The sequence below is a fragment of the Lithobates pipiens genome, unplaced genomic scaffold (genome assembly GCF_037356315.1).
Source record: "Lithobates pipiens isolate NorthernLeopardFrog02 unplaced genomic scaffold, aLitPip1_a1.2 Scaffold_8, whole genome shotgun sequence".
Lineage (NCBI taxonomy): Eukaryota > Metazoa > Chordata > Amphibia > Anura > Ranidae > Lithobates > Lithobates pipiens.
In genome coordinates this window covers 8,788,068-8,932,246 of record NW_027507903.1, presented here as the reverse complement: position 1 = coordinate 8,932,246, position 144,179 = coordinate 8,788,068, and positions in this window count along the sequence as shown.

The window sequence follows — 144,179 nt, the reverse complement described above, 5'->3', positions numbered from 1 at the left end:
AAAAAAAAAAATTATTATTTTTTTTTTTACACAAAGTTGTCACTAAATGATATATTGCTCACACATGCTATGGGCATATGTGAAATGACACCCCAAAATAAATTCTGCTGCTTCTCCTGAGTACGGGGATACCACATATGTGGGACTTTTTGGGAGCCTAGCCGCGTACGGGGCCCCGAAACCCAAGCACCGCCTTCAGGCTTTTCTAAGGGCGTAAATTTTTGATTTCACTTCTCACTACCTATTACAGTTTTGAAGGCCATAAAATGCCAAGATGGCACAAAACCCCCACAAATGACCCCATTTTAGAAAGTAGACACCCCAAGCTATTTGCTGAGAGGTATGTTGAGTCCATGGAATATTTTATATTTTGCCACAAGTTGCGGGAAAATTACAAACTTTAATTTTTTTTTATTTTTTTTTCACAAAGTTGTCACTAAATGATATATTGCTCACACATGCCATGGGCATATGTGAAATGACACCCCAAAATAAATTCTGCTGCTTCTCCTGAGTACGGGGATACCACATATGTGGGACTTTTTGGGAGCCTAGCCGCGTACGGGGCCCCCGAAAACCAAGAACCGCCTTCAGGTTTTCTAAGGGCGTAAATATTTTACTTCACTCCTCACTACCTATTACAGTTTTGAAGGCCATAAAATGCCAAGATGGCACAAACCCCCCCCCAAATGACCCCATTTTGGAAAGTAGACACCCCTAAATTTAGGGGTACACTCGTGAGACTAGGTAATAAATGGCGGGTGCCCTGAAACTATAAAAAAATAACTAACCAACCAGAGTCACCTGTAACAGTTATATGGTGATCACTGGTGAAAGGGTTAACTAGGGGGCAATCAGGGGGCTTTATGCGGTAGTATATGGGGGTCCCTGGCGCTATAAAAAGCTGCGGCGAACCTAAATACCTACCTGCCTAACTAGCGTCACCTGTGACACTAATACAGTGATCAGAAAAACGATCGCTTATTAGGCTGGGTTCACACTGGAGCGATGCGGGAACGCCACAAATCCGCGGCGGGTTCCCGCATCGCATGCCTCCCGGCGGCAGTTCACACTGCCCTATGCGAACTGCTGGGAGTGTCAGTGAAATGTTAATGACACCCCCAGATCAGTTCGCATATCGCAGTGCGATATGCAAACTCGGATCGCATGGTGTGAACACCCATGCGATCCGATTCTGCTGCGGACCAAAAAAAGGGTCCCGTGCGAGTTTGCAGCGGGTGCGGCGCGAATTCAGCCATACTATCTGTATGGCTGAACTCGAATCGCACAGAGATCGGATGTGATTTGCACTGCAGTGCGGTGTGAATCACATCCGTTCTCATAAACCGCTGCAATGTGAACCCAGCCTTAGTGACACTGGCGACGGGGGGTGATCACGGGGTTAAACCTTTATTGGGGGGTTAGGGGGGTACCTTAGAACTAAAGGGGGCTAACCCTAACTGCCCTAACAGTTATTACAGTCACAAATGACACCCGCCGGGTGATCAGGGGGTTAAACCTTTATTACGTAATAAATGGCGGGTGCCCTGAAACTATAAAAAAATAACTAACCAACCAGCGTCACCTGTAACAGTTATATGGTGATCACTGGTGAAAGGGTTAACTAGGGGGCAATCAGGGGGCTTTATGCGGTAGTATATGGGGGTCCTTGGCGCTATAAAAAGCTGCGGCGAACCTAAATACCTACCTGCCTAACTAGCGTCACCTGTGACACTAATACAGCGATCAGAAAAACGATCGCTTATTAGGCTGGGTTCACACTGGAGCGATGCGGGAACGCCACGAATCCGCGGCGGGTTCCCGCATCGCATGCCTCCCGGCGGCAGTTCACACTGCCCTATGCGAACTGCTGGGAGTGTCAGTGAAATGTTAATGACACCCCCAGATCAGTTCGCATATCGCAGTGCGATCTGCAAACTCGGATCGCATGGTGTGAACACCCATGCGATCCGATTCTGCTGTGGACCAAAAAAAGGGTCCCGTGCGAATTTGCGGCGGGTGCGGCAGGTGCGGCGGGTGCGGCGCGAATTCAGCCATACTATCTGTATGGCTGAACTCGAATCGCACAGAGATCGGATGTGATTTGCACTGCAGTGCGGTGCGAATCACATTCGTTCTCATAAACCTCTGCAATGTGAACCCAGCCTTAGTGACACTGGCGACGGGGGGTGATCACGGGGTTAAACCTTTATTGAGGGGGTTAGGGGGGTACCCTAGAGCTAAAGGGGGCTAACCCTAACTGCCCTAACAGTTATTACAGTCACAAATGACACCAATGCAAAAAAAAAAAAAAATGCTATTGGTGTCACTGTGACTGGGGGGGCAGGGGTGATTGGGGGGGTGATCGGGGGGTGAAGGGGGGGTGTGAGTGTGCCTGGCATGTTCTACTGTATGTGTGGTGTGTTGGTGCAACTCACCGAACCTCTCTCCTCGGTGCCGGAACGAAAAATACCGACACGGAGGAGATATTACATCACTTCCTCTCCTGTGTTTACATTACAGGAGAGGAAGTGATGTCACGCCTCACTTCCATTCGTCAGGAGCGATCGAGAGGGGGTGGCCATGAATGAATGGCCGCCCCCTCATCTCGGATCGCTTCTGAACGAAAACCGACCGCCGCTGGCACCGGGGGGGGGGGGCGATCGGGCCCCCCACCCGCGGGAAGGCAGGGACGTACAGGTACGCCCATATGCCTGCCCGTGCCATTCTGTCGACGTACATCGTCGTGCGGCGGTCGGCAAGTGGTTAAGAAAGGGTCATACTTCAAAAGACTGCAAAGGAAGACACACATGTAGCATATGTAGTCGTTGTCATCCAACCTGTTTGCACATACAGAGAAACACTGAGCCTGTCAAACACCAAACTATGATTAAGTAGCTACGGGAGATAAGGTAAACGACAATGTTCCCAAAGTTATGTCCTATACATTGACAAGGCATGCTCTTGCCACCTCCTGCATTGATCCAGTTCTGTTGTCAGCTGCAGCGGAGCCTCAGAGAGAAATCCTCACTTACGCCTTACTTGACACGCAAGTGATTCAACCTTTATTTTGGCAGACCTGATATCTAAGCTAAGTGTGAGCACCAAGCCGTTACAGCAAAAGCTCAGCACCATGACAGCCATTGATACAGTTATATCAAGCAAAATTGCTCATGGTCTGCAAGTGCGTGGTTTCAACTCTAAAGCTATAGTCCAACTCCGTCAAGCCTATACGAGCGACTTCATTCCAGTAGATATGTCTCACATCCCTACCAAGGAGACTGCACTTCAGTGGCCACACCTCAAGCATTTGGCAAACAAGTTACAGCCACTTCAAGACTGCAAAGTCGAGCTGCTGATCGGTTACAATTGGCCATCAGCACTGGCTCCCTTGGAGGTCATTATGGACTCTGAAGATGAACCCTCTGCTCAAAAAACTATGCTCGGCTGGAGCATCATAGGATCAGCAAATCCACATCTTGATAGACAGGGTAGCCAGAGCTTCATACACAGAGTCACAGTAAAATAAATTCCAATGCCCTTGGTCACTGCTTTAGAAATGGACTTCTCTGAAAGAAGATAAGTATGTGTCTCAAGATGATGTTCGTTGTGTGCAGCTTCTCTCTGAAACCATAATGAAAAGGAAAGATGGACACTATGAGATGCCGTTACCCCTCAAAGACAACAGGCAACCAACACTACCAAACAATAAGAGACTGGCCATTATTCGACTTCAACATCTCAAGAAAAGGCTAAAGGCCAATAAACAGTACTACGAAACTACACTGCATTCATGGAAGAAACAATCAGAAAAGGTGATGCAGAACCAGCCCTTTCACTATCAGAGGAATAAACAGTGTGGTACATTCCACATCAAGGGGGTTTATCACCCAAAGAAGTCAGACAAGTTAAGAGTCGTCTTTGATTGTTCAGCAAAGTTTCAAGGCATCTCCCTAAATGACACCTTAAAGCGGAGGTCCACCCTAAAATGGACCTCCGCTCATCGGAATCCCCCCCCCTCCGGCGCCACAATCGGCACCTTTCAGGGGGGAGGGGGGTGCAGTTACCTGGATAATCCAGGTAACTGCACCCACTTCCGGGCTAGCTCTCTGCGGAACGGGGCGTACGTTACGCCCCGTTCCGCAAGCGCCCGCCCCCTTCAGCAAGTGCCCCGCTGCCTGCTGGGAAACACACAGCTCCCAGAGGCAGCGGGGACCGTCCGGATTGCGCCGCGCGGCTCGCGCATGCGCAGTAGGGAACCGGGAAATGAAGCCGAAAGGCTCCATTTCCTGATTCCCATACCCAAGATGGCGGCGGGACCCGGCAGCCGAGCGAGCGATCGGCTTCGGGTGCCGACATCGCGGGCGCGCTGGACAGGTAAGTGTCACTATTTAAAAGTCAGCAGCTGCAGTATTTGTAGCTGCTGGCTTTTAAAAAAAAACAAAAAAACGCGGAGTCCCGGTGGACTCCCGCTTTAATGACAGGTCCCGACCTGATAAGTTCTCTAGTGGGAGTCCTCTGTCGCTTCAAGAAGGAGGAAGTCGATGTGATATGCGACATGTTCCACCAGTTCTACATTCCCCCAGAAATGCGCAATTACTTAAAGAGGGAGTCCACCTAAAAAAAAAATTATTAAAAGCCAGCAGCTACAAATACTGCAGCTGCTGACTTTTAATAAATGGACACTTACCTTTCCCAGGGTCCAGAGATGTCGGCAGCAGAAGCTGAGCAATCACTCGGCTGCTGCCGCTGCCACTCTCATTGAGGGAATCAGGAAGTGAAGCTTCACTTCCCAGTTCCCTAGTGCGCGAGTCGCGCTGTGTGTCGCAAGTGGTCCCCACTATCTCCTGGGACCTGTGTGTTTCCCAGAAGACAGCGGGGGGTGCGGGAAGGGGCGTGATTCCCACGGGAATCTATTCCCAGAAGTGGGTGAAGATACCTGTATTAGACAGGTATCTGCATCCCCCTCCCCCCTGAAAGGGGCCAATGGTGGCACCGGGAGGGGGGGAGGGATCAAATGAGCGATAGTTCCACTTTTAGGTGGAACTCTCCTTTAAGGTTCCTTTGGTGGGAGAACGGCCAGTAAAGCCGCGTACACACGATCAGATTGTCCGGCGTACTTAGTCCGCTGAGACGCATTTCAGCGGACAATTCAATCGTGTGTGGGCTTCAGCGGACTTTTCCAGCGTGAAGTCCGGCGGACTAAGAAAGTATTTTTGCACTCCAATCTTCCCATCGGACCTGGGTTTCAGCGGACAATACGTTCGTCAGTATGCTAGTACGGCGGACTAAGGCCGCGTACACACGGGCGGATTGTCTGTCCAACTTAGTCCGCTGAATCCGCTCGTGTGTGGGCTTCAGCTGACTTTTTCAGCGGACAGTCTGACGGACTTTGTCTTTCGGAATTTCCGTAAGACAGTCCGTCCAAACTTGGATTTGTCCGTCCAAACTTGGTTTCAGCGGACAGTCCGCTCGTGTGTAGGCAAGTTGGACAGACTAAGTATGGCGCATGCTCAGAAAGAGAGTCCCGGAGCAGAAGGAGAGGAAAGGATTGGCGTAGGGACGGCATGACAGGTGTGGACAGCACAGTCATGCTTTTCAGAGAAAAAGTTGTCCCCTTTAAGAAAGGGGGAGTGGCCGAAGCAGGGGAGGCGCTCGAGTTAGGAAGCTTTGAGGAAGGAAGGGGAGTGACGTCATTAGTGAGCGTCAGAGGAGAAGATTCCACACGCTCCCACCGCTCTCTATCCCCTATCCCAGTACACGGGCATTGGATCCTGCTTGGAATAGCTTCTTGTGGCGGCGGCGACGGCAGCGCGGGGCACAGGCTGGCTGAGGGCGAGTATAGCAGCCATTAAGGCTGAAGAGAGAGCGGCTTAGTACGGGGGACCGGTGGCTCCACGTGCTCGGCGGTCCCTGCCACAGGTGATATTCGGCCCTGACACTTCTCCCGGTGGTCAGAGGCAGCGACAGCACATGGGAGAGGGGAGAACCTCCACCCCCCAGCAATCAGCAGCCACAGGGGTCCAGGAATGGGGGACTTCAGAAGGACACAGCACAGAGGCAGGAACGCAGGGATGGGGGAGCCCGGGGTGATACAGATGCGGCACAGTGCAGCGCAGTATGGCACAGGGCTCTGCCCCCCCCCCAGCTCGTCGCAGAGGCCAGGAGAAGACGGCCAGGGCTGCAAGCAAGGTAGGAGCAGCCAGTCGGCCCAGCGAAGGTAAGCCATGTCTCCGGATGGTCGGGGTGACCAGTGGTACCGGGTCGACCAGAGGGGGGACCAGGACGAGCGTTGTGACAGCGGTGAGCGAGAACAGAGGGCGAGCGATGGATGCCCAGACTGGGAGGAGGACCGGGTGCCCAAGCGATGCGGGCAGCGGGCTGGTCTGGCATGTTGGGACAGAGATATGGAGGAGAACAGCACTGCAGACCCCCCCCCCCCCCCCCGGTGACCTGAGCAGGACCCTCTGGTGTGCAGCCAGGGGTCATTCGGCCAGTGAACGGCGACAGACTGGAGGGAGAACTGTCCGGGTCGGAGCGGGACGAGGACCTGGGACATCCGGCAACGGTGGATTCCAGAGTGGCGGCTGGTTTTCTCTCTATGTTTCTTCTTTATTCAAACAAGAGAGAGATCGGGGTGGAAAGCGGGGTCCCCGGGCGAGGTTAGGTCATCAAGGGCAGGCAGTGACAGGCCCCAGGCAGACCAGCCCAGGCACCACGTAAGTGAGGAGCGGGCCACGGCGGCTACACCGCTGGCTACGGTCCAGGTTACATGCGATTCGCCGGCGATGTCAGTGGGACAGGGAAGGTGGTAGTCAATCCTCCCCAAGTATAGGCCAGCGTTCAGGCTCCTGATACCCGGGGAAAGCAGGCGAGAATTAAGCGAATTCGGTCAGGATGGCGGTTCCCGCAAACAAGAGAGGTTTATGTCGGTTACGGGGCCCCCTAGGGTGACCATCTTCAATGGAGGTAACGGGAAAAGTTGGAATGGGGAGAGGATTTCTCGTACCTTTTTCAAACCGGTTACAGGCGTTCGCCATTTTGGTGAGCGTGGGGGGGTGGGGGAGGCCCCCTGTAGACTGCTCAACGTTGTTCATATATATAGAAGCCGTTAGCGAGGCACATCAGCCTGATGGCGGCAGGGCATAGCTGCGGTACGGCGGACAGGCTCGACAACAAAGGGCTGGCCGACAGTCACGACGATGGGATAACCAGGGTGTTAGCTAGTGGATGAAGCTTATGACGGCGGTGCAGTCCCCCTATAAAGTTCAGGCAGGGGTAGGAGGTACCGCTGCCTCGGGGCATCGACCGAACAGGATACGTTTGGGGTCGAGCTTCGCTTCAAACACACGCGTTTGGCCGCGGGGGATCCCGGGGGTTCGGAAGAGGAGGGACGATGCTGGTGGATGGACTGGACGCTTACTTTGCTCAATAGGTGCCCCCGACCAAAAAAAAAAAAAAGAGCGGCTCAGTTTTTTGGAATTGGGTTTTTCTCGAGCGGTTTCAAAATTATGTTTGGCCCAGCTGTGGCCGACCGTGGTTTCTACAAAACTTCGTAAAGAGTTGTTTGGGCAGGATGTCTTTTTAATAGGGTTCCGCTTCCAGACCTGGTGGCCCATCAATTGGGCATAGTTCCCTGTAAAGAGCCAAACGAGTTCAAATTGATTCTCCACCTTTCTTTTCCATGTGTCGGTTAGTGATTTGATTGCCTTGGAGGGGCTTGCGGTAACTTATACTTGGGTGCAGCGATATCACGGGTGCTTCGACATAGGCAGGGGTCACTGGGGTCGAAAGCGGGTATTGATTCAGTTTCTTGTTTTTGCCAGTTCATCTGGACAGTTGCCATCTGCTAGGCAGTGCATTGATGTGGCATATGATGGGGATCGTTGTCTCCGGATGGGACGTTCCATCTCATGCGTTTTCTTCGAACCGTTCGCTCCTTTTAGAATAGGTAAAACGGTACGTCTCCGAGATCAACTCAGGCATTCATGATCGGGATGACTTCAGGTGCGTTAGCCTACGGGGTTTCAACTTCGGCGCCGTCCCGCTTGGGACATTGCAACATATAGCGGAACATTTCGGGGTCCGCTAGCAAAGGGATGAAATAGGGGGCCCCACGTCTAACATTGTTCCTGGGAATTGCAGTGGGGGTCGATTGGAATGGGATGCCATTGGCAGACTTGATTTTGCTTGCCATTTAATTCCCATGGGCATGGTTTTGCCATCGGCTGCCGACAGCGTCCCAGGTAGCTAAGTCCCATAGGGACTTCGTGTGTCTCAACAGGGAGCACTGGGAGGAATTGCGGGGTAGCAGGATGTCCTGGAGTCGTTTAATGGGAATGCTTATGAGGTCTGGGCCCATCGGTATGGCAAGTTAGATTGTTGACAGACGCTGTAGGCCCCACGGGCTATGGGGGCCTTCTTGTGGGAAAAAGGTAGCGCTGCCTTTTTGTCCCCAGTGGGGGTGGGGAGCCGGTTTTTGAAGAACTTGTTCTCCTGGAACTATTTCCAATCGTAGAAGTAATGGAAATGTGTGGGGAATCCTTCCGGACGTTAAAGGTGCGTCTCATTTGTGATTACCTGGGGGGGTCAGGTGGTAACCGCTTGTCGACAACATCCATGACAGTGGTCCGGGGGTTGTGACGTTTGGTATTGTGCTGATTGCTATTGAGCGCCGTCATTTCCGCTATACATTTACCGGGGCGGACAACGCCTTGGCAGGTGCTTTGTCTCGTTTTCGGCGGGTCAGGTCGGAGTTTTTGGCACCAGTCGTGGTACAATACGGGTCACCCGTCCCGACTTAGGAAACATTGATTCAACGCTCCGGAGTACGACAACTTGGGGTGGGCTACTACAAGGTTGGGCAGGAATGCAGCAGGCTGGTACAGGCTTGGTCCCGCCTCCAAGGGTCGAGATCGAGCTCATGTAGGCCTTTATTTATTACCACGGGTTTTTTGAAAGAGGTGACTTGGCAAGTGTCATTGGTCGGAACTTGGCAGGCTTGGCCTTTCTTTTCACAGTATGAGTTGCCCAGTTTCCATTGACATGCTACACGGCCTAATTCTTCGTAGCTGAGCATCGTTTGAGGTTCGGAGTATGAACATTCCCTATTCCGCACAGCCCTCGCACTGGCTTTCTTTGGGGCATTTTGGAGAAGCGAGCTGGTCTGCCCTTTGGAATGGTCTCACGGGGGGCTGCTGGTGGGGGTTATTTGCAAGATTCGGTCAGAATGTGGGTAAGATGAGCAAAAAACCGATCTGACCGGTAAGGACATGCGACTGGAAGTGTTCTGGATTACGGAGAAACACAATTGTTTGGTAAAGTGGAGAGCAACCCTTACGGGACCTGCGGCCTGGGTTCACAGACCCCCCCCCCTTTTTTTAGGATACAGAGTGATGGGTAGTCCTTGTCCAGGTTCCAACTTATAGCCATGTTTCGAGAATGTTTGACAGCGGTGGCTACGATCCAAAAGTTATGCCTCCCATTCTTTCTTAAACAGGGCGGCCACGGGGGCTTCCATGGCGGGTCTAAGTTATGTAACAGATAAGTGCACTGGTGGGTGGGACTCAGACATATGGGGTTTTTTACATTCACCCACATTGGTTGCAGAATTGGGTCTACAGATGGGTTTTCGGGTTTTTATTTTAGTGTTCGCATGGGGGTACTTACTGTTAGGTGCTGTAATTTTTTCTTTTGTTGTGGGTGGGCAAGTTGGCCTAGTGTGGATCCTGAGTCCCTCATACGTTTAAGGGTGGTGGGCCAGAAGAGCTGGGGTTTGGACCAACGGTAGGCAGTTGGGCATCCCCGGTCAGGAAGCTCGGCCGGGAGGGTCATCGTTTGGTCAGATGTGGTGGGCAGTATGTCTTGGCCAGCAAAGAAAGGTTGCTTGGACCTGAGTGAAAGAAAATATGGCAGTGAATAGGTTTGTGATCAGGAACGGGGGTGTGGTTATACCTCACAGAGCGCTGCAGGTGGATATAAGGAGGTATTTTGGGAGTGGTGGTGTGCACCTTAACGAAGTGGGAACCAATCTTTGGGCTCTGGGTTTGCAGGAATGCATGCAGGGAGCAAGGAGGGTGTGGAGGTGCACGCAAGGGTAAGGTTTTACCCCTTTCGTGCTGTGGCAGTGGTTGGGGCTTTGGAGGAGGAGAATATGGATGTGATATGCAGATATAACATGGTTGGTACCCATCTGTGGGATGGGGGTTAACATGGTTGGTACCCATCTGTGGGATGGGGGTTAACATGGTTGGTACCCATCTGTGGGATGGGGGTTAACATGGTTGGTACCCATCTGTGGGATGGGGGTTAACATGGTTGGTACCCATCTGTGGGATGGGGGTTAACATGGTTGGTACCCATCTGTGGATGGGGGTTATCAGGTACCTTCCGGTTAACGAGGGGTTAACCAGGAAGGGGTAAAAGGTAGGTCACTGCGAAAGTTGAGTACCGTCTCCAGGTCCGGGGGCTTGCGACCGGAGGCCTAAAGTTAAAAGAAGTTTGGCGCAGTGACCAGTGGTGGGTGTTTCCCTCAAAAGACCCTAATAGTATATAAAAGTTGGTTAAGAGTTATTGAAAATGTTATTTACTTAATTGTTAATAAAAGGCCGTCAAGGCCATTTACTCCAAAATCTCGTCATGTCATTTGTGGGGGGATTTGGAGGGGTTAAATATTATGTTTAACGGGTGGCTGAAGTGACTGTGGGTTAGGTCCTTCACATGTCAAGGATTTACACGGCCGAAGGTTGCATTGCAGTGTATAGGACGTCGTTTTTCTAGTCCCGTCGTACGTGCTGTACACGTCATCGCGCACGCTTTCAGCGGACTGTCTGTTCATCGTGTGTGGTCAAGTCCGTTCATTCAAAATTTGGACGGACTGTCTGTCAGACTGTCTGACGAACTTAGTTGGGCGGACAATCCGCCCGTGTGTACGCGGCCTAAGAATGACGCATGCTCAGAAGCAAGTACGAAAAAGGAAGCTATTGGCTACTGGCTATTAAACTTCCTTTTTCTAGTCCAGTCGTACGTGCTGTACGTCATCGCGCAAGCGAACGTCGGACTTTCTGTGTGTCCATGTGTCGCCAAGTCCGTTCGGTAGAAAGTCGGCCAGACTATCCGCCGGATTGTATGTTGGACTAAGTACGCCAGACAATTCGATCGCGTGTACGCGGCATTAGAAACAGAACCAAAAGAATACAGAATGGCAGTTCACCTTTTTCGGTGCCAGTTCATCGCCAGGATGTGCTAACTTTGGCCTCAACTATCTTGCACAACAACACAAGGCAAAGTATCCTTCAGCATCAGCCTTCATTGCGAAGAACTTTTCTGTCAATGACGGCCTAACCAGTGTTTCAACAATCAATGAAGCTACAAATCTAATCCTCAAAGCACAAGGATTATGTAAAAATGCTGGCTTAAGACTACATAAATTCAACTCTAATAAAAAGGGACGCCCTGTCTTGTGTAGCGCCATCAGAAAAAGCAACAACTAGTGAACCTCTCAAACTTAACCCAGACTCAACATTAGAAGGACAAGTACTTGGCATTCAGTGGTCAATTGAAAACGACTCCTTCTGTTTCAGCGTTGACATAAAAGACTAGGGATGAGCTTCGTGTTCGAGTCGAACATACGTTCGACTCGAACATCGGCTGTTCGTCTGTTCGGTGAAGTCCGAACATTTTGGTCCGTTCGCGCCAAATTCGTGTGGTGCTCACGGCCCACAAAGCACTGCGATGGCGCAGTGCATTGCTGGCTCATGATTGGCCAAGCATGCACTGTGACCCCGCATGCTTGGCCAATCGCAGCGCCAGCAGCGAGGAGAGCCATGATTGGCCACAGGCAGGATGCCTGTGCCAATCATAGCTCAGGCTGTGTAGTGCACGCCCCACACTATATAAGGCCGCCAGCGCGGCGGCCTTGTGTAGTGTGTTGGCGTCTGAAGCAGTGGGTGTTCTGTGTACCTTCAACACAGTACACACTGATCGTTTTCGGCCGATTTTCGATCTTGCTGTTGTGTAGTGGTTGTTGTCTGCGTGCCCTGACCGCAGTATACACCGCTATATTCACCTGACCTATATAGCTAGTGATCTATCTTTTATAATAGAGCTTGCAGTCAGTAGTGTTAGGAGCTTGTGCGTGCTGTCTGCGTGCTCTGTACCCAGTACATACCGCTATATCCACCTACATAGCTGTTCTCTATTTGAGCCCACTTGCCATCTGCAGGAGTTATTGGAAGTTGTGTGTGCCTCCAGCACAGCACAGTATACATCTGTATATACCCCTTTATCTCTGGTGTTCTATAATAAAGGCATCTGCAGGAGTTAGTGGGTGTTCTGTGTACCTTCAACACAGTACACACCGATCGTTTTCGGACGATTTTCGATCTTGCTGTTGTGTAGTGGTTGTTGTCTGCATGCCCTGACTGCAGTATACACCGCTATATTCACCTCACCTATATAGCTAGTGATCTATCTTTTATAATTAGTGGAGTTAGTGGGTGTTGTGTGCCTCTAGCACAATATACACTACCCAACTGCTTTTTTACCCAACTCCCTTCAGGCCATTACCATGTCTGGAAGGCCAGCAAGGAGACGCAGACAGGCGCGAGCCGATAAAAGAGGGCAAGCAGGCTCTGTGTCTAGAGACAACAGTGCTGGTCGTGGACGCGGTGCATTGTCATCAGCACGTGGCCATGGGACACGCTTGTCCTTCTTTTCGGCAGCTGGACATGTTGAGCCGCAACATGCCAACGACTTGGTAGAGTGGATGACCAAGCCCTCTTCATCCTCCTCATCCTCTCTCACCCAGTCTCAGGGTACTAGCAAAGCAGCTGCCAACGCATCGTCTTCCCTCCTCTCAATGTCATCATCAGTGACTCCTTCCCTAGACCCACCACGTCCTCCTGAGGAGTCTCCTGAACTCTTTGAGCACAGTGTTGGGTACATGCTCCAGGAGGATGCCCAGTGTTTTGTGGGCTCTGATGATGACACTCAGCTAGAGGAAGGCAGTAGCGTGAGCGCAGAGAGGGGATGCTCAAGAAGGACAGCAATCTGGCAGTCATGTTCCACAAGCTGCAGCATACTGCCAGGTTTGCTACAGCGATGAAGAGGGAGGGGATGATGAGGGCACTGACTCCACGTGGGTGCCTGGAAGGAGAGAGGAGGAGGAGGAGGCACATGTCCAACGAGGCAGGATGCCCTCCGGGGGCCAGCTTAGGGGCAGCACACCGACTGAATCACACCGCAGAGCTCCGCCTGTGCAGGGCGCTGCTTCTGCGCGTTATTCTAAAAGTTCTTTGGTGTGGGCCTTTTTTGAGACGAGTGCATCAGATCGCACCACTGCTATTTGCAACATATGTCTCAAGCGTATCTCGCGTGGCCAAAACATCAGCCGCTTGGGCACCACATGCTTGACCAGACATATGTTGACCTGCCATGCAGCTCGTTGGCAAGCGTACCTCAAAGACCCACACCAAAGAACAAAGCGGACCTCTCCTTGCTCCTCATCAGCTGGCATCTCCAACCCCACTAGACCTTCAGTCCTCTCTGAAACCTGCTCTGAGAGGAATGAAGGTGTAGAATTAGGTGTGTCACAGCCAAGTGCTTCCGGGAACTCTGCTAGCGGTACACCCACGTCCGATTATAGCAGGCAAATGTCCCTGCCCCAGCTGCTGGACCGGCGAAAGAAGTTCACTCCCAGCCTCCCGCATGCCCAGCGGTTGAATGCTAGCTTGGCTAAATTGCTAGCACTTCAACTGCTGCCTTTTCAGTTGGTAGACTCGGCCCCCTTCCGTGAGTTTGTACAATGTGCGGTTCCTCAGTGGCAGGTCCCCAAACGCCACTTTTTCTCACGGAAGGAGATTCCGGCTCTCTACCGGCATGTGGAAGGCAATGTCCTTGCCTCGCTGGACAGGGCGGTCAGCGGTAAGGTGCATATTACCGCTGACTCATTGTCCAGCAGGCATAGACAGGGACGTTACCTGTCTTTCACGGCCCATTGGGTCACTCTTCTGGCAGCTGGGAAGGATGCAGGACAAGGTGCAGTAGTGTTGGAGGTTGTTCCGCCACCACGCCTCCAAAATGCTACTATTGGTTGTGACACACCTCTCTCCTCCACCCCCTCCTCTTCTTCTTCCTCCATGGCCTCTTCCAGTGCTCTGTCCTCAGAACCAGCGGTGCTTCGTAGGCGTTCCAGGGGCTACGCAAGTACGCAGGCAAAACGATGCCATGCCGTGCTTGCGCTGGTTTGTTTGGGGGACAGGAGCCACACTGGGGCGGATGTTTTGTCAGCTCTGCAGGGGCAGGCCGAGAGGTGGTTGACGCCACGCCAGCTTAAGCCAGGAATGGTGGTTTGTGACAATGGCACCAACCTCCTCTCCGCCCTCCGACAGGGACAACTAACCCATGTGCCCTGTGTAGCTCACGTCCTTAACCTGGTGGTGCAGCGGTTCTTGGGCAGGTACCCCGGCTTACAGGATGTCCTGAAGCAGGCCAGGAAAGTCTGTGTGCATTTCCGCCGATCATTTAATGCCTGTGCTCGGCTGGCTGAGCTCCAAAAGGAGTTGAACCTGCCCAAGAACCGCCTCATATGTGACATGCCCACCAGATGGAACTCAGCGTTGGCCATGCTGCAGTGGCTGCACACGCAGCAGAGGGCCATCAATGAGTACCTGTGCGACTACGGCACCAGGACAGGGTCAGGGGAGCTCGGTTTTTTCTCACCACGCCAGTGGGGCATGATCAGGGATGCATGCACTGTCCTGTCACCGTTTGAGGAGGCCACAAGGATGGTGAGCAGTGACAGTGCATGCATCAGTGACACTGTACCTCTTGTCCACCTCTTGGAGCATACGCTGCGTGGAATAATGGACAGGGCACTTGAGGCAGAACAGAGGCAGGAAGAGGAGGACTTCCTTGCCTCTCAAGGCCCCCTTTATCCAGACAGTGTTCCTGCTGTGCCACCCATCACACAGGAAGAGGATGAGGAGGAGGAAGAGGAGGAGGAGGATGATTGTGTCAGCATGGAGGTGGAGGCTGGCACTCAGCATCAGCAGCAGCAGCAGCAGCAGTCTTGTAGGAATGATTTACAGTCCCAAGAAACACGTGGACTTGTACGTGGCTGGGAGGAGGTAGCTGCGGATCATGTTGTCCTTAGTGACCCAGAGGACTCCGGACCGAATGCCTCAGCTAACCTACGCTGCATGGCCTCCCTGATCCTGCAAAGCCTGCGGAAGGATCCTCGTATTCTTCGGATCAAGGAGAGGGACCATTACTGGCTGGCCACTCTCCTTGATCCACGGTACAAGGGTAAGGTTGCCGACCTTATCTTGCCATCGCAGAGGGAGCAGAGGATGAGACATCTCCGGGAGGCCTTGCAGAAAGGTCTGTGCAACGCGTTCCCAGAGACTGGGAGGTTACAAACTCCTGGTCCTGGACAACGTGTTGCTGAGGCATCGGTCAGAAGGAGCGGTGGAGAAGGTGGCCGTCTGACTGATGCTTTCAGACAATTTTTTAGTCCACAGCCCCAAGGCATGATCGGTTCCAGCACCTATCGCCAGCGTCTGATTTACAAGGTGCAGGAATACCTAGGGGCAAGGTCGGAGGTGGACACCTTTCCCACCGAAAATCCTCTGGCTTACTGGATCTTGAGGGTGGATCACTGGCCAGAGCTTGCACAGTATGCAATTGAGCTACTGGCCTGTCCTGCATCCAGCGTTCTTTCGGAACGCACCTTCAGTGCTGCTGGTGGCTTTGTTACCGATCACAGGGTGCGCCTGTCCACCGAATCAGTTGATCGACTGACCTTCATCAAGATGAATCAGTCTTGGATCACCCACAGCTACCAAGCACCTGAAGCTGATGTAACAGAATAATTTTTTTTGAAATATCACATCCCTTCAAGACTGCCTATGCTGATGCTGAGTGACTGTCCTGTTATGTTGATTGTCTATCCTCTTCCTCCCCCGCTGATATGTTGGAAGAACATATCTGGTTCTGGGTGATGCCATCAGCCCAATTTTTCTGCCCCTGTTTAACAGGGGCGTTTAATTACAATTTTTGATGCAATGCTTTGCAGCAGGGCTAATTCCTGCAATAAAACTAGAGTATATGGCAGAGGTTGCAGTGTGGTGGCACCAGCACCAGTGCCTAAGGCCCAATTTTTCTGCCCCTGTTTAACAGGGGCGTTTAAGTACAATTTTTGATGCAATGCTTTGCAGCAGGGCTAATTCCTGCAATAAAACTAGAGTATGTGGGAGAGGTTGCAGTGTGGTGGCACCAGCAGCAGTGCCTAAGGCCAAATTTTTCTGCCCCTGTTTAACAGGGACATGTAATTACAATTCTTGATATAATATTTCACAGGAGGGCCCCTTCCTGTGCCCACCCAGAGTAACGGTGAGGACTTATAGTGTTGTGGCACCAGCACCACAACCACCAAAGGTCAATTTTTCTACCACTGTTCAACAATGGCATGTAATTACAATTATTGATATAATCGTTCACAGCAGGGCGCTCCAGCGCCCACCAAGAGTCACTTTGAGGGCTTACAATGTTGTGGCAAAACCAACACCTTGTTCTGCCATTTCTTCAGAGCATATAGGGCAGACCCCTACTTTCAAACATCCAATTTACAAACATCTCCTACTTGCAAACGGAAGGAGACAACAGCAAGTGAGATGAAAAAAGATGGACGACAAAACAAATTATACAGGGGTGATAACCCTTCCCTATATTTTCCAAAAAGCTTAAAAATTGTTTTTTTGACTGGAGCTACACTTTAAAAATGTACCAGTTGAAAATTACAAACAGATTCAACTTAACACAACAAACCTACACAGTCCCTGTCTTGTTTGCACCGCCTGTATACTGCTGTTCTGAGTATATAGGGCCTGGGGGCCACACGCATTTCCTTTTTTTAATATGGGTACGGGGTTCCCCTTAATATGCGTACAAGACCCAAATAGGCTGGTAATGGGCAGGGAGGGCTACCCATGCCATTTTTCTCAATGATTTTCAACCATATTGCAGGAACCAGATATAACATTAAAACCGCAAGCAGTTTTAAATGGTGTTATTTCCGTTTAATATCATTTTGTGCAGGGACTGTTCTAAACACGGGAAACACGTGGCACTTCACAGGCATACTACAGACACCCCCCAGGCACCATATTTAAAGGAATATTTCACTTTTTTTTTCACTTTAATCATCATTAAAATCAGTGCTCCCGCCAAAACGGCCATTTTTAAAAACATTTTAGGCATTGACCCATGTCCCCTGGGGCAGGAGCCAGGTCCCCAAACCCTTTTTAGGACAGTATCTTGCATATTAGCCGTTAAAATTAGCACTTTTAATTTCAAACGTTCGAGTCCCATAGACTTCAATGGGGTTCTAAAGTTCGTTCGAATTTGGGGTCTGTTCGAAAGTTCTGGTGCGAACCGAACCGGGGGGTGTTCGGCTCATCCCTATAAAGGACCGACCCTCAACCCGTCCTGGTATCCTGTCCGTCATAGCCTCTCTTTATGATCGTCTAGGCTTCATAGCTCCCTTCATACTGAGTGACAAGTGCATTCTCCAGGAGCTTTGTCTCAGAGGCATCAGTTGGGATGAAGCACTTCCTGAGAGCTTAAGCCCACGGTGGGAGGCCTGGAAGAGTAGCCTGAAAGCTTTAAGGAAAATCAAGATACCCAGATGCTACCATCCTGACTTCGGTAAAATAGTGAAGGTGGAACTACACCACCTTTCAGATGCCAGTGGCAACTAGGACGTGTGATTGAAACTACAATAGAAAAAGACGGTCTAGTTCTTCGAGTCAAGGTGTTAGTGGGTGACAGAAGATTGCAAGATAAGAAGGACTGGATGTCAAAACCCTCAATTATTGAACGTCCTATTCAAAAGCTAGTAGTTATCATAGAAAGTAAATGAGTTGCCAGTTTAGTCATACACTAGCATACCACCACGCAATACAGTAGCCAGTCACAGAAGTACCTACAAGCTACATTGTGTAAGACTCATGTTTTTATAGCGGCCATGGTTATGTTCTGTAAATAATGTATGACTCTAAGTCCTATTGGTCATAACATAATTTGGTGGGAGTGTAACTGTCCGCTTGTCACTTTAAATCTTTTGTTCAGCACTGAATGACAGGTGGAACCTTTATTGCCTTCCTTGTTTCTCTGGGGAATGTTTTAATCACTAGACACTTCCTGCTTCCTGACAGTGACAGTTTATGGAAGTTTTCTAAAGTTTAAAGTTTGCACCCCTTGGCAAGCGGAGCAAGGTATGCAGTAAAGGTGCATTGTCGTTGTCAGTATATATGTTTTTAGACATAAATTGAGTCCATGTTGTTAGTTAAAAGATATGTTGCAGACAATCCACATGTTTGAACATATAGTCATGTTTCCTTAAATGTTTAATGTTAATTTAGCTATATGTGTGTAGCGCCGGTGTTGTGACATATACAGTTCAGCCATCGAAAAGTATCCGCCCCATTCTGCTCAGGTGCATCGCTTGCGCATTACGGAGCAGAAGGAGATTCGGAAAATCTCCAAAGATGAACGGCGCCTGCACCGTGAGTCGAGGTGCAAGCCCCACCATCCAAGTGGACATAGGGCTGCAAATATTAGAGGGCCCCTCGCGGGCTTGATTCGCTCGCCAAGCTTCTGGCACGGCCTCGCTTCGCTCGGCTCTTTTTATTCTAACTCTATGTCCACTTGGATGGTGGGGCTAGAACCTGGATTAACGGCACAGGCGCCATTCATCTTCGGCTATTTTTGGAATGTGCTTGTCCTGTGTACTGCGCAGGTTGGGCCATCAACCTCGGGAAACCCCTAGATAAAGACGAGGTGGAGAAGGTAACGGCAGGGGCGGACTGACCATTGGGCCACTCGGGCACTGCCCGAGGGCCCCGTGCCACTAGGGGGCCCCATCAGGGTTGCCAGCCTCAGTAAAACCAGGGACAGTATGTAAAAATCTGTGTTTTTTTTTACATCTGTCTCTGAAATGTCCCTTACCGACATCCTTTTGGTCTAAAAATCCTTAGATTATAGCTGCCCCACCTCTCCAGTACCTACCTGTCTGATTGCCTGGGGGCCCCATAATCTCCTATTGCCCGGGGGCCCCATGAGTTGTCAGTCCGCCCCTGGGTAACCGTAAGCCTAAACAAAACCAGCCGCTCCTTCGGGAGTCAGTGCTACATAAACCATTTATCATTTTCCTTCCACTTCACAATTATGTGCCACTTTGTGTTGGCCTATCACATAAAATCCCATTAAAAGAAATTTAAATTTTTGATTGTAACATGACAAAATGTGGAACATTTTAAGGGGTATGAATACTGTATATAATAGGGTGACCCACCTCCGTGACACAACCCTAGGAAAGGATTTAATCATGCAGAGGCTTACCTATTGTCTTCATACCTTTTGGATCTACCCTATGCAACAGAGGCGTAACTAGAACCTTCAGGTCCCTGGTGAAAGAAACCATGATGGGCCCCCAACCCTTCCATCTGTGCCCGGGCTTTTATTTTTGGGAAGGTGTCCATGGACATCCTCCCAGAACCCTGCCTCCCACATGCCCCCTGAGACGTGCATCCATTGCAATCACAGCGGCCATTTACCATGTGATCAGCTGATTACATGTACAGTGCCTTGCAAAAGTATTCACCCCCTTGGCATTTTTCGTGTTTTGTTGCCTCACAACCTAGAATTAACATGGATTATTTGAGGATTTGCATCATTTAATTTACGGAACATGCCCACAATTTTGAAGATTTTATTTTGTTTTGTTTTTTATTGTGAAGCAAACAACAAATAGGACAAAATAACAAAAAAGTCAATGTGCATAACTATTCACCCCCCTAAAGTCAATACTTTGTAGAGCCACCTTTTGCGGCTATCACAGCTCCAAGTCTCTTTAGAAAAGTCTCTATGAGTCTTGTCACATCTTACCACTGGGATTTTTGCCCATTCCTCCTTGCAAAACTGCTCCAGCTCCTTCAAGTTGGATGGCTTGCACTTGTGAACAGCAATCTTTAAATCTGACCACAGATTTCTATTGGATTGAGGTCTGGGCTTTGACTAGGCCAGTGTTTCTCAACTCCAGTCCTCAAGGCGACCCAACAGGTCATGTTTTCATGATTTCCCTCAGATAAAACGGCTGTGGTAATTACCAAGGTGGTGAAACTGATCAAATCACCTGTGCAAAATAATAGAAAGCCTGAAAACATGACCTGTTGGGACGCCTTGAGGACTGGAGTTGAGAAATGCTGGACTAGGCCATTCCAACACATATACATGTTTCCCCTTAGTGTTGCTTTAGCAGTGTGTTTGGGGTCATTGTCCTGCTGGAAGGTGAACCTCCATCCTAGCCTCAAATCACACAGAGTAGTACAGGTTTTGCTCAAGAATATCCCTGTATTTAGCACCATCCATCTCCCTCAACTCTGACCAGTTTCCCAGTCCCGACTGCTGTCGCCACCGCGTTTCACGGTGGGGATGGTGTTGTTTGGGTGATCTGTTGGTTTTGTGCCAGACATAGCGTTTTCTTTGATTGCCAAAAAGTTACATTTTAGTCTCATCAGACCAGAGCACCTTCCTCCATACATTTTGGGAGTCTCCCACATACTTTTTCACAAACTCAAAACTCGCCATTTTGTTTTTTGCTGAAAGTAATGACTTTCTTCTGCCCACTCCGCCATAAAGCCCAACTCTATGGAGCATACGGCTTATTGTGGTCCTATGTACAGATACTCCAGTCTCTGCTGTGGAACTCTGTAGCTCCTCCAGGGTCACCTAAGGTCTCTGTGCTGCCTCTCTGATTAATGCCCTCCTTGCCCGCTCCGTGGGTTTTGGTGTGCGGCCGTCTCTTTGCAGGTTTGCTGTTGTGCCATGTTCTTTCCATTTGGTCATGATAGATTTGATGGCGCTCCTAGGGATCATCAAAGATTTGGATATTTTTTTTATAACCTAACCCTGACTTGTACTTCTCAACAACATTGTCCCTTACTTGTTTGGAGAGTTCCTTGGTCTTCATGGCAGTGTTTGGTTAGTGGTGCCTCTTGCTTAGGTGTTGCAGCCTCTGGGGCCTTTCAAAAAGGTGTGTACATGTAATGACAGATCATGTGACACTTCGATTGCACACAGGTGGACATCATTTCACTAATTGTATGACTTCTGAAGGTAATTGGTTGCACAAGAGCTTTTTTTTTTAAGGGCTTCATAACAAAGGGGGTGAATACATACGCACATGCTAATCATCATCATTTTTTTTATTTATGAAAAATTGTGTTCTGATCCATCACATATGATTCAGATTAAAAAAAATTGAACTAAAGGCTGTAATGTAACAAAATAGGTAAAAAGTCAAGGGGAGGGGGTGAATACTTTTGCAAGGTACTGTAAACAGACTTGCCGGTTATCTGCTGCCCTTTCCTCCCACGCTGTGTCTGTGTGAGAAAAGGACTGCCGTTAACCATCAAGAATGTCAGTAAATTGTTTACACTGATAATCAGTGCCACCTATCTGTACTCATCAATGCCACCTATCAGTGCTGCCTATCAGTGCCCATCAATTCTGCCTACAGGTGTTACCTATCAGCGCTCATCAATGCCACCTAATAGCGTCCATCAGTGCTCTTCAATGCTGCCCATCAGTGCCATCTATCCGCGTTTATCAATACTGCCTATCAGCATCTATCAGTGCTCATTAATGCTGTCTATCAGCACCTATCAGTGCCACCTATCAGTATCTATCTGTGCCACCTATCTGTGCTCATCTATGCAACCTATCAGTGCCTGTTTGTGCCTCCTATCAGTGCCAATCAATGCCTCCTATCAGTGCTCATTAGTACAACCTATCAGTGCCCATTAGTGCCTCCTATCAGTACCCATCAATGCCTCCTATCAGTGCCCATTAGTGCCACCTATCAGTGCCCATTAGTGCTTCCTATCAGTGCCCATTACTGCCTCCTAGCAGTGCCCATCAATGACTCCTATCAGTGCAGCCTCATCAGTGCAGCCTGTCAGTACTCATCAGTGCCGTCTGCTTGCTCAGTATGGCTCTGAGCTGAGAGCGTGTGTCTCTCATGGAACTGCACAGAGCCGGCATTGACAGTTCCATCTCACCCTCAGTCCGTCCTCCCTCACATGGGATGAGAGAGGAGACACAGCCGATCTGCTCCCCCTTCTCCTCTCCTGGGAGCACCGCAGGCATCCAAGTGTGAAGCTAACAAGCTCACACTTCCTGCAGAGCACACAGGAGAGGGGAGGGGAGAAGGGGGAGCAGATCGGCTGTGTCTCCTCTCCCATCCCATGTGAGAGAGGGCGGACTGAGGGTGAGATGGAACTGTCAATGCCAGCTCTGTGCTGTTCCATGAGAGACACACGCTCTCATCTCCGAGCCCCGTGACTAGCAACCCCGCTGGGGCCCTCCCCGACAGTGGCGAATGTTGCGACCCTGGTAGTTCTGCTCAGGGCTTTTTTTCTCAGAGAATAGGTGCAGGAACTCTGACCTTCACCCTTAGTTTCTGCTCCCTACCCACCCCTGAGCACCGTTCCTTGGTTCCACCTCCTACTGACCTCCCAGTGCTGCCCATTTTTAGAGAATACAGAACCAAGAATCATTTTTGCTACTGAGTGATTTGCACGGAATTTGTTAATGATAACAAACAAAGACAGTAAAATAGTTCCCCTGCAGTGAGCAACAATCAGCCCTACCCCAGCAACAGTAGACCCTCACCCCAGCAAATATAGAGGCCCCACACAACAATAGAAGACCCCTCCCGTAACAAAATACCACCCCAGCAACAATAGACCTCCTGCAGCAACAACAGATGTCCCAGAAGACTGCATCAATAGACCCTCCAGGAGGCAGCAACAATAAACCTCTCCCTCAACAATAGATCCCCCAGAAACATAAGACCCCCCACTAGCAACAATAGATCTACCCAGCAACAAGAGACCTCCACGCAAATATAGATCCCCGCCAGTGACAAAAGATCCCCCAGCAGCAAGCATCAATAGACCTTCCAGTACTCCATGCCATTACATACATTCATTGCTGGAGGTGCCGGAACTACGTTCCCCCGCGTTCCTGCTGAAAAAAAGCCCTGGTTCTCTGGTTCTGCCACTGCTAAGCAATTTGTCAATTGAACAGAAAATCTTCATTTTATTGTTTCTATTGCATTACCATGTACCAATGCTATTTGCTACTGCAGATTGTATTACCATCCATCTCTCCATCTCCATGCTTTATTTTTTGTGGAATCGCTTTGAAAAATACCAGCCCCCCCAGCATTTCTAGTCATTTTGAATAAGGGCAGATGATTCATTCTTTCCTCAAATCCATCTGCCCTTAGCTCAGGCATGCAGGCAGATGGGTGTGTTTAGCTAAGAAAATCCCTCCAGCAATGAAGACTCCTGTGATGTATGACATCATTTTGGCCTAGGCAAGGAACCAGGAAGCAACTGAAGAAAAGTAAAAAAAATGTTTTAAAAACAAATAAACATGATCTATAGAAAGTACAGGCCGGAAACTCGACGGCTTCTCCATAGAAAATATTTATATAAGCATTACAGCAATAACATCATCCAAAAATGCTGATGCTTTTCGGTCTTAGGCCTTCAGCAAAAGCAAGTTGGAATAGGCCTAAGGCCGAAACGCGTCAGGTATTTGGGATGATATAATTGTTGTAATGCTTTAATAAATATTTTCTATGGCGAAGCTGTCGAGTTGCCGGCCTGTACTTTCTATGGATGTTTTGTGAGCTTAATTAACCAGAGCACCGACCACTCTACACACCAACTATTCTATACAGTGGATGAGCTTGGGTGAGTTTTTCTCTAAGTAAATATGATCTACATTTCTATCTATTTTCTAATGCTAGCAACATAAGGGTTAAAAATAGTTCATGTTGTTTGAGAAAGTTTGATTCCGCTTTGAAGTATATCTAAATCCCAAATCTTTTTTTTTGTTTTCTAGCTTTGGATAGCTTAGGACATTGATGGCGAACCTTGGCACCCCAGATGTTTTGGAACTACATTTCCCATGATGCTCATGCACTCTGCAGTGTAGCCAAGCATCATGGGAAATGTAGTTCCAAAACATCTGGGGTGCCAAGGTTTGCCATCGCTGGCTTAGGGAATAGATTTAAACCCTGTCCGTTTTTTGCCACACTTAGGAGGTTTTCATATACTTTTTGTCTTGTAGACCCCACAGGAAGTGAGATAAAATTTCTCCACAATAAGAGTATTCGCCATTTAGACAATTTTTGCTGTAATGTGTGTCCCCGTGGACCTTTCCCTCTATTCCTGTTGTGGTAAAAACTCAAAATGTAGGATGTTCCCTCACTTTCAGGCCTTTCTCTTCCTATTCTGTCTGACATCAGTCAAATGAACAGCAAGTGAAAAAAGAAATATCCCGAATAGGTGCAAAGTAGTGCAAATTTCATGGGGATTCTAAACCTTTCCCATTCTACACTCAACTAGAATGAAACATTTTGGCTTGTAGTTGAACTTTAAAAGCAGAATGCTGGGTTATCTAAACCCCTCTACCTTTCTAAAGCCCCCATCACTTTGTTTTTTTTTTCTTTAACCGCTTCAGCCCCGGAACGATTTTACCCCATTCCTGACCAGAGCATTTTTTGTGGACGGCCTTCCCAGAAGACCTGAAGCTGTTATAGCTGCAAAGGGTGGGCCAACTCAATATTGAACCCTACGGACTAAGACTGGGATGCCATAAAAGTTCACGTGCGTGTAAAGGCAGGCGTCCCAATACTTTTGGTAATATATTGTACTTAACCTTATATAGTTAAACTTATATTATACTATATCTTTTTTATACAAGTTTGTCAGCATCGATATTAGATACGGGGAGTGATCATTTTTAAGATTAGTTACGTTTAGCCTGGAACTCCACTTTAAATCATGTAGGGACCCTGACATAATTTGGGGTGACCCCCAGTCTAAATGTAATGTTGCAGCTAGGCTATATTCAGTTTGAGCTTAGATTGGGATTTAAGATTGTGCCAGAACTTAATGTTCTATAACACTTTTACCCGGAACAGTATCATCGATCTATAAGATGGATGTCCTTCCTTCCCAGGTTGGAGGACCTGTAGCAAGACTTCACAGCACAGATGGCTGTGCAATTCATCCTTAGTTACAATGTTGATTTGTGCTATCATTCCTTAGTTTTGTACAACCCCCCCCCCCCCCTCCCCATTTCTTTATAGTACCTTTATCCTGAAAAGAGAAGTCTGATGCCTCGGAGCCTACATACAGTATTCCTAATCGTTGTAACTGTCATCCATTGATCACAATTGTAGTGCTTTTCAGGCCCCCTGCAAAAATGGGAAGAGTTAGCCCACCCTGAGCCGCTGCACACCTCACCTGGAATTAGTGGTTAGCAGGTAAAAGCAGGTAAAAACAGCCTCAGCTCGATTCATCCAGACCACAACTCCAACATGTTTTGCCCAGCCCTCGGGGCTTAATCATGTTCTCCAGGGTGGGACGAAACATGTTGGAGTTGCGGGCCAGGTGAGGTGTGCAGCGGCCCAGGCCGGGCTATCTTTTCCCATTTTTGCAGTATGCTTTGGGCCAGGATGAATATTTCCTTAGCCTGCAGCCTCACTAGCCAGTAGCATCCAACTCATCAGACCTTGATTGAGACCCTTAAGCATAAACAATATTTTTTACTTTCTGCTATAAAACATACCCAATAAAAAAATGTAAAACATCAAATTTCTTTATAAATTTAGGCCAATATGTATTCTGATATATATATATATATTATTTATTTATTTATTTATTTTTTAATCAAATCATTTTTATTTTTATTTTTTATAGTTATACAAACACAAACTATATCAACTAAATTACTAAATATCAAAAATTATCACATAGTATATATAAAAAAAAGAACACAAAACAAGGGAAAAAAATAAACATAAATCATAGACCAAATAAACCTTGCACCTCTCATATTAAAGCCGCATTCTATAATAACATAATTGGAGCATAAATACAATTTACTCATCCAATTAAGCTCCCCTGATATCAATCATCAGACTATGGTAGCTTATGCTACATATTTTTGGTAAAAAAAAAAATCCTAATAAGCGTATATTAATTGGTTTGCGCAAAAGTTATCGTGTCTAAAAACTATGGGATAGATTTATGGCATTTTTATTTTTACTAGTAATGGCGGTGATCAGCAGGACTGTGACATTGCAATGGACAGATCGGACACTAAGTGACTCTTTTTGGGGACCAGCGACACTAATACAGCAATCAGTGCTAAAAAAAAAATGCACTGTCACTCACTATACTAATGACGCTGGCAGGGAAAGGGTTAACATTAGGGGCGATAAAGGGGTTAAGTGTGCTCCTAGGAAGTGCTTTCTAACCGTGTGGGGGAGCGGCTTAACTGGAGGAAGAGAGAGATCTGTGTTTCTTCTTAACAGAAACACAAGATCTCCATCTTCCTCTCTGACAGAACAGAGGCCTGCCTTGTTCACATAGGCAGATCGCCGTTCTGCCTCTCCTGTCAATGATCAGCGGGTGCCCCTGTGTCCCAGATTGCCCGGGACTGTCCCACAATGAACATGTCAGGGATCCAAGTTGAGCAAAAGCAAGCAGGATCAGAAGAGGTGTTAGCAAGCCAGTCTTTAAACAAACAGCAGGAGATGGTTTCTAGTGATGTGACCAAGTCGAAGGCAGAGGTGAAGTGAGCTTGAAGGCTTTAAGTAGGCAGGTCAGATGAGTATCATCAGGAACAGCTGGTAACTGTGGAGAGAGAAGAGAGCTGGCAATTATCTGACAGCTGAGCGGCCAGCCCAGAGAAGGGAGGGCTAAGCCAGCCCTGACAGTGACACCGACAAGGAGCAGCAGTCACAGGTACAGATAACATGGGGCTGTGGCAGAGAGAGAGGGCAGGACTGGAACAGGGTAGCCGTGAGGTGGGAGGTGTGCTCTGCTCCTAACATTGGCATGGATTAATAACCATCGATCCTCAGGGCTCTCTGCAGGGGGCACTCTGGAGGTACTATCTTAGTGCCTCTGGAGTGTCCCCTTACATCCTCCAGGGTGTCCCATTAAAACCTCTAGGGTGCCTCCAGAGTGCCCCTTTACTTTTTTCAGAGTGCCCCCTTACATCCTTCAGCATGGATGAACAGTAGTACTAAGGGGGCACTGTGGGGGAGGATATATGGGGGCACTCTGAAGGTACTAAAAAGGCACTCTGGAAGAGAATGTAAGGGGCACTCCATAGGATGTAAGGGGGCACTCCGAGGATGTAAGGAGGCTCTGGCTAAGTTAGTACCGCCAGAATGCCCCCTTACATCCCCAGAGTTACATAGTAGGTGATTTTGAAAAAAAGACACAAGTCCATCAATTCCAACCTATGTGTGTGATTATATGTCAGTATTACATTGTATATCCCTGTATGTTGCGGTCGTTCAGGTGCTTATCTAATAGTTTCTTGAAACTACTGATGCCCCCCGCTGAGACCACCGTCTGTGGAAGGGAATTTCACATCCTTGCCGCTCTTACAGTAAAGAACCCTCTACGTAGTTTAAGGTTAAACCTCTTTTCTTCTAATTTTAATGAGTGGCCACTAGTGATGGCCGAACAGTTCGCCCGGCGGTCGTTTCGCGGCGAATTTCGGCTGTTCACGATTCGCCCGATCGGCGGACTTTTGCCGCCATTCGCCCGGCGGACTTCCGTGTTTTCTGTGTAAAAGAACTTTGACCTATGATGACACATCCATCATGGGGTACAGGACAGCCAATTGAGACATTACAGCACATGGACACTTGGACATTCCCCCTAACTTATAAATACACCCGATCCGGCGGCCATTTTACATTCTTTCTTCTGTCACTATAGGGAGAGGTTGCTGTGTGGAGCAGAGAGAGATTGCAGTGACCCAAATCGCTAGCTATTTGGTACACAAAAGTTCTTTTCAGGACTGGTATAGGTGTTAGGTGTATATAGGTTTGCTGTGCTACTGATTGTTGCAGCAGCCTGAGTGTCTTTTGTCAGTTTAGAGAAAGGGACAGGACGGTGTGTGCTGCAGGGAGAGTCAGTTTAGTCATCATCATTAGCTGTTACTATCAGGTCCACAAAAGTGCTATTCCAGTTATTGTTCCAGCAGCCTCTGTTTTGTCAGTTTATATAGGGACAGGCAGGAAGCAGTGTGTCAGGCAGTGAGGGTCAGTTTAATCAGTAGCTGTTACTATTAGTTCCACAATGGTTCTTTTCAGGACTGGTATGGTAATAGGCTTGTACACGTATAATATTCTTTCTTCCAAATATAGAAAGAATATTATACTTGACTGCTGCCCTTCTGCTGCAGTCTGCTAATCATTCACAACCCACTTGTTCCACAAACCTCCTTATAAGGACTGTTAACTTGGTCTGTCTAGGGTGCTACAGTACATAGGGTTGAGTGAGGTACAGTCTGCCATTCTATAAGGACTGGTATCGGTCCACAATACATAGGGTTGAGGTGCACTACTGCTGACCGCTGCCCTATACTGCAGCAGTCCTTCATCGGTATAGGGACTGACGTACAGTCTGCTAATCACTCACACACAACCTACTTGGTCCACAAAAGTCCTTATAAGGACTGGTAAGGTATAGGGTGCTACAGTACATAGGGTTGAGTGAGGTACAGTCTGCTACTCTATAAGGACTGGTATAGGTCCACAATACATAGGGTTGAGGTGCACTACTGCTGACCGCTGCCCTATACTGCAGCAGTCCTTCATTGGTATAGGGACTGACGTACAGTCTGCTAATCACTCACACACAACCTACTTGGTCCACAAAAGTCCTTATAAGGACTGGTAAGGTATAGGGTACTACAGTACATAGGGTTGAGTGAGATACAGTCTGCCATTCTATAAGGACTGGTATCGGTCCACAATACATAGGGTTGAGGTGCACTACTGCTGACCGCTGCCCTATACTGCAGCAGTCCTTCATCGGTATAGGGACTGATGTACAGTCTGCTAATCACTCACACACAACCTACTTGGTCCACAAAAGTCCTTATAAGGACTGGTAACTTGGTCTGTCTAGGGTGCTACAGTACATAGGGTTGAGTGAGGTACAGTCTGCTACTCTATAAGGACTGGTATAGGTCCACAATACATAGGGTTGAGGTGCACTACTGCTGACCGCTGCCCTATACTGCAGCAGTCCTTCATCAGTATAGGGACTGACGTACAGTCTGCCAATCACTCACACAGAACCTACTTGGTCCACAAAAGTCCTTATAAGGACTGGTAAGGTATAGGGTACTACAGTACATAGGGTTGAGTGAGATACAGTCTGCCATTCTATAAGGACTGGTATCGGTCCACAATACATAGGGTTGAGGTGCACTACTGCTGACCGCTGCCCTATACTGCAGCAGTCCTTCAGGGTCATTTAAAAAATGACAGGCAGAGGAAGAGGCAGGCCCTTCCGCAGGGGTGGTAGGGGTAGGGCAGGCGAAACAGGCTTGAGCCAAAGTGGGAAGTTGAAGAAGGTGCGTTCAATTACTTTAAAGGACGCACCAGACTTGGTTGAGTGGCTCGCTCAGCCTTACTCTTCTGCACCCTCCTCATCCTCTCGATCTGCACCCTCTTCTTCACTCTCTGCTATGTGCACCCCCAAAGACACTACCACCAACAACACCACCACCACCACCACATACCTTCCGCTTGAGTCACAGGAATTATTTTCCGATCCATATCAAGAGGACATTTCTGATGCGCAGCCACTCTTGGTATTGGATCAGGAAGAGGAGGTAGCAACAACCGCTACTCAGCAGTCTGACGACAGTACCCAGATCAGCCCAAGGAGGAGGTTGGTCCCCGGTGTTGCTGCCTACTCCGAGATCTCTACTTATAGCAGTGGGGAAAGTGACATTGATGGTGACGTGTCTAGTGATGTCACGTGGGTGCCCACAAGAGAGGAAGAGGAGGGGAGTTCAGAGGGAGATATGGACCAGCAGATAGGGAGGAGAAGCAGGAATAACTTACATTGCACAGGAGGGACAAAGCAGACTGCAAATGTATCAGGAGCGAGTCATCGACCATGTACGGTCACATCTGGCGCTCCCAGGACACCGGCACATGGCTCTGCAGTGTGGGCTTTTTTTAACGTGTCCGCTGCTGACAATAGCGTTGCCATCTGCAATCTTTGCAGTCAACGCATTAGTCGCGGTAAGCCCAACACTCACCTAGGGACGACCGCCTTAAGAAGGCACATGAGCAGCCATCACCGAGCCCAGTGGGAGCAACGGAACACACAAAGCCACACTCCAGGCTCTCACCGTCCAGCCTCGTCTTCTACTTCTCCTTCTCCTCTCTCTTCACAATTGTCCTCCACTCCACCTTCCATCACGCCAAGCTCACGTTTTTCTGCAAAAAGGCAGGCTTCCGTGGGCCTAATGTTTGAGCATAAAAAAATGATGACGCCGGATAACCCTCTTGCCCAACGGTTGAGGGCTGGCTTGTCAGAACTCATAGCCCGCCAACTACTGCCATATAAACTGGTGGACTCCGAGGCCTTTCGCAAATTTGTGGCCATTGGAACACCACAATGGAAGGTCCCAGGAAGGAAGTATTTCTCAGAGAAGGGCATCCCAGAGCTATATGGCCATGTTCAGCGGCAAGTGAATGTATCTCTGGCACACAGTGTCGGTGCCAAGATACATCTGACCACAGACACGTAGTCTAGCAAACACGGGCAGGGAAGGTATATCACTTTTACTGCCCACTGGGTGAACCTTCTGACGGCCGTCAAGCATGTAACCCGTGGCACCCGTGTAGATTTGGTTTTACCGCCACGGATTGCATGCAGGGCTGACTCTTCTCCTCCTCCTCCTCCTACTCCATCCTCCTCCCTCTCCTCCTCAGCTGACTCCTCCTTTTCCGCTGCTAGCGTCTCTTCCGCTGTGCCGCCTAAGCTCCCCAGAACCTATTCGACATGCCAGGTGAGACGTTGCCATGCCGTGCTGCGTCTGTTGTGCCTGGAAGCCAAGAGCCACACTGGCCCGGCACTCCTTTCAGCTTTGCGTTCACAGGCAGATCAATAGCTAACACCGCTCAATTTGACAGTTGGTAAAGTGGTTTGTGACAACGGTGCCAATCTGCTTAGCGCATTGAAACAGGGCAAAATCACGCACGTGCCATGTATGGCACACGTCTTAAACTTGGTCGTGCAGCGATTCCTTGTCAAATACCCTGGGGTCCAGGACATCTTGCGGCAGGCAAGGAAAATCTCGGCCCATTTCAGAAGATCTTACACGGCCATGGCTCGCCTTGCTGACATTCAGCGGCGACACAATCTGCCGGTCAGACGTCTTATTTGTGATTGCCCGACGCGATGGAACTCAACCTTCTATATGCTTGATAGGCTGCTCCAGCAGAAACGTGCAGTTAACGTCTACCTGTATGAACTCTGCGGCAGAACCGGTTCTGGGGAGCTGGGGTTTTTTTCACCGCGCCAGTGGCTGCTCATGCGCGACGCATGCAGACTTCTGCGCCCATTTGAGGAGATCACCAAACTGGTCAGTCGCAGCCATGGCGCCATCAGTGACATGGTACCTTATGCCTTCTTTATGGAGCGTGCATTGCATCGTGTCATTGATCAAGCTGTGGAGGAGCAGGAGCGGGAAGATGAGGAAGTCGCAATGCTGGATGAATTCCCAGGGGGGGCTACTCTATCTGAGACAAGTGAACAACAGGAGTCTGAAGAGGAGTCAGAGGAGGATGGTGCCGGGGCGGATGAGGAGGAGCAAGAAGAGCATGCTTTAAACCTTTCTGGGATCCCTGTTGTGCGTGGATGGGGAGAGGAGAATGAAGAGGACGACATTATCCTGGATGATGAGCAGGAGCCAGGCCACCACACCGCTTCCACTTTAGTGCAAATGGGGGCCTTCATGCTCCAGTGTTTTAATAGGGACCCCCGTATAAAAAGCATAAGGGTCAAGGACCAGTACTGGGTGGCAACTTACTTAGACCCCCGGTACAAACACAAAATGGCGGAAATGTTACCGCCGTCACAGAGGGCTGTCAGAATGCAGCACTTCCAGGCCTTGCTTCGAGAAATGCTGCATTCTGCTTTTGCGTGCGCTGGCAGAGGAGCAATTCCCACTCCCAGAGAAGGAGTTGCGGGTACCAATCCAACAGCGCCTGCAAGAAGAGGCCGGTTTGAAGATGTGTTGGTGACTTCGGATATGAGGTCATTCTTTCAGCCGACCCATCGAAAGGTGTCATCCGGATCCAGCATCAGGGAACGCCTAGACCGTCAGGTGTCTGACTACATCGGGTTACCGGCCGATGTGGACGCTCTGAGGAGTGATGAACCCCTGGACTACTGGGTGGGCAGGCTTGACCTCTGGCCAGAGCTTGCCCAATTTGCAATCGAACTGTTGGCTTGCCCCTCATCCAGTGTCCTGTCCGAAAGGACGTTCAGCGCAGCAGGGGGGATCGTGACCGATAAGCGTACTCGCCTAGCTCACGACAGTGTTAACTACCTCATATTTCTAAAAATGAATGAGGCATAGATCTCGGAGGAATTCAACACATGCGACCAGTAGACCATGTATATGTCTATGAACAATTTTTTTATTCGAGCACAGAGACCTTCTTTCTTCATTTGGCTCACTTCCTTGTCCAAAAAAAGCACACCGTACTATATGCCCGTACCCTCCTCTTTGAAGAGGTTGAGCGGTGTCATATTTCTACTGGGGCTGCTTATTATGAGGGGCTCCCACCATCCCTGTGCTGTGCTGACATCCTCCTGGGGCTGTACCTCTGCTGTGCATATTATGAGGGGCTCCCACCATCCCTGTGCTGTGCTGACTTCCTCCTGGGGCTGTACCTCTGCTGTGCATATTTTGAGGTGCTCCCACCATCCCTGTGCTATGCTCATTATGAGGGGCTCCCACCATCCCTGTGCTGTGCTGACTTACTCCTGGGGCTGCTTATTATGAGGGGCTCCCACCATCCCTGTGCTATGCTGACATCCTCCTGGGGCTGCTTATTATGAGGGGCTCCCACCATCCCTGTGCTATGCTGACATCCTCCTGGGGCTGCTTATTATGAGGGGCTCCCACCATCCCTGTGCTATGCTGACATCCTCCTGGGGCTGCTTATTATGAGGGGCTCCCACCATCCCTGTGCTATGCTGACATCCTCCTGGGGCTGCTTATTATGAGGGGCTCCCACCATCCCTGTGCTATGCTGACATTCTCCTGGGGCTGCTTATTATGAGGGGCTCCCACCATCCCTGTGCTATGCTGACATCCTCCTGGGGCTGCTAATTATGAGGGGCTCCCACCATCCCTGTGCTATGCTCATTATGAGGGGCTCCCACCATCCCTGTGCTATGCTGACTTCCTCCTGGGGCTGCTTACGGTGCAGGTGTCAATGCTGTATATCACGGTGCTGATGTCAGTGCTCTCTGTCACGGTGCAGCTGTCAGTGCTGTATATCACGGTGCTGGTGTGAGTGCTTTATGTCACGCTGCTGATGTCAGTGCTCTATCACGGTGCTGCTGTCAGTGCTGTATATCACGGTGCTGGTGTGAGTGCTTTATGTCACGCTGCTGATGTCAGTGTTCTCTATCATGGTGCTGCTGTCAGTTCTGTATATCACGGTGCTGGTGTGAGTGCTTTATGTCACGCTGCTGATGTCAGTGCTCTCTATCACGGTGCTGTTGTCAGATGACTCTATCACGGTGCAGATGTCATTGCTGTATGTCACGCTGCTAGTGATCATCTCCTGCACCCTCTTTTTTGCCTACCCTGGTCCCTGACCTTCCCTCTCCTCCATTGCCTTCATGCGCTCCACAGTCCTGAATTGTCACAACAATTTCCCATATTAAAAAAGAATGCTTGTATTTGTCGATCCCAGATTCACCTCATACATGTGTTATGTCATTGGCCATGTGGTGGGACTATGTTTGCACAGCTATTAATTATTTTGTGGCTGCAAATTTGACCTGTAGGTTTGCAAAGTTCGCCTCCCATTGAAGTCAATGGGGCCCGCCGCGAACGTTACGGTTCGCGAACTATCGGCCGGGTTCGTGGTCCGCGTTCGCGAAACGTCCCGTCAGAAGTTCGTCCATCACTAGTGGCCAAGAGTCTTGTTAAACTCCCTTTTGCAAAAAAAAAAAATTCTCCCTATTGTGGGGTCACCAGTACGGTATTTATAAATTGAAATCATATCCCCTGTCAAGCCTCTCTTCTCCAGAGAGAATAAGTTCAGAGCTCACAACCTGTCCTCATAACTAATATCCTCCAGACCCTTTATTAGCTTTGTTGCCCTTCTTTGTAGTCGCTCCATTTCCAGTACATCCTTCCTGAGGACTGGTGCCCAGAACTGGACAGTATACTCCAGGTGCGGCCGGACCAGAGTCTTGTAGAGAGGGAGAATTATTGTTTTATCTCTGGAGTTGATCCCCTTTTTAATGCCAATATTCTGTTTGCTTTGTTAGCAGCAGCTTGGCATCGCATGTCATTGCTGAGCCCATCATCTACTAGGACCCCCAGGTTCTTTTCCATCCTAGATCCCCCCAGAGGTTCTCCCCTCAGTGTATAGATTGCTTTCTGATTTTTGCCACCCAAATGCATTATTTAAAATTTTTCTACATTGAACCTCATTTGCCATGTAGTTGCCCACCCCATTTATTTGTTCAGATCTTTTTGCAAGATTTCCACATCCTGCGGAATTCGTACATTCGTGAATTTGTAATTTCTTAAATTTGTAAATTAGAAAATTTGTATATTCGGAAATTCCTACATTCCTAAATTAGAAAATTCGGAAATTTGGAAATCCGAAAACCCGAAAATTTTAAAATCTGAAATAGTAACTAACTATTAAATTATAGGTATTGTAATTTCCCTTTCAAATTTATGTGTTAGTGAACGTAATGAATACGAATTTATCCGAAGTTACAAATTATCCAAAATAACGAATGCCGCATTAAAACAAATGGAATGGAACAAATAAATAATAAATAATAATAATAAAAAGTTTTTATCATTGTTATTTATTATTATTAATTCATTACGTTCCATTCGTTTGGATACGGCATTCATTATTTCAGATAATTCGTAACTTCGGATAAATTTGTATTTGTTAAGTTCACTAGCAGCCAAATTTGAAAGGAAATTAAAATACCTATAATTTAATAGTTAGTAATAGTTAAGTTATTATTAGTTAATTATTATTTCAGATTCCCGAATTTAAGAATTTACTAATTAACGGCTGTACGAATTTACAAATGTACGAGTTTACAAATTTTCAAACATTCGAATTTACGATTATTTGAAAAAATTTGTTTAAACGGGTTTTCGTTAATTCGGATATTTCCGAATGAACAAATTTGTCGAAATTCATTAAAAAACTAATTCGGAATGAAACGATTTGCACATGTCTATCGATTACTCACTATGTCCATTCAGAAAAGGGAGGGGCCGTTAAATGACATATTTACCAGCCCCTTCCCCGCTCTCCATCCTGACACTTGCCCTGCAGCAGCTGTTGGGAGAGGGAAGGGGGGAAGCCAGCAGCACTGCGGGAGGACAAGGGGGGGGGGGGGCAGGGGAGAACACAGAGATCCGGGGGCAGCAGAAGAGAAGTGACCTGGCTAGGAGAAGTGGCAGGGGTGGCATATAGAAGAACCGATCCACTCCATTTTGTTCCTGCAGCCGCTAAATGCCCATAGGAGGGAGAGGAGGAGAAGCAGGCTTTCATTGGCTGCGGGAGAAAAATAGAGGGGATTGGTTCCTCTATGTGCCACCCCTGCTGCCCCTCCTATCCAGGGGAGCCCTGGAGCATGAGGTCAGGTTACAATGGCAACCCCATGTAGTTATGCCCCTTCCAGAGCAGGTAAATATGTTTTTTGGTGCATCTCGTGTATGATTGCCATGCGACTCTGCACGCGCTTACGAGTTGCTACAGTGTGAATGCAGCCTTACCATTTTAACCACTTGCTGACGGCTGATATATGTCGGCACAATGGCAGCGGTGGGCAAATGGGTGTACCTGTACGTCCTCTTTAATTGGTGGGGCTAGCGTGCGCCTGCCACGTACAGCATGACCGTGCCCGCGGGTCCCGCGATCATGTCACTGAGCTGCAGAACGGGGAGATGCCTATGTAAACAAGGCATTTCTCCGTTCTGCCTAGTGACATGACAGAGGTCTACTGCTCTCTCTCATCGGGAGCAGTGATTGCTGTAATGTGAGTAGTAGTTCATCTCCCCCCCCCCTAGGACACACTTAACCCCTTCCCTGCCAGTGTCATGTACACAGTAATCAATGCATTTTTATAGCTCTGATCGCTGTATAAATGACAATGGTCCCAAAATAGTGTCAAAAGTGTCCGATGTGTCCGCCATAATGTCACAGTCACGATAAAAATCGCAGATCGCCGCCATTACTAATAAAAAAAAACATTTATAATAAAAATGCCATAAACTATCCCCCATTTTGTAGATGCTATAACTTTTGCGCAAACCAAATATACACTTGTTGCGATTTTGTTACCTAAAATATGTAGAAGAATACATATTGGCCTAAACTCAGGAAAAAATTTGTTTTTTTAATATATATTTTTGGGGGATATTTATTATAGCAAAAAGGTAAAAGATATTTCTTTTTTTTTCAAAGTTGTCGCTCTTTTTTTGTTTATAGCGCAAAAAATAAAAACCGCAGAGGTGATCAAATACCACCATAAGAAAGCTCTATTGGTGGCAAAAATAGGACATCAATTTTATTTGGGAGCCACGTCGCACGACTGCGCAATTGTCAGTTAAAGCAGTGCAGTGCCGAATCGCAAAAAGTGCTTTGGTCAGGAAGGGGGTAAAATCTTTTCCGGGGCTGAAGTGGTTAAGGACTCATTCACATGGGCATATGCGTATTTTCTGCACAGAACACGGGTCCTTACTGGCAGAGCTAGCAGAAGATCCTGCGTAAAGTCCACGCCTAAAGTACTCGCATTTAGATGCGTACGGTGTTTAGAGGTGTACAATTCTTTTTTTAATTACAATGAATGACTACACATGTGCATGCATGTGCAAAATCTGCAGATCTGTGCACCCCTGGACGGAGCGTACCTTCCAGAGCAGTTCATTGTCATTGTTGATACAAGACATTTAGACAGAACATTTATCTGCTTCTATAGGGAGAAAAGTCTCTCTTGTCTACAATGTAGCTTATGACTTTGTAAACCTTTTCCCAAATAATGACGATGACTGAAGTAATTAACATACGCTGCTTGACTTCATATATTGTTGCCTGTGGGGAAATGATGAATCCTCCTTTCTTCTTGTCTCAACGGAGGTCTACATGGAATGCATATGAAGTGCGAGGGAAAGATAAGCCATTGTTTGACATTCATTTGAAGACACATCTGTGTGATTCTTGGCCATATTTGCTGGTTACACTTATACAGCAACGCACAAGACGCCTTATCCCAAAAATTGGAGTGATAATATCTTGGTGGAGGCTGTGATTTGGGGGCTTTATGATGAGGAGGATGTGTGAATGGGGGGGGGGGTCTTCATCTTCATCATAGGTGGGACTTTGTGACTGGGGTCATTCGTCAAGATGGCCAGCTGAGATCTTTCAGAATTTCAGTGTCCAACCAGACACTGTCTTACCCAAGATGGCCACTGGCGTCCATAGGGGAAGACACATTCCCTCATCGAACCCCACCTACATGTACATAGATTAATGTTTTTTTTTGCTACCAGAGTTAAATCAGAACTGTCTAGGCTCTCCTGGGTGCCGCAAACACAGGACCCAGTTTACCCTGGATCGGCACCATGAGTTGCCATGGTGCAGGTGGACTGGTCACAACCCAATGACGCTCTTGAGTGAGGGTGCACAGCGTTATTTGTTGTTGGTGATGGTGGCTGGCTCACCCACACCATGGCAACGCATGACTCTGGTCAAAGGCAGGCATCATGCAAGGCCACCATCAGTATTCATGAGGAGTCTGTGTGATGCGGGGGGCTTTATGATGAGGAGGCTGTGTGAAGGGGGGCTTTGTCTTCGTCGTGGGGGGAGACTTTGTGACTTTGGTACCCTTGTCCAGGTGGCCACCTGAGATCTGGCAGAATTTTTGTGTCCAACCAGACACTGTCTTCCCCAAGATGGCCACTGGTGTCCAAAAGGGAAGACCCTTTCCCTCATCAAACCTCACCCCAGCTGCATGCATATACAGTGCCTTGAGAAAGTATTCGGCCCCCTTGAACTTTTCAACCTTTTGCCACATTTCAGGCTTCAAACATAAAGATATAACATTTTTATTTTTTGTGAAGAATCACCAACAAGTGGGACACAATTGTGAAGTGGAACGAAATCTATTGGATTTTTGAAACTTTTTTAACTAATAAAAAAATGAAAAGTGGGGTGTGCAAAATTATTCGGCCCCCTTGCGTTAATACTTTGTAGAGCTACCTTTTGCTGCGATTACAGCTGCAAGTCGCTTGGGGTATGTCTCTATCAGTTTTGCACATCGAGAGACTGAAATTCTTGCCCATTCTTCCTTGCAAAACAGCTCGAGCTCAGTGAGGTTGGATGGAGAGCGTTTGTGAACAGCAGTTTTCACCTCTTTCCACAGATTCTCGATTGGATTCAGGTCTGGACTTTGACTTGGCCATTCTAACACCTGGATACGTTTATTTGTGAACCATTCCTTTGTAGATTTTGCTGTATGTTTGGGATCATTGTCTTGTTGGAAGATAAATCTCCGTCCCAGTTTCAGGTCTTTTGCAGACTCCAACAGGTTTTCACCCAGAATGGTCCTGTATTTGGCTGCATCCCTCTTCCCCTCAATTTTAACCATCTTCCCTGTCCCTGCTGAAGAAAAGCAGGCCCAAACCATGATGCTGCCACCACCATGTGTGACAGTGGGGATGGTGTGTTGAGGGTGATGAGCTGTGTTGCTTTTACGCCAAACATATCGTTTTGCATTGTGGGCAAAAAGTTGGATTTTGGTTTCATCTGACCAGAGCACCTTCTTCCACATGTTTGGTGTGTCTCCCAGGTGGCTTGTGGCAAACTTTAGACGAGACTTTTTATGGATATCTTTGAGAAATGGCTTTCTTCTTGCCGCTCTTCCATAAAGGCCAGATTTGTGCAGTGTACGACTGATTGTTGTCCTATGGACAGACTCTCCCACCTCAGCTGTAGTTCTCTGCAGTTCATCCAGAGTGATCATGGGCCTCTTGGCTGCATCTCTGATCAGTCTTCTCCTTGTCTGAGCTGAAAGTTTAGAGGGACGGCCAGGTCTTGGTAGATTTGCAGTGGTCTGATACTCCTTCCATTTCAAAATGATCGCTTGCACAGTGCTCCTTGGGATGTTTAAAGCTTGGGAAATCTTTTTGTATCCAAATCTGGCTTTAAACTTCTCCACAACAGTATTACAGACCTGCCTGGTGTGTTCCTTGGTCTTCATGATGCTCTCTGCACTTTCAACAGAACCCTGAGACTATCACAGAGCAGGTGCATTTATACAGAGACTTGATTACACACAGGTGGATTCTATTTATCACCATCAGTCATTTAGGACAACATTGGATCATTCAGAGATCCTCGCTGAACTTCTGGAGTGAGTTTGCTGCACTGAAAGTAAAAGGGGCCAAATAATTTTGCACGCACCACTTTTCAGTTTTTTATTTGCTAAAAAAAAGTTTAAAATATCCAATAGATTTCGTTCCACTTCACAATTGTGTCCCACTTGTTGGGGATTCTTCACAAAAAATTAAAATTTTATATCTTTATGTTTGAAGCCTGAAATGTGGCAAAAGGTTGAAAAGTTCAAGGGGGCCGAATACTTTCGCAAGGCACTGTAGATCAGTGTTTTTCATACAGAGTGCCTCCAGAATTCCATCAGGACTGTCTGGGCTCTCCTGGGTGCTGCAAGCACGAGACCCATATTGCCCTGGATCGGCATTGTGAGTTGCCACAGTGCAGGTGGGCCAGCCACCAACCCAATGACACTCTTGAGCTGGGGTGCACAGTGTTATTTATTGCTGGTGATGGCGGCCAGCTCACCCACACTATGGCAACGCATGACTCTGGTCCAAGGCAGGCATCATGTAAGGCCACATCACTGGAGACAAATGGTAGGGCTAAGATGTGAAGAGTTGACTGTGTTTATTCGGGGGCTTTATGATGAGGAGGCTGTGTGAATGGGAGGGGGCTTTGTCTTCATCATGGGGTGACTTTGTGACTGGGGTTGCACGTCAAGATGGCCACCTGAGATCTTGCAGAATTTCAGCATCCAAACAGACACTGTCTTGCCCAAGATAATAGATACATAAGGGAAGACACTTCACCTCATTGAACCTCACCCCACCTGCATGCATACAGATTTGGGTTTTTTAAACAGAGTGTTGCCAGAATTCCATCAGGGATGTCTGAGCTTGGGGGGCGTGGCCAAGATGGCAACCAGCTAGGACGTGTTTGCAGAGAGCTCCGCACCTGGCAGGCTATTTATCCGGCATTTAGGGACATATATCTATCCTCGTGGGCTGGTGAAGCGGTGGTGAGGCTCGGGGATGCGCAGGGGTAGCTCCGGTTCCCATAGGAAGAAGCACACAGCACCGGGAACCCTGCCGGGAACCCCGCTACAGACCCGCGCGGCACGCGGGCAGGCCTACACCAACATGGCGTCTCAAACGGACCACGCTGACACGCCACCGCTGGGTGCTGATCAATTCCAAGCTCTTATGCAAGCGATCACAGGCTGCCAGACTACCCTAACCACTAAGATAGAGCAGATACAGCTCGACATGGGGCTTATCCGGCGAGATATGGATAAACACCGGGAGCGGCTTACTGAGGCGGAGCGGAGGGTTGGAGACGTGGAAGATGTTACCCGCGACCATGATGCCTCCCTCCGTACCCTGCAGGTGCGGGTGAAGGCGCTGGAATCCAGGGCTGAGGACCACGAGAACAGGAATAGGAGGAACAACCTGAGGTTGGTGGGCCTGCCGGAGGGGTCGGAGGGCCGTGACACCGAAGCCTTTACCGAACGTTTGCTACGTACACTTCTCCCGCTCGCTGAGTTCTCTCCTCACTTTGTCGTGGAACGAGCGCATAGAATGCCGTCGGTTCGTGGCCCGCCGGGAGCCCCGCCGCGCACGTTTATTTTCCGTCTTTTGAACTTTAGAGACAGAGACCTGGTTCTTCGGGAGGCGAGGAAGGTGGGGGACCTGCGCTTTGAAAATGCTAAATTAATGCTCTTTCCTGATTATTCTGTGGAGACGCAGAGGCAACGCAGGACATTCGACCAAGTCAAGGCCCAGCTGCGCACCAAAGGTCTCAAGTACAACATGATGTTCCCCGCGAAACTCAGAGTGATTGATGGAGAATCCGTTCGTTTCTTTACCTCCCCGAGTGAGGCCTCCAGATGGATCGATTCCCTTCCCCGGCAGGGATAATTCTTGATGGTGATTACATGACTGGGGTCCACACGCATCACAAGCTTCGCCCAGTGGTACGCGGATCGGTTTCCCCCCCCCAGCTCTGTCCCTCCATCTCTGAACTTGGAGCTCCGGTTGGAGTGCCCCCCTCCTTTCCATTAGTGGTTTTGGGCAGGGGGCGAGGAGCCGACCTGATATTCTGATGCTCCTTGGGGGGGGTCTATGGGTTCATGTTTCCATATTACTGCCTTACGGGCCTTAGGGCCTTACCCCTCCCCTAGCTTATGCCCGGGGGGGTTTGCATGATTACTTCTGGATGTGGACATACTGTACCGAGGATGCTGGACCCCGTTATTCCGAAGTTGTCGTCCAAACTTTTGGGGGTTTTTTTTCTTTTTGGTTTTTGTCTCCTTTTTGTTGGACGAGTTGTAACTAAGAATGGGCCCTTGGAACATTCCAAGAGAATCTTGCACTTCAATCTGAGGCGTCACTTATACTATTGTTTGTTCCCCTTTAACTTGTTTTTTTGCCTCCAGGAAGCGGCTGCGCTGGAGTCTGTCTACTCTGCGCAGGAGACTCTGTCCTAGGTGTGCTGGTTGATACGCACCGCCCCCACGGGAGATTTCTCCTTTAAATGGGTTTAATTACATTTGGTTTGGGTTCTCAAACACCCTGGGGCTGTTTTTCTGGGGTGTGGGGTGGGAAGGGAGGGGAGTTCTGTTTTTTTTTCTGTTTTTTTTGTTGTTTTTTTGTTACATGCTTCCATGTTTTCTGCTATGGACAGCGCTACTATAACGAATGTACAGGGTATATCATTGCATTGCTTAAGATGAGATATTTGTGCCTTGGCCCCGGTCGGGCGGTCATATCCGTTGGTCCCCCCTGTCCTTCCAGGTTATGGCTCCGTTGAAGATCCTCTCCTGGAACGTTAGGGGGCTTAACCAGAAGATTAAACGCTCTCTTGTTTTTGACTACATGAAAAAATATGCTCCGCATATCTGTATTCTTCAGGAGACGCACCTAGTGGGGGGAAGGATTATGGGTTTGAAGAGGCCCTGGGTGGGATACCACTATCATGCCACATATTCCGGCTATGCCCGGGGGGTTAGCGTCCTGATCCATAAGTCCCTTAATTTTGAACCTCTTGATATTGTTACAGATAAGGACGGGAGATACGTGCTGGTGCACGCCACAATAGACATGATAGAGATGGTGCTGGTGGGTCTTTATATGCCTCCTCCTGCGGATCTGTCTTTACTACATAAATTGACTGCCCTGATAGCCCAATTTCATACTGACAATGTGGTTATAGCAGGGGACTTTAATATTCCTCCTAATCCTTCCCTGGATAGGTTAACGCCTGACCGGGCCACAGACTCTCCAGTTTCTCGCTGGAGGATGTCTGGAGGTGGAAACACCCATCAGATCGCCGGTTTACGTGCCACTCCTCCTCCCACAACACACTCTCCCGTATTGACCTTGTTTACGCTGGTGCCCCCATGCTTCCCAGGGTCCTTGGAATAGAGTTACTTCCTCGGGGCATCTCTGACCACTCCCCACTGTTGTGTACATTGCAGACCTCTACCCCTCAGAGGGATAGACTATGGCGATTGTCAAGGTACTGGATTGAACACCCCACTATTGCCTTTGAGATGGGCGGTGAAATCCGGGGATTTTGGGCCTCAAACGTGGGCACGGCTTCTGGGGGGATGGTCTGGGATGCCTTCAAGGCCTATATGAGGGGGTGTTACCTCTCTTCCATTGGTCGGGAGCGTAGGAATGATAGGATCACGGTAGAGGAGGCAGAAGCCAGGGCCCAAGAACTGGAGACCCGATTCACCCTCACGGGTAACCCGCTCACGGCTCAGGATATGAAAGTAGCGTACCGAGAGGTGGTGCTGCTTAGGGTGGCTAAGACAAGCAAACGTCAACTGGCTCAGACGCAGAGGATTTTTGAACAGGGCGAAAAGACGGGGAGGTTGTTGGCCTGGATCTCTAGGGAGCAGGCCCCAATCTCCACTATCCCTCGAATACAGAATAGTGCTGGGACACTGGTGACGGATCCCCTTGCCATTAACGCTTGCTTTGCAGAGTTTTACTCCACCCTTTACTCATCTAGGGTGCAGTACTCAGCGCAGGAGTTAAGTGCTTTTTTAGAAGGGGTGACAATCCCTGCCCTTACTTCTGAGGCCAGGGATGGCCTGGACTCCCCGATCACTCTGGCGGAGGTCCGACTTGCACTGGGGTCCATGCAGCCGGGGAAGACCCCTGGGGAGGATGGGATACCCCCGGAATTTTATAAGCACTACCTGGAGGAGGTGTCAGTTAGAATGCATGATATGCTTACCGCGTCCCTCCGGGAGGGAGATCTTCCTCCATCTATGGCACAAGCCATCATAGTGGTGATCCCTAAACCTGGGAAGGACCCCCAGCTGTGCTCGTCATACCGACCCATCTCCCTGCTCAACTCGGACGCGAAAGTGCTGACCAAAATCCTTGCCAGGCGACTGAATGAGGTTATACTTACCTTGATCCATGAGGATCAGTCTGGCTTTATGCCAGGGAAGGGGACAGATATTAATATTCGCAGGCTTTTTACTGTCTTGGCCTCGGGGGATGCAGAAGGCGGGGAGGAGGTTGTGGCCTCCCTGGACGCGGAGAAGGCCTTTGACTCCGTGGAGTGGGACTATTTGTGGGCAGTCCTCCGTAGATTTGGATTCGGTCCAGCCTTTATCTCGTGGGTCAGGGCGGTGTACAGAGCTCCCACGGCTAGAGTGCGCACGGGTGCGGTCCTCTCCCCGCTCTTTCCCCTCCACAGGGGAACCAGGCAGGGGTGCCCCCTGTCCCCGGGGCTTTTTGCACTGGCAATTGAACCTATGGCGGCTCTCCTCCGCTCCTCTCCTGAGGTTCGGGGTATTGTCCGGGGTCCTTTGCAGGAAAAAGTTTCGTTATACGCTGATGATACCTTGTTGTATCTCAAGGACGACGGAGCCTCCCTACAGGCGGCATTGTCGCATATCGACCGGTTTGGACAGTTCTCGGGTATACGCATAAACTGGGCGAAATCAATTTTATTCCCACTACATGATGGTGCGGGTGGTTCCCGGGAGGATGGGCAACTGCAGAGGGTTTCTCAATTTAAATATCTGGGAGTGGAAATACACAGAGACTTGAAACAATTTATTACCCTTAACCTGAGTCCGGTGATCACCCAGTTGACCCAGAGGTGTATTGGGTGGAGGTCCTTGCCGCTTTCACCAGTGGGACGGGTCAATTTAATTAAAATGTCGGTTCTTCCTCGGTTTACCTATCTCTTCCGTCAGACCCCAGTCCACATCCCGCTTAGATTCTTTAAGAAACTAGATGGCATTGTCTCGTCCTTCGTTTGGAATGGTAGGCCCCCTAGAATAGCTAAAACAACCCTCCAACGGCCCCTTGTGCGTGGCGGTCTGGCACTGCCCTGTTTTCTGAAATATTACTGGGCGGCAGTCCTAGTGACTGTCAGGTGGTGGCTCTCCGAGGGCCCAGTCAACCCTGCATCCTCGTTGGAGGCGGCGTTGTTGGGCTCTTATGCGGAACTCAGGAACCTGATCTATAGGGGACCCCGATCTAACCCGGGGATAACTCTTCCGATGCGCACGACTCTTAAAATATGGGAACTGGTGAACAAAAGGTTGGTGGGCGCAGGGGTGTGGGCCCCGGGGACTCCCCTCTGGGGGAACCCCCGCTTGCCCCATTTTCAATCCATCCCTGATCCGATTGTTTGGGCCAGGCATGGAGTTACAACACTAGGGGACATAGTGTCTCAGGGGCAGCTACTCTCCTTCGATGCTATTAAACAGGCCAGGGACCTCCCGAACCATATGTTTTTCAGATTTCTGCAGTTGCGACACGCCTTCCGATCTCAATTCCCATCTAGAGTGACTCTGGGGGTGTCGGCGGTGGAGGAGGCGCTTTGTCCTGCGGGGGGAGGGACGCGCACACTGTCCACGATGTATGCCGCGCTGACCGTATTGGACGAGACTAGGATCTCCCATTTGTTTGAGCTCTGGCACGGTGACATTCCGGAGCTTACTGAGGAGGACTGGGAGGAGGGTTTACAGCAATACCTGACCCTGGCGATTTCTGCAAGGGATAGGTTTATACAATTGAAGTTCCTCCACCGGGTATATTTTTCACCGGCACGCCTGGCAAGGATTTACCCTGACCGATTGACTACCTGCCCTAGATGCAACGAAGATGATGCTGACTTTTTTCACATGGTGTGGTCCTGCCCTGGGGTAGTGGGATTTTGGAGGGGGGTCCTGGCCGACATTAATGCTGTGGGGGAGCTTACGATTCCACTTAGCCCGCTACCTCTCCTGCTGGGTATCTGTGATTTTTTGGATATCTCCTGGGGGAAGAAACTGTTTATTTTTTACACTACACTCTATGCGAGGAAAGCAATACTACTGCAATGGAATCAACCTCTCCCTCCTACTAAACAACTGTGGCAGTCCCTGGTGAACGCGGCTTTGCCGCTCTACAAACTCACATATCTGGGCAGGAACTGCCCTGGGAAATTTGGAAAGATTTGGGCGGCATGGGTTGAGGCGAAGCATTTGACCATTGCTTAGGCTAGGGGGAGTGGGGGTGGGGGGGGGGGGGTTCCCGTTTTTGTAATTTCTGTGGTTTTTTGTGTAGTGGGGGGAGGTCTCGGGGAGGTTTTGCATTCTATGCTGCAATGATTAGTGACTCTACACACTGTTAAGAACTGTCTGTGCTTTCTATGTGATACAATTTGATTATCTGTCTACTCAAAATATGTATGTACCCTGCTGATGCATGTCTGTTTTCTGTTTTTCTTTTGTTTGAAACATAAATAAAAATCTTTGTTAAAAAAAAAAAAAAAGGGATGTCTGAGCTTTCTTGGGTGCCACAAGCACGGGACCCAGTTTGCCCTGAATAGGCACCATGAGTTGCCATGTTGCAGTTATACTGGCCACCAACCCAATGACGCTCTTGAGCCGCGGTGCACTGCACCGCGTTATTTGTTGCTGGTCATGGCTGCCGGATCACCCACACCATAATGCATTACTCTGGTCCAAGGCAGGCCTCATGCACGGCCGCCAACAGTATTCATGAGAAGATGGAAGTCTGTCTCCTTCAGAATTCCTCCACCTTCTGCCCTCTGCCACATCACTGGAGACAAATGGTAGGGCTAAGATGTGAAGAGTTGACTGTGTGATTCAGGGGATTTATGATGAGGAGGCTGTGTGAATGGGAGGGGGCTTCGTCTTCATCATGGGGGAACTTTGTGACTGGGGTTGCATGTCAAGATGGCCACCTGAGATCTTGCAGAATTTCAGCATCCAACCAGACACGGTCTTGCCCAAGATGGCCACTGGCGTACATAAGCCATGGTGCAGGTATACTGGCAACCAACCCAATGACGCTCTTGAGCCAAGGTGCACAGCGTTATTTGTTGCTGGTCATGGCGGCCGGATCACGCACACCATGGCGCATAACGCATGACTCTGGTCCAAGGCAGGCATCATGCAAGGCCGCCAACAGTATTCATGAGAAGATGAAAGTCTGTCTCCTTCAGACTTCCTCCACTTCTTGCCGTCTGCCACATCGCTAGAGACAAAATGTAGGGGCCTGATGTGAAGAGTTGACTGTGTGATTCAGAGGCTTTATGATGAGGAGGCTGTGTAAATGGGGGGCCTCTGTCATGGGGGGGCTTTGTGATTGGGGGGCTCTGATGTGATATGGGCACTCCACAACAAGCCACTTGCTCAGGGTGCACCCGATTGATGCGGCTCACCGTATTTATCAGGTCTCTCATCAAGATGGCTGCCTGAGATCCTGTGGAATTTCAGCGTCCAATCAGACAACTATCTTCCCCAAGACGGCCACTGAAGTCCATAATGGAAGAAACTTTCTCTCATCGTACCCCCAACCCACCTGTCATGCCCCGTACACACGATCAGACTTTCCGAAGGATGTTTTGAACAAAAAAATCCCCCTATATAAATGGGATTATAAGTGACCACCAACACCACACACAAATCAAAAACATGAAAATTTTATTAACAAATACAGAACAAAAGATACACATAAATACATTAAAACCAGAGGGACTACTAAGCAAACAGTGTCCCAATGGTGTGGCAAAATGTTATAAACACATAATTACATAAAAAAAACAACCAATAAATATTAATCATAATCTAAGCTGATGACCCCACACCCGACGCGTTTCTAGTTGCTGAAAACTTTCCTCAGGGGGGAAGAGAAAAAGTTGGGTGGTAAGTTGATAATTCTGAGATATTAAATCAAGGATAGATGTATTGGGACCATTCTATACAAATGCCTGTAATTGATTTGTGTGGCTTTGTCCCAGACTGGTATTTGGCCATGACTACTTCCCTTTTGGTCCACCCTTCCCAATCTTCTGTGTAAAGAAAGAACGGGTTGCACAAATCTGTAGATGCCTCAATTCTCATATACAAAAGGTTTTACTCAAAATAAGCAAAAAGCCTCAATAGGCTCAAGATTTGCAAAGAGAATGTGCCCGCAGGAGAGACTGAAGCCAGGGGCTCGGCAATGCGGCCCATAGATTAATTGACAAGTCACAGGGTGTTTCCATGTATGTGGCAAAGGGATGTAGCCGAAGGATGTTGGTTCCAACTGTTGGCCAACAATTACGAACGTAGTGTCGTACAAGACGTACGTGCTATCTCCATTACGAACGCTATTTTTACAAGACCGAGCGCTTCCGGCTCGTACTTGATTCCGAGCATGCGTGGACTTTTGTCTGACGGACTTGTGTACACGTGAAGTCCGACAACAAACATTTGTTGGAGGAAAATCTGAGAACCTGCTAGCCAACATTTTGTTGGCGGAAAATCCGGTAATATATGTTTGATGGAGCGTACACACGGTCGGACTTTCTGCCAACAAGCTCACATCCAACATTTGTTGTCGGAGGAGTCCGGCGAGAAGACCCCCCAAGCCGGAAGAAGACCACCGGAGCTGTGCAATAAATGATTTTAAAAACATGTGTTGTGGTTTTTTTACACTTTTTTTCACAGGTGAATGGGTACGGGTACATGGTACCCCAATACTCATTCAGATAGGGTGGGGGGCCAGTATCCGGGGGCCCCCTTATTAAAGGAGGCTCCCGGATTCCGATAAGCCCCCCGCCCGCAGACCCCGACAACCAATGGCCAGGGTTGTCGGGAAGAGGCCCTTGTCCTCATCAACATGGGGACAAGGTGCTTTGGGGTGGGGGGGGCCCCCTTCCCCAAAGAACCCCCCCATGTTGAGGGCACGCGGCCTGGTACGGCTCAGGAGGGGGAGAGTGCTCGCTCGTCCCCACCCCCTTTCCTGACCGGCCGGGCTGCGTGCTTGGATAAGGGTCTTATATGGACCTTGGGGGGGACCCCCATGCCGGTTTTTCGGCGCAGAGCTTCCCCTTTAAGTCCATACCAGGTGACGGGGCCAGCAACGAGTCAATCTCACCGCCAAAGGCTGCGACATTGACTTCCTTCGCTAGTCCTGGCTATCTGGAGCCGCGTTCAGATAGCCGGGACTAGCGAAGGAAGTCAATGTCGCCAACAAGCTCACATCCAACATTTGTTGTCGGAAAATCCTATCGCGTGTACAGGGCATTACAGTGACACAATGCCACCTACAGGCTGGAAGAGAAACTGCAGCTGCCTACACTTCTATGTGCAGAAGATCAGACCCGATCCTACCCCCCCCCCCCCCCCCCGACACACACTCCACCAAAAAACATAAAATTGGGTAGAGTGCCACTTTAGAGTTTTTTTTATTTATAACGCTGTGATTTGAATCTGTCATTAAAGACTCTTAGGAAAGTCATAAGGAGGAGAGGTAAAGAGATGGTACAAAGTGGATTACTGGCTAATATCTGCTATTGACAATCATTCCTAAGTCGGCACTGAGTTGATTGCGCGCACTCGTCCCGTCTGAAGTTCTGCCAATCACCGCGCTAAGTGCTCTGTGCACCTAACCTCTGCAGTGCTTTGATTTCTAAATAAATGGAATTGGAAGTATTACCATTCATGAGAAATGTAGAAAATACTTTACACAAGACAAGGGGACATAATTGCAGCTGCCTCGGCTTTGTTTGGTTGAAGAATAGAAAGAATACAAAAAAAATAAAAAATGTAATGACACCTGCGAGGTTTTATAGCGACATTGTATTCTGGATGTCTCTACGGATCGTTCTTCGCTGAATTCCCTGGATGCTGAGACAGGCAAAGTAATGTTATTGTTACTTACAGAAGTGAGACATAGGAGGCAGAGCAACAAAAATGTTTAGAGAGACTATTTGCTGACACGACACGCCGTATCTTACGTCTCCGGAAGCAGTTTTGGCCGCAATGAGCACGATCTAGGTGTAAACTGTGAGCAAAGAAGGAACCAGACCGATAATAATCAATCATTGGGGATGCAGCTCACATCTGTTCTTCATGAATGGCCTCTTCTGTGCCAGGCCTGAGAATCATTCTTACAAGAGAGGCCTGGAAAATGCTGGGACCTCTCCTACTGCTACAGACTGTATTATTAGCAGAAGAACAAAATCAAGGGGCAGTTATGACAGAACAATGGAATTAATGCTTTAAAGCAGCGGTCTTAAAACTGCTGCCCTTTGCTTTCCTTTATCTGGCTCTTCAGGCATTTTTTCTGCTACTGACACCAATGATGGGGCACTATTCCTCCCACTGGCACCAATGATGGGGCACTATTCCTCCCACTGGCACCAATGATGGGGCACTATTCCTCCCACTGGCACCAATGATGGGGCACTATTCCTCCCACTGGCACCAATGATGGGGCACTATTCCTCCCACTGACACCAATGATGGGGCACTATTCCTCCCACTGACACCAACGATAGGGCACTATTGATCTTTTATTAAAAAGAATCAAGCAACCAATTTTATACAAAAGTAAAAAACAAAACCATATTATAAAACGTCAACAGAAAACAAAGGAATACACATCAACGTTCAGAATATATACAATATATACATAGTCCAATAGCAAAACATGAAAACTATTTACATAAAGCAGCAGAGAGGGCCTAAGAGGCACAACCCATCACCTATGTACGCAGCCATTTATCAAAAATGAATCATAAATGAAAAAAATCTCGGGTGACAAGAGACAGACAGCCACACCCGGGAAAGAGACTCCTGGCAGTCAGGGAGGCTTGAAATCCCTCCATGCCTTCAACCAAGCCCCCTGACTCCGCTTGTCTCTCTCAAGCACCCGAATCTTCTCCACCTCATGCAGAATGTCATACACCACCACCTCAACAGGAAGGATTTTATGCCGAATGCTGACCTGACACCGTGCGTTCCAGGTGAAATAACGGACTACTAGGCTAACTAGAAAAAGTGTATCCAAACAAAAAACCCCACCAGTATTGAATGCTCCGTACACCCACTCAGCATAACCCAGCCTGGAGAGGAAAGGGACACCGAGGGCCCGTCCCACCTGTTTGTACACCTCTATGTTAAAGGGCCAATGAAGCAGAAAATGGTCCATAGTCTCCTCCTCACCTGCACACTCCTCCCGAGGACAGCTACGATCCACCCCACTGCGGAATTTCAAATTGCCCCGAACATAGAGCCTCCCATGGAAGCACAACCAGGCCAGATCCCTAAATTTAGGGGGTACTCTGTCCAAATTAATCAATCTTAAACCCACCCTCAAAACTCAGCCTGGGCAATCCCTTAAGGCCAGTGGGTCCTGAAAGACTTCGCTCAAGACTCAACTCATAAGGACTTTCCTCGGAACCGATCTGAGATCCTCAGCCGACAATCGCCACTGCCGCAGTAACTTCAGGCACGGAGCAACATAGACTGGTAGCTGACCACGATGACCCCTGAGATTCTTCACTTGGCCACCTTCTTCCCAAAGTCGCAGAAAAGGCCTAAACCAAGATCTAAATATGCCTACCCATCCAGGAGGTTCCACTGCAAGCATATTACCAATGTTAAATTTGAGAAATAGCAGTGAAAAGAAAAGAACTGGGTTGACCATACCTAAGCCACCCTCCCTCCTGGATAGATAGGTGACATTCCTCTTGATGGGGTTCAGCCTGTTCCCCCACAGCATCTGGAAGAACACACTACTGACCCTAGCATAGAGAGACACTGGCAAGATGCAGACAAAGCTGACATACAAGAAGATCGGAATCAGGTAAGTCTTAATCAGATCAACCCTTTCCCTCAGAGATAACTTCCATCTCTTCCAGCTGACCACCTTAGTATTGGCAATTTCCAGTCTGCCTTCCCAGTTTTTGAGGCCATAATCGCCGGGTCCAAATTCAATGCCTAGAATCTTAATTCTTTCTTGGGGCACCGGAAAGGTGTCCGGGAGATCAAACCCCTCACCTTCCTTTCCCATCCAAAAAAACTTCACTCTTTTCCTGATTGATCTTGGAGCCTGATGCTTCAGAATACCGTGATGTCAGAGAGACCACCTCCTCTGCTTTATCTGCCCCAGTGACAATCACCGACACATCGTCCGCATAGGCAACAACCCTCAAAGGCGGCTCACCCGGGAGCCCCACTGGCACCCCACACAACATGCCGCTCTCTAGCCTCCTGATGAAGGGGTCGATTGCAAACACATAGAGCAGGGGACTCAGAGGACAACCCTGGCGCACCCCGGAGCCAACCTCAAAGGACTGCCCAACCCAACCATTAACAAGAGGAAAGCTTTCTGCCCCTTTATACAAGACCTTTAACCAATCGACAAAACCACCCGGCAGACCGTACTTACTAAGGAGCAACCACAGGTACTCATGGTCAACACGATCAAAAGCCTTTGCCTGATCCAACGTCAGCAAATACTTTCCCCAGCCTGCAGCCCTGCACCGCTCCAAGGCCTCCCGGACAGCTAAAACCGCTGTGAAGGTGCTTCTACCCTGGACCGAACAATGCTGATGGCGAGAAAGCAAAGACTCTGCTACTGACGATAGGCGCCAGAAAATAATCTTTGCCAGTATCTTTCTATCGACATTAAGAAGGCTGATGGGGCGCCAATTCTCAATCATCGAAGGATCTTTACCCTTTGAAAGAAGAATCACAGCCGAGTGCCTCATGGAAGGGGAAAGCACCCCCTCAGAAAGGCAACTGTTAAAAACCTCTACCAAGAGTGGGGCCAGAATAGACTTAAAGGCCTTGTAAAACTCAGCCGTCAAGCCATCCGGTCCAGGTGACTTTTTGATGGCAAGCTGTTCAATCGCCCTCATCACCTCTTCAACTGTGATCTCCTCTGTCAAATTTATCAATGGAACATCTCCACCATTTAGACCTGGAGTAGAGTCCAAAAAGCTGTCCATCTTGTCACGGTCAAGCTCTTTCCTCCCAAGAAGGTCAGCATAAAAAGACCTCACGACCTCCAGGATCCCTGACCTGGACTTTGTCAAGGAACCCGTACTGTCCTTAAGGCCAACAACCGTTTTAACAGCTACACCTTGTTTGCAGTTCTGGTAAGGGTCAGGCGAGTAGTACTTCCCATAGTCCCTCTCCAGAACCAAAGAGGCATGCCGGTCATATTGACACTTCCTGAGGAGGAGTTTCACTTCGGAGATTGCCCCAGGATCTCCTCCTCTCGAGACAAGAATATCCAGCTTCCTCCGTAAACGTTGGTAGGTCATGTATTTATTAAACTGCTTCCTATTGGCTAGGCCCCTGAAGAATCCAGCGATCCTCTTTTTGGTCAGCTCCCACCACTCAGCCTTGCTGCTACAAAAGTCCAGGATGGTCACCTGAGCCTGAAAGAATTCCTCAAAGGATTGTCTAACATGTTCTTCCTTGAGTAGAGTCGAATTCAATCTCCAGATGCCCTTGCCCCTCTGAGGGGCGTCTGAAGCATTCAGGACCACAGATAGCATACAGTGATCAGAGAACTCTACTGCCTGCACCACTGGGGGCGAGAAAGCAGAGGTCTCCTTCAAAAAAAACCTATCTATCCTACTCTGACTACTACCTCAATGAAAGGTGAACCCGGTGTCATCCGGGAGGTGCTTAATGTGCACATCCACAAGACCAGCATCCCTAACCATACTATTTAAAAAAACGCTATCATATCCCAGCCTGTCCTTGAAGTCCTTCCTGTCCTTGGGCCTAGTTACTGTATTAAAGTCACCTCCAAAGACCACTTGCCGGGATGTAAAAAGAAATGGCTTGATCCTTGTAAAAAGGTATTTCCTGTCCCACTTTGTGTGCGGCCCATAAACATTAATTAGGCGCAGGTCCTGCCCCCCCACAAGGACGTCTAAGACCATACATCTCCCAATCTCCACCTCAATAACCCGCCGGACATTTACCATACCGGTTTTAAACAACACCGCCACACCGCCGTAAGGCTCGGCTGCAAGAGACCAGTAAGATGGACCATACCTCCACTCTCTCTTGGCCATATGAATATCTGCCAAGGAGGTGAGCCTAGTCTCTTGCAAAAATAAAATTTCAGCGTCTAATTGACTGAACAAAAAGAAGGCCATGGAACGAGCTCTACCTGACTTAATGCTGGCAACATTTATTGTCACCTCTTTTAACGGAGGGGGAACCGCCATCTGGGTTATTGGGTGGATTGCTTCTTAGCTCCCCTCTGCTGCTCATCACCAGAAGCCTCTCTCTTTCTTGAGGCAGCCTCAAACTCCATTTCAGAATCGGAACTTCGTTCCGAAGAAGCTCCAGTATTTGTACCTGCTGACTTTTAATTTTTCCGTGGCGGAGGGTGGGGGCGGAACTCTGCTTTAATAAGTAAAAATAAATAAAAATAACCCCCGTAGGTATACTTGGACAATGAACTTCATTTTTTATTTTTTTATTATTATAACATATTTTAAAGTTTATGTCTTTTCAATCAAAAATATTCATGGCTAGTCAAACCGCTAGAATGGATGAAATAGAAAATAGACTCCGAAGGGATAACGTTAGGATTTTGGGACTACCCGAGAGAAGTGAAGACCCTGACTCTGTAAAATTCTTAGAGTCATGGTTTATAGAACTGTTTGGCAGAGAGAATTTTTCATCTTTCTTTTCAATAGAACGGGCCCATTGAGTTCCTTTTAAAGCCCCACCACCTGGGGGCCGCCCTAGACCAATGATTTTGAAATTTTTTAATTATAATGATAAAGTGACGTTAATGCGTAGGGCAAGAGACTTGGGAAATATTACTTATGATGGCGCGAAGATATCTTTTTACCCAGACTATTCTCCGGATTTGCAGAGGCGTAGAGCCGAATTCTTGGAAATTAAACGTACTTTGCGGTTATATAAAGTTACATATGCACTTTTATACCCAGCGCGGCTGCGAATAGCAGCACTGGGTGGAACCCAGATGTTTGACTCTCCGGTTGATGTAACTTCATGGTTGGAAGCTAATAAGGGGCTATTACAGATGTATTAAGGGGACAGAAAGAGAGACAGGCAGTGGGAGGGAGAGGGGAGGAAGAGAGGGGTTTTGAATTTTTGGAACACAGGGAGAGAGTTGAGGGAGATTAAAATGAGGTATGGAGTTATGTTAGAAAGGGAGAAAGGGGAAAAGGGTTTGCATCTTTTCACTTTTTTTTTATCACTTTTGATTTTTGCCCCCTTCCCATTGGAGGAAGGGTTGCATGAAAGTGGGGAAATGAAGGAAGGGAGGGATGGAAGGGAAGAGTGTGAGAAGGTCACGTGTAATCCCCCAGGGGAATACCTAGATAGGTGGAGGGTTGGGGGGGGATAGGAGGGAAGGGGGTGGTAGGAGTTGGTGGGAGGGGAGGGTGGGAAAAAAGGGTCAAGAAATGTTGAATATAGAGGATTTCAAGATGTTTAAGGTTTATTATCGCACAGTTGTTATACAAATATCAGTTCAAATGAAAGTCACTATCATTAAGGTGATACACTTGTGGAGATTTTGTAATGTAAGAGGAAGTGGATGGAGCACGGGTGGAATGAGACACTATTGGACCCCCTCTTTTAAAATTTATATTTTTATCCCTTCTTGTTTCACTGCTACCCTATGGTTTAAGTATGCAGGATAAAATACTCAATATCGCCTCCTGGAATGTAAGAGGCTTGGGAAGCCCGATTAAATGAGCGACAGTTTTTTCCACACTGGAGAGACACGGGATTGGGCTGGCCTGTCTGCAGGAGACACATTTAACAAAATCAACGATACCCCAATTTAAAAACAGGAGGTACCAAAATCAGTACCACTCCACTCATACATCTTACTTGAGAGGAGTGAGTGTGATGATAGGAAAGGGGGTGAGGTTCTCCTGCAGACAGGCCAGTATCGATGAATTGGGTCGTTATGTCTTCCTGTATTGTGTCCTGGAGGAAAAACTTTGTGTTGTGGCGTGCGTCTATATACCGCCCCCGTTTAAAATGGAGGTAGTGTATAGACTCATGGATTTCATGGTGGATAAGGAGGATGTACCAGTTATGATATTAGGGGATTTTAATGAAGTACTGGACAGCCGGGTTGATAGATTTCCCACTAGACTTCAAATGGGGGAGATAGGGATAACAAGATTAAGTCACTTCCTGAGGGAAGTGGGATTATTGGATTTGTGGAGAGTGAGGAATGTGAATATTAAGCAATATTCTTGTTTCTCAAGTTCGCATTCAACACTCTCCAGAATAGATCTGGCCCTGGGCAATGAAGAAGTGTTACAAAGTGTAAGGAACATAGAGTACATGCCCAGAGGGATCTCGGACCATTCACTTTTGAAAATAGTGGTGAGCATAGGGGAAAGAAAAAAAAACACCCGGGGGTTGGAGAATAAGTCCATTCTGGCTTGAACTAATGAAGGATGTAGAAGAAGTCCCAAAGAGACTAAAAGAGTTTATAGTGTTCAATACAGATACTGCCCCAACTAGTATAATATGGGATACATTAAAAGCTTATATTAGAGGTATCCTGATCCACCAGGTGGCCAAAATCAAACAAAAATCTAGGAGCTGGGAGGAAAGAATTAGGAAGGAAGTAATGGAGGCAGAGGATGACTATGTCAAGGACCCTACACATGAGAAACAATTGATATGGTTAAATAAACAGCAGGGGTATAAATCGGCAATTATTAAAAGGAAATAAAATAAACAGCTATTTCAGAAGCAATGCCATTTCGGGGAGGGAGAGGGGGTGGGGAGAATGTTGGCCCAATTGGCGAAAACCAACTCCCCCTCATCTACTATCCCAATGATTAGGTCCATGAATGGGACTGCCATCACAAGCGGGAAGGAGATAGTAGAAATTTTTGGGGCTTTTTACAGGGAATTATACAGCACTCGGGGTCAGAGAAAGGAAGGAGGTATGAGTGCATTTTTGGAGAAAGTGAAACTCCCAGCCCTTTTTAAGAGGAGAGGGAGGACTTGGAGGCCCCTATAACCCTGAGTGAGTTACAGCAGGCAGTAGCCGGAATGGCCACTCAAAAATCCCCAGGGCCAGATGGCCTTCCCGGTGGAGATATACAAGAAATATAGTGAAATCCTACGCCCAGAATTGCTTAAGACTTTGAGAGGAGCAAAACCCGAGGGGAGATTACCATCTTCCATGATGGAGGCGATTATTATTGTGATACTCAAAGAGGGAACGGACCCCCAAGAGGTAGCCTCGTATAGGCCGATTCACTTTTATGTTCTGATGTTAAAATACTGGCCAAGGTATTGTCAAACAGGTTAAATAAAATTATTAATAAGCTTATACATCCAGATCAGACAGGATTTATTGCGGGACGATCAACCAGCATGAATATAAGAAGGGTATTTCTGAATATTCAAAAGCCATCGGTGAATGTGGGTTCGAGGGCCATCCTGTCTTTGGACATGACCAAGGCCTTTGATAGCCTAGAGTGGGAGTACTTGTGGCGTGTCCTAGAGGGGTGTGGATTCGGTCCCCATGTTCATTGGATGGATAAAAATGATGTATAGCGCTCCCAGTGCAAAAGTAAGAATAAATCAGGAACAATCTGAAAGAATAGAAATGAGTAGAGGATCGAGACAAGGGTGCCCGCTCTCCCCGTTGCTCTTTGCAATTGCAATAGAGCCGCTGGCGATTGCCATTAGGTCAAACTCTGAGATAACTGGGTTCCAAAGGGAGGGGGGTAGAGAGGAGAGAATCGCATTATACACGGACGATGTTCTCCTCTTTTTAGGGGACTCTGGTCAATCTCTCGAGAAGGCAATTAAATTAGTAGAAGAGTTCGGAGGATTCACGGGTCTGACAATAAACTGGGGGAAGTCAGAGCTGCTCCAGGTTGATACCCCGGGTGCTGTGACTGCACTGGGGATACTGCAATTGGAGGTGGTAGACGTAATGAAATACCTCGGCATATATTTAACAACAGATTTAGATCAGTATGCTGACAAAAATATAATTCCGTTACTGGGGAAATTCAAGCGGAGCTGTGATGCTTGGAGTCGGCTTCCTTTGTCGGTAGCAGGTCGATGTAGTTTGATAAAGATGATATGGTTGCCACAACTACTATATGTCCTACATAATGCCCCGATTTGGATATTTAAAAAGTGGTTTAAAAAGTTTGAAACCCTTTTTCGGGAGCTGATCTGGAAAAAAGGACAGGCGAGGATTCGGCTCCGGGCACTGCAGCTCCCAACGGACAGAGGGGGATTGGCGATACCCTGCCCCAGGAATTACTATCTGGCAGCGCAGTTGCAGCACCTGGTGGGTAGTGATCAGGAGGGGGAAGGTAACTTGAACGGTAGAGCAATATTGACAGAAGCCCTACATAAAACACTGGTGGACGCACTGGAGGCAAGCTCTTTCCAGCGCAAGGATCCCATAATTAATATGATGAGCAAAGTATGGAAAATGGCAAAAAAGCTGATGGGTTGTACAGGATGTACACCCTTGTGGGATAACAATAACCTGCAGGAAGTATTGTCAATCGGGAAAATTAGCATATGGGAGAAGAAGGGTATAACTAGGCTACGCCAATTATACGATAGTAGAACCTTGAAGACATTCATGGACCTAAAAAGGGAATATAATATACCACAGCAGACATTTTATCGTTATTTACAGATTCGGCATGCTCTGACAGCGCAGTTTGGTCCACAGTTACCTGAGTGGGACAGGATATCCTTACCCCAGAAGATACTTAAAATAGATAAGTCTAGGGGATTTATATCTACTATATATGAATTATTATGTAAAGGCCCCGACACGGAGCTCGGATTAGTAAAATTAAAGAAGAAATGGGAAGAGGACATAGGAGGAATTACAGAGGAACAGTGGAGGAGAATATTAGAATTGGGACCATTGATATCGATTTCTCCATCACAAAAAGTATCACACTTGATGTTGGTATACAGGGCCTATTTCACCCCCAAGAGGTTGTACTCGTTTGGAAAGAGGACAGACGCTAATTGCCCTAGATGTCAAGGCTTTGGAGATCTTATACACATGATGTGGAGGTGCCCAAAGCTGTTTCGGTATTGGGAGGGAATAGTTGAAACTCTAAATAGGATATTCGGGACTAAGTTGGATCCGGACCCTAAAACTTGTATATTAGGACATAGGGGAAGCTTGAGGGAACAGAAGAACACCACACTTGCAGTTATACGTTGCTTATTTCAAGCACGTAAATTAATAGCACAGAAATGGCAGTCAGAGAGCGCACCTCTTCTGGGTGAATGGACCCAGGTCATTAACGATTTAGTGTGGAGGGAGAAGACCGTATATATACGCAGGGGAAATCTCAGAGGATTCGAGAAAATATGGAGACCTTGGCTGAATGAAATAGGGTATCCGCTTGACCAATAACAGTAGAAGAGGAATAGGTTAAACGATAAGTTCAGTTAAACACTGTAGAGTGAAACACCTGTAGGTAGAACAAAGGAGATAGTGATTAACTTGGTATGAAAGAAGTGCTGAGGTGGGTGGGGTGGGGGGGGGTTAGGGGTGGGAGGGGGGATGGGAGTTAAAAAGGTGTAATATGTAACTATATAAGAAATTATGAGATAAAATAAGGTAGAAAGTATGGAAGATAACTGTTTAATTTAATTCCACTGTTTTATGTCTATATTGCGGTTTTGTAGTATGAAAATTTGTATGATAGAATAAAAACGAATAAAGAGAATTTAAAGTAAAAAAAAACAAAAAAAATATTCATTATATTTTCCCTCTTAAAAATCTGAACAGCTTTATCTTCTAATGATGTGTTTTTGTATGAATTCCACGAACCCTCCTTCATAACTCAGGCCCTCCATACTAGATATGCAGAGACATTCCCAAAGAACCAATTGAGGCTGGCACGGTGACACATTTTCAATAGCACTAATAAACCTGGGCCAAGTATTGGCTACTGATTGCTCAGGTCCAATCCCAGCGTAATTAATTCTGGTGGTGGAATAAGTGTTCTCAAAGCCAGGAACTTGAAATGCTTCATGAATTCGCACAAGCTAAACTTGCCTTTAGCACCTTTAATTATAATAGATTCTCTCCAACGCTGAATATATTCATCTTCTAGGGTAATGGCATAAGGAAAAAAAAAAAAAAAAAAAAAGAACAAAAAAAAAATAAATAAAAAAAAAACATAAACACATCAGCAGTCGATTTCTAAGTTAAGGGAAGAGATTCGAGACGGAGGTCCTGTCCATGGTGCTGAAACCTTAGATTTCAACCAACGCAACATGGTCACATAGCGCTGTACCCAAAAAAATAAATGATATATAATGGGGAAACATGCTGAGATATCGGAGGTGCCAAGCACATTAACCCATGGTAACACACAACCTTCCATTTCCATTGTTTTCAAGGATCCCTGGGAGTGATTTCTGGCATTGCGCACATATAAGCATATTAAAGCCGAGAAGCAGCGGAAACCACAATCAATACTGAATAGCTTAAGTTATTGTATACATATTTGTCAGACCTTGGCATATTTGTTTAGCATGATTCCATGTAGATGGAGATACTGCGTTATTTTTTGATATGAGAGGATAGCAGGGGCAGACTGACAACTCATGGGGCCCCGGGCAATAGGAGATTATGCGGCCCCCAGGCAATCAGAGATTATGGGGCCCCAGGCAATAAATTATGGGGCCACACAGTATACACACACACACACATAGACATACACTATACACACACAGACACACAATATACACACACAGTATACACACACATAATACACACACACACACATAGACATACACTATACACACACAGACATACAGTATACACACACAAAGGTACAGGAGAGGCGGGGCAGCTATAATCTTGGGATTTAAAAAAAAAAACACAGATTTTTACATACTGTCCTTGGTTTATTGAGGCTGGCAAACCTGATGGGGCCCCTTAGTGGCATGGGGCCCTCGGGCAGTGCCCGAGTGCCCGAATGGTCAGTCCGCCCCTGGAGGATAGGCATAACCAAGGAATATCAATAAAAATACAATTGCGTGCTCGTGGCTTTATAACCGCTTCCATACCGGACCAATTCTGGCAGTCCTCTCCTACATGTAAAAATCATGATTTTTTTTTTTTTTTTGCAAGAAAATGACTCAGATCCTCCAAACATTACATATTTTTTTTTTTTTTAGCAGAGACCCTAGGGGAAAAAAAATGGCGGTCGTTGCAATTTTTTTTGTCACACGGTATATGCGCAAGAATTTTTCAAACATGATTTAAAATGGTTGTAAACCCTTACAAACCACTTTGACCTACAGGTAAGCCTAGATTAAGGCTTACCTGTAGGTCCAAGAAATATCTCCTAAACCTATACGGTTTAGGAGATATTTGCCGAAAGACAGGCACCGCTGTCTACGGCGCATGCGCCATAGACAGCGGCGTGCAGGCGCACTGAGCACGCCGTGGTTAACGGCCATATGCCGCGAGTGGCGGCTCCCGTGCGCATGCACGGGAGTGACATCATCGCGGCTTCGCCGAATGACAGCGGCGGAGCGGCAAGACCCACCGAGAAGATGGATGCGGCGGACTACAGGGGACAGCGAGGACTTCGCTGGCTCCTGTGTCAGGTAAGTGACACATAATGGACTACTATGCGATGCATAGTAGTCCATTATGCTTTACCTTTGCAGAGAATGAAAGAGGAAGTAAACTCACCAGGGTTTACTTCCTCTTTAAAGAAAAAAAAAAAAAGACTCATGAATTAGAAAAACCAAAACACAATATTTACTCCAATTTTTTTTTGTATAATGTGAAAGATTATGTTGAGCCGAGAAAATAGATACTTAAGATGTCACGCTTTAAAATTGCGCACACTCGTGGAATGGAGCCAAACTTCGGTACTTAACTACTTCCCAACCGGCCACTGTATATAAACGGCTGGGTGGGCGCTCTCTCCATCTGAGAGGAGGTTCAGGAATGTCCTTCAGAAGGAGGGGGATTGCCCGCGCAGTGGCACGATCCCTGATGTGCTCGTGTCACGTAGACACGGCGCAACTCCAATCGGCAGGAGGGCTCTGTGATTGGCCCTCCTGATCACATGACGGCCATGTCCAATCACAGCCATCGTGTGATGTAAATACGGAGCCGGTTGCTAGGCAATCGGCTCTTCTCTCCTCACACAGTAGTTGTTGGTGAGGAGAGGAGAGCGGATCGCTGCAGCCGGCTGGTGATCAGTGAGTATGAGCTGTTTTTTTACAGATTTTTACTCACTGATCACCAGTCTAGTGTCCCCACAATGTAAAAAACACAACGTAAACAACATGTCCCTGAAACACGTCTCCAAAACACGTCTCCAAAACACATGTCTCCAAAACACCTGTCTCCAAAACACATGTCTCCAAAACACATGTCTCCAAAACACATGTCTCCAAAACACATGTCTCCAAAACACCTGTCTCCAAAACACATGTCTTCAAAACACATGTCTCCAAAACACATGTCTCCAAAACACCTGTCTCCAAAACACATGTCTTCAAAACACATGTCTCCAAAACACATGTCTCCAAAACACATGTCTCCAAAACACATGTCTCCAAAACACATGTCTCCAAAACACCTGTCTCCAAAACACATGTCTTCAAAACACATGTCTCCAAAACACGTCTCCAAAACACGTCTCCAAAACACCTGTCTCCAAAACACGTCTTCAAAACACATGTCTCCAAAACACATGTCTCCAAAACACCTGTCTCCAAAACACATGTCTCCAAAACACATGTCTCCAAAACACATGTTCCCAAAACACACGTCTCCAAAACACATGTTCCCAAAACACACGTCCCCACATAGTAAAAAACACCTGTCTCCCACATATGTAACAGTAAAATCACATGTCCCAATGATTATCTGCACACATATGTCTGTGATCATCTGCGCACATCTGTACATGATCATTTGCGTACATATGTCCGTGATCACACAAACCAATTATTATACACTTAACGGAATTTTTTTTTACCAAAGACATGTAGCAGAATACATTTTGGCTTAAATTTATGCCAAAATTAGATTTTATTGGATTTCTTTTAAAATAGAAAGAAGAAAATATTGTTTGTTTTTTTTTCCAAATATCTGATATTTTTTCGCTTATATTGCAAAAAATAAAAAACGGAGTCGTGTATAAATACCACCAAAAGAAAGCTCTATTTGTGCAAACAAAATGATAAAAATTTCATTTGGGTACATCGTTGCATGACCGCGCAATTGTCATTGAAAGTGCGTGAGCGATGAAAGCTGAAAATTGGTCTGGGAAGGAAAGGGGGGCGAAAATGCCCGGTATTGATATGGTTAAAAATCTCCATAGGCTACCATTGAATTTTTTTTTAAAGGTTTCCAGTTTAGAGTTACAGAGGAGGTCTAGTGCTAGAATTATTGCTCTCCCTCTAAAATTTGCGGCGATACCTCACATGTGTGGTTTGAATGCCGTTTACATATGCGAGTGCGGCCTATGCATGTGTTTGCTTTTGCATGCGAGCACAAGGGGTTGGGTGCGCTTTAAATAAAGAGTATTTTTACTCTTTCGCTTTAACATTTTTATTTTTTTATCACTTTTATTCCTATTACAAGGAATGTAAACATCCCTGGTAATAGGAATAAGGCATGACAGGTCCTCTTTATGGAGAGATGTGGGATCTATAAGTCCCCACATCTCTCCTCTAGGCTGGAAAGCCAAAGATATAAAAAAAAAATTGAAAAAAAAGAAAAAACCCGGCATTGTTTACATCTGCCAGAGCCAGAAGTGACATCATGACGTCGCTTCTTTCCTCTGAGGCCGCGTACACACGGGCGGACTGTTCGCCCAACCTTGTCCGCTGAACAGTGTTTGGGCGGACAGTCCGCTCGTGTGTGGGCTTTCAGCGGACAGTTTCAGCGGACAGTTGGACGGACAAAGTCTTTCGGAAATTCCGAAAAACTGTCCGCTGAAACTGTGTTTGAGCGAACAGTCCGCCCGTGTGTGGGCCTGTCCGCTGTACTTTCGAAATGAGCGGACTGTTCCCGCTCGGAAAGTCCGCCCACTTCGAGCGCGTGTACAGGTAGGCGGGGCCCGCGAAGGAGACGTCGCGGGCTCCGCCGCCTGGAATGGGCTTAAAGGGGAACCCCAACGCCGAAAAAAATCGGCGTGGGGGTTCCCCCCAAGTCCACACCAGACCCTTGTCCGAGCACGCTACCCGGCCGGCCAGGAAAGGGGGGCGAGCGAGCGCGCCCCCCCTCCTGAGCCGTACCAGGACGCGTGCCCTCAACATGGGGGGTGCCTTGGGGAAGGGGGGGGCCGCGCGGCCCCCCCACCCCAAAGCACCTTGTCCCCATGTTGATGAGGACAAGGGCCTCTTCCCGACAACCCTGGCCGTTGGTTGTCGGGGTCTGCGGGCGGGGGGCTTATCGGAATCCGGGAGCCCCCTTTAAGAAGGGGGCCCCCGGATACCGGCCCCCCACCCTATGTGAATGAGTATGGGGTACAATGTACCCCTACCCATTCACCTGTGAAATAAAGTACAAATAAAAACACAACACAGGGGGAAAAAATATTTTATTGCACAGCCGGGGGTCTTCCGTCTTCGGGGGTCTTCTCGCCGGACTCCTCCGCTATGTGTGTGTAGCTCTTTTGCCAGCGGAGGAGTCCGGCTTTCTTCCTCCCCGCCGCCGGCCTCTTCTCCCGACTTCGGGGGTCTTGTCCCCCTCTTCGGTTCTTCTGCCGGGCCACCGCGCCTGGTCCGGTGGCCCGGTCTTCTGTCGCCGTCTTCCGTTCTTCTGTCGCCGCCTTCGGTTCTTCTGCCGGGCCACCGCGCCTTCTTGTAGCTCTTTTACAGGCGGTGGCCCGGTCTTCTGTCACCGCCGTCGCCGCCGCCTTCCGTTCTTCTTGTTCTTCTTGTTCTTCTCCTGGAGATGTTGACTCGACGAGCTCTCCGGCCGGAATGCCGGGGACGCGCTGTGCGGTCACTTATATAGTGACAATGGGGCGGGGTCACATGGTATATGTCACATGGGTTGGTCACATGGGTTGATGTCACATGGGGACTATGACATCGTAAGGGGGCGGGGTCACCATGTGACATCAACCCATGTGACATATACCATGTGACCCCGCCCCATTGTCACTATATAAGTCACAGCGCAGGGCGGCTCTGGCATTCCGGCCGGAGGGAGCGACGTGTCAACATCGCCTGGAGAAGAACAAGAAGAACAAGAAGAAGAACACGAACGGAAGGCGGCGACAGAAGACCGGGCCACCGCCTGTAAAAGAGCTACAAGAAGGCGCGGTGGCCCGGCAGAAGAACCGAAGGCGGCGACAGAAGAACGGAAGACGGCGACAGAAGACCGGGCCACCGGACCAGGCGCGGTGGCCCGGCAGAAGAACCGAAGAGGGGGACAAGACCCCCGAAGTCGGGAGAAGAGGCCGGCGGCGGGGAGGAAGAAAGCCGGACTCCTCCGCTGGCAAAAGAGCTACACACACATAGCGGAGGAGTCCGGCGAGAAGACCCCCGAAGACGGAAGACCCCCGGCTGTGCAATAAAATATTTTTTCCCCCTGTGTTGTGTTTTTATTTGTACTTTATTTCACAGGTGAATGGGTAGGGGTACATTGTACCCCATACTCATTCACATAGGGTGGGGGGCCGGTATCCGGGGGCCCCCTTCTTAAAGGGGGCTCCCGGATTCCGATAAGCCCCCCGCCCGCAGACCCCGACAACCAACGGCCAGGGTTGTCGGGAAGAGGCCCTTGTCCTCATCAACATGGGGACAAGGTGCTTTGGGGTGGGGGGGCCGCGCGGCCCCCCCCTTCCCCAAGGCACCCCCCCATGTTGAGGGCACGCGGCCTGGTACGGCTCAGAAGGGGGGGCGCGCTCGCTCGCCCCCCTTTCCTGGCCGGCCGGGTAGCGTGCTCGGACAAGGGTCTGGTGTGGACTTGGGGGGAACCCCCACGCCGATTTTTTTCGGCGTTGGGGTTCCCCTTTAAGCCCATTCCAGGCGGCGGAGCCCGCGACGTCTCCTTCGCGGGCCCCGCCTACCTGTACACGCGCTCGAAATGGGCGGATTTGCCTCCTCCTTACGTGGGCGAGTCCGTTCATTTCAAAAGTTGAGCGAACTGTTTGCCCAACCTTGTTCGTCAAACAGTCCGCTCGTGTGTGGGCAAGTCCGCTCATGCAAATTTTGAGCGGACTGTTTGACAAACTGTTTGCCGAACAAGGTTGGGCGAACAGTCCGCGCGTGTGTACGCGGCCTGAGGGTTATAGAGATGACCGGGGACCATCTGGTCCACGGCCAGCTCTATGGTAAACCACTGCTGCAGCCAGATAATTAATTTTCAGGTTCCCCGATTGCGCACCGGAGGGTGGGGGGGAGGAGAAATCCCCTCCCGCCGCCTGTAAAAGCCACTAAGATGGATTTTACATATGAGGGAATCACCTGCTGAATAAAAAGATATCTAAATGATGCCTGCATCTGCACCCATCATTCAGATGTCCTTCTCTGTGTCCATAAGACACACACAAATGGAGCCCGGCCTTGCCCCCTGCTCCCTCCTCACTGGCTGTGAGCTGTGATTGACAGCAGCGGGATCCAGTGTCTCTCAGCCAATCGGGAGGCATAGATTCGGGAGAGCAGCCGCTCTCATGCACATCGGACTCAGGTAAGTATTAGGGGGGGCGCCTGGGTGAGCTGCATACTGAAGGCTTTTTTACCTTCATGCATTGAATGCACAAAGGTAAAACACCTTCAGGTCCTTGGGAACCACTTTACATTTTATTGTGAAAGAAATGAAATAATCAACTAGACCTCTGAAAAGTTTTACCCCCTTCATGACCAGGGCATTCTTTTGCTATTCAGCACTGTGCTACTTTAAAGTGCATGAAAGTATTAAACTTTCTGTGTGCAGGAGCCCCCCAGCCCCCCCCCAATACTTACCTGAGCCCCCTCTCAGTCCAAAGATGTCCATGGGAGCTGTGGCTCTCCGGGGAACTCGTACTCTTGATTGGCTTTTGGCAGCAGTGGGAGCCAAAATGCTCCCACTGCTGTCAGTCGCAGCCAGTGAGCCAATCAGCAGACAGAGGGGGCAGAGCAGAGCCGCGGCTCCATGTGTGCATGGATAAAAATGTCAGAAAAAATGAATCAAACCGAGACAGACAGAAGTACAGTTAAATCACACTTGTTTAATAATAAAAGTAAAGGGAAAGAAATGTAGTCAAAACACAGCCAAAGTTCGGTAACCGAAACGGATAGTCAGACAAGCCAGAAAGTCAAGGAGTCAGGGATCAGCGTAGTGGGACAGCAAGCAGGAACTGGAGCCAGAAGGAATGTCAGCCAAGCAAGTCTTTAACAGGAATGCAGGAGATAGTCTCTGTGATGTTGACCAAGGTGAAGGCAGAGATCATCTGGGCTGGATGGCTTAAGTAGGCGGGACTGACGAGCAGGATATCATCAACAGGTGAGTCACTGTGGAGAGATAAGAGATAGCAATTAGCCGACAGCTGAGCGGCCAGCTCAGAGAAGGGACCAGTGGTGGCCCATCCCTGCTGTAGTCACAAAAATAAAAAATATTTAAAACAACCCCTTAAAGAAATATATATTTTTTTAAATGTCCTTTAACTCAGTGCATTATGTTCGGGCGCCGGACACAGTGCACTATGGGAAGCGCCATGTTTTGTTCTCAGTGTGAGAACAAAGTCACTTCTGACGGGCTACAAAAATATGGCTGCCGTGAGGACTAATCATCTTGTGTTCAGTGGAGAGACCCCTCCCATCTCCACTGAACACAACACATGGAGAAAACCAGGAAGGAATGGACGAGCCTGCCACTGAGCCTACCTAGACAAGTACCGGACCTCCTAGTGCGGGGTTCATCCATGGTTAGTGACACTGGGACACTTCTCCTTTCCCCTGCTCTATACAGTACTCGCTCTGTGTTTAGAAGAGCTGGGTGACTTTATAAACAGTTGTTGGTGGATGGCAGTGTGAGTCTGGAGACTGGAGAGGAGTTTGTTTTCCTGGGCTATGTGAGGTTGGTGCTATTCCATGTAAGCTGTTCTGACTCTGGAGCAGCAAGGACAGCTGCAGGGTCTCAGCCTTTGCTGAGACCCTGCAGCTGTCCTTGTAACCTCTGGTGTTTGCTGCAGGGCTTGCATGGAGTAGAGCTTCTGCTGCAGGGGGTGAGTGGGGGGGGGGGGGGATTGGTGGGACACAGGCGGCATTTTATGTGACACAGGCTGCATTTGGTGGGATACAGGTGGCATTTTATGTGACACAGGCTGCATTTGGTGGGACACAGGCGGCATTTTATGTGACACAGGCTGCATTTGGTGGGACACAGGCTGCATTTGGTGGGACAGAGGCTGCATTTGGTGGGACAGAGGTTGCATTTGGTGGGACATAGGCTGCATTTGGTGGGACAGAAGTTGCATTTGGTGGGACAGAGGCTGCATTTGGTGGGACAGAAGTTGCATTTGGTGTGACAGAGGCTGCATTTGGTGGGACAGAGGCTGCATTTGATGTGACACAGGCTGCATTTGATGGGACACAGACTGCATTTGATGTGGCTGCATTTGATGTGACATAGGCTACATGTAAGTAGGGACTCCGCTGGGGCCACCCGATGTAAGGACAGACTCTGCTGGGGACACCTGATGGCATCTGTTGGCAGGCGACGTGGCTAGTGAAACGCTCAGGGCTCCCACTGATTCTGCATTATGGTGAGTTGAATGATTTCATTTAATATTACAATGTAATAATGCGCTTCAATCATCCTGACACCATAACAACCATGGTGTCGGGATGATTGAAGTGCTAACACCAGGTGTTTAGAATATCTTTATCTGCTGATTGTTAAACTTTCTAGAATACACATACTTCCATTGTTGTGTAGGATCTGGGCCTGCTTTCCCTCCATCTCTCGTTCATCCCAGACGCTAACTACACCACTTTAGAGCCATGCCCACTATTTCACTGAAACCACGTCCATTTCTACCAAGTGGGAGGGGTCAAAAAGGAATCGTGGGGTCTGGCGCACCCCATCCTAAAACTTCACCAGCCGCCGCTGGAAGGGACAAAACAGAGCTGGGGCTCCGGGGCTGTTCTTTGCAAAACCATTACAGAGCAGGCAAGTATAACATGTTTAATATCGCTTTAACTGGCAATTGCGCGGTCATGCAACACTGTTCCCAATTCAAATTGATATCATTTTTCTCACACAAATACAGCTTTCTTTTGGTGGTATTTGATCACTACTGGGTAGAAAATGTTGAAAATATATATATATTTTAATTTCTGATATAAAATAAATCCAATAAAATCTACTTTCTTTATAAATTTAGGCCAAATTGTATTCTGCTACATGTCTTTGGTACAAGACAGTCCATTCCCAAATCTTTAACTGGAAAACTCCTGTGTGAACTCTGGCCACCACCACAGATACTAAAGACTCTTACCCAACACTGCGACCTCCAGATCATAAGAGGTCATATCTTTCTTAAAGGTTCTCCAACAAGGGAACAAGACACCCCCAGCTGATCATGAAGATGCTTCCTCAAAACTTTAGCATACCCCCTAGCATGGTAAAAAGAGCACTCCACATAGAGTAGGTCAGGGATATGCAACTAGCGGACCTCCAGCTGTTGCAGAACTACAAGTCCCATGAGGCATAGCAAGACTCTGACAGCCACAAGCATGACACCCAGAGGCAGAGGCATGATGGGACTTGTAGTTTTGCAACAGCTGGAGGTGCGCTAATTGCATATCTAATTGCATATCCTTGGAGTAGGTAAACAATTTCATGTTTATTCATAAAATCAGATACTAAAAACCCAAACAAGTAAGTGAACAAGCTTGCAAGCAAATAAATTCATCCTCACTGCCCTGCTGTTCCTCGCGGAACGCAGTGACGTTGGCGCGCCCTGCTCATTTCAACGCGTTTTGTTAATGTGATGTCATCAAAGACCAACCAATAAATAAATACACACATTTTTGGAATTAAAATTGCCTGCAGCATCCAGTCACTAAGGGGTGCTTTCCCACCCATAACCCTTACTTTATCTTCTCTTCCTTATTTGGAACTGTTCCTTTCTTAGTCCCCGTACACACGGTCGGACATTCTGCCAACCAAATCCGTCGGATTTTGTCCGTCGGATTGTGTCCGAAACTGTTGCATACACACGGTCGGACAAAGTTGTCGAAAAATCCGATCTTTCAGAACGTGATGACGTAATTTCGTTACGATGGGACTACGTTCAGGCTAGTAGCCAATAGCTTTGATGTAGGAATTTGATCTGAGCATGCGTGGCTCTTTGTCCGATCGGAATTCTCTACACATGATCGGAGTATGTCCGATCGGACCAGTTTGTCGGAAAATATTTCCAACAAGTTGGAAAATTTGGTCCGACGGATATTCAGACGGAAACAGTCCGATGCATACCACACACAGTCGGATTATCCGACAACACGGTCCGATAGGACACATTCCGACGGATTCTCCAACCGTGTGTACGGGGGCTTAGTGTCCTCTCCACCGCCATTGCTCCCATTCCCAATAGTTACTCAATTTCCCATCCCAGTTATTACAAAATATAAAGTCTCTCCCAAGACATATATCTGGACTAAATGTGCTTTACCTCATATCAGTACGTGCCTGGGTCGGGTTTATGTTAACTCCGCCAGGTTTGAGATGGAACAAATAAAATCCAATATGTATGTATATACTGTACTTATTGTCATTGTTAACTGGATGAGGTTTTTAGGTTCCAAAAATGTGTCTTTGGCACCTAAAGAGTCTATTTATGGCATCTAAAAAGTCCCTCATCCACCTAAAGGATGTTTTACTTTATGGGATTTATATAGGGTTGTGTAGCCCAATGGCCACCACCCGCACCACAAAAATGTTAATATTGTAAGGTGCGCCCCTCTAGTTCTGCTCGAGCTGGACTCTAGTGGTCATTGGAAAAACTCTCTGACCGGTCGGGTAGTCAAGACACCATACACATGTGTGTGGATGATCAAGAATACAAAAATGTATTCCGGCTTCACAGAATAATATGCAATAAACAAAAAAGGGGTCGTATAGGGGGAAGGCCCCATGAACAACCAATCACATTCAAGCATTATGTTAATACAATATACAATTAAATATTAACCTAAAAGATTTTCATACTAATTCTGCCTAGAGACAGACTCAACGTCACAATGTTTGACCTTATCACCTTGGCTTGAGGCCAATGTTCTCAACACACAATATATGTTCTTAATGTCCAGCAACTAACCGCAGATGCATCCTGCTTCACACTTCGACTTAGCATGTCTGGTAATTTTAGCACAAGCTTAGCATGAGATGAAAACATTTTCTAAAACATTATCTTCTAAAACAGACCTAAGGAGTAACTCTACCTTCCCTTACAATATCTAAAGAGTAACTCTACAATCCCTTACAAGCCCTCCTTTGATCATGGGGGACCCTTGTCTCCCCTTGATCACTCACTATACCACTTATACTCTGAGTAGAACATTGTCATGGCGGTTATGATAATTGAAAGAAGGAAAATTGTCCGGGTGGTACACCTTTTTGGTTCACAGGGAAAGTTTATGGCAAAAGTGGTTCGGGTGGCTAAGGGGTCTCGTGGGAGGGGACAGGGGGTAATAGTGGCAGAGTCTCTTCTTGAACAGTTACTGGTGGGAGCATCCCTTTTTCTGATTCCTTCATCTGGGGGCTTTTCTTCAACCTTGATATATAGATCCATTGCAGGCTTTGATCCGTCAGCACTGCTGTCCTAGAAACCTTGAGGACTTCAAATGGACCTTGGAAGACCGGGCCTGGTTGCTTGCGGAGTGCAAATTGTTTGATCAGCACTTTGTCTCCTGGTATGAAGGGATGGGTTGGTTCTGTAGAGAGAGGAGGAAAGGTGACAGCAACCTTGTCATAGGTTTCAGTAAGGCTACTTACCAAATGTTTCACGTGCGATTCCTGTAAGGAATATAGGTTAGACTCTTCACCTATTTTAGGGGCTTTCTGTGCTGGCCTACCCATCAGGATTTCAAAGGGGGGGAGTCCTGTCCTGGCATGAGGGGTGGTCCTTATCTGGAAGAGTACCCCTGGCAAGAAATGGAGCCAGTTTTTCATAGTACCCTGTGTGGCCTTCCTTAACGTGTCTTTTAATGTTTCTGTTCATTCTTTCCACTACTCCTGCACTTTGGGGATGGTAAGGGATGTGGAGCTTACATTGTATCCACAGAACTTTCACGAATTCTTGGGTGAGTTTTGCTGAAAGCGGGTCCCTGGTCAGAGTTTATGGTAGTGGGTAAACCGAACCTACTATTCCAATGATTGATTAAACACCTAGTGGCTATCCCCGCGGTCTCTCCTGTAACGGGAATAGATGTCTACTAAGATATTTGATATAACCTTTCTGTTTGGACATGTGTGTGAAATGAATCTGTATATCCTGCAAGGGACCTAAGGGGGGTGGGAGATGACCATGTAGACCAGGGGTGTCCAAACTACGGCCCTCCAGTTGTTCAGGAACTACAATCCCCATCATGCCTAGTCATGTCTTTGAATGTCAGAGTTTTACAATGCCTCATGGGATGTGTAGTTCTGCAACAGCTGGAGGGCCGTAGTTTGGACACCCCTGATGTAGACCATGTTTTGGACCCTGAACATTGTTTTGTGCACAGGTGAGGCATGAGTCTACTAGCTGGCTGACCAGGGAATGTGCCTTCTGAGTACAAAAGCTTTGGTTATACCGTTGTAAAAGGTTTTTTTTTCCTATGTGTCCAGGGCCGTGAAGGTATGACAAGATCAAGGGACCTACAGCTTCTGGGATACCTATGACTCCCTCCTTGTTTGACCACAAGCTGTCCGGGTTGCGTGTCAAACCTGCGAGCACCCAGCAATCTATGTCTTCAGGTTGTGCTTTTCTTTGTAGGAGAGATGCTGTAGAGGGGAAGTCAGGAGGGGAGTCAGGGGGGATTGCAATAACACAATCTCATAACCACTAGATCTTTGGGCTGTCATATGTTGAGTTGACATATTTTGTAGAAGATGTACTACAGTGTGTGTGGTATACAAAGTGGTGTCGGTGCCGAGAGTAATTTTAGACACCTCCTTTACGGTCATTGCACAAGCAGCCACAGCTTGTAGACAGGCAGGCATGCCCTGGACTTGAATTGGTAATTTCTTTGAAATGTAGGCCACGGGGCGGTAGTGAGTGCCATGCATTTGCGCTAGAACCGCAGCGAATGCAGGGCCCCTGACTACACAGTATAGCACAAAGGATTTTTTGTAATCTGGTAAGCCTAGTGCTGGGGAACTAGCCAAGGACTGTAACAAAGAGTTAAAGGCTTGTGTCCTTTCCTCAATATATGTCACCTGTTTAGGGGCAGTCAATGCGGTGGCAGGACGTAGAACTGAGTCATAAAAAGAGCAATCTGGGATACATTGCCTACAGTAGACGATAGAGCTGAGGAAGGAAAGGAGCTCTGCCTTATCCTTCGGGGGACTAAGACAGGTCAGAATCTTGACTCGTTCAGGGGACACCTGTCGTGTCCCGCCTGAGATAATACATCCTAGGTATTCCACCTTATCCCTGCACCACTGGATCTTTTTCTGAGACGCCAAGTGGCCCTCGAGGGCTAGATGGGTCATCAGGCTCTCAGAGTCTTCTGCACACTGTGTCGCGCTCTCACTACACAACAGTAGGTCATCCCCATATTGTAGTAGGACGGATCCTTGGGGTGGCACCCAGTCATCCAATGTGACTTTCAAAACCATGGAGAAAGCTGCTGGACTGTCCACATATCCCTGAGGGAGACGCTTCTAGGTCAGTTGGCCTGAGCCCCAAAAGCAAAGATTTCCAGAAAATCCTCATGTACATCAATTCTAAAGAAAGCATAAAGTCTAGTACCGTATAAGTGGTGGATGTGACAGGAATGTTAACAAAGATCCCGGTGATGTCTGAAACCAAAAGGCTTTGGCGGCTGTATGTTTAATCCCCGTAGGTCCTGCACCATTCTCCACTCCCCACTGGCCTTTCTAACAGGATTTATGGGGGTGTTCCAGGGACTGATGATGGGTTTAAGGATTCCCTTTTGTAAATACTCCTCAATTTGTGGCTGTATACCATGTAGTTTCTGAGTGTGTAGTGGTTATTGAAAGATGGAAGTGGTGTTGGGTTTGAAAGTAGGGACATATGGTGTACATTTGACATATCCTACATCTGTCTTGGACTTTGCCCATATTGGGTGAGTCTCTAGAGGCACCGGTATGGTCATAAAGTAAAATGTCAAATCTCTTTTTTTTTTTGGGCATTGTTAGGTCACATGTGGCTGATTTAGCATTCATTCCCCCTTGTGGATCAAATTTAATGGTTATCCTCAATGAGGACATAAGGCCCCTTCCCTTTAGACATAAAGGGCAATCAGTGAGGATGGCAAAACTTTGCTTGGTTAAGGGTCTATCCTGCAAGTCTGACACCTGAAGTGGTTCAGTTATGTAGAAAATAAATCATTACACACCAAACCACAGTCTTCGATCAGCCAACAAAAACCTCCTCCTCGTGCCCAAAGCCCGGTATAAATCCAAGGGTGATCGGAGATTCGCTGTCCAAGGGCCTCGGCTATGGAATGCTCTACCAATCAACATCCGCCTGGAAGAAAATCACCTGGCTTTTAGGAAAAAACTCAAGACCTTCCTCTTTTAGCAGATGATCAAAGCTCGCCACAGCGCCTAGAGGCGATTCAGTTCGCATTGTGCGCTATACAAGTATTTCATTCATTCATTCATTCATTCAGTTATTTTGTGTGTAACATCTGTCCCATTTATTCCCATAGAGCAGCCCTTGGTACAGTTCTCAGTGATAAAACGGGGGTCATTACATAGGGGATAGGGGAAGAGGCCAATGTTGGCTGCTGAAGGGGCTTTTCTAGGGCATGAGGGAACCGTTTTCCCCACTTCTGGTACCATTTCTGTAAGGTGCGCCCCTCTAGCTCTGCTCGAGCTGGACTCTAGTGGTCATTGGAAAAACTCTCTGACCGGTCGGGTAGTCAAGACACCATACACATGTGTGTGGATGATCAAGAATACAAAAATGTATTCCGGCTTCACAGAATAATATGCAATAAACTATAAAGGGATCGTATAGGGGGAAGGCCTCATGAACAACCAATCACATTCAAGCATTATGTTAATACAATATACAATTAATATTAACCTAAAAGATATTCATAGTAATTTTGCCTAGAGACAGACTCAACGTCACAATGTTTGACCTTATCACCTTGGCTTGAGGCCAATGTTCTCAACACACAATATATGTTCTTAATGTCCAGCAACTAACCGCAGATGCATCCTGCTTCACACTTCGCCTTTGCACGTCTGGTAATTTTAGCACAAGCTTAGCATGAGATGAAAACATTTTCTAAAACATTATCTTCTAAAACGGACCTAAGGAGTAACCTTCCCTTAAAATATCTAAGGAGTAACTCTACAATCTCTTACAAATATAACTTATCGTCATTGTGCACTGAAATGTTTTTTTTTTTGGCACATGCATGTAAGGTGTCTTTGGTGGAAAAATATAAATAAAAAAAAAGAAAAGAAAATTTTTATTATTAGTTCATAAATAACATAATAATTATTGTACATTTAATAAGCTAACATCAACTATCATACTTATAATGAATAATGTTTTGTGTAACATAAACCCAACTCAGCTATTACAACTCAAGCTAACCGACTTAACCATAAATAAATAAAAGAACTCTCCCCTCCAATATGGAAAGGATGCGACCACATAATTACAGCCACAACAATGAAGGGCGGGTGGGATGATCTTGCAGCTTCTGATCCTCCGTAACTGACCTAATAACCCATCTCCTTTTCTTTCAGCTCTTTCTTTCAGGTCTCAACTGGAATGCAAGAAGACCTTTACACCAGTCCTCCCTTGCGGTGAAGACTATTCGCCTTGAGTTAGGTCGGACTTTAAAGGGGAGCAACTTAACCTAAGGACCTACAGTAGTTAGGCCTGCCATGGTCCCATTGGTGGGGAGATGCAAATCCATTTGCCCCCCCCCCCTCCCCACCTTACATTCTATGGAGGGAGGGTGGGTTGCTCTTGTAACTGCTGATCCTCCATAACTGCCCCGATAACCCACCTCCTTTTATTTGTATGGGTCTCAACTGGAATGCAAGAAGACCTATATATCAGTCCTCCATGCAGCGAAGACCTTGAGTTGGGTCAGAGTTTAAAGCGGAACAACTTAACCTAAGGACCGACAGTACTTAGACCTGTCATGGTCCCATTGGTGGGGAGATGCAAATCCATTCCCCCCCCCCCCACACACACACACACCTTACATTCCATGGAGGGAAGGTGAGTTGCTCTTGAAAACTGCTGATCCTCCATAACTGACCAGATAATCCATCTCCTTTTCTACAGTGCCTTGCCAAATTATTTGGCCCCCTTGAACTTTTCAACCTTTTGCCACATTTCAGGCTTCAAACATAAAGATATAAAATTTTAATTTTTTGTGAAGAATCACCAACAATTGGGACACAGTTGTGAAGTGGAACGAAATCTATTGGATTTTTGAAACTTTTTTAACGAATAAAAAAAGGAAAAGTGGGGCGTGCAAAATTATTCGGCCCCCTTGCGTTAATACTTTGTAGAGCCACCTTTTGCTGCGATTACAGCTGCAAGTCGCTTGGGGTATGTCTCTATCAGTTTTGCACATCGAGAGACTGAAATTCTTGCCCATTCTTCCTTGCAAAACAGCTCGAGCTCAGTGAGGTTGGATGGAGAGCGTTTGTGAACAGCAGTTTTCAGCTCTTTCCACAGATTCTCGATTGGATTCAGGTCTGGACTTTGACTTGGCCATTCTAACACCTGGATACGTTTATTTGTGAACCATTTCTTTGTAGATTTTGCTGTATGTTTGGGATCATTGTCTTGTTGGAAGATAAATCTCCGTCCCAGTTTCAGGTCTTTTGCAGACTCCAACAGGTTTTCATCCAGAATGGTCCTGTATTTGGCTGCATCCATCTTCCCCTCAATTTTAACCATCTTCCCTGTCCCTGCTGAAGAAAAGCAGGCCCAAACCATGATGCTGCCACCACCATGTGTGACAGTGGGGATGGTGTGTTGAGGGTGATGAGCTGTGTTGCTTTTACGCCAAACATATCGTTTTGCATTGTGGGCAAAAAGATTGATTTTGGTTTCATCTGACTAGAGCACCTTCTTCCAGATGTTTGGTGTGTCTCCCAGGTGGCTTGTGGCCAACTTTAGACAAGACTTTTTATGGATCTTTTATGGATATCTTTGAGAAATGGCTTTCTTCTTGTCACTCTTCCATAAAGGCCAGATTTGTGCAGTGTACGACTGATTGTTGTTCTATGGACAGACTCTCCCACCTCAGCTGTAGTTCTCTGCAGTTCATCCAGAGTGATCATGGGCCTCTTGGCTGCATCTCTGATCAGTCTTCTCCTTGTCCGAGCTGAAAGTTTAGAGGGACGGCCAGGTCTTGGTAGATTTGCAGTGGTCTGATACTCCTTCCATTTCAAAATGATCGCTTGCACAGTGCTCCTTGGGATGTTTAAAGCTTGGGAAATCTTTTTGTATCCAAATCCGGCTTTAAACTTCTTCACAACAGTATTACCGACCTGTCTGGTGTGTTCCTTGGTCTTCATGATGCTCTCTGCACTTTCAACAGAACCCTAAGACTATCACAGAGCAGGTGCATTTATACAGAGACTTGATTACACACAGGTGGATTCTATTTATCACCATCGGTCATTTAGGACAACATTGGATCATTCAGAGATCCTCGCTGAACTTCTGGAGTGAGTTTGCTGCACTGAAAGTAAAGGGGCCGAATAATTTTGCACGCACCACTTTTCAGTTTTTTCTTTGCTAAAAAAGTTTCAAATATCCAATAGATTTCGTTCCACTTCACAATTGTGTCCCACTTGTTGGTGATTCTTCACAAAAAATAAAAATTTTAGATCTTTATGTTTGAAGCCTGAAATGTGGCAAAAGGTTGAAAACTTCAAGGGGGCTGAATACTTTCGCAAGGCACTGTATTTATAGGTCCCAAAACTAGTGTTCCATGCTGGGAAGACCATACGACTTGAGTTAAGTCAGAATTTAAATGGGAGCAACTTAACCTAATGACCTACAATAGTTAGGCCTGCCATGGTCCCATTGTTGGGATGATGCAAATCCATTTGCTCCTCCAACTTATAAGCTTTAAATGGGAACAGCTTAAAGCGGGGTTCCACCCTAAAGTGGAACTTCCACTGATCGGAACCCTCCCCCCCTCCGGTGTCACAATTGGCACCTTACAGGGGGGAGGGGGGTGGAGATACCTGTCAAAGACAGGTATTTACACCCACTTCCGGGCATAGACTCCCGTGGGAGTCTATGCCTCTTCCTGTCCTGCCGCACTGTCTGCTGGGACACACACGGGTCCCAGAGACAGCGCGGACAATTCCTATTGCGCTGCGCGACTAGCGCATGCGCGGTAGGGAACCGGGAAGTGAAGCAGATTCGCTTCACTTCCTGATTCCCTCACCTAGAATGGTGGCGGCAGCAGCCGAGAGCCGAGCGATTGATCGGCCTCGGCTGCCGGCATCGCTGGAACCCGGGACAGGTGAGTGTCCATTTATTAAAAGTCAGCAGCTGTAGTATTTATAGCTGCTGGCTTTTAATATTTTTTTTTGTAGGTGGAATCCCTCTTTAACCTAACAACCTACAGTAGTTAGGCCTGCCATGGTCCCATTGGTGGGGTGATACAAATCCATTTGCTCCCCCACCTTACATTCCATAGAAGGAGAGTGAGATGATCTTGTAGCTGCTGAGCCTCCATAACTAACTTGATTGCTTTAACTTTAACTCAGCTGCCATTCCATTCCACAGCTGAGTCTGTGGAGCGCCGGACGGTCAAAATTAGCTCTCTCTCACTCATTTTAAGGTCGGCCGCAATAACTTGTCCGCCTCAATGCCTCTCCCGTGTGCACTTCACGGATCTATCTTTCTTCCGGGGCTTTATAAAACCTGTGGCTGCATAGCGCCCACCGATTTTGCTGAATGTTACAAATTTATGGAGACCTTTGAAGCTCGGGAGTCATTTATATGCACTTTTTGAGGCACCTTTTTTTGCTTTTAATTATTGGCATACCACCTATACATAGCATCATTTATTGATATAGTTATACTCCATACTGTATATCTTCCCCTGAAGAAGGAGATTCTCAAGGCTCTGAAACGCGTAGGGAAATTAATACTAGGGCTAACTACAATGATGATATGTATGGATAACCTATTTTTTGTACTCTATGTATGATGCTATTTAATTTTCTTCATGGCATGATTTTATTTTATTAAATAAATTTTGTACTTTGTTATATACTTTTTGTGTATGTGCCTAAAAAGTCCACCACTAGGGGAACCCCCCTCTTTTTTTTTTCTAGTATTATTGGATGTGGCACAACAACTCTTTGCCAGACCTTGCCGTTCTACCCAACCTTTATAAACAAAAAAAGAGCCCCAATTTTGAAAAAAAAAATGCATTCTTTTTTACATTTTGCTATAATAAATATCCCGCAAAATATATATAAATTTTTTTTTTTTCCTCAGTCTAGGCCGATATGTATTCTTCTACATATTTTTGGTAAAAAAAACTCGCAATAAACATATATTGATTGGTTTGCGCAAAAGGTATAGCGTCTACAAAATAGAGGATATATTTATGGCATTTTTATTTTATTTTTTTACTAGTTTTTACTAGTAATGGCAGCAATCTGCAATTTTTAGCAGGACTGCGGCGGACAGATCGGACACTTTTGCCACTTTTCTGGGACCACTGACATTTATTCAGAGCTAAAACTAGACACTTATTACTGTATGTCACTGGCAGGGAAGGGGTTAACACTAGGGGGTGATCAAGGGGTTAAATGTGTTCCCTCATTGTGTGTTCTAACTGTGGGGGGATGGGACTGACTGGGGGAGGAGACCGATTGCTGTTCCTAATTACTAGGAACAGACGATCCCTCTCTCCTCCCCTGTCAGAACGTGGATCTGTCTGTTTTCATTGACAGACCTCCATTCTGTCTCTCTCAGGAGTATTCGTGGGTGCCCGGCGGACATCGCAGCCGCGGGGCACATGCATCAGCTCCTACGTCACGCGGTGGTTGCTCGCGCCCCCTATACCCCTTACAGCTCCACCGTACAGCTACGGCAATTTGCGCAGGGAAGCCAACCTGCCGCCGTATAACAGCTGGTCGGCAAGTACTTAAACTTCTCCACAACTTTATCCCTGACCTGTCTGGTGTGTTCCTTGGTTTTCATAATGCTGTTGGGATAAAATCTTAGGAACAAAGAACATGGAGGAGAGATGGGTTCGCTTTAAGCCCTTGTACACACGGTCCGACATTCCGACAACAAAATCCATCAGATTTTGTCTGATGGATTTTGCATACACACGGTCGGACAAAGTTGTCGGAAAATCCGATCGTTCGTAACGTGATGAAGTTATTTCGTTATGATGGGACTACGTTCAGGCTAGTAGCCAATAGCTTTGGTCTAGGAATTTGATCTGAGCATGCGTGGCACTTTGTCCGATCGGAATTCTCTACAAACGATCGGACAAAGTCCGATCGGATCATGTTGTCGGAAAATTTTCTAGCCCTGCTCTAAAACTTTGTCGGTCGGATATTCCGACGGAAACAGTCCGATGGAGCCCACACACGGTCAGGTTATCCGACAACGCGGTCCGATCAGACATTTTCCGTCGGAATGTCCGACCGTGTGTACAAGGGCTAAGAGCATATTAAATAAGGGCATTAGCCAATGCATCCCATTGGGTAATACATTTAAAAGAGCGAAAAAAAGGTCCTGGATGGCTTATCTCCAATGTAACAAATAGGTTGGACTTGATGGACTTGTGTCTTTTTTTTCGACCTCACATACTATATAACTATGTTTGTTCACTAAGGGTCTCTAACAAACCTTTAAGGGCTTCACAGAACAGTTAGCCCTTGTACACACGGTCGGACATTCCGACGGAAAATGTCCGATCGGACCGCGTTGTCGGATAATCCGACTGTGTGTGGGCTCCTTCGGACTGTTTCCGTCAGAATATCTGACGGACAAAGTTTTAGAGCTGGGCTATAAAACTTTTCCGACAACATGTTCCGTGTGTGTAGAGAATTCCGATCGGACAAAGTGCCACGCATGCTCAGATCAAATTCCTAGACCAAAGCTATTGGCTACTAGCCTGAACGTAGTCCCGTCGTAACGAAATAACGTCATCACGTTCTGAACGATCGGATTTTCTGACAACTTTGTCCGACCGCGTGTGTATGTGCAACAGTTTTGGCCAAAATCCGCCAGACAAAATCCAACGGATTTGGTTGTCAGAATGTCCGACTGTGTGTACAAGGGCTTATAGTTACACTGAGATTAAAATACACACAGGTAGACTATTTACTAATTATGCCACGTACACACGAGCGGATTGTATGGCGTACTTAGTCCGTCATACAATCCGACGGACAATCCGTCGTAGTTTTCACTGAACGGACTTGACCACACACGGATACACAAACAGTCCGTCGAAAGCTTGCGCGATGACGTGTACAGCACGTACGACGGGACTAGAAATAGGAAGTCCAAGACACAGCAAAGCACCCTTCCGCCGTGTAAATCCTTTCTGGGCATGCGCCATTCTTAGTCCGTCGAACTAGCATACTGACGACCGTATTGTCCGCTGAAACCAAAGTACGACGGACAGATTTTTGGAAAATCCGAAATTCTTAGCACTCCGGACTGCACGCTGAAAAAGTCCGCTGAAGCCCACACACGAGCGGATTGTCCGCTGAAATGTGTTTCAACGGACTAAGTACGTCAAACAGTTTGACCGTGTGTACGCGGCATTAGATGACTTCTGAAGGCAATTGGTTCCATTAGATTTTGGTTAGGGGTATCAGAGTAAAAGGGGGCTGAATACCAATTCCCCCCCCCCCCCTATACTTTTCACATATTTATTTGTAAAAATTTTGAAAAACCATTTATCATTTTCCTTCCACTTCACAATTATGAACCACTTTGTGTTGGTCTATCACATAAAATACATTTACATCTTTGGTTGAACCATGACAAAATGTGGAAAATTTCAAAGGGTATGAATACTTTTTCAAGGCACTGTACATAGTTGGTCCAACGTAACTTTGTAAAAATATCCGTACCGGGAATTCTTCTTTAAGACGACTCATAGAACATAATGGAGTCTCAATTTCTATCAGATGTAAAGAATCCCAACAGCAGGGCAATTTCAGAAAGTTTACATAATCGCCTGGCAATCAGGGCGCCAGTAACAAAATTACTTTTTTAAGAAGTCCTTCAGGGTCATGAAGTACCTTTTACCCTGTGAGCATTCAATTCCATTTGAATTTGGACAAACATTTCTAATGCAGCCATTGTTGGAGTCTACGGTTTGTTTTTTAATGAAAGGGTAATAACAAGGACATTAATGAAAGCAACCTCCTCCAAGCTATTTCCTCTTTCAGCATATACAATGTCCTTTGAGACGGGACTTTTCTTTTAAGTACTGTACTTTGCAGCAAAATCTTTTCCTATGGCGATTTCACCATGCATGGAATAATACTTCTAGCTCCCGCTGTTGCTATTAGGGGTTGATCTTAGGGGGGGACACCGAATTCCCATTATCTGTATTGCCATTGTATCATTTACTGTTCCTGTTGGAGATATAATTCCGTCCTCCGCTGCATTCAAACAACCTGCAGGAACATAAACTACTCCCAGACACAACCTGCCATAGAATCAATATCCAAATGAGAAGAGTTTGTACTGGATTAGAAAGCAGCGCATGCATATAAATAGATCTTCAACCCTTTCTTCTTAATGACACTGCCTGGAGATCTTCCCATTATCCTCATAGGGATCACACATACTATCAGTAAACACAGGGACACTTCCACAGATTATAGCATTAGAACCACTGACAGGTAAAGTAAATAACATTGATCATCTCATTATAATGGCATCTGAAAGTGGGTGGGATATATTAGCTAGCAAGTGAACATGTTGTCCCTGAAGCTGATGTGTTGAAATGTGCCAAAATTGACTTTGGCTGACTTTGACAAGGGCCAAATTATAATGGCTAGAAGACTAGGTCAGAGCAACTCCAGAACTGCAGCTCTTGTGGGATGTCCCCAGTATCTGGTCTGGAGTGGTCAGGACCAACCACAAGTGGTCCAAGGAAGGAAAACCGGAGAACCGGCAACAGGATCATGAGCAGCCAAGGTTCATTGATGGAGGTGGGAAGGATAGGCTCATTGGTGGAGGTGGGGAGGGAAGGCTCATTGATGGAGGTGGGAAGAGAAGGCTCATTGATGGAGGTGGGAAGGGAAGGCTCATTGATGAAGGTGGGGATGGAAGGCTCATTGATAGAGGTGGGGAGCGGAGGCTCATTGAAGAAGGTGGGGAGGGAAGGCTCATTGATGGAGGTCGGAAGAGAAGGTTCATTAATGGAGGTGGGGAGGGAAGGCTCGTGGATGGAGGTGGGAAGGAGAGGCCCATTGATGGAGGTGGGGAGCGGAGGCTCATTGATGGAGGTGGGGAGGGAAGGCTCATTGATGGAGGTGGGGAGGGAAGGCTCATTGATGGAGGTGAGGAGGGAAGACTTGTGGATGGAGGTGGGGAGGGGAGGCTCATTGATGGAGGTGGGGAGGGAAGGCTCACTGATGAAGGTGGGGATGGAAGGCTCATTGATGCAGGGGCGGATCCAGAATCTAGTCTCGGGAGGGGCACTGCCAGAAAATAAGGTGTACCTGTACGCCATTTGTGCAATAGCCAGCAAAGGCACATGTGCTGATTGGCCAGAGGGGGAGCCAATCAGCGGGAAGTGATGTCCGATGGCCACCTGCAATCGCTCCCCACAGAGATGGAACAGCGGTCTGCTGATGTAAACAAGGCAGATCGCCACTCTGTCAGAGATGAACAGAGTGATCTTGTGTTCCTGCTAACCAGGAACACGGATCACTCTGTTGAACTAGTGAGTCCATCCCCACACAGTTAGCAAGCACTCCCTAGGGACACCGTTAACTCTTTGATCACCCCTGATGTTAACTCTTCCCAGCCAGTGTCATTAGTACAAGTGACAGTGCATATTTTTAGCACTGATCACTGTATTCGTGTCACTGATCCCCAAAAAGTGTACGATCTGTCCGCCACGATGTTGTAGTCCTGCTTAAAAAAAAATCACTGATTTCCGCCATTACTAGGAAAAAAAGAAATAAAAATGGCATAAATCTATCCCCTATTTTGTAGATGCGGTAACTTTTGTTTAAAACAATCAATATACATTTATTGGGATTTTTTACCAAAAATATGAAGCAAAATACATATTGGCCTAAATTGAGGAAGACTTTTTTTTATAGCAAAAAGTTTAAAATATTGCTTTCTTTTTCAAAATTGTTGCTATGTTTATATTGCAAAATATTACATTTTACCAAAAGAAAGTGCTATTAGTAGAAAAAAATGGACATCAATTTTACTTTGTTACAGCATTGCACGACCGCGCAATTGTCAGTCAGTTACAGTACTGCAAAGCAGTATCGCAAAAAATGGCTTGTTCATGGGGGGTGGGGGGGGGTAAAACTTTCCGGAGCTGAAGGGGTTTAGCTTGAACAAGACTAAAAGGGCAGCATTTGTTTTCCATAAATAATGACAGTATGGCACACAAGATTTTGCAATTTTACACATTCACATTCATTCATTCTTTTACTCACTTTTATATAATAATTTTGGTGCTCTGGTGGGGGGGATTGGCTCCCATGCAGAAGCAATGCAGATGAGTGGGATCTGTTAATTGCATCTGCAGGTGCAGTCAGCAGCATCAGATGACAGTGACACACAGTCACTGCTTCTTCCTGTGTTCCCGCCGTGCTGTGGAGAAGATGGAGGGAGGAGGTGGGTGGAGCCAACACTCCCACTAAGGGGTGGAGAACGAAGAAGGCTCCGCTATGAATGCTGGGGTTCTCCTCCTCCTCAGTAGCGGCTCCAGCCTCCGACGTGACTGACGTCACTGGTTGCTACACGCCAGGCGGCACAGGCGTTAGCAACCAGTGCAAGGAACACTAGCCAGCGGCGCAGCTCCACACACCTCCTCCCTCCATCTTATCTTCTTGTGACCACAGAGTCTCTCTCTCTCTCAGCGCAGCCGATCGGCTGATTATACTGATGTGTGAGAGAGAGACTCGGTGAGGACTGCAATAAATGATATTGTCGGAGGGGGCAATTGCCCCGTTGCCCCCCCCCCCCCCCTGGATCCGCCCCTGCATTGATGGAGGTGGGAGGGTTGGGGGTTCATTGAAGGAGGTAGGAGGGGGGAAGGCTCATTGATGGAGGTGGGGGGGGTCATTGATGGAAGGGGAGAGAGAAGCCTCATTGATGGAGATGAAGGATGGAAGGCTCACTGATGGAGATGAGGAGGGAAGGCTCATTGATGGAGATGAGGAGGGAAGACTTGTGGATGGAGGTGGGGAGGGAAGGCTCATTGATGGAGGTGGAGGGGGAGGCTCATTGATGGAGGTGAGGAGGAAAAGCTCATTGATGAAGTTGGGAGGGTTGGGGGTTCATTGAAGGAGGTGGGAGGGAGAAGGCTCATTGATGGAGGTGGGGGGGGGGGCTCATTGATGGAAGTGGGGAGAGAAGCCTCAATGATGGAGAGGAAGGAGGGAAGGCTCACTGATGAAGGTGAGGAGGGAAGGCTCATTGATGGAGATGAGTAGGGAAGGTTCATTGGTGGAGGTGGGGAGGGAAGGCTCATAGATGGAGGTGAGCAGCCAAGGCTCACTGATGGAGGTGGGGGGGGGGTCATTGATGGAGGTAGGGAGAGAAGCCTCATTGATGGAGATGAAGGATGGAAGGCTCACTGATGGAGATGGGGAGGGAAGGTTCATTGATGGAGGTGGGGAGGGAAGGCTCAGCGATGGAGGTGGGGAGGGGAAGCTCGTTGATGGAGATGGGGAGGGAAGGCTCAATGATGGAGGTGAGGAGGGAAGGTTCATTGATGGAGATGGGAGGGTTGGGGGTTCATTGAAGGAGGTAGGAGGGGGAAGGCTCATTGATGGAGGTGGGGGGATCATTGATGGAAGTGGAGAGAGAAGCCTTATTGATGGAGATGAAGGATGGAAGGCTCACTGATGGAGATGAGGAGGGAAGGCTCCTTGATGGAGATGAGGAGGTAAGGTTCATTGGTGGAGGTAGGGAGGGAAGGCTCATTGATGGAGGTGAGCAGCCAAGGCTCACTGATGGAGGTGGGGGGGGGCTCATTGATGGAGGTGGGAGGGAGGTTCATTGATTGAGTTGGGGAGAGAAACCTCATTGATGGAGATGAAGGATGGAAGGCTCACTGATGGAGGTGAGGAGGGAAGGCTCATTGATGGAGATGGGTAGGGAAGGTCCATTGATGGAGGTGGAGAGAGAAGGCTCATTGATGGAGGTGGGGAGGGAAGACTCATTGATGGAGGTGGGGAGGGAAGGCTCATTGATGGAGGTGGGGGATGGAAGGCTCATTGATGGAGGTGGGGGAGGGAAGGCTCATTGATGGAGGTGGGGGAGGGAAGGCTCATTGATGGAGGTGGGGGAGGGAAGGCTCAGTGATGGAGGTGGGGAGGGAAGGCTCAGTGATGGAGGTGGGGAGGGAAGGCTCAGTGATGGAGGTGGGGAGGGAAGGCTCAGTGATGGAGGTGGGGAGGGAAGGCTCACTAATGGAGGTGAGGAGTGAGGAGGGAAGGCTCATTGATGGAGGTGGAGTGGGGAGGGAAGGCTCAGTGATGGAGGTGAGGAGGGAAGGCTCATTGATGGAGGTGAGGAGGGAAGGATCATTAATGAGGGTGGGGAGAGAAGGCTGACCTGTGATAAAAGAGCTACTGGAGCTCAAATTGCTGAAAAAGTGCTGGCTCAGATAGAAAGGTGTCAGAACACACAGATCATTGCAGTTTGTTGTGTGTGCGGCTGTATAGCCACACACCAGTCAAGGTGTCCATGCTGACCCCGTGTCCACAGCCAAAGGTTCCTACAATGGGCACAGGAGCATCAGAACTGGACCCCAGAGCCATGGAAGAAGGTGGCCAGGACTGATGAATCCAAGAATGGTTTGAGGAACACAATGAGTTTGAAGTGTTGACTTGGCCTCCAAGCTCTTCAGTTCTCAATCCAATTGAGCATCTGTGCGATGTGCTTGAAAAAACAATTCCAGTCCATGGAGGCCCCACCTCACAACTAATGCCGCGTACACACGATCAAACAAACAATCGGGTGGAAAAGTCTGGCAAACTCAAGTCCGCCGGACAATCCCCCCGTGTGTAGCCTCCGGCAGACTTTTTTGACCCGATAGTACGGCGGACTTAGAAAGTAGTTTTGCACTCCAATCTTCCCACCGGACTTGCATTTCGGCGGACAATCCGGCCGTGCGTGCCAGTCTGCCGTACTTTTGAAATGAATGGACTTTTCCCGCCCGGAGAAAAGTCCGCTCATTTTGAGCGGGTCTCCAGGTAAGCGGGGCCCGCGAAGGAGACGTCGCTGACACCGCCACCTGGTATGGACTTAAAGGGGAACCCCAACGGCGAAAAAAATTGGTGTGGGGGTCCCCCCAGGTCCACATCAGACCCTTGTCCGAGCACGCTACCCGGCCAGCCAGGAAAGGGGGGGACGAGCGAGCGGCCCCTCCCTCCTGAGCCGTACCAGGCCGCGTGCCCTCAACATGGGGGTGCCTTGCCTTGGGGAAGGGGGGGGCGCGCCCCCCCACCCTAAAGCACCTTGTCCCCATGTTGATGAGGACAAGGGCCTCTTCCCGACAACCCTGGCTGTTGGTTGTCGGGGTCTGCATGCGGTGGGCTTATCGGAATCCGGGAGCCCCTTTAATAAGGGGTCCCCTGGATACTGGCCCCCCACCCTATGTGAATGAGTATGGGGTACAATGTACCCCTACCCATTCACCTGTGAAAAAAGTACAAAAAAAACACAACACAGGGTAAAAATAGTTTATTGCACAGCTCCGGGGGTCTTCCGTTTTCGGGGGTCTTCTCGCCGGACTCCTCCGCTATCTTCTTCTAGCTTTTTTACTAGCGGAGGAGCCGACTTTCTTCCTCGCCGCCGGCCTCTTCTTCCGACTTCGGGGGTCCTGTCCCCATCTTCGGTTCTTCTGCTGGGCCACCGTGCCTTCTTATAGCTCTGTTACAGGCGGTGGCCCGGTCTTCTGTCACCGCTGTCATCGTCGCCACCTTCTGTTCTTCTCTTCTTCTCTTCAGATGTTGACTCGTCGCATCCTCCGCTCACAATGGCTCTGACGCGACGCACGGCGACTTATATAGGGACATCACTGGATGATGTCCCCGCCCATTATGGTGTCACAATCCCAGAGGATGCTGGGACTGTGACATCATAATAGGCGGGGACATCATCCGGTGATGTCCCTATATAAGTCGCCGCGCACCCGGTCCCCGTCATTGTGATCGGAGGGAGCGACGGGTCAACATCTGAAGAGAAGAACAGAAGGCGGCGACGATGACAGCGGCGACAGAAGACCGGGCCACCGCCTGTAAAAGAGCTATAAGAGCCTGTAAAAGAGCACGGTGGCCCGGCAGAATAACCGAAGAGGGGGACAGGACCCCCGAAGTCGGAAGAAGAGGCCGGTGGCGAGGAAGAAAGCCGGGCTCCTCCGCTAGTAAAAGAGCTAGAAGAAGATAGCGGAGGAGTCCGGCGAGAAGACCCCCGAAAACGGAAGACCCCCGGAGCTGTGCAATAAACTATTTTTACCCTGTGTTGTGTTTTTTTTTGTACTTTTTTTCACAGGTGAATGGGTAGGGGTACATTGTACCCCATACTCATTCACATAGGGTGGGGGGCCGGTATCCGGGGGACCCTTTATTAAAGGGGCTCCCGGATTCCGATAAGCCCCCCGCCTGCAGACCCCGACAACCAATGGCCAGGGTTGTCGGGAAGAGGCCCTTGTCCTCATCAACATGGGGACAAGGTGCTTTGGGGTGGGGGGGGCGCGCGCCCCCCCCTTCCCCAAGGCACCCCCCATGTTGAGGGCAAGCGACCTGGTGCGGCTCAGGAGGGTGGGGCCGCTCGCTCGTCCCCCCCTTTCCTGGCCGGCCGGGTAGTGTGCTCGGACAAGGTTCTGATGTGGACCTGGGGGGACCCCCACGCCGATTTTTTTTGTTGGGGTTGCCCTTCAAGTCCATACCAGGTGGCGGGGCCAGCGACGTCTCCTTCGCGGGCCCCGCCTACCTGGAGACGTGCTCAAAATGAGCGGACTTTCCTCTGCGTGTGTGGGCGAGTCCGTTCATTTCAAAAGTACGGCGAATAGTACGGCGGACTTAGTAAGCCGTATTAGTCCGCTGAAAAAGTGCCGTGTGTGGGCAAGTAGCCCGTTCGGAAAGTCGGACGGACAGTCCGGTGGGAAGTCCACCAGACTAAGTCCGTCGGATAGTCGGCTACGTGTGTAGGTGGCATTACAGGACTTCAGGGATCTGCTACTGACAGCTTGGTGCCATATATCACAGCATACCTTCAGAGGTCTAGTGGAGTCCATGCCTCGATGGGTCAGGGCTGCTTTGGTGGCAAAAGGCAGACCTACTAAGTATTAGGTGGGTGGTCATAATGTTATGGCTGATCAGTGTATATCTGATGTTCAGCATACTAACTACATTATTATGTAACTAAACAGTAAATTCCACATTGTACTGTGCAAACGGAGCATGTGTGATCACAGACAGACGCTGTTTAATTAGAAATCACTGTTTGTGTTTTAGCTTCTCTCCATTAAGATTACAACATCAGCCTTAAAAAAAAAAGAAAGCTGCAAGCGCTGTCTTAGCACAAGAAATTAGGGTCGTCACAATCATTTCACACACCTCTGTTGTGTAATAAAAAGAAGCGGCTCCCAAAGTCTGCATGCCTGATACTATTACAGTGATTTTATTGTGTTAAAGTAGTGGCTAAACATTTTAACATTAAAGTGAACCTTCACTGCATCAGAGCACCACAAACCAAAAACATAATTTAATTCATTTTTAATATCCAAAGCAACCCCCCCCCCCCCCTCATCCATATCTCCATTCTTTATTTTGTTGAGAAATCACTTTGAAATACACCCCCCTAGCATTTCTAGCTGTGGCCATCTTGAGTAAGGGCAGAAAATTCATGTAGCATTTACTTCCTGGAATCCATCTGCTCTTAGCTCAAGCATGCAGACAGGGGGTCTGCTTAGCTAAGAAAGAAAAAAAAGACCTCCTCCTCTCCTCCCCTCCTGAAGACTCCTGAGACGTATGATATAATTTTCCTAGGTAAGTAATCAGGAAGCAACTGAAGAAATGTAAAAAAAATATATATATTTCTTGATCATACATCACGGGACACAGGAGCTTCATTACATAGTGGGTTATATAGGCACCTCTGGTGATTGGACACTGGTTGACCCTAATTAAGGAGAATTCCTCCCCTATATAACCCCTCCCATTTGGGAGGCACCTCAGTTTTTTCGCCAGTGTCTAGGTGATGGTCACGTAAAACATTAGCTCTATGCAGGTCCCTGCGAGGGCCTAAGGGCTACAACAAACCGGATCCATACCTCGGGCCGATATTTGACTCCCAAGATGGTATGGTACCCGGGCCTCGTCTGCCGAAGAAGCAAGGTTTTGCCTGTAAGTCCTCTCCATTGGAAGACTGGGCTCTGGGAAAACCAGACTTGGGGTACTGTTTATACAGAGCGCACGAAAGTTTCTGACAGAGCTTTCTACATGGCCCAGGTGGGAGGTTCTTCCGAGTAAGAGCCCCAGATATACCTGAAGGTTGGCTAACAATACCCGCCGTGATGGGTGAAGGCTGGAATTTGTCTGGTTCAGCAATTCCTGCGGCGGGGACAGGTAAGGGAAGTCATCCTGTATATTTAATATATGAATGGATTTCTTCATTGTGAGTAGTTGTATGTCTTACCTGGTTTCCACCACTAGAGGGAGTAAGAGCAGCCTGATGCATACTTACATGCCTTTCAATACACACGCTCAAGTGAAAGCCTGTTTCTCCAGCTAACTCACGTCTCCATTGCAGTCCCTGCCACAAATAAGGTAAACAGGGGTCCCACGCAGTTCAAGGGTCCCACACTGCTCCATTGTTGGGTTCTCCTCCCCCCCCCCCCGGATTCCGCGGTCCTCGTGCACGCGCGCGGGCACGTGCACGCGGGCCGGGCGCGCTCCCGGCCTAATGGAGGAGGGGGGGGGTGTGGTTGCGAGCCGTGCACGTCAGTGTGCACGGCGCTGTACTGCGCAGGCGCCAGGCGGCAGTTTTAAAAGCCCAGAGCGTCAGGGGACTGTAATTGGAGACACAGGAGCTGTGGGCAGTAAGCATCCGTGGGGATTGGATCCAGGCAAACCTTAAGACACCTACTCAGCATCAGGTTGTGCAGTTTAAGCATATATTTATAACAGTGATCGCACTTGTACTAGTACCTCTGCTTTGTAGCCTAGTACTATGTCTCCTCGTAAGAGGGTCTCAGGGGGAGGTAATAAGAGCACTGGTAAGTCACCGCCTAGGTCCAGGGGTTCCAAAAGTGCCTGTAAATTACCATCCCCCCCTGCAAGACTGGAGCCAGCCTCTCAAGACGAGTCGGTGCCCCTGTCAGGTTTTGCAGCCTCTCCTAATGTCGCAGCCCCGGTTTATGTCACTGAGGACTCCCTTAGGGCTACATTGGAGGGTTTTGAAGGGAGAATCATGAATTTTATTTCTGCTTCCCTAAAAGATAGCAGGAAAAGGGGTAGATCCCCTCCCTCTGCTGAAATCCCTCTCTCGGATAGTTCTTCTGAAAATGAGGAGGGATCCCTATCTTTGGATAGGGATCATGAGCAGTCGGACGAATCAGAGGAAGAGGAGATAGTCCCCTCCTCCCAGGCACTCAGAAAGCAGGTGCAGTATTATACTGAATTGGTGCGTACCACATTCAGAATGCCTGCTGCTGAAGTCGCTACGTCCTCTGTTTCTTCCCTGGGAGTCAGGAAAGCCCCACAGACTGCCTATTCCTTCCCAATTCATCCCTTAATGGATAAATTGATGTATGAGGATTGGGGACATCCCGATGAACTGTTTGCTCCACCCAAAAGGTTTTCCATGCATTATCCTGTGAAGGAAAGTTTCACCAAGAAGTGGGTGGTCCCATCTGTCGATGCGGCTGTTTCTTGTGTGAATAAGAACCTAACTTGTCCTTTGGATAATGCGGAGGTATTCAAGGATCCAACTGATAAAAAGCTGGAAACCTTATTAAAAGCCTCCTTTTCCATGGCTGGCACTGTGGTGCAACCTACAGTCGCAGCCGTGGGGTTGTGTCAGTTCCTCAAGGAACAAGTTAAACAGATGCTTGGGCTCCTTCCCAGTGAGGAAGTAGAAAATTATGCAGAATTGCCTCACATCCTGTGTTTCATAATTGATGCGATTTTGGATTCCGTCCAACAAGCATCACGTTTGTCTCTCATGTTGGTTCACATGCGAAGGACCCTATGGCTAAAGAATTGGGCTGCTGAGCTGTCATGCAAAAAGCATTTGACTGGGTTCCCGTTTAAAGGGGAGCGTTTGTTTGGGGAAGAATTAGATAAATTCGTCCAAAATATTTCAGGAGGTAAATCTACTCTCCTTCCAGTCAAAAAGAGCAAGCGTCCTTCATTCAGGCGTGCTCTCTCTCCCGAAGCATCAAGCTCTAAACAGTGGCGACGGCCTTCTCAGTCCTCCTCTGCTAGAAAGGCTGAAGGCCGAGCCCAGGGACAGAAAAAGACTTGGGGGCGAAAGCCTGCCAAGGAGACCCCAAAAACTTCCTTGTGAAGGGGCGCCCCCGCTCGGCAGAGTGGGGGGAAGGCTCCTGCAGTTTGCAGGCGCCTGGCGGGAAGAGATCCAGGACGAGTGGGTGATCTCTTCAGTATCTCTGGGCTACAAGCTAGAGTTTCAGGAGATTCCACCTTCTCGTTTCCTAAGGTCAAGGATCCCCAGGGATCCAGTAAAGCAAAAACCGCTATTTCTGGCCTTAGATCAGTTACTATCCCAGGGTGTGATAGTAGAAGTGAGCCCGAAAGATCAGGGTTCGGGGTTTTACTCAAATCTCTTCACCGTTCCAAAACCAAATGGAAGTGTCAGACCTATCCTGGATCTGAAGGACCTAAACCGGTTTTTACACATCCAGACCTTCCGAATGCAGTCAATCCGCACTGTGGTCTCCTCCCTGCAAGGGGGAGAATTCATGGCATCAATAGATATCAAAGATGCATATCTCCATGTGCCAATTTTTCCCACACACCAAAAATTTCTAAGGTTCGCGGTAGAGCGGCGCCATTTTCAATTTGTGGCCTTGCCGTTCGGGCTTGCTACAGCCCCTCGAGTCTTCACAAAGATTCTGGACCCTCTCTTAGCAATCTTAAGAGCTCAGGGCATAGCCGTCATGGCTTATCTAGACGACTTGCTTCTCATGGAGAAAACTGCAGCGTTCCTAAGTCGCAGCGTCACCAAAACGCTAGAACATCTAGAACGCCTAGGTTGGATTATAAACCTAGAAAAGTCGTCCCTACAACCGACTACCAGGTTGGAATACCTAGGTATGATTATCGACACCGCTCAAGGCAGGGTGTTTCTTCCAAGGCTAAAGTCCTTGGCCATTGGAGATCTGGTGCGCCTGATTCTGGGCAGAAGATCTTCCCCCATTCGGTTGTGCATGAGACTATTAGGGAAGATGGTCGCCTCCTTCGAGGCCGTCCCATTCGCCCAGTTCCACTCAAGGCCTCTGCAAGGATGCATCCTTGCGGCTTGGAACAGGAAGCCCCAATCTCTGGATCTTCCTATGCGTCTATCCCCCGGGACACGCAAAAGTCTTGTCTGGTGGTTACAAACCAAGAATTTGCTGAAGGGCAAAACTTTTCTTCCTCTCTCATGGAAGATTATCACAACAGATGCCAGCCTGACAGGCTGGGGAGCTGTATTGGAGGGAACGTGCTCGCAGGGGAAATGGTCTGCGACCGAAAGTCTACTGCCCATAAATATCTTGGAGATTCGGGCAGTTTACATGGCACTCATAGAGTGGTCTTACAGACTGCGAGGTTTCCCGGTTCGGGTTCAGTCCGACAATGCCACCGCAGTGGCTTACATCAATCACCAGGGTGGTACCAGAAGTCTGGTGGCCCAAAAGGAGGTGAATCGCATACTTGTCTGGGCAGAAAAGCATGTTCCGTGTCTTTCTGCAGTCTTCATCCCAGGAGTGGAGAATTGGCAGGCGGATTTCCTCAGCCGCCAGCAGTTGTGCCCAGGAGAATGGGCTCTGCACCCCGATGTGTTTCAGAGCATATGTCACAAGTGGGGTACCCCAGACGTAGATCTGTTTGCGTCCAGGTTCAACAGGAAACTGGACAAGTTTGTGTCAAGGACAAGAGATGCACTTGCTCAGGGGTCAGATGCTCTGACGGTTCCCTGGGATCAGTACAATCTGATCTATGCCTTCCCCCCAAGCCAGCTGTTGTCGCGGTTCCTGGGAAGGGTCAAGAGGGAGACGAAGTCAGTCCTTTTGGTGGCCTCGGCTTGGCCCAGGCGACCATGGTATGCAGAGATCATGAAGTTGGCAGTAGGCAGGCCATGGACCCTCCCTCTCCAGCCAGATCTGCTCTCACAGGGTCCAATCTACCATCCTGCTTTACGCAGTCTGAATTTGACGGTTTGGCTACTGAGACCCACATTCTGAGAGACCGTGGCCTTTCGGGGCCAGTCCTTTCTACTCTGGTCAATGCCAGAAAGCCGGCCTCCAGGCTTATTTATTACAAAATCTGGAGGACATATGTTTCCTGGTGTGAACTCAGGAAATGGCATCCTAGAAAGTATGTCATTAACAGAATCTTGGCCTTTCTCCAGTCAGGCCTAGAAATGAATTTGGCCATAAGCACTATCAAAGTGCAGATTTCGGCCCTGTCTGTATTTTTTCTAAAACCGCTTGCATCACACTCCCTGGTACGGGCTTTTATCCAGGGGGCTATGCGGACAAAACCGCCAGTTAAACCTCCGGTATGCCCATGGGATCTGAATTTGGTTCTCTCGGCCTTACAGGGGCAACCATTTGAACCTTTGCATCTGGCTTCTTTAGCTCTCCTGACTAAAAAGCTGGTCTTCTTAGTAGCCATATCTACGGCTAGAAGAGTATCAGAGTTGGCAGCTCTTTCCAGTAAAGAGCCGTATTTAATTATCCATAAGGACCGGGTGGTCATGCGTCCCAACAGGTCCTTTCTACCTAAGGTGGTTTCGGGTTTCCATTTGAATCAGGATGTAATCCTAACATCCTTTTTTCCGGACCCTCAGTCCACAGAGGAAGAGTCTTTACACACTTTGGATGTGGTTAGAGCAATCAGTGTTTATCTTCAAGCAACTTCTCAGATAAGGAAAACTGATTGTTTATTTATTCTGCCGGAAGGCCCTAGAAAGGGCCAGGCAGCGTCAAGGTCCACTCTCTCAAGGTGGATCAGACAAGTTATTTCTCAGACCTATGGCTTAAAGGGGAAGATTCCTCCTTTTCAGGTGAAAGCGCACTCTACTAGGGCTGTTAGTGCTTCTTGGGCAGTGCATCACCAGGCCTCCCTGGCTCAGATCTGTAAGGCTGCGACTTGGTCATCAGTCCACACATTCACCAGATTCTATCAGGTGGATGTCAGAGGGCAAGAGGATATTGCCTTCGGGCGCAGTGTACTGCAGGCTGCAGTTTAGGTCCTCAAGTCCCTGGCGGTCTATATTTATGATCTGTGTCTCCCTCCCCTCAATCTGAGCATTGCTATGGGACATCCCACTATGTAATGAAGCTCCTGTGTCCCGTGATGTATGATCAAGAAAATGGGATTTTTATATACAGCTTACCTGTAAAATGCTTTTCTTGAAAGTACATCACGGGACACAGGGCTCCCGCCCCTCTTGGGTTTTACGTGGTTTCTTATTGCTTTGCTACAAAACTGAGGTGCCTCCCAAATGGGAGGGGTTATATAGGGGAGGAATTCTCCTTAATTAGGGTCAACCAGTGTCCAATCACCAGAGGTGCCTATATAACCCACTATGTAATGAAGCTCCTGTGTCCCGTGATGTACTTTCAAGAAAAGGATTTTACAGGTAAGCTGTATATAAAAATCCCATTTTTTTCTAGTATATACCGTATATTGTCAAAAGTATTGGAATGCCTACCTTTACACACACACATGAACTGCAATGGCATCCCAATCTTAGTCCGTAGGGTTCAATATTGGGTTTGGCCCACCCTTTGCAGGTATAACAGCTTCAACTCTTCTGGGAAGGCCGTCCACAAGGTTTAGGAGTGTGTCTAGGGGAATGTTTGACCATTCTACCAAAAGCTCATTTGTGAGGTCAGACACTGATGTTCATCGAGAAGGCCTGGCTCGCATTCTCCGCTCTAAATCATCCCAAAGGTGTTCTATCGGGTTGAGGTCAGGACTCTGTGCAGGCCAGTCAAGTTCCTCCTCCCCAAACTTGCTCATCTATGTCCTTATTGACAGGAAGAGCCAAAAAAGTGTAATGCTACTGCTGCGGTCTGGGGTTTGACTCGGAGGCTAGTGACTATAGCAGGAGAGAAGTTTGCACGGTAATCAGTTGGATAAATACACAAGTAGATCCCCCTAGCTGAAGACATGGTCTCGTCCAAGATGAGGGGTCTAAGCACTATCTAGTCTCCACCAGAATGGCTGATGGTGGAGATGGGTTTCACTGCATTCTAATGTCAGGTCGTGGTCCTCTGGATAGCCCCATCAAGAAGAGAGCAAGTGGGGTTAGGTAACAAATAGCAAACAAGCAGAAACATAGTCCAAAAACAAGCCAAAGGATCAGTAACGAGTAGTAGCTGGCTGGAATCAGGCGGAAGTGTAGTCAATGAACAAGCCAGGGAATGGTGAGCAGTAGCGAAAATACAGACGGCAGCAGGAATGAAAGGAGCAAGATATCGGCTGGAGGGAGCACAATCATCTGGAAAACAGGAAATGTATGGACATTAGGCTTGTGCAATTCGTTTCGTAACGAATCGAAATTCGGACGAATTTTGCATCTTTCGGACATTCAGATGCATTCGAATGTCCGGATAAAAAAATAACGAATAACAACGAATACGAAAGAAATATAACAAATGAATTCGAATGAATTCAACATGATTCGGTAATTCTTTAAAGATCTAATGAAACAAAAGGTCAGCTCAAAGTAAATCTTACAGTCCAATCAGGTAATTAATTTTGTGCCGGAGGATGGATTACTGGCAAAGTGCATTCCTGAGAACTGAGTTTGAAGGGTGTTGTATTGTATTTGAGCCGAGGAGAAGAGACGTTGTCATTGTGTGTGTTAAAAGGTTCAATAAACAAACGACTTTCCAAACTACGAATCTTTATCACGAATGTCTATACATACATAAATAGCGAATTTCAACTAATACGAACGAATGAATTCGACACTTTGCGAATAATAACGAATTATCCGAAAACATATTAACGTAACATAACGAATATAACAGAACGAAATAATGTATTTTACGAATGACAACGAACAGAAACTAAATGAAATTTTCCATTGTGCACAAGTCTAATGGACATGGCCTAAATACGAAATTTACAGGAGCGGCAAAAAGTTCAAGGTTCAACAGAGACAAGGTATAAGGTAGGAATGTCCAAGGAATCAGACAGGGAGCTGTTCAGTAATTTAAGTGGCACTGTGAAAAGAGCCATAGACAGACACCCCAAAGATCCAGGGTTTGGATCTGGACTTGCTGGAAATAGAGCGCTGCATGTAAAGCCTGTATTGGCTTTTTTCCGTTTTGTATGTCTTTTGATTTGGTGCCTTGTATGTGTCTGTGGACTTCCCTTTTATATGCCCCCCATGGGCCAGTAGGGGAAATGGAGTCCGCAGTTGATATGATGCGGGTGTGAATAGGTATACTTTTTTTCATAATGATATCACTTGCATATTGTTATAATTTTCCAGAATTACTGTCCTATATGTCAGGGCTGGGCTCAGCCCTTCCTTCTCTGAGCTGGCCGCTCAGCTGTCGGCTAATTGCCAGCTCCCATCTCTCTCCACAGTTACTCAGCTGGTCCCGATGATGCTCGTCTGACCTGCCTATTTAAAGTCTCCCAGCTCATTTCTCCATTGCCTTCACGTTTGGTCACATCACAAGGAACCATCTCCTGCTGTTTGTTTCAAGACTGGCTTGCTGACATCCCTCCTGGCTTCTTATCCTGCTTGCAGTTGATATCCTGCTCGTCAGTCCTGCCTACTTAAGCCGTCCAGCCCAGAGGAGCTCTGCCTTCGCCTTGGTCAACATCACAAGAAACATCGCCTGCGTTCCTGGTTAAAGACTGGCTTTGCTGACATCCCTTCTGGCTCTGGATCCTGCTTGCTGTTCCACTACTTTTATCCCTGACTTCTGGCTTGGCTGACTATCGGTTCCGGTTCTGAACTTTGGCTATGTTTTGACTACATTTGTTCTTTTTACTCTTACTATTAAACAAGTGTGATTTAACTGTATTTCTTTCTCTGTCTGATTTCATGGTTTCTGACAGTAGGCGAAGGCCATGAATTCAGAAGATGCAGTCAATCCACTTCTTGGTAATATTTTTTCCAGATTAGATGAACTGGATCATGGCACGGATCAGTCCGCCATGGTGCTACAAACGCTCCTGAGTTGCACGGCTCACCTGGAATCTCCCACTGTGGCCGCCCCCATATAATCTGTGTTGCAGGCCGTCCCTGCTGATGCTCCAGTCTCTGTGCAGGCACCCGCCTCGAGTATTACCTCTATAAGAGGTATGCCTGGATCCGCTCAGCTTCCCCAGCGATTTGGGGACGATCCAGTCCAGTGCAGAGGGTTTCTCAACCAGGTTGAAATATACTTTGAGATGCTGCTCGAGGCGTGTTCCACGTACAGAAGCAAAGTAAGTTTTCGTGATATCTCTGCTTTCTGAGAGAGTCTTGGCCTGGGCAAACCCTCTCTGGGAGACACAAAAACCTGTTGTCTTGAGTTACCCTTGAGTTTGTGACTTCGTTTAAACACTTGCTTACTGGACACTTAAACCCCCCTCCTATCCAGACCAATTTTCAACTTTCAGCGCTGTCGCACTTTGAATGACAATTGCGCGGTCATACAACATTGTACCCAGATGAAGTTTTTATCATCTTTTTCCCCCAAATAGAGCTTTCTTTTGGTGGTATTTGATCACCTGTGCAATTATTTTTTTTTAATTAAAAAGACCGAATTAAAAAAAAAAATTTTTTTGTTTTAAAATTTTATAATGGGTAATTTTTGTCTGTCATTGATGTACGCTGATGAGGCGGCACTGAAGAGCATCGATAGGTGGCACTGATGGGCATTGATGGGTGGCAGTGAAGGGCACTGGTGGGTGGCAGTGATGGGCACTGATCGATTACACTGATAGGCAGCACATCTAGGTGCCACTGATTGGAACCACTGGTGGGCATTGATAGGTGGCACTTGTGGGCATCGATAGGTGCCACTTGTGGGCCCTATTGGACAGTATAAATGAGGCATAATTGCCTCTTCCTCTTAGGGACCAATGTCCCTTTAAGATAAGCCGGTGATCTGCTTTTTTTTCTCCTCCGCTGTCAGCGTGAGGAGAGAAAAAAAATGATCACTGAGCTTTTGTTTACATCATGTGATCAGCTGTCAGTGGCTGACAGCGGATCACATGGTAAGGGGCCGGGACCAGCCCCTTACGCAGATCGGTGATCACCCGAGTCTTGGTGACTCGGTAATCACAACTCGCGCATGGAGCGTGCACAGGGGAGTTCACATGCCCGCTGTGGCCGTCATTCGGCCATAGCGCGGATGTCAGGTGGTTAAAAGGGTATTTGATGCTCCGCTTCTGCTGCCAAGTGCCTCATGTCCATCGAACAGAGTATGAGAACAGTTGCCGACTACGCCATTGAATTCCATACTCTGGAAGCAGAGGTTGCTTGGAACAATGAGGCCCTCGTGGCTGCTTTTTCTCATGGTCTCCCATATACCATCAAGTATGAGATAGCAGCCGAGATATACCCACTGAGCTGGAGAAGTTGATCACATTTGCCATCCTCATTGACTCCAGAAGCGCTTGCAGAAGCCTCCTGTACGTTTGTCTCCGAGCTTTGCAGTCCCACCTGTGTCTCCCTCACCTCCCATGCCTCCTGATACTGAGTCGTACAGTGAAGGTGAACCCATGCACCTGGGCTTCACGCGTCTCTCTGCGGATGAGAGAGCCTTTAGGAGGAGGGAGAGATTGTGCCTTTATTGTGGCCAGGCAGGTCACTTTTTGAAGTCTTGTCCTACCCGTCCAGTGGGTGCCTGAACCTTGAGGTCCTGTCATGGACAGACCTTAGGTGGCGTTGTTTCATCCCCAGTTATCCAGAAGGATAAGCCCCTGGTTCTGGTAACCCTTTCTTGGGCTGAGTCGTTCATCGCGATACAGGCTCTAATCGACTCTGGGGCTGCAGGCCTGTTCATTGATGCTGCCTTTGTATCAAAGCACTGCATTCTGCTGCAGCTGTGTGACACTCCACTTGCCATTGAGGCTCTTGACGGGAGCCCTCTATAGCCTGCCCATGTGACTCATGAGACGGTTTCATTATGCATGGCCGTAGGGGTTCTTCACCATGAAATAAACCAATTCCATGTTATTTCCTCACCTAAGTTTCAGCTGGTTATTGGTTATCCTTGGTTACAGAGGCACAACCCTCTCTTTTGATTGGCTCCATGATGAGGTTCCCTCCTGGTCACAACAATGCAGTGAGACATGCTTCCAGAAGGTAGCCAAAGTCCTGTGCACCTCTTCACTCTCCTCCCTGCCGGAGGAGTACTGCGGGTTTTAGTGATGTCTTTGACAAAAGTCAAGTCGGTAATTTACCTCCACACCGGCTTTATGATTGCGCAATTGACCTTCAACCTGGTGCCATACCCCCTCATGGCTGTATTTACCCTTTGTTGGTCTTGGAGGATAAGGCCATGGAGGAGTATGTTGCAGGCACACTTTCTTGAGAATTCATCTGCAAATCCTCATCTCCTGCTGGTTTCTTCTTTGTAAACAAGAAGAGTGGTGAACTGAGACCTTGTATTGTTTATAGGGGCCATCCACACTGTTGCTAGTGAGGCTCTTAACTAGATGCTGACCGCCGGCCATCAAATGACGGGCAGGCGGCGCACCTATTGTGGCGGGAGGCTGTCATATGACGGCCTCCCGTTTAAACAGGGAATGCGCGCGATCGTGCACGCGCATCCCTGTTTCTTCGGTGGCGGCGTGTCACGGAGACACCGCTCGCCACCGAAGGGGGTGAACAGCCATTGGTTTGCTGTGATGAAGTCTCGGCCGATCACAGATGGTCACACCCCGACTGTGCACGGCACATGCGCGCGATCGTGAGCGCACTGCGCGTGCACGTCGGTGGCGGTGTGTTCCCCGGGAGCACTGCTCGTCACCGACGCTGGTAAACAGCCATTGGCCAGCTGTTTACCCACGTGATCGGCTGTGATCCTTTCACAGCTGATCACTAAAATGTAAACAAACCGCGGTAACGAGATGTTACCGGGTTGTTCTCCTCCTCACACACCGATCGTGTGTGAGGAGGAGATTGCGGTAACATCTCATTACCGCCTAGTGTACACCAATCACACTGATTGCCTGCCTGCCCCCCCCAATAAAGAGGACCTGTCACCACCCCTCATAGTACCTGTCAATCACAGTCCATCAGAGTACCTGTCACAGTCCATCAGAGTATTTGAGTACCTGTCCCAGCCCATCAGAGTACCCGAGTACCTGTCCCAGCCCATCAGAGTACCCGAGTACCTGTCCCAGCCCATCAGAGTACCCGAGTACCTGTCCCAGCCCATCTGAGTACCCGAGTACCTGTCCCAGCCCATCAGAGTACCCGAGTACCTGTCACAGCCCACCAGAGTACCCGAGTACCTGTCACAGCCCATCAGAGTACCCGAGTACCTGTCACAGCCCATCAGAGTACCCGAGTACCTGTCACGGCCCATCAGAGTACCCGAGTACCTGTCACAGTTCATCAGAGTACCCGAGTACCTGTCACGGCCCATCAGAGAACCCGAGTACCTGTCACGGCACATCAGAGTACCCGAGTACCTGTCACGGCACATCAGGATACCCGAGTACCTGTCATGGCCCATCAGAGTACCCGAGTACCTGTCACTGCCCATCAGAGTACCCGAGTACCTGTCACGGCCCATCAGGGTACCCTAGTACCTGTCACGGCCCATCAGGGTACCCGAGTACCTGTCACGGTCCATCACGGTACCCGAGTACCTGTCACGGCCCATCAGGGTACCCGAGTACCTGTCACGGTCCATCAGGGTACCCGAGTACCTGTCACGGTCCGTGTACCAGAGTACCTGTCACAGTCCATCTGAGTACCCGAGTACCTGTCACAGTTCATCTGAGTACCTGAGTACCTGTCACAGTTCATCTGAGTACCCAAGTACCTGTCACAGTCCATTAGAGTACCGAGTACCTGTCACAGTCCATTAGAGTACCGAGTACCTGTCACAGTCCATCAGGGTACCCGAGTACCTGTCACAGTCCATCAGGGTACCCGAGTACCTGTCACAGTCCGTGTACCAGAGTACCTGTCACAGTCCATCTGAGTAACCGAGTACCTGTCACAGTTCATCTGAGTACCCGAGTACCTGTCACAGTTCATCTGACTACCCGAGTACCTGTCACAGTCCATATGAGTACCTGTCACCGCCTTTCGGAGTACCCAAATACCAGTCACCAAACCATCAGAGTACCTGTCACCAGGCCATCAGAGTACCTGAGTACCTGTCACCAGGCCATCAGAGTACCCGAGTACCTGTCACCAGGCCATCAGAGTACCCGAGTACCTGTCACCAGGCCATCAGAGTACCCAAGTACCTGTCACCAGGCCATCAGAGTACCCGAGTGCCTGTCACCAGGCCATCAGAGTACCCGAGTGCCTGTCACCAGGCCATCAGAGTACCCGAGTACCTGTCACCAGGCCATCAGAGTACCTGAGTACCTGTCACCAGCCCATCAGAGTACCCGAGTACCTATTTGCAGCCCATGTCTCATAGAATATACGTTGGGGTGTTTGCTTTCCAAAATGGGGTCATTTTGTGGGTAATTTCACTGTCCTGGTGGTCCAGAACCTTCAAAAGTGTGATGGGTAGGAATGAAATGAGATGTGTCATTTATGCTCCTAGAATGCCTAAAGGTACTACTTCAATGTTCGGCCTCTCTATGTGGCCAGGCTGTGTAAAAGTCCTACACATGTGGTATCGCCATACTCGGGAGGAGTAGCAGAATGTATTTTGGGGTGTAATTTTTGCTATATACATGCTATGTGTTAGAAATATCTTATAAATTGACAATTTTGTGTAAAAAAAAATGCGTTTTAATTTTTTTCCACATATTCCAAAAACTTCTGGAAAAAAATTAACCATTCAAAAGACTCATTATGCCTCACAGATTATACGTTGGGGTGTTTGCTTTCCAAAATGGGGTCATTTTATGGGAAATTCCATTGTCCTGGTACTCCAGGGCCTTCAAAAGTGTAATAGGTGGTTGAGAAATGAGATGCGTAATTTTTGCTCGTAGAACGTCTGAAGGTACTACATCAATGTTGGTGCTCTGTATGTGGCCAGGCTGTGTAAAAGTCTCACACATGTGGTATCGCCGTACTCGGGAAGAGTAGCAGAATGTATTTTGGGGTGTAATTTGTTGTATGCATATGCTGTGTGTGAGAAATAACCTGATAATATGAAAATTTTGTAAAAAAAAATAATAATAAAAAAAATCTTCATTTTGCAAAGAATTGTGGGAAAAAATGACAACTTAAAAAAACTCATCATGCTACTTACTTAATACCTTGGAATGTCTACTTTGTAAAAAGGGGTCATTTGGGGGGTATTTGTACTTTCCTGATTTGTTAGTGTCTCAAGAAATGAGACTCACCTGATGTACTGAAGGCCTGATCAGATGTGATAAATTTTCAGTGATTGGCACCATAGTTTGTAGACTCTATAACTTTCACAAAGACCAAATAATATACACTAATGTGGGTTATTTTTACCAAAGATAGGTAACCGTATAAATTTTGGCCAAAATTTATGAAGAAAAATTACTAATTAGCAAAAATTTATGACAGAAACAAAGAAAAAGGCATTTTTTTCACAAATTGTACGTTTTATTTTATTTATAGCACAAAAAATAAAAAACCCACTAGTGATTAAATACCACTAAAAGAAAGCTCTATTTGTGTGGAAAAAAGGACGCAAGTTTCATATGGGTACAGTGTTGCATGACTGAGTAATTGTCATTCAAAGTGTGAGAGCGCTGAAAGATGAAAATTGGTCTGGTCAGGAAGGGGGTGTAACTGCACTGTATTGAGGTGGTTAATCTGGTTAAAAAGGTTTAGTCCTTGTGACAAATTGAAATAAAAATAAAAAAATTTCAATCATCACTGGTTAAAGAGGTGTCGCGCGGACACTGAGCCCAGCAACAGTGATGAATCAAAAGAGGGAAATGCTCAGATGGTATAATTACCCTATAAACTTGCTGGCAATAGAAGAGGTTTTTATTCGGAAAAGGATTGAAATATTGATCGATCGATTCACTAAAATTCCTTGAAACACTAGGAGCTGCTATAGGGTAATGCCTCATTTCCTTTTTTGGCACAGACGTTCCCCATAAAACCTTTTGATGGCTCTAGGGCAGTGATGGCGAACCTTGGCACCCCAGATGTTTTGGAACTACATTTCCCATGATGCTCAGGCACTCTGCAGTGTAGTTGAGCATCATGGGAAATGTAGTTCCAAAACATCTGGGGTGCCAAGGTTCGCCATCACTGCTCTAGGGGATCATTTGGAATCAAGACCATTCTAAAAGGTGGCAAATATTAACCACTTGACCACTGGGCACTTAAACACCCTTAATAACTATTAAAACCGGACGACAACCAGCTCCCAACCACAGGAAGACATCTACTCGACCACTACAATTAGATTGCGCCTTGATTAACGCCAGGTCTGCAGTCAAACATAGACTGGAAGTACACGACTTCATCATCGAGAACAATGTAGACTGCCTCTTCATCACCGAAAGCTGGTTAACCTCTGACTGCAACACCATCCTCACTGAATTGGTGCCGGAAAACTACAGGATCATAACCGAACACCGGATAGGGAAAAAAGGAGGAGGCCTAGCAGTGATCTTTAAAGGTCACCTTGATCTCACTAAACCATCATCTCAGAACCCAGTGTCTTTTATGGAAACCCTGACGCTACATTTTCAACCAACACCCCATGACACCACTCATATTCTACTGTGCTACAGACCACCGGGACCAAAGTCCAATCTTCTTTCACCCCTCACGGAATCCTTTGCAATGCACACCCTAAAATTCAAAAATTTCCTGGCACTCGGAGATTTCAACCTTTGGGCAAACGAGCCTAAAGACCCCATCGCGACTGCCTGCATCAATCAACTAGAAGAACTGGGTCTACAGCAACTGATAAAGACTCCCACGCATGGGTCAGGACACACCCTGGACCTCATTTTCAAACAGAACATCGGCGTCAACATACTCGACAACATAACTCTGCCATGGACGGATCACCACGCCATCAAATTCAAAATCGCTACCAACATCACCAACGCAAAACGGAAACCTGTAACAACGCACTGGACCAGATCGCATAAAAAACTGTACTCCGAAGCCTTCAAAACCACTCTGTCCAAAAAAATATCTACAATAACCTTAAACCACTCTACGGAGGAAACACTCAACTCCCTGAACAAGGCATTACTGCAAACAGCAGACTCGGTAGCACCAAAACGCAGGGCTCTCATCAGGAAGAAAAATGCTGGATGGTTTAATAGCTCCCTCTCCATACTAAAGCAAGAACGCAGAAGAGCGGAAAGAACATGGAGAAGAAATCCCACCGAGGAAAACCTATTTAACTACAAAGGTCTGACAGAGAATTATCGGAAAGCAATCTTCAAAGCCAAAAAGGACCACTTCTCATATACAATCTCAACGGCCGCAAACCAACCACGGGAACTGTTTAAACTGGTTAATCAATCAATGAATCCGGTGTGCCTAGAACCCCCAGAAAGCGAATCCCAGGATTACTGTGACAAACTGTCGGATTTTTTCATCGATAAAGTCAAAACCATCAGGGAAACAATTTGTCAGAAGAAAACATCCAACCTCAGCCAGCAAATACATAAAGAGGATGTCCGCACCAACATACCGCAACCGCCAAAATTTTCACTATCCCCAATTACCGTAGACACCGCAAAAAACATCATTAATAAACTGCGTGACAGTACCTCACCTATTGACATCATCCCCACAAAACTACTGAAAGAATGCTCCGACATCGTGGCTCCAACCATAACCCACCTCATAAACCGATCATTCCACGAAGGGATTGTTCCCAGCATCCTCAAACAAGGCATTGTCAAACCTCTACTCAAGAAACCAAACCTGGACCCTCAGGATCCAAACAACCGTAGGCCGATTACAAGCCTCAACACCATTTCCAAGATCATGGAGAAAGCTGTAGTACATCAGCTACAACTTCACCTGGATACTCACAAACTCCTGGACCCGCTGCAATCAGGCTTCCGCCCGGGTCATGGAATAGAAACAGCTCTCCTCAAGATTTGGGATGACGCCCTCGAAGCAGCAGATGACGGAGAGCCGTGTCTCCTCGTACTGCTAGACCTAAGTGCAGCGTTTGATACAGTAGATCACAATACTCTACTCGTCCGCCTCACAGAAGTAGCCGGAGTCCAAGACATAGATCTCCATTGGTTCGCGTCCTTCCTAGGAAATCGGTCACAGACAGTGAAACTAGGAAAATTCCTCTCTGAAACTCGGGCAGTCACCTACGGAGTCCCTCAAGGCTCTCCGTTGTCACCCGTTCTCTTCAACATTTACATTCGCCCACTCCTTCAAATCATCAGATGCTCAGATCTCTGCTTCCACTCTTACGCTGACGACACGCAACTTTATTTCCGGATCAATGGAAAAAAAGATCACCAACAACAACTTGAAAACTGCCTCAAATCAATAGAGGACTGGATGACCACCAACTCCCTCCAGCTGAACCAATCAAAGACAGAGCTTCTTATCTTACACCCAAATCATAAGCCCGCAACCAAAACCTCCTGGTCTCCACCAACTGTCTTTGGGCAGACTATCTCCCCAAAGACCAAAGCGAAGAGTCTCGGGGTTATTTTAGACGCACAAATGTCAATTGATGCGCAAATAGGATCTGTAGTCAGTCGATCTCACCATCTACTGCGCATGCTTCGCAGACTCATCCCTTTTATCCCAAAGAATGACAAAGCAGTGGTAGTTGGAACAATCATTAATTCAGGACTGGACTACGCAAACTCGCTTTACATAGGATTACCACAATATCAACTTGCGCGATTACAACTGATCCAAAACACGGCGGCAAGGCTGATAACAGGAAAAAAACCCTGGGAATCCATTTCTCCTTCACTGAGGAGCTTACATTGGCTAACCGTAAAAAATCGGATCACGTTCAAGACCCTTTGCCTCACCCACAAATGCGTGCATAGAGAAGCTCCGCAATACCTAATGGAGAAAATAAATCATTACACACCAAACCGCAGTCTTCGATCAGCCAACAAAAACCTCCTCCTCGTGCCCAAAGCCCGGTATAAATCCAAGGGGGATCGGAGATTCGCTGTCCAAGGGCCTCTGCTATGGAATGCTCTACCAATCAACATCCGCCTGGAAAAAAATCACCTGGCTTTTAGGAAAAGACTCAAGACCTTCCTCTTTTAGCAGATGATCAAAGCTCGCCACAGCGCCTAGAGGCGATTCAGTTCGCATTGTGCGCTATATAAGTATTTCATTCATTCATTCATTCAATAACCAGACCAATTTTCAGCTTTCGGTGCTCTCGCATTTTGAATGACAATTACTCAGTCATGCAACACTGGACCTATATGAAATTTTTGTCCTTTTTTTCACACAAATAGAGCTTTCTTTTGGTGGTATTTAATCACCGCTGGGTTTTTTATTTTTTGTGCTATAAAGGAAAAAATACCGAAAATTCTGTAAAAAAATGAATTTTTCTTTGTTTCTGTTAGAAAATTTAGCAGATTAGTAATTTTTTCTTCATAAATTTTGGCCAAAATTTATACTACTACATATCTTTGGTAAAAATAAGTACAAATTGGTGGATATTATTTGGTCTTTGTGAAAGTTATAGAGTCCACAAGCTATGGTGCCAATATCTGAAAATTGATCACACCTGAAGTACTGACGGCCTATTTCAATTCTTGAGACCCTAACATGCCAGAAAAGTACAAATACCCCCCAAATTACCCCTTTTTGGAAAGAAGACATTCCAAGGTATTTAGTAAGAGGCATGATGAGTTTTTTGAAGTTGTCATTTTTTCCCACAATTCTTTGCAAAATCAAGATTTTTTTTACTTTTTTTTTTTTTTCACAAAATTGTCATATTATCAGGTTATTTCTCACACACAGCATATGCATACCACAAATTACACCCCAAAACACATTCTGCTATTACTCCCGAGTATGGCGATACCACATGTGTGAGACTTTTACACAGTGTGGCCACATACAGAGGCCCAACATGCAGGGAGCGCCATCAGGTGTTCTGGAGCACCCAGGACAATTCTGACATTTCTCTCCTACATGTAAAAATCATCATTTATTTGCTAGAAAATTACATAGAACTCCAAAACATTATATATGTTTTTTTAGCAAACACCCTGGAGAATACAATGGTGGTCTTTGCAACTTTTTATCTCGCACGGTATTTGCGCAGTAATTTTTCGAATGCTTTTTTTTGGAAAAAAAAAACAGTTTTGGGCTTAAAAAAAAAAAAAAAACAGTAAAGTTAGCCCAATTTTTCCATAATGTGAAAGATGAAGTTACGCTGAGTAAATCGATACCTAATATGTCACTCTTCAAAATTGCACACGCTCGTGGAATGGCGCCAAACGTCGCTACTTAAAAATCCCCATAGGCGACAATTTAATTTTTTTTTTACTGGTTATATGTTTTGAGTTACAGAGGAGGTCTAGGGCTAGAATTATTGCTCTCGCTCTAACGTTCGCAGCGATACCTCACATGTGTGGTTTGAACACCGTTTTCATATGTGGGCGGGACTTACGTATGCGTTCGCTTCTGCATGCGAGCACATGGGGACAGGGGCGCTTTAAAAAAAAAAACATTTTTTTTATTGTTCATTTTACTTTATTTATTTTAGTTTGACATTTTTTTCCCCAAAAATAATTTTTTTGATCACTTTTATTCCTATTACAAGGAATGTAAACATCCCTTGTAATAGGAATATGGCATGACAGGTCCTCTTTACAGTGAGATGTGGGGTCAATAAGACCCCACATCTCACCTCTAAGCTGGGAAGCCTGAAAAAAAAAAAAAAAAAAAAAAAGATTCTGTCTTTGATCGTATTAGCGATTCGATAGAAGCACCGGAGGGCGGCGGGAGGGGGGGGGGGGGATGTCTATGGCTGGGTATTGCAGGGTATCACCGACTATGGCTGGGTATCTCAGAGTATGGCGTTGCAGAGTATTGCATTGCAGGGTATTGGCGGGTGTTGCAGAGCATTGCAGAGTGTTGCAGGGTATTGGCGGGTGTTGCAGAGCATTGCAGAGTGTTGCAGGGTATTGGCGGGTGTTGCAGAGCATTGCAGAGTGTTGCAGGGTATTGGCGGGTGTTGCAGGGTATTGCAGAGTGTTGCAGGGTATTGCAGAGTGTTGCAGGGTATTGCAAAGCGTTGCAGAGTGTTGCAGAGTATTGCAGAGTGTTGCAGGGTGTTGCGGAGTGTTGCAGGGCATTGCAGAGTGTTGCAGGGCATTGCAGAGTGTTGCAGGGCATTGCGGAGTGTTGCAGGGCATTGCGGAGTGTTGCAGGGCATTGCGGAGTGTTGCAGGGCGTTGCGGAGTGTTGCAGGGCGTTGCAGGGTATTGCAGAGTGTTGCAGGGTATTGCAGAGTGTTGCAAGGTGTTGCGGAGTGTTGCAAGGTGTTGCGGAGTGTTGCAGGGTATTGCGGAGTGTTGCAAGGTGTTGCGGAGTGTTGCAAGGTGTTGCGGAGTGTTGCAAGGTGTTGCGGAGTGTTGCAGGGTATTGCAGAGTGTTGCAAGGTGTTGCGGAGTGTTGCAAGGTGTTGCGGAGTGTTGCAAGGTGTTGCGGAGTGTTGCAGGGTATTGCAGAGTGTTGCAGGGTATTGCGGAGTGTTGCGGAGGGTTGCAAGGTGTTGCGGAGCGTTGCAGGGTATTGCGGAGCGTTGCAGGGCATTGCGGAGTGTTGCAGGGCAATGCAGAGTGTTGCAGGGCAATGCAGAGTGCTGCAGGGCAATGCAGAGTGCTGCAGGGTAATGCAGAGTGCTGCAGGGTAATGCAGAGTGTTGCAGGGTAATGCAGAGTGTTGCAGGGTAATGCAGAGTAATGGGGGTATTGCAGAGTAATGGGGGTATTGCAGAGTAATGGGGGTATTGCAGAGTAATGCAGAGTAATGGCAGGGTATTGCAGAGTGTTGGCAGGGAATTGAGGGGTTAATTTTCGGTGCGCAGCGATGTGGGCACTGCAGATGCAGCCCACATCGCTGCTGACACCGATCTCTTCCCCCTCCGCTGTACCGATCGGTACAGAGAGGGGGAGGGAGGAACCGGCGTCATAACATGACGCCGGTTTGTTTACAAGTGATCACTCCGTCATTTGACGGAGCGATCACGTGGTAAACGGCCGCGCTGAGCTGCCGTTTACCGTGATTCGTGATGCGCCGGGTCCTGTGGACCCGGCGGTCACGGATGCTCTCGAGTGCGCGCCCCAGGGGGCGCGCGAGAGCAGAATTCTGGGAGGCCGTTAATTAACGGCCTCTCAGAGTTAAACAACCGCCCTGAAGCCGTTAATCGGCAATGGGCGGTTGTTAAGTGGTTAAATAACAAGGTTCTACAAAAGCTCAAGAAGAAGCCATGTTTGTGGTGAAACATGTAGAGGCAATCACACTTTTGTACCTTGACCACTGGGTCATTATGGCCTAAATTTTATAAATTGTTTTATGATGTCTATGTAATAACATTTTCATTTTTTTTGTAAATTTTGCTCTTGATTGATCTTTCTGCACCTTAACCACTGGACACTTAAACCCCCCTCCTGCCCAGACCAATTTTCAGCTTTCGGTGCTCTCACATTTTGAATGACAATTACTCAGTCATGCAACACTGCACCCAAATGAATTTTTTGTCCTTTTTTTTCCCCCACAAATAGAGCTTTCTTTTGGTGGTATTTGATCACCTCTGGGTTTTTTATTTTTTGCGCTATTAATGAAAAAAGACCGAAAATTTTGAAAAAAAATGCATTTTTCTTTGTTTCTGTGGTAACAATTTTGCAAATTATTAATTTTTCCTCATAAATTTTGGCCACAATTTATACTGCTACATATCTTTGGTAAAAATATCCCAAATCTGTGTATATTATTTGGTCTTTGTGAAAGTTAGAGAGTCTACAAGCTGTGGTGCAAATCATACAAAATTGATCACATCTGATGTACTGGTGGCCGATCTCATTTCTTGTGACCCGAACAAGCCAGGAAAGTGCAAATACTCGCCAAATGACCCCTTTTTTTCAAAGTAGACATTCCAAGGTATTTAGTAAGAGGAATGGTGAGCTTTTTGATGTTGTCATTTTTTTCCACAATTCTTTGCAAAATTAAGATTTTTTATTTTATTTTTTCCACAAAATTGTCATTGTAATAGGTTATTTCTCTCACTTGGCATGTGTATGCCACAAATAATGCCCCAAAATAAATTCTGCTACTCCTCCTGAGTATTACAATACCACATGTGTGGGACTTTTTCACAGCCTGGCCACATAGAGAGGCCCAACCTGCAGGGAGCGCCATCACGTGTTCTAGGAGCATAAATTACACATCTAACTTGTTGACTACCTATTACACTTTTGAAGGCCCTGGAGCACCAGGACAATGACACGTGACACTGAGGTGGCACTGATGACAGATGGCACTGATGTGGCACTGATGACAGATGTCACTAATACATGGCACTGATGACAGGTGACACTGATGACAGATGGCACTAATATGTGGCACTGATGACAGATGGCACTTATACGTGGCACTGATGACACGTGGCACTAATACGTGGCACTGATGACACGTGACAGTGATGAAAGATGGCACTGATACCTGGCATTGATGACACGTGACACTGATAACAGATGGCACGTAACACTAATATGTGGCACTGATGACAGATGGCACTGATACGTGGCACTGATGACAGATGGCACTAATATGTGGCACTGATGACACGTGACACTGATATGGCACTGATGACAGATGGCACTATGTGGCACTGATGACACGTGGCACTGATGTGGCACTGATGACAGATGGCACTATGTGGCACTGATGACATGTGGCACTGATGACAGGTGGCACTGAGACAGATGGCACTTATACGTGGCACTGGGGACAGATGGCACTGACGACAGGTGGCAGTGGGGGAAGATGGCACTGACAGGTGGCAGTGGGGACAGGTGGCAGTGGGGACAGATGGCAGTGGGGGCAGGTGGCAGTGGGGGCAGGTGGCAGTGGGGGCAGATGGACACTTTATTTTCATTTTTTTTTTCTGTCTCTGCAGCGGTTCATCTCTTCCTCCTCACACGCTGTCTGTGTGAGGAGGGAGAGCCGGCGATGAGAGATGATCTCATATGTTTACATATGAGATCATCTCCCATTGGACACGCCGATCACGCTGTAAACTGCCGCTCTGATTGGCCGTTTACAGCGATCTGTGACTGGCTGTATCCGGGGAACACGGCCAGCAGAGAAATTCCCCGATGCGTGCCCGTGGTGGCGCGCAGAAGGGGAAGTAAATAGGATAGCATACTTTGTGCTCTTTGAGTATATATTGTTTTTATTGATTATAGGGGTCTCAATTGCTTCACAATTAAGAATGTCTATCCGATTCCGTTGAGATATTTGACCGCCTCAAGGGAGCAACGGTTTTCACAAATCTTTACATGAGAGGTGCATACAATCTCATGTGGATTAAGGAGGGTTACGAGTGGAAAACTGCGTTTAATACCAGAACAGGCCATTATGAGTACCTCATAATGCCTTTTGGCCTTTGTAACGCCCCAGGAGTTTTCCAGGAATTGATTAACAATGTCCTCCGAGATTTGATGCAGCTATGTGTGGTGGTTTATCTCAATGATATCCTCATATTTTCCAAGTCACTGGAGAGCCATCACACAGATGTCTGTCATGTACTTCAGAAACTAAGAGAGAACAATCTCTATTGTAAATTGGAGAAGTGCGAGTTCCATCATGAACAGGTTAAATTCCTGGACTGTAATTTCCACTGCTGGTTTTTCGATGTACCAAAAGAAACTTTTGGCAGTCCTACAGTGGCCTTGACCCGTGGGTTTACATCCTCTGCAGCATTTCCTGGGCTTTGCCAACTATTATCGGAAGTTTATTTGTAACTTCTCATCTCTGGTCAAGCCCCTGACTGGCATGACCAGAAAGGACGGTAACCCACAGAGTCAGTCTCCGGAGTCCATTAAGGCCTTTAAGAGCTTCAAGGCTGCCTTTGTTTCTGCTTCTGTGTTGGTACATTCAGGGGTGGACAGAAAACTCATGGGGCCCCCGGGCAATAGGAGATTATGGGGCCCCCAGGCAATCAGAGATTATGGGGCCATACAGTATACACACACACAGTATACACGTACATGTACACACAGTATACACAGACATGTTTCTATTGGCTGAGAAGGTACTGGAGAGGTGGGGCAGCTATAATCACATGCGTTCAACTCGAACTCGAAGCTCATCCCTACTACAGAGATATAAACGCATCGTTATAGATGAAAGTTCCAGGAAGCTCGTAGGGAGTTGTGTTGATGGAAAGTAAACCAGGGCTGCCAGCTATGTATAAATGTATCGTGGGTGTCGGTTAAGATTGTCGTAATTTTTTCATTCACTAGAGTACCACATACCCGACTTTTCACTTTGTCAAAGTTGAAAAACTCTGTTTTTCTGTCACCCCTTGATTTTTTTATTGTTGAAAAAATATACTTTATTTTATATAAAATATATAAAAAACAAAGTCTTAATCAGGGTACATTTCAGTCTGTTCTGTGCTGCAGCACATAAATACATTACATTACAATGCCGTTTTGATTACACAATAAATTACCATATATTCACTCAGCAGTGATGTGATGTGCAGAGCAAAGTTCCACCATCACATCATGCATGACACCACTTAACCCCTAAAGAATTATGTGGTTATTGAGGTAGCATCAAAATACTTATCGGCGCAATGTCAGACGTGAAGTTAGACCCCTAAGTGGCACGTTCAAATATTTCAAAACATTTCAACAAGCAACGGATGCGATGGGGAATAGGAGGAGGAAGGGAGGGGAAGAGAGTTCACAGGCCCAAAGCTTTATTGAAAGGACAAAGAAGCAACAGGGAGAGTGAGGGCAGGGGAAATCTTCTACCTACGTCCTCTTCAGGGGCGTAACTACAGGGGTCGGAAAGGGTAGCCATTGTGACCTGGCCCCATGCTCCAGGGGGCCCATGCATCTCCCCTCTACACTTGGACAGGAGGGGCGGCATGTAGAGAACCCGATGCCCTCAATGTTAATCCTGCAGATGTTGAATGACCGCTTTTCCTCCCTTCCCTACCGCAGGCATTCAGCCGCTGTAGGAGTAACATGGAAGGCACGTGGCTCCTCTAAATGCCACCCCTCCTGTCCAGCTTCCTTTTGCTGCCTGCAGCCCCTCTGCTCTCTTCTGGACCCCCTGTGATCCTCCCTGGCAATTTATCTGCTCTATCCGACGCCCCTACCCCTTCCCTCCTGCACTTATCCTGTCTTCGTGCACTTTTTTAGTCCCCCAATTCCTGATCTCTGGTCCTGTGCTTTCTCCCACCACCTCCCCGATTCTCTAGTCCCTGTGTTCTCCCGCCCCTGTCCTCCCTTTTCTTCAGTCCTTGTGCTCTTCTCTGGTCCCGCCTTTACTGCCTCCTGCCCCCCTCCCCCACAACGCTGCCAGGTTCCCCCTCCCTTCTCATGCTGGCTGCTGTGGGGGAACATTTCAGGATGGAGAGCGGGGGTGGGGGGTGGTGCTGGTAACTATGTAATTTACCAGCTCCTACCTTGTCTGAAATTACACTGTGATCGGTACTGATCACGGACTCTGTTCATTCATAACTGAAGTGTAGTAAACTATTATAACTATACTTCAGTTTATGAATGGACAGGAAGCTCTGTGCAGAGTTATTCCTGTCCATTCATTATGTGCAGCTGAGGCTACAGAGGTGGAGATTGAGGGCTGTGTTCACAATTTCCTGTCTGTGTCTCAAAGATGAAACATCAGAGGTCTGTTTAGACCCCTGATATCTCACCAAAGCCCTCCAACGGGGCTCCCAAAAAAAACTGTAAAACAATAGTAAAAATAAAATGTGGAAAAAAATGGTCAAAAGTAAAATAAAAAATGACTGACACCAGTAGCGGAACTCCCAGGGTCGCAAAGGTTGCACGTACGACCGGGTCCTGGTGTTCCGCCACTGGGCTCAGCAGAGGTAAGGGCCCCCGACCAGCTTCATGGTTTCTTGCACTGCCCTAAAGGTTCTAGTTACATCTCTGGTTCTCTTCCTCCTTAAAGCGGGGTTCCACCCTAAAGTGGAACTTCCGCTCATCAGAACCTTCCCCCCCTCTGGTGTCACAGTTGGCACCTTTCAGGGGGGAGGGGGGTGCAGATACGTAAGACAGGTATTTGCACCCACTTCCGGGCATAGATTCCCACAGGTCCCAGAGAAAGCGCAGACCATTCCTATTGCGCTGCGCGACTCGTACATGCGCAGTAGGGAACCGGGAAGTGAAGCTGCAACGCTTCACTTCCTGATTCCCTCACCTAGAATGGCGGTGGCAGCAGCCGAGTGTCGAGCGCCGAGCGATCGATCGGCCTTGGCTGTCGACATCGCTGGATCCTTGGACAGGTGAGTGTCCATTTATTAAATGTCAACAGCTGCAGTATTTGTAGCTGCTGGATTTTAATAATCTTTTTACCGTAAAATCCCTCTTTAAAGTCAATTTCTGAGCAGACTGTGGATTGGCAGTGACAGTCCTTAGTTGACATGCTCTCCCTCTGGTAGATGAGACTCTTCCAGCCCATCACAAAGTTTCCTTAAAGCAACACATCACCCGCCAGGTGCCATCAATGTCCTCCTTTTCACTACAAAATAGTCTATTCAGTGCCCCAAAGTGGGTGATGGCTGTCTGTGATACAAAGCCCTTGAGTTCTGGTTTCATGGCCTTCAATAGGTCCTGTGCACATGCAGAGCAGTTTCTTCATGGATGATGCAAAAGGGACACTGTCTGTATCTGCACAGGTTTTTGGAATGCATAAAGTTAGTGGCAACCCTTCTTGGATAGCCACCCATGCCAGATATTTGTGTCTGTTGGTGGGTCTCTTTGACGAAGCATTCATCCAGATCACAAAGGACTAAAGGTAGGCCTGGAACAGACTCCACAGTGTCCATGTCTCTAATCAACTTGTAGACAGTCTTTGGCTTCCACAAGTCAAAAGTGGAGGAACCTCCCAGCCCTTGACCAGACAAATGCAGTTCAATTCTTACCAGAATGTATTGCCTTCAACAGAGAACAAGCCTGGAGGAAAATAATCAAATGCATCACAAAAGTGGTTCATGGCTGTCTGTGGAACAAAGTCTTTGCCCTTGTACACACGGTCGGACATTCCGACAACCAAATCCGTCGGATTTTGTCCGAAACTGTTGCATACACGCGGTCGGACAAAGTTGTCGGAAAATCTGATCGTTCAGAACGTGATGGCGTTATTTCGAGTGGACTACGTTCAGGCTAGTAGCCAATAGCTTTGGTGTAGGAATTTGATCTGAGCATTTGTCAGATCGAAATTCTCTACAAACGATCGGACAAAGTCCGATCGGATCATGTTGTCGGAAAATTTTATAGCCAAGCTGGAAAACTTGGTCCATCGGATATTCCGACGGAAACAGTCCGATGAAGACCACACACAGTCGCATTATCCGACAACACGGTCCGATCGGACATTTTCCGTCGGAATGTCCGACCGTGTGTACAAGGGCTTTGAGTTTTGGTTCCAGGGTCCTCAACAGGTCCTTTCCAAAGGGGCACTGCTAGAAAACTTGCAGAGCAGCTTCTTCATGGATCTGCACAGGCTTCTGGCATGCACAAATGTCCTTAGTGGCAACCCCCCTTGGACCACCACCCATGCCAAATCTTTGTGCCTATTGGTGATTCTCTGAAGAAATGCTCCTCCAGACCACCTTGCAAGTGGCTAAAGTTAGGCCTGGAACAGGTACCACAGTGTCCTTTCATCTGATCAATTTGTAGAGTCTTTTGTGTCATTCTTTTTTTATGGCATTCTCAGGGGACACATCAATGGAAGCTCATTGCACCTCCCAGCCCATGAACAGACAAATACAACCACATGCATCATCAGGAGTATAAAAGGATGCTGTGTGTGTGTGTGTGTGTGTGTGTGTGTGTGTGTGTGTGTGTGTGTGTGTGTGTGTGTGTGTGTGTGTGTGTGTGTGTGTGTGTGTGTGTGTGTGTGTGTGTGTGTGTGTGTGTGTGTGTGTGTGTGTGTGTGTGTGTGTGTGTGTTCCTGGCCACCACTCTGTTCTAGTTTAGCAGCTTATTATGTAAGTCAAGCTTACTATTTACACATGATGCTTTATATCTGAGGTCTTGCCGCCACACTCTCTGGCTGGATTGGTGGCTTTTTATGTAAGTGCATCATGCACGATTGTTTGATACGTTTGTTTTTTTACGTACTGTATATGTTGGCTCACCAATAAATACTGCACAATGAGATTTTTATCTTTTTGGCAATGGTTAATCATTGCTTTCGATGGGATGTTCTGAGCTGTTCTTATCATGAGAAGGAAAGTCTGTCGGGTCACAATCCAGATCTCTCAACATATTCTAAAGACGGTTCCTTGGATGGAATAGAAGTGACTAATGTGAGCAAGGGGTGACTACCGACTACCGATGACTTGTGTAGCAATACCCCCATAGGGGATACTGGTTGTTGCGTCTCTCACCCTGCATAGCCAGCCACACAATCTTCAGACACTCAGCAGTCAAGAAGCAGTCCTTGTACTTTGTTTTTATGTATAAGGAGACATGGGATGCCCACTTGATTGAAGAAAAAGATAAAGAATTGAGATTTCAACTATATACATTCTTTTTATATACACCTCCTCACTTCCAGCTCCAGCACCTCACTTGATTACTGATCTCACTCTTCAGCAGCTCATTTGATGCTGATCTCACTCCCAGGACATCGCTTCCAGGACTAGCTAGCACAGTGATGGCGAACCTTGGCACCCCAGATGTTTTGGAACTACATTTCCCATGATGCTCATGCACTCTGCAGTGTAGTGGAGCATCGTGGGAAATGTAGTTCCAAAACATCTGGGGTGCCAAGGTTCGCCATCACTGAGCTAGCACTCTGTTTTAGGCCTGACACTGGCTCTGCCAGGCCTTAGCAAATGCCCTTTGCAGGCAGGGACTACTGGCCCCTTTGGTGTAGCAAAAATGTAGGTAGTCCTAGTGCTAGCTGTCCACTTGACTACTGCTCCCAGCACCACATCTTCAGGCCCTGCCAGCCCTCTTGGCTGCAGCTGCCTCTCTTCACGGCCTGTGCCACCACATTCCTCTCCACTGGCTCTGCACCCATCCCAGACTGTACTCTGCCAGTCCTCTCAGGCATGCCTCCCCAGTCCTCCTGATGTGTGAACTCTCACCAGCCCAGGGGCTTGCCTGGCAGTGTTCTCCCGCTGTCCTCTCTTGCTCCTCCTGTGCCTCCCAGTAAGGACACCTCTGTAGGTTGTAAGAGGGTCCCGTCCGCACCAGAGCCCAGGCCCGAGGTCACCCCCCAGACTGGGGAGCTCCCTCAAAGGCCCAAGCAGCCTAACACTCCATCTCCATCTTCTTCTTTTTTTTTTATAAGTGCCAGACCTCAAATTTTTTGTAGCAACCCCGAGACAAATAGGTAGCTTTGTATAGGGGTACAACCCTATTGATTAGGCGCTTCCTGAAGGACAAAGTAGGCTTATTTCCACTTCAGCACTATCGCCTTCCTGGGTCTCCAAACTGCGGCTCAGGGGCCGAATACATTGTCTATTTCTTCCACTGACACCAACAATGGGGCACTATTTCTCACACTAACATCAATGATGGGGCGTTATTCCTTCCATTGACACCAACAATGGGGCACTGTTCCTCCCACTGACACCAATGATGGGGTACTATTTATCCCACTGACACCAATCATGGGGGTACTATTCCTTCCACTGATACTAATGATGGGGCACTATTCTTTTCACTGACACCAATCATGGGGCACTATTTATCCCACTGATACCAATGATGGCGCACTATTCCTCCCATAATATAATAAGAGACCCAATAAAGTATGCATAGCCATATTAACGACCAAAGAGTCAACTAACCCCAAGAGACAAATTCCAACCTTTACAGGGACATGCATAGTAGTTAGAGTATATATGAACTGGGTCACATCCCGCCAATAGCTACTAATCTGAGGGCACTCCCAAAAGATATGGGCAAATCCCATAGGCTCTCTAGAACATCTCCAACAGCAAGAAGAGGTACAGGGTAGATGCAATGTAGTCTTTGCGGTGTAAAACACATTCTGTGCACTATTTTAAATTGGATCAACCTGTCTTTAGTCGATATTAATGCTATGAATGGGTTGTCCCAGAGATCCTCTCCATCTCCATCTTCCACCCGATACCAACTTCTCCCCAGCTGGTCGAACCCTGAGTATTTGAGGGGACCTGTCCCCTGCCAATCCAAGTTGGGGATTGTCCAGGGCCCTCAGAATACTCCAGGCAGCTCCACCTCTCCTTTCCTCATTCCTTTCCAGATGGTTCTAGCATGTTCTAGAAAAGAAGTGGGAGGTCTTAGTAATGCTGCCTGTGAGTCGTCCAGTTCGCCCTGATTCCCTCAAACACTGACCCAGAAGAAAAAAACACACCAGGCTTGGCTGCCTGGAAATTGACCTACTCTAAAAAGCTCTGTTCACATCCTAGTACCACTAGAGGGTGCTACACTTGGATCCTGTAATATGCCTTATTTGCTGTTCCATATCCTAGACAGCAACTATATCTGGTGAGTGTGTTTGTCTGCTATCGGTGAAGGCTGAACTGGGTAACTGGAGCACTAGATGCTGGACGCCATCTGGAATATCACCTTGAATTTAGAACACTTATGCCGCATACACACGATCGGACATTTCGACAACAAAATCCTGGATTTTTTTTCCGACAGATGTTGGCTCAAACTTGTCTTGCATACACACAGTCGCACAAATGTTGTCGTAAATTCCGAACGTCAAGAACGGGGGGGGGGGGGCGTACAATACGTACGACAAGCCGATAAAAATTAAGTTCAATAGCTTATCAAGTTCTGCTTGATACCAAACATGCGTGAAATTTTGTGCGTCTAAATTGTCTACATACGCTCGGAATTTACAACAACGGATTTTGTTGTCGGAAAATTCGAGAACCAGCTCTCAAATTTTTGTTGTCAGAAATTCCGACAACAAATGTCCAATGGAGCCTGCACACGATCAGAATTTCTGACAACAAGCTCACATCGAACATTTCCCGTCTGAAATTCCGACCGTGTGTACGCGGCAAAAGACTCACCTTGAACTCTCTTTTTTAAGTATATCAGGAATTACTAACTCAGGGCCGTCTTTAAGGCAGGGCAAAAGGGGCAGCTGCCCTGGGCCCTGTCATTGTTGTGGGGCCCAAAGCAGCTGCCTCATACTTGGCAACTGCCCCAGTTTAAATTCCCTTCTCCCTTCAAGTTTTACTCCCGTGCTGTGTCCTGATATCTCAGTGTGAAGTTCTGTTACTATTGCTGCCCAGCTCTGCCCTATAGTTGTGTACGGGTGACTCACCTGTAGACCCTGTGTTTACATGTAAATACCAACATTGATATGTAAATAATGGCGGACCGGTGTTCTGCCAAAAACTGTCCCCCCCATCGGATAGTGTCCGCCCCGTACTGCGCAGTATGGAGGACAAGGAGACTCCAAAAGTTTCCGAAGATGAACGGTGCCTGCGCACTTGCTACTACCTTCTGCCCTGAGTCCAGGTTCAAGCCCCACCATGCAAGTGGACATACAGTAGCACTTAGTAACAGGGCCCCTCATGGGCTCACTTCGCTCTCCAGGCTTTGGGCACGGCCTCGCTTCAATTTTTTACTCTATGTTCACTTGGATGATGGGCAGGCGCCGTTCATCTTTGGAGACCTTTGGCGTCTCCTTGTCCTCCGTACTGCGCAAGTGCTGTACAGGGCGGACACTACCCGTCGGGGGACAGTATTCGACACAACAGCGGCATTCATATGTATATCATGCCCCCCTGAGGTCATATCCACCATCACCTATACTGAATGCTGCCCACTGGGGAGGTAAAGGAGCATGCTTGAAAGTCCTGCCTACAACTGTGGTCATTAAGCCCACCATCAGCCTGTTCTGCAAATGTGGGGGCCCAAAAAAATGTTTGCCCGGGGTCCAATCAATATTAAAGACGGCCCTGGAACAGATGCTAATCTTAACCACTTCGCGCCCGCTCTATAGCCAAAAGACGGCTACAGAGCGGACGCTAACTGCCCGGAGGGCGTCCCTGGACGTCCTCCCATTTACTTCCCCTCTGCGCGCCGCCGCGGGTGCGCATCGGGGAAGTTCTGTGTTGTCCCTCGGACACAGCCAATCACAGATCGTGCTAAATGTCCAATCACAGCGGCCATTTAGCACTCGATCGGCCTATCCAATGAGAGGTGATCTTATATGTAAACATATGAGATCATCTCTCATCGCCGGCTCCCCTCCTCACACAGAGACAGCGTGTGAGGAGGGAGAGCTTCCGTGGTACAGCTGCAGCGTCTGTGAGTACACACACACACACAGTAAAACACACACACACACACACACACAGTAAAACACACACACAGTGAAACACACACACATGCACACCTGTCCCCAGTGCCACCTATCAGTGACATCTGTCCCCAGTGTGACCTGTCCCCAGTGCCACCTATTAGTGCCATCTGTCCCCAGTGCCACCTGTCAGTGACATGTGTCCCCAGTGCCACCTGTCAGTGACATGTGTCTCCAGTGCCACCTATCAATGCCACCTGTCCCCAGTACCACCTAACAGTGTCATCTGTTCCCAGTACCACCTGTCCCCAGTGTCACCTATCTGTGCCACCTGTCCCCAGTGCCACCTGTCCCCAGTGCCACCTGTCCCCAGTGCCGCCCGTCCCTAGTGCCGCCTGTCAGTGTCACATGTCATCAGTGCCACTTATCAGTGCCACCTGTCAGTGTCACGTGTCATCAGTGCCACGTATTAGTGCCATCTGTCATCAGTGTCATCAGTGCCACGCATTAGTGCCATCTGTCATCAGTGCCACAGATTAGTTCCATCTGTCATCGGTGTCACATCAGTGTCACGTGCCATCAGTGCCATGTATCAGTGCCATCTGCCAACAGTGCCACGTGTCATTGTCCTGGTACTCCAGGGCCTTCAAAAGTGTAATAGGTAGTCAACAAGTTAGATGTGTAATTTATGCTCCTAGAACACGTGACGGAGCCCCCTGCATGTTGGGCCTCTCTATGTGGCCAGGCTGTGAAAAATTCCCACACATGTGGTATCAAAATACTCAGGAGGAGTAGCAGAATTTGATTTGGGGTGTCATTTGTAGTATACACGTGCCATGTGAGAGAAATAACCTATTTCAATGACAATTTTGTGGAAAAAAAAATAATAAACAAAAAAATCTTCATTTTGCAAAGAATTGTGGGGAAAAAATGACAACACCAAAAACTTTACCATGCCTCTTACTAAATACCTTGGAATGTCTACTTTCCAAAAAGGGGTCATTTGGGGGGTATTTGTACTTTCCTGGCTTGTTCGGGTCGCAAGAAATGAGATAGTCCACCAGTACATCAGATGTGATCAATTTTGTACGATTCGCACCACAGCTTGTAGACTCTCTAACTTTCACAAAGACCAAATAATATCCACTAATTTGGGTTATTTTTACCAAAGATATGTAGCAGTATAAATTGTGGGCAAAATTTATGAAGAAAAATTAATAATTTTATCACAGAAACAAAGAAAAATGCGTTTTTTTTTTCAAAATGTTTGGTCTTTTTTCATTTATAGCGCAAAAAATAAAAAACCCCAGAGGTGATCAAATACCACCAAAAGAAAGCTCTATTTGTGGGGGAAAAAAGGGCAAAAAAATCATTTGGGTACAGTGTCACATGACTGAGTAATTGTCATTCAAAGTATGAGAGCACCGAAAGCTGAAAATTGGTCTGCGCAGGAGGCAGGGGGGTAACTATAGGGGGTGCAGCAGTCACGACCGCAACCGGGCCCTGTGATGCAGGGGGCCCATGCAGCCCCCTCTACATATGGCCGGCAGCAGCATAAGCAGCTAGGGGTACCAGTGCACCATGCACATGGGTGGCGGAGGTGGAGGGTGACTAGCAGAGCTCCATGCTCGACTATCGCACTGGCTGCTCTTTAGTTGTGCATTCCCCGCATGACCTGTGTCCTCGGCCGGCTCCTCAGAGTACCCCTCTCCTCCTCCATGCATTGCCGCTCAGTCCTATGTCTGTTCTTCCCAGCCAGAGTCCCACCCCCCCCCCCCCCCCCCCTGAGTCCAGCCCTCACTGCACTGCATACTTCTTCCGGGTAAACAAACTTTAAGCACACAGATGCAGTGCAGCCCTATGAGAGCCAGCCCCCCTCCTCCCCCGTCATACACAGATGATGAAAGGTCTTTCTGGGAGATATGCTGATCGCCCGTCCAGCACACTGGATGGAGCCCAGGCCAACATGGATGAGTGCGTGGCCTGCAGCTTGGTCATGGTGAGGGAGAGGACCCCCATCCCCCACACACCATTACATACCCCCTCCATCTCCCCCTGGGGACAGGGGCCCCTTCTCACGTGGGGACAGGGACCCCTTCTCACCTGGGGGCAGTAACTTCATCTGCCCTGGAGAAAAGGACCTCATCTCTTCTGGGGACGGGGACCCCATCCTGCCTAGGGACAGTCCCCCAATGGGGCACCTAAAAAATAAAAAATAAAAAAACTACTGATACCAGTGGTGGAACTACAGGGCTCACAAGGGTCATACCTGTGACCATGCCCTGGAGTTCCACCGCCAGACTCAGAGGGAAGGGCCCTGGCTGGGATTCAGGGGGGCCCTTCATGGTTTCTTGCATCGGGGCCCTGAAGGTTCTAGTTACGCCACTGGCAGGAGGGGTGTTTAAGTGCCCAGTAGGCAAGTGGTTAAACTTCCGCAAAAAAAAAGGTCAACTTTTACCTTTATTATCCAGAAAAGCCAATTTTTTGTTCCCCTCCGATTTTTTTTTGTTTTCATTTTATTACTGGGACCTGACTTTTCCTGACTTTATGGCTAAAGCCAGTCAACCCAGCGGAGACATCCTCAGATATCCACTATTGCGCAAATTGGCACGATCTGCACTAATTGGATCGCTCATCTGTAGAAAGGAATACGTATATATATTTGCGGGGTCTGAATTAGACTCGGTGAGCTTCCTAGATTTAAAAAGAACACGAGTGCATGAATCCCTCTGTGCTCTGCTTGCATAAACAAATTAACTTTCCACTCTACATTCCCGTCTGCCAGACTCGGAGACTTCAGGATAGCGCTGTGAGCGGGGAGGGGGGCGCCGTGTGGCGGAATTACCATTAATGAATTCCCTGCAGACTTTCACCGGGGGAAAGCGGTGGTGGAATCAATTTTCCTAATTAACCCAGTCCCTAAACCACGTGACCTCTTGTAAGAGACGTCTCCCGTTCAGGTGAGTGAACACAGGTAGAGAGACGCCGAGTGACAGCTGCTTTGCATGGAATGACAGCGGCGGGATTGGCTTGAAGATAATCAGCCATCCAGCACTAAAATGAGGTGCCTGTGTGACGGTAATAGATCAATACAGATGTTCTACATGAGGTGCATGTAATTGTCAGCGGAAGAATATCTCCGGGTCCATTTATCCCGGATGTCAGAACCCGCCGTGTAAATTAACTTCTTTTCATTCAAAGATGATTCAGATGAATTTCCTTACCTCCCGCGGAACGGCACGAAGCGCCGCGCAATTTGCAGCAGGAAACAGAATTAGCTGTAAGTTCTGCGTGTCGTGCAACACATGCATACAATACCGCAGGGCTGGCGATCGCGGGGGCCATTTATAAAGACTGGAAGCCAGGGAAGGAAGCGTTTGTCGATATTTATCAGTCAAGCCCCTGCCGTTATCTTTAGTGCAAATTAAAGCGGTATTCAACCCGAAACCAAAAATGTAAAAACGAGGGGCTTTCAAGTCAAACCCGGGACTTTGGAGTTTATATAATAAAATAGTGGTCTCCAAACTGTGGCCCAGGGGCCGAATGCGTTGCCTTTATATGACCCTTGGGGCACTATTCTTTCCACTGATACCAACAATGGGGCACTATTTCTCCCGCTGATACCAATGATGGGGCACTATTCCTTCCACTGACACCAATGATGGGGCTCTATTCCTCCCACCGGCACCAATGATGGGGCACTATTCCTTCCACTGACACCAGTGATGGGGCTCTATTCCTTCCACTGATACCAATGATGGGGCACTATTCCTTCCACTGACACCAATGATGGGGCTCTATTCCTTCCACTGATACCAATGATGGGGCACTATTCCTTCCACTGACACCAATGATGGGGCTCTATTCCTTCCACTGACACCAATGATGGGGCACTATTCCTTCCACTGATACCAATGATGGGGCACTATTCCTCCTACTGACACCAATGATGGGGCTCTATTCCTTCCACTGATACCAACAATGGGGCACTATTTCTTACACTAACACCAATGACGGGGCTCTATTCCTTCCACTGACACCAATGATGGGGCACTATTCTTTCCACTGACACCAATGATTGGGCACTATTCCTCTCACTAACACCAATAATGGGGCACTATTCCTTCCACTGATACCAACAATGGGGCACTATTTCTCACACTAACACCAATGATGGGGCACTATTCTTTCCATTGACACCAATGATGGAGCATTATTCCTTCCACTGATACCAACAATGTGGCACTATTCCTCCCACTAACACCAATGATGAGGCGCTATTCCTTCCATTGACACCAATTATACAGGATTTATATAGCTCCAACAGTTTACACAGCAATTTACAACTTGAGGGTAGGCAGTACAAATACAATGCGTTTTAATAGTAGTAGTAGGAATCAGAGGGCCCTGCCCCTTAGAGCTTACAATCTAAGAACAATGGGGCACTGTTCCAGGGACATCAATGATGGGGCACTATTCCTTCCACAGATACCAATGATGGGGCACTATTCCTTCCACTGATACCAACAATGGGGTACTATTTCTCCCGCTGATACCAATGATGGGGCACTATTCCTCCCACTGATACCAACAATGGGGCACTATTCCTCCCACTGACACAAATGATGGGGCACTATTCCTTCCACTGATACCAACAATTGGGTACTATTTCTCCTGCTGATACCAATGATGGGGCACTATTCCTTCCACTGATACCAACAATAAGGTACTATTTCTCCCGCTGATACCAACAATGGGGTACTATTTCTCCCGCTGATACCAATGATGGGGCACTATTCCTCCCACTGACATAAATAACGTGGCCCTATTTCTTCCAATGACACCAACGACACAGCGCTTTGCCTCTCCCTAATACCAAAGATGCATTGTTTACTCCCGCTGACACCAGGACAATTTTTACTCCCGCTGGCCACAGTCCGGCCCTCGGACAGTAGAACCCTGTAAAAAAAAAGAACAAATTTCAAGGAGTGGAAACGGCATTTATTTTTTGGCATACTCCCCTGCTACATTTATACATTTATCCCAGCATTTAACTGGGATAAATGCTGGTTTCAGATGAAAAAACGAACTATTTGTTGCAATATAGTCTTTCGGCGCAGTCTTTCACACCCTCTTTCATGGAAGGTGCGAATATTAAATAAGTCCCACAAAGTCCACAACCAGTGTCAAATTATAAAAGAAAAAAAAAAACAGGAAAGGCTTCAAGGAAAACTTTCAGGTGAATTCTTCATGCATGTAACACCAGCACCACCACCGTGAGATTGGGGGAGGCTTACCGGAGGACTTGGACTTAGCTGGGCTTATGCCCCCCAAGTCATGTAGGCTTATAGCTGGGAAGAAGAGAAGAACAGAAGGCGGCGAAGACAGTGGTGACAGCGGCGATAGAAGACCGGTGTCCCATCATATAAGGTCCCCCATCAGATAGTGTCCGCTGTGTACTGCGCATGCGCAGTACACAGCAACACAGATTCCGAAAATAGCCGAGGATGAACGGCGCCTGCGCCGTGAGTCCAGGTTCTATCCCCACCCTCCAAGTGGACATAGAGTAGGAATAAAAAAGAGCCGAGCGCAGCGGGGCTGACCCTGAATCGTGTCCGCTTGGATGGTGGGGCTACCACCTCCACTCACGGCGCAGGCGCCGTTCAGCTTCGGAGATTTTCCAAAGCTTCTTCTGCCCCGTACTGCGCATGCGCAGTACGGGGCGGACGCTATATGATGGCAGGACACTATCTGCCAGAACACCGGGCCACCGGTTGTAAAAGAGCTGGAAGAAGGCGCGGAGGCCCGGCAAGAAGAACCGAAGAGGGGGACAAGACCCCCGAAGTCGGAAGAAGAACCCTGGGTGGTGATGAAGAAGAAAGCCGGACTCCTCCACTAGTAAAAGAGCAGAAGATAGCGGAGGAGTCCGGCGAGAAGACCCCCCAAGACGGAAGAAGACCCCCGGAGCTGTGCAATAAATTATTTTTAACCCTTGTGTGTTGTGTTTTTTTTACATTTCTTTTCACAGGTGAATGGGTAGGGGTACATTGTGCCCTATAATCATTCACATAGGGTGGGGGGCAGGGATCCGGGGCCCCCTTATTAAAGGGGGCTCCCGGTTTCCGATAAGCCCCCCGCCCGCAGACTCCGACAACCAATGACCAGGGTTGTCGGGAAGAGGCCCTTGTCCTCATCAACATGGGGACAAGGTGCTTTGGGGTGGGGGTGGCCGCGCGCCCCCCCCTTCGCCAAAGCACCCCCCCATGTTGAGGGCACGCGGCCTGGTAAGGCTCAGGAGGGAGGGTGGGCGCTCACTCGTCCCCACCCCCTTTCCTGACTGGGTAGCATGCTTGGATAAGGGTCTGATATGGACTTAGGGGGGAACCCCACACCGGCGTAGGGCTTCCCCTTTAAGTCCATACCAGGTGACGGGGCCAGCGACGCTTCCTTCGCTAGTCCTGGAGCCATCCAGGCCATATTAAACCACAACGCGATTGGCCCGTGGGCTGGACTTTGGACATGCCTGCGCTTGGGCCTCTGCGGCAGACACATCGGACACTTTTGACACATTTTTGGGACCATCGACTATTATACAGCGATCAGTACTTTAAAAATGCACTGATGAGTGCTGTATAAATGTCTCTGGCAGGGAAGGGGTTAACACTAGGGGGGCGATCAAGGGGTTAACTGTGTTCCCTCTCTGTGTTCTAACTGTAGGGGGGGATGGGACTCTCTAGGAGGAGAGAGAGAGATTGGTGTTCATACATAGTATGCACATACGATTTGTCTTCACTCCCCTGAAAGAACCGGGATCTGTCTGTTTACATACACAGATCCCGCTTCTCGCTCTGTCACGAGCGATCGCGGGTGCCCAGCGGGCGTGATGATCACTCGCATCGCGCCTCTAGTGGCCAAAAGGCAAAACGACGAGCCATTCTGCCTCATTAAAACTGCGCCGGCTGGTCGGCAAGTGGTTAAGGACAGCCAGGGAGCGGGTATTTTTTTTAGTACCTTTCTCTGTCCAAGGGAGTGCCAGAGGACAGACACCTATCCCTCTCCAGTAGGACTTCCATCAGGCTCTGCCACCTTTTATGCTATACCCTCCTTAACCAGGCAAGGCAGCTTGAAGTGGTTCTAAAGACTCAAGGTTTTTTTTTTTTTTTTTATCTTAATGCATTTTATACATTAAGGTAAAAAAAACCTTCTGGGTGCAGCTCCCCCAATGCCCCCCCCCCCCCCTTATACTTACCCAAGCCCCATTTCGATCCAGCAATGTGAATGAGAGCTGTGGCTCTCCCGGTTGCATGCACCTCCCCAGGTCACAGCCCAAAGGAAAGAGAGCTTGCTAAACCACGCCCCCAAACCTTTAGAACCTCCCCCCCCCCAGCATGCACCACTGGCACGTACCTCCTAGTGGTAGCTAGAGAGAATTGAAAGTGATTGTAAATTATCACTTTGTAAAAAAAAAAAACATTCAGTTTAAATTAGAAATGAAATGCAAAAAAAGTTTTCCCTTTTTTTTGTAAGTGATCACATTCCCTCTGTTCTCAGCTGCTTAAGAGAGCTGGGGAAGGAGAAACAGCAGGACACTGAGCTTCCCATTGGCAGGTTGTGCAGTAGAGGGGCGTCTGATCATCCGAGAAGAGCAGGGAACTGACCACGATGTGTTCCCCTGCTTAGTGTGGTCAGTTTTTAATAGGAAAGCAGAGGGACTGGCAGGAACACCAGGGATTGCACCTAAAGAATGCAATGCATAGAGAACAGGAGACTTTATCATACAAGTACATGGTACAGCAGCCACATATCAGGAATATGAAATGTTGGGGTAACAAATGCTTTAAAGGCTTAATAGCACAAGATTACCACCAGTGCTGGGACAGGACCATCTAGTGCCCAAAGGCGAACATGTTAAACTGAGCCTCCCCCCCCCCAAAGATGTATGAGAATAATATGTCAGCAAAAGTCCCCCCCCCCCCCAAAAAAAACCTGATCACTAATCCACATGGTCACCCCCTAAGCATGAAATCACCTTCCTCCCAGTACAACGCCGCCTACCCTCCCAGAACAAATCTTTGCCCCCCATTCCGCAAATCCCTCCCAGCACAAATGCCCCCCCCCAAAAAAAATCACCCCTCCTAGCATTAATCTTCTACAACTAAACTTTACCCCCCAAGTACACATCCTCTCCCTCCACTCCATATCCCCCCTTCCACCACAAATTCCCCCTCCTAGTGCAAATTATCTTCTCCCTAATTCCCCCCCTCCCAGCACATATCCCTCTAAATCACCACTCCTTGCCCCACCCCCCAAATTTCCCCTCCTTGAACAATTCTTACCACATGCCGCCCTCCCAATTCCCCCTTCCAACACAAATCCCCTCCCCTCCAATCTCCTTTATGGTGCCCTCGCATGATACCACAGTGCCCAGGGCAGCCGCTCCTCCTGCCCCCCCCCCCTGTGCCCCGACCCTTATTGACACCGCCCCCCCCCCCATAACTATTGGCCTAAATGCCAGTGACACCCAGTGGTGGCAGTAGGGAACTGCAGCAATCCTAAACCAAGTGAAGAAAACTACAATCTACCCCCAACCAGGGCCGTCTTTAAGGCAGGGCAAAAGGGGCAGCTGCCCTGGGCCCTGTCATTGTTGTGGGGCCCAAAACAGCTGCCTCATATTTGGCAACTATCCAGTTTTAAGTTCCCTTGTCCCTTGAAGTTTTATTCCTGTGCTGTGTCCCAATATCTCAGTGTGCAGTGCTAGTACTAATGCTGCCCAGCTCTGCCCTATTGTTGTGTACAGATGACTCACCTGCAGACCCTGTGTTTACATGTAAATAACCGGCATTCTTATGTAAATAGCGGCGACAATACTAAGTAAATAGCTGCGGCTGGTGGCATTGATATGCAAATAAAGGCGTCATTCCTATGTATATCATGCTCCCCTGCTGTGAGGAGGTGATGTGCTGTAACCTCTAGCAACTAATCAGTGAGCCGTAATGTGTGCTGTAACCTCTAGCAACTAGTCAGTAAGCAGTAATGATATGCTGTCTCTGCTGGCAACCAATCGCAATTGCTGCCTGATCTGATACAGAAAACTGATTTTAAGTCTGGCTGCTATTTATTGTATGTCTCAGAGTAGGTGGAGAGGGAAATTGCATGGGGGGGCCCCAAGAAAATTTTTGCCCAGGGTCCAATCTATATTAACCACTTCCCGACCAGCGCGCGGCGATGTACGTCGACAGAATGGCACGGGCAGGCATATTGGCGTACAGGTACGTCCAATCTTCAATGCCGCCCTGCCATTGGGAGCGCGCCGCCGGCGGCCCGCTCCCGTGCTGGTCGGGACCCCCGTGAGTCCGGTCGCGGGACCCGCGGACTCGATCGCCGCGGGCATCCCCGCGATCGTCTCACGGGACGGCTGAATGGAGGAAATGCCATGTAAACAGCATTTCTCCATTCTGCCTAGCAACTAGTGACGCTGATCTCTGCTCCATGTGATTGGAGCAGAGATCAGTGTTCACTAAATGAAAGCCCAACCCCCCCCACAGTTAGTAACACACCCCTAGGAACACTTAACCCCTACACTGCCACCCACTGGTTAACCCCCTTCACTGCCAGTGTCATTTACACAGGAATCACTGCATTTATATAGCAGTGATTGCTGTATAACTGACAATGGTCCCAAAAATGTGTCAAAAATGTCCGATGGGTCCCCCACAATGTCGCAGTCACAATAAAAATCGCTGATCGCCGCCATTACTAGTAAAAAAAAAAATAATAAAAAATTATTAATAAAAATGCTATAAAACTATCCCTTTTTTGTAAACGCTATAACTTTTGCGCAAACCAATCAATAATCACTTATTGCGATTTTTTTTACCAAAAATATGTAGAAGAATACGTATCGGCCTAAACTGAGGGAAAAAAATGTTTTTTTATATATTTTTGGGGGATATTTATTATAACAAAAAGTAAAAAATAATGCGTTTTTTTCAAAATTGTCGCTCTATTTTTGTTTATAGCGCAAAAAATAAAAACCGCAGGGGTGATCAAATACCACCAAAAGAAAGCTCTATTTGTGGGAAAAAAAAGACGTCAATTTTGTTTGGGAGCCACGTCGCACGACCGCGCAATTGTCAGTTAAAGCGACGCAGCGCCGAATCGCAAAAAGTGGTCTGGTCTTTGACCAGCAAAATGGTTCCGGTCTGAAAGTGGTTAAAGACGGCCCTGCCCCCAACAAACTGCAGCCCAGGAGATCTTCTAGACGCCGCAGGAAACGGGGTAGCCACATCTAAACAAATGAACGCGGTCTGCCATGGCCAAGATAAACTTTAGTCTCTACAATTTTAAATCGGTCACAAATGACACAGAAGAGTTAAAAAAAAAAAAACTTCAAATGTCGGCAAAAGTCAGTTTTTTTTCGCAAAAGTGCTTTACCAGGAAAGCAGAGTCAGAAAAATTATAAAAAGGGAAAATGGCATTCATATAAGAGTGGGACTGATCTATGGCAGGAGAATATAGATCCTGATTATGAGCACAGAGACTGACAGAGACAGCAGGCTGCTGGATTTATGGATGTGGTGAGAAAATATCTCAAGATCATGTTATTCTAATGGAGTGATTTATCAAACTACGTATAAAAATCCTCCTTCATAAATCAATAGGCAGTAGGACTAAGAAAGTCTTTGTCAGTGGAGAGTCTTCTCTGTCACTGCCTCGGAATCAAAGACAAAGAGCCACGGCATAACTAGAAATGAGATGAATTACTAAGTAAAAGGGCCCATTACCCTACGAGATATTCTCCGACTACCCCGACAAAACTGTCTCCTACAAAGAGCTGTGTGCTAGACCCAACCCAGCCTTATGCCCTGTACACGCGGTCGGAAAACTCAGACGGAAAAAGTCCGATCGGATTATATTGTCGTGTGTGGGCTCTATCGCACTTTTTCCGTCGGAAACTCAGACGGAAAAAATTTGAGAGCAGGTTCTCAAATTTTCCGACCAAAAAAAAAAAAAAAAAAATCAGATCGGACTTTTTCCGATCGTTTGTAGAGAATTCCGATCAGACAAAGTGCCACGCGTAATCAGATCAAAATTAACGAGACCAAAGCTATTGGCTACTAGCCGCAACGTAGTCCCGTCGTAACGAACGAACGGCATCATGTTCCGAAACGATCGGATTTTCCGACAGCTTTGTCCGACCGCGTGTACAGGGCATTATACCTGCCATTACCAATGCGTTTCACTGCTTTTTATGTGTTTTTTTTTTTCTAGTTAGGGTCACCTTTTTTTTCTGATATAACTGTGAATTCTACAAATTTTTGGGTCGTTGGAAACTTTTCAAAATACCGTGACTGCTTCAATTTAGTAGGTCTTTGTGGTCTTTAGTAGGACTAAGTGGGACTCCAGATGAAATATAGTTTCTTATTTTGAAGAAACCATCCATGGAGATCTCACTTACAAAAATATATTGTTGAGATTGGGGTTGCACCGATACCACTTTTTTAAGACTGAGTATAATACTGATTACTTTTTTCAAGTACTCGCCCATACCGATTACAATACTTTTTTTTTAATGTCATGTGACAGCAGCACTGATGGGCACTGATAGGTGACACTGAAGGGCATTGTTCAGGTCGCACTGATGAGGAAGCACTAATATGCAGCACAGATGGGCACCGATGAGGCAGCACTGAAGGGCACTGATGGGGTGGCACTAATATGTGGCACTGAACTGATAGGTGGCACTGATATGCAGCACTGATAGGTGGAAATGACTAATGGGCACTGATATGTGCCACTGATGGGAACTGATGGGTGGCACTGATATGTGACACTGATAGGTGGCACCGATAGGTGGCACTGATGGACAGCACTGATGAGGCGGCACCAATGGGCACTGATGAGGAAGCACTGAAGGGCACTTATGGGATGAGGTGGCACCGATGGGCACTGATAAGGCAGCACTGAAGGGCACTGATGGGATAGCACTAATATGTAGTACTGATGGGCACTGAACTGATAGGTGGCACTGATATTCAGCACTGATTAGCAGTAATAGGTGGCACTGATTGATGGGCACTGATAGGCAGTACTTATAGGTGGCATTGATGGGAACTGATGGTCGGCACTGGACACAGAAAGGCAGCACTAATTGTCACTTGGCTGGCATAATGATGAGACCTAATATTCAATTCTGCTAGCAAGTTGAAGACAGACAATTGCCTGCCTCTTCCGTCTGAATCGACAACACGTCATATTCGGTAACAGAAGTGACACCGCAACGCCCATCTTGGTACACCCTGCACTCGGCCGCAGTAAGCCTGCAGTCAGAAGGCAGCAGCGGACATCTTGTTACACCCAGCCCATATAGTTAGTGGTGTTCTAACGGAATGTCACTTCCGTTACCGAATGCGCCGGGTCACCGATCATTATGTCGCATACTCACAATCGGGCATTCTGACAACAAAATCCATGTTTTTTTTCCGACGGATGTTGGCTCAAACTTGTCTTGCATACACACGGTCACACAAATCTTGTCAGAATTTACAAATGTCAAGAACACGGTAATGTACAACACGTGCTTGATTCCGAGCATTCGTGGAACTTTGTGCGTCGGAATTGTGTACACACGATTGGAATGTACAACAACGAATTTTATTGTCGAAAAATTTAAGATACAGATCTCAAAGTTTGTGTGTAGGAAATTCCGATGGAAAATGTTTGATGGCGCCTACACACGGTCGGAATTTCCAAAAAGACCCTCCCGTCGAACATTTTTCGTTGGAAAATGTGACCGTGTGTACGATGCATTAGAGAACACCCGGCATTGGGAACATGCCAGCTTACCCCTGCCAGCTTACCTGCCACTGCTGCCAGCTTATCGTGTTGACTCCCTCTCCGCCCACTGACTTCCAGGACCGACGCCTCTTCATTCAGAGGTATCGGATTAAGCATCGGAGCATTTGCACAAGTATTTATACTAGTATCGATATCGGTGCAACCCTAGTTAAGATAGAACAAAACCAGAGGCGGACAACAAAAATGGTGAAAGGTCTGAGGGGTTGAACATATCAGGGGACACTTCCGGATCTTAACCCCTTAGTGACTGAGGGTAAAATAAGTGTAGCACCCTCTAGTGTGCTAGGTTAATAGTTTAGATTTTTGTCAGTGTAGACAAAGTTATGCAGGCTTGGCTGGCAGCTAGGCCTGCTTGTTCTGTTTCCTGGGTTGGCAGAAATCCAAGGAGAACTGGATCACTCACAAGCAGCATCACTGAGACCTCCCACTTGTTTCCAGAACATGCTGGAATATTCCGGAAAGAAAGGAGGAGAGGAGAGGTGGAGCTGCCTGGAGTATTCTGAGGACCCTTACCAATCCCCAACTTGGGTTGGCAGGGGGCAGGCCTCCTCAAATACTCAGGGTCAGCCAAACTGGAGGAGGAGTTTTTCAGGTGGAAACTGCAGATGGAGTGTTAGGCTGACGTGGCCTTTGAGGGAGCTCCCAGTCTGGATGGGGGGGGGGGGGTGACCTTGGGCCTGGGCTCGGGTGCGGGCGGGACATTCCTAAAACCAATGGAGGTGTCCTGAACAGGAGGCATGGGAGAAAGGAGAGGCCAGCAGGAGAACACTGCCAGGCACATCTCCAGGAGGAACAACAAGTTGCAGCCAAGAGGGCTGGTGAGGGGGATGGGTGCAGAGCAGGGACGTGCGGTGAGCTGAGTGGCTGGTGAGGCACTGGCTAGTATCAGAGACAGATACACACAGATTGCATATGCCCCAAACATTAGAGCGAGAGCAATAATTCTAGCACTAGACCTCCTCTGCAACTCTACACATGTAACCTGCAAAAAAATATTAAGCGTCGCCTGTGGAGATTTTTAAGTGACGAAGTTTGGCACCATTCCACTAGTGTGCGCAATTTAAAATCATGACATGTTAGGTATCTATTTACTTGGCATTACATCATCTTTCACGTTATACAAAAAAAAACTGGCTAACTTTACTGTTTTTTTATATATATATATATATATATATATATATATATATATATATATATATTCTGGAAACTGTTTTTATCCAAAAAAAAAAAACACGTTTGAAATATTACTGCGCAAATACCGTGTAACATAAAAAGTTGCAACGACCACCATTTTATTCTCTAGGGTGTTTGCTAAAAAAATCTATATAATGTTTGGGGGTTCTGGGTCATTTTCTAGCAAAAAAAATTATGATTTTTTACATGTAGGAGAGAAGTGTCAGAATTGGCCTGGGTGGCGAGGGGTTAATTACCATAAGTAAGTAATATACAAATAATTATTATATATATATATTTTTTAAGGTAATTTACTATATTTTCAAAAACTGTACTCAAGCAGGTGGCTTAACAAATTTCTGAAGTTTGAAGTTATAACTTCCACCCAGTAATTTCACAGTAAATAGATAAAATAATAAATTATTATCTTTTAATCAAGCTCAATTATATGTTATTATGCTATATGTCATAACAGTACCCTTTCAGCAAACAGCAGATTCTCATTTTCCCTCTTATGCGGCGTACACAGGATAAACTCTGACGGTCTTTCCGACTGAGTTTTGGCGGAGTTCCAACGGAGTTCAGCTGAAACGGACTTGCCTACACACAATCACACCAAAGTCCATTAGTTTAGAACGCGGTGACGTACAACACGTACGACGGGAATAGAAAAAGCAAGTTCAATAGCCAGTAGCCAATAGCTGCCCTTGCGTCGCTTTTGGTCTGTCGAAATAGCATACAGACAAGCGGTTTTCCCGATGGGAATTGACTCCTCTCTTCGAGCCGCGCTGTGCCCTGTGAATAGCCGGGCAATCCTCTGGGACCTATGTGTATGTTAGTTGTTGTTTGTACCCGTAGAACAGCCCAGAAACAATAGTGTGCATTTTGCTTTTTTTTTTATTCTACCTAAAACACACTGACCATGGGGCTGACTGACCCATTTGGGCGCTCGGGCACTGCCTAAGGGCCCAGGGTCGGGGGGGGGGGCCATGAGAGGCTCAGTGTGCCATTGGAGGTGCCCGCAGATTATTCTGCAGAATTGAGAACATTATACCCCGAGGAGGCAGTGAACTATTGAATCCTTACTGGCGGTTGATGCGGCTGTAAGAGGAGCGAGGAGAGGCTGGCCGAGATGGATCAGAGAGTGATCATATAGCCGCCAGCCATGTGGGGATGATGGCATCGACCACCGATCCGGCCCCCTCTCCCCCTTGGGAATTCAGCTGAGGGGCAGGGCCATGGAAGACAGACGGTGAGGGAGCTGGAGGCTGCAGAGTGCAGACACTTCTGCCAGTGTACCCTGTGGAGACTCCTTTGCCTGATGGGATACCATGTTTGGGGATAGTTAATAAAAAATTTTTTTTTTAAGCAGCTTATTAGAGCCAGAGGCTTCAAAATAGGGTGGGCCAGCGAATGAATATTCGCTGTTGAAAGTCTGATCCTCAATCCGGCCATTCAGATGCTGGTTTGAGACCTGTTTTCCAAAAAGAGAAGACTCCCGATTGGCCGCCGAGGAGGAGGAGGGGAAATGGAAGCCGCCGCCGTAATGACCCATGGAGAGCAGGAGAACAGGAGGCCACCGGCACCTTCCCCTGCTCGGCGGCGGTGGCCTCCCGTTCTCCTGCTCTCCATGAGTCATTACGGTGGCGGCTTCCATTTCCCCTCCTCCTCCTCGGCGGCCAATCGGGAGTCTTCTCTTTTTGGAAAACAGGTCTCAAACCTGCATCTGAATGGGGTAAATTCTACAAACGATCTGGAGGGTTTTATACTGTTTGCCTCCCCTCCAAAAAAAATATCCCACCGGCCACCACTGGCCACACCCCTGGAGTTACTTTTTGGCACCACAATTGCAGCACTTGAGGGGATGCAATCTTCCTGAGGGAGGAGACTTGAATGGGGAAATGATGCTCCTAGGAATAAATCATAATACATTCATGGAGGCTTTGGAAGCTGAATCCTTTGCATTTAAGACCCCAACTTTCACAATGGTTAAAAGGGTATGGGAGACAGCTAAAGGGATATTGGGTTATCTGGGATATACTGAATTTTCACCCATATGGAATAATAAACATCTACAGGAAATGGAAAATATAGAGAGGAGTAAGGAATGGAAAAGGTGTGGCTTGGTGTGATTGGTCCAATTGTACAGAGAGGCGACTCCAGTGGCGCTGGAAAGGGGGGCTGGAGCCCCGAGTGGGTGCCCAAGAAGCCCCGGGGCTCAGGCATGCACAGTTTTGTCATTAGCCCTAAGCGCCTCTGCCGAGCGGGGACTGTTCTGGCCCCGAGCGCAGCCGAGTGACATAGCAGGTCCCGCCTTCTGGAGCCTGCAGCGCCTATGATGGATGTCCCACTGGTCCAATGCCAGGACCTCGGGCGCGTGACGTCCATCATAGGCTCTGCAGGCCCCAGAAGGTGGGAATTACAATGCGGCCACCGCGCCACTGTGAGAAGATGTCAAATCTCGCGCGCGGGCGGCTCTCCTCTCTTGTCCTGTCCTGTCATGGCTCTGGCTGCCTGGAGTGCCTGTTGTCTACTCTACTGTGATGGGCGCAGAGCACACTACGGTGGTCAGGTAGGTCAGTGTGGGTCAGTGTATGTTAGGGAAGTCAGTGTATGTCAGGTAGGTCAGTGTGTGTCAGGTATGTCAGTGTGCGTCAGTGTATGTCAGGTAGGTAAGTGTATGTCATCTAGGTCAGTGTGTGTCAGGTGGGTCAGGTAGGTCAGTGTGTATCAGGTAGGTAACACCCTCACCCCCCCCTTCCTCCCAGTGCCAGGCTCGGACTTCAGGCTGAAGCCCCTGGTCTTTTTGCCACCTAGCAATGCCCCTGGGCAACTCTTAAATCATTTGAGGAGTTGAGGGAGGAATATAGTGTGTGGAGACAGTCTTTTTATAAATATCTACAAATTAGACGTGCTTTGGACAAAAAATGTAAAGAGAAGTCGTTGGAATAGAGTGGGATTACAACTCTTCGCAAAGTAATTGATGCACGTCTGTCTAGAGGGTTCATATCAGAGATTTATGGTAATATATGTGAAGAGGCAATAGATGGGAAAAAAGAACTTCCTTTCTGTAGGTGTCGGTGGGTGGAAGATCTAGAGGATGTAAAATAAGAGCAATGGGAATAAATCCTAAGTGCTGGTTCGCTGGTAACTTTATCTCCATCATAAAGAATTTTGCAATTATTGCTACAGAACATACTATACCACCCAAAAGCTATTTATTTTTAGGCGGAGATCTGATACAAAGTGTCCACGATGTGGGGATCTGAATGGAGAACTTTTTAATATGATGTGGAGGTGCCCAAAGTTACATAGATATTGGGGAAAGGTGATTAAAACTATAAAATTCATCTTCGGAGTTGCCCTTGAGTTAGACCCCATAAAATGTATTTTAGGGTGTATAGGTGAAGGGGGAACATAAATAGGAGGCAGACAGTAGACGTTCCAAATTTGTTTTTTAACTAAGTTAGACAAATTCATTCATTCGGAAATATCCGAATTTTCTCATATGCGAATTTTGCCGAAAGCTCCGAAAATTCAAAAATTAGAAAATTCTGAAAATTTTAAGTCTAAATTTTCAGAAATTCTAAAATTCGGATATTTGGAAATTCGAAAATCCGAAAATTCGGAAATTTGAAAACCCGAAAATAAGAATGAAAATCCAAAAATTCAAAAGAACGAAGATTCAAAAACCCGAAAAATCCAAACTCTGAAATAATTTGGCTGTTAGTGAACGTAATGAATACGAATTCAATTTATCCAAAATAATGAATGACATATCTAAACGAATGAAACATAACAAATTATTATAAATAATAATAATAATAATAATAATAATAAAAATGTATTATTATTATTATTATTATTAATTTGTTCCATTCCATTTGTTTAGATGCAGCATTTGTTATTTTGGATAATTCGTAACTTCAGAATTTGCATTAGTTACGTTCACAAACAGTCAAATTTTAAAGGAGATTCAAATACCTAGAATTTAATAGTTAGTTATTATTAGTTAGCTAGTTAGTTATTATTTGGAATTTTCCAATTTTTGGATTTTCACCGGTGGTGGACGCTACGTATGAAATCACGTCCAGGTATGTGAATTCATGCAGGAGGGCGGCCCAAAACAGGTTAAACTAGAAACATTATATGACTTGGTCCCCCTCCTTGCTAAGGAGGACAGAAGAAAGAAAATTATGAATTGCAAAGCGGTTAGCATATAGCACAGAAATCAATCTGACTTTCAAGTCTGTAATGTAAAATAAACAGCGAGAGCTAATGAATCTATATAAAGAGCAATGACATGTAGACACAAGGGTGAAATGATATGGGATATGGACTTAGTGCCACAGATATAAATACTGCTCACCTAGAATGATAATGAATCTCTTGAAATACCCTTGTAACTGACAAAATAATTATATTGACATTTTAATTGAATTTCAAACATGAAACGAATTCTTAAAGAAAAACGAATCGATAAGGGAAATAATTATTAAAAAAAAAAAAGGACGCTTCCTCCTATAGTTCTCTAGGCTCGGCGCAAGTGTGGGAGATTGCAGCGAGCTGTACATGCCGATTCCTGTCCCCATTACTAATCATTTCTTTTCTAATGAGAAAGTCAATGAATAAGTCACAATTACATTATCCAACTGCATGTCAAGTGACTCTCAGAGACTCTCAGCCGTCACTGTGCTGCACTCAGGCCCCGGGATTTACATTGAAATGAAATCTTCGTCATTGCATCCAAGGGCCTCATGTCTACGCGTTATGGTAAAGAGATGGTGGGGGACGGAGGTCCTCAGCTCTCTAAATATGATGAGGCTGATAGAGGATTAAAACCTTTGCCAAATAAGACAAGAATATGGGCTACTACACCTTTTTATTGAAGTGTGCAAGTGTAATGTTCTACAAATAACATAAGGTATAGGTGGCCATTGATGAGTAGATATCTTTCCAATGGTAAGATATTTACATGTCCTTGCAATCACTGCAGCACTTGTACAACATTTTCATCTCCTCTTCTGATCCACTTGTGAATTAGTTTGCCTTTTAGTCTAGGTTGGACTTCTTCTCCCTTGCTAGAGTATATAAAGTGGGGGAGGGGCTGTTAGTGGGGGTTGGAGCACATGAAGAAACAGATATAAAGGATTCCCCTTTATGGTGGTCTCCACCTTGTCTCTGGAAATCTGGGTTGGACTTCCTCTCCTTGCTAGGGTATGAAGTGGGGGTTGGTGTACACGAAGAGACAGATATGAAGGATTTCAGTTTGTGGTGGTCTTCACCCTGTCTTCGGCAGCCTGGGCTGGCTGCTTATATATCCTTTGCTAGAGTATATAAAGTGGGGGAGGGGCTGTTAGTGGGGGTTGGAGCACATGAAGAAACAGATATAAAGGATTCCCCCTTGTGGTGGTCTCCACCTTGTCTCTGGAAATCTGGGTTGGACTTCCTCTCCTTGCTAGGGTATAAAATGGAGGAGGAACTGTTAGTGGGGGTTGGTGTACACGAAGAGACAGATATGAAGGATTCCCCTTTGTGGTGGTCTCCACCTTGTCTCTCTGGCAGCCTGGGTTGGACCTCCTCTAATTTGCTAGGGCATATAAAGTGAGGGAGGAACTGTTAGTGGGGGATGGTGCACATGAAGAGACAAATATGAAGGATTCCTGTTTGTGGTGGTCTCCACCCTGTCTCTGGCAGTCTGGGCTGGACTTTGTGTCCATTGAGTATATAAAGTGGGAAGGAGCTGTTAGTGGGGTTGGTGCGTGGCCAAAGACAACCAAGGACTCCCTTTTGAGAGACACATGTCTCCCCATCTGTGGGCCCCAGCTTTGGCCCATCAAATATACCTTAGTCAACCCCTTTGCTGCATGACTAATGTAGAATAGATGTCCCCAACTCTGACAGATACCTGCAAGGCCATCCCACAAAACTCGACCTCCTTACATAAATACAGAGAGACCACACTAAAGTTTGGAGTTAAAATGTCCATGGTAGCCTTTTATTAACAGAGCAAAATTAAATAACACAACATTCATTCCCTAAAACAGAAACAAACCAAGCTTGTTGGTCTTTGAAGGCACCAAACACATTCCATTATATACTGCGGAACCTTTAATCATAATGGGCCCCCAGCCGCAACACACCGCCTCGGAGACAAAACTCACTATTCTCAGGGACCTCCATTTTCCATATTCCTAATTAAAGCATCATTAACAGGAATGCACCCAAGGACACCATACCATCGGTGGGCCTACATTTTTACTGTCTCCAAGGACCAACAACTGCCAGGCTGCCATGACATTCCATCCTCTGGACCACAGAACCAAAGAAATAAACAGAACACGTTGGATGGAAAGTTTCTTCTTCATCTGTTGAACTGGATGCTTACGGCTCTCCACCCTTTTTTAAGTCACCAAGTGCCCCCTCCCCATCCCAGCCATAACACCACCCCCCAATCAGGTAGGCTTATGCAACTTTTCAAACCATTTCTATGTAGCGCTGGGCTCCTGAAGAGCACGCGCTATGTTTTTGTCAAGTTAAATGTTCCTAAGACCATAGTTGGGTTTTAGGATTAATTGTAGTAAATTATGGTCTCAGTATCAGTTTGGCTGGACTGTATTGTGTTCTGCTTGGCCATAGGTGTGGGTGCCACATTTGGCAGGCATTGGAAAGCAGTCCGGGTGGACGCATTGGGTGCTAATCTTTCTCGGAAGCAATCAGTGGGTGCGTTTTCTTGCTGTGTATTCTGGGAAAGGGTACTTGAGGTACCGAGGTCACGTGATTCGGGGGTTCCGGTCCAGAGGATTCTTTCTGACTGCCTGTTCCTCCTGACCAGCCCCCAGAGGCTCTCATGGCCTGGGGTGCAGATCCATCCATTTCCGAGTTTCAGGGCTGGCTAGCCCGAGGCACAGTAACTGGAAGGAGGGTTCCAAGGTGGTCCGGTGCTGTCTCGGTTTTGGAGAGGCCCAGCAACTGAAAACACAACCAGGGGAACGACTCTTCAGAAGAGGGCCACGAGCAAGGCTGGCTGCTCATCCAGACCCTGGAAGCTAAGCTGGAAAGGACACCAGGTGAATCCATACTCATACGGTATCGCCGGACCAGCTGCAAGATACTGGCACCGTATGAGAGTTCTCTAATTTCATCCTTCAGTTACAACCAATTCTGTGGCAGAGACTTTTCATTCTAAAGTTCTACAACCAAGTCTGTGGCAGAGACTTTGCTTTGTCTGAATCACCTGTCAGTTGCTAAATTCACCAAAAGGGGATTTATCCAATAGTTGTAATATCCAGGTGCGAATGGCTATTCCCTGTATTGCATAGAGAGAGACATTCAAGTGTCAGCAATTCCAAGAGTGCCTGAGCTTTCCTACCCATCCCCTCTATTCCCTACTGAGAGACTGTGTTCTGTTCAACGTTTTGCAAATAAAAATCCCTAAAGTGGATCCAGTGTCAGTGTCTGTAGTTTGTTGGGCCATTTACCTCGGGAAACCCCTAGACGCACACGACCGAGGTCAAGAAGATAATGGTAAAGGAGATGAACTGAGACATTTGATGTCTTATTTTTATAGTATGCTAATAGAACAGGAGACTCCACAAGAATTGCCTTTTCTGCAGGCTTGGGAAAGAGACTTAGGGACTACGTTTTCCCCAGAACAAAAGGATAAAATGTTGCTGTTTAATCAAAAGGCCTCAATGGCAAGCAGATATCAAGAAGGGGGATGCAAGATCCTCACTAGGTGGCATAGAACACCAAAAGTGTTACATCAAATTTACCCCCAGATATCAGAGACATGTTGGAGATGTCGTGGAGCAGAGGGAACACTACTACATATTTTTTGGGAATGTCCAAAAATTAGAGTGTTCTGGGAGATGGTAGCTGATACTATTGTAAGGATTACAGGAATTGACCTGGGAGATAAACCGGCAACTTTTTTGTTGCTGGATATTCCAATGGCAATAGAAAGATTCAAAAATTCTTTGCTGAGACACTTATTGATAGCAGCAAGGGCATGTATTCCGGCGCTGTGGAAAAAAAGCAACCCTCCAGCTAGTGCACAGTGGTTTCAGAGAATTGCAGAAATCCAACAAATGGAAAATTTAACAATGACAATGAGAGATCAAGACGAGAA